Source organism: Ceratosolen solmsi, unplaced genomic scaffold (assembly GCF_000503995.2).
Source record: "Ceratosolen solmsi marchali unplaced genomic scaffold, CerSol_1.0 scaffold35, whole genome shotgun sequence".
NCBI lineage: Eukaryota > Metazoa > Arthropoda > Insecta > Hymenoptera > Agaonidae > Ceratosolen > Ceratosolen solmsi.
This window is the reverse complement of record NW_011948423.1, coordinates 8,879,983-9,021,569: the sequence shown is the minus strand read 5'-3', so window position 1 is coordinate 9,021,569 and position 141,587 is coordinate 8,879,983. Positions and strand designations below refer to the sequence as shown.

General features: G+C 23.1%; 16 protein-coding genes across 24 annotated transcripts; 10 read left to right on the top strand and 6 right to left on the bottom strand.

The window, feature by feature from the left end:
- Positions 1–20,614: 20,614 nt before the first annotated feature.
- On the top strand, positions 20,615–27,213 carry LOC105362449 (chaoptin-like). Its single transcript, XM_011499890.1, has 5 exons — positions 20,615–20,828; positions 21,765–24,863; positions 25,174–25,547; positions 26,046–26,471; positions 27,070–27,213. Exons 1-5 carry the CDS (start codon positions 20,648–20,650, stop codon positions 27,211–27,213), a joined length of 4,224 nt encoding a protein of 1,407 aa, XP_011498192.1. The 5' UTR covers positions 20,615–20,647.
- A 12,065-nt stretch (positions 27,214–39,278) lies between these two features.
- Positions 39,279–42,359, top strand: LOC105362367 (uncharacterized). Its single transcript, XM_011499805.1, has 6 exons — positions 39,279–39,512; positions 39,751–39,936; positions 40,009–40,147; positions 41,716–41,877; positions 41,956–42,081; positions 42,155–42,359. Exons 1-6 carry the CDS (start codon positions 39,287–39,289, stop codon positions 42,306–42,308), a joined length of 993 nt encoding a protein of 330 aa, XP_011498107.1. The 5' UTR covers positions 39,279–39,286; the 3' UTR covers positions 42,309–42,359.
- A 573-nt stretch (positions 42,360–42,932) lies between these two features.
- Positions 42,933–43,977, bottom strand: LOC105362366 (ELMO domain-containing protein 2). Its single transcript, XM_011499804.1, has one exon. The coding sequence runs from the start codon at positions 43,924–43,926 to the stop codon at positions 42,988–42,990; it is 939 nt and encodes a 312-aa protein (XP_011498106.1). The 5' UTR covers positions 43,927–43,977; the 3' UTR covers positions 42,933–42,987.
- Positions 43,978–51,208: 7,231 nt separating this feature from the next.
- On the top strand, positions 51,209–62,265 carry LOC105362448 (nucleolin). The gene is made up of 7 exons (XM_011499888.1): positions 51,209–51,347; positions 52,319–52,606; positions 54,522–55,169; positions 59,675–60,018; positions 60,480–60,695; positions 61,253–61,582; positions 61,960–62,265. Exons 2-7 carry the CDS (start codon positions 52,321–52,323, stop codon positions 62,110–62,112), a joined length of 1,977 nt encoding a protein of 658 aa, XP_011498190.1. The 5' UTR covers positions 51,209–51,347; positions 52,319–52,320; the 3' UTR covers positions 62,113–62,265.
- Positions 62,266–70,349: 8,084 nt separating this feature from the next.
- On the top strand, positions 70,350–72,878 carry LOC105362365 (methylglutaconyl-CoA hydratase, mitochondrial). 2 transcript variants are annotated; one of them, XM_011499802.1, is made up of 2 exons: positions 70,350–71,119; positions 72,590–72,878. In XM_011499802.1, the coding sequence occupies exons 1-2, from the start codon at positions 70,371–70,373 to the stop codon at positions 72,747–72,749; spliced, it is 909 nt and encodes a 302-aa protein (XP_011498104.1). In that variant the 5' UTR covers positions 70,350–70,370; the 3' UTR covers positions 72,750–72,878. The 2 variants fall into 2 exon arrangements, with proteins under 2 accessions (XP_011498104.1, XP_011498105.1); XM_011499803.1 differs by having other exon boundaries at positions 70,350–71,123; positions 72,590–72,661.
- Positions 72,879–73,319: 441 nt separating this feature from the next.
- Pmm2 (phosphomannomutase) lies at positions 73,320–75,372 on the bottom strand. Of its 2 annotated transcripts, none has more exons than XM_011499800.1 (5): positions 75,141–75,372; positions 74,507–74,585; positions 74,240–74,434; positions 73,913–74,180; positions 73,320–73,655 (listed from the first exon to the last, which is right to left on the bottom strand). In XM_011499800.1, exons 2-5 carry the CDS (start codon positions 74,561–74,563, stop codon positions 73,417–73,419), a joined length of 759 nt encoding a protein of 252 aa, XP_011498102.1. In that variant the 5' UTR covers positions 74,564–74,585; positions 75,141–75,372; the 3' UTR covers positions 73,320–73,416. The 2 variants fall into 2 exon arrangements, with proteins under 2 accessions (XP_011498102.1, XP_011498103.1); XM_011499801.1 differs by having other exon boundaries at positions 74,507–74,567.
- A 68-nt stretch (positions 75,373–75,440) lies between these two features.
- Positions 75,441–80,218, top strand: Sgsh (N-sulfoglucosamine sulfohydrolase). The gene is made up of 10 exons (XM_011499798.1): positions 75,441–75,587; positions 75,718–75,847; positions 77,799–77,935; positions 78,385–78,535; positions 78,820–79,058; positions 79,141–79,260; positions 79,315–79,506; positions 79,568–79,740; positions 79,815–79,964; positions 80,033–80,218. The coding sequence occupies exons 1-10, from the start codon at positions 75,473–75,475 to the stop codon at positions 80,177–80,179; spliced, it is 1,554 nt and encodes a 517-aa protein (XP_011498100.1). The 5' UTR covers positions 75,441–75,472; the 3' UTR covers positions 80,180–80,218.
- Positions 80,219–87,143: 6,925 nt separating this feature from the next.
- Positions 87,144–93,572, bottom strand: wun (wunen). The gene is made up of 6 exons (XM_011499797.1): positions 93,413–93,572; positions 91,686–91,790; positions 90,711–90,913; positions 88,658–88,715; positions 88,209–88,385; positions 87,144–87,689 (listed from the first exon to the last, which is right to left on the bottom strand). The coding sequence occupies exons 1-6, from the start codon at positions 93,557–93,559 to the stop codon at positions 87,534–87,536; spliced, it is 846 nt and encodes a 281-aa protein (XP_011498099.1). The 5' UTR covers positions 93,560–93,572; the 3' UTR covers positions 87,144–87,533.
- A 7,751-nt stretch (positions 93,573–101,323) lies between these two features.
- On the bottom strand, positions 101,324–108,738 carry raptor (regulatory associated protein of MTOR complex 1). 3 transcript variants are annotated; one of them, XM_011499794.1, is made up of 23 exons: positions 108,240–108,738; positions 107,977–108,079; positions 107,560–107,801; positions 107,090–107,236; positions 106,835–107,019; positions 106,704–106,763; positions 106,530–106,630; positions 106,338–106,471; positions 105,851–106,234; positions 105,252–105,326; positions 104,924–105,181; positions 104,705–104,848; positions 104,379–104,634; positions 104,254–104,295; positions 103,923–104,068; positions 103,739–103,836; positions 103,563–103,668; positions 103,322–103,485; positions 103,058–103,228; positions 102,683–102,924; positions 102,449–102,613; positions 101,949–102,249; positions 101,324–101,600 (listed from the first exon to the last, which is right to left on the bottom strand). In XM_011499794.1, the coding sequence occupies exons 1-23, from the start codon at positions 108,438–108,440 to the stop codon at positions 101,408–101,410; spliced, it is 3,918 nt and encodes a 1,305-aa protein (XP_011498096.1). In that variant the 5' UTR covers positions 108,441–108,738; the 3' UTR covers positions 101,324–101,407. The 3 variants fall into 3 exon arrangements, with proteins under 3 accessions (XP_011498096.1, XP_011498098.1, XP_011498097.1); XM_011499796.1 differs by having other exon boundaries at positions 101,949–102,231; XM_011499795.1 differs by having other exon boundaries at positions 102,449–102,604.
- Positions 108,739–111,467: 2,729 nt separating this feature from the next.
- Positions 111,468–113,048, top strand: mtDNA-helicase (mitochondrial DNA helicase). The gene is made up of 5 exons (XM_011499887.1): positions 111,468–112,154; positions 112,231–112,475; positions 112,548–112,648; positions 112,719–112,938; positions 113,013–113,048. The coding sequence occupies exons 1-5, from the start codon at positions 111,488–111,490 to the stop codon at positions 113,046–113,048; spliced, it is 1,269 nt and encodes a 422-aa protein (XP_011498189.1). The 5' UTR covers positions 111,468–111,487.
- LOC105362359 (glycosyltransferase 25 family member) lies at positions 112,858–116,414 on the top strand. 2 transcript variants are annotated; one of them, XM_011499792.1, is made up of 11 exons: positions 112,858–112,938; positions 113,009–113,164; positions 114,006–114,234; positions 114,415–114,757; positions 114,832–114,957; positions 115,042–115,231; positions 115,398–115,472; positions 115,519–115,591; positions 115,686–115,813; positions 115,906–116,109; positions 116,315–116,414. In XM_011499792.1, the coding sequence occupies exons 2-11, from the start codon at positions 113,079–113,081 to the stop codon at positions 116,331–116,333; spliced, it is 1,473 nt and encodes a 490-aa protein (XP_011498094.1). In that variant the 5' UTR covers positions 112,858–112,938; positions 113,009–113,078; the 3' UTR covers positions 116,334–116,414. The 2 variants fall into 2 exon arrangements, with proteins under 2 accessions (XP_011498094.1, XP_011498095.1); XM_011499793.1 differs by lacking the exon at positions 116,315–116,414 and having other exon boundaries at positions 115,534–115,591; positions 115,906–116,113.
- A 1,625-nt stretch (positions 116,415–118,039) lies between these two features.
- On the top strand, positions 118,040–118,814 carry blp (mitochondrial import inner membrane translocase subunit Tim16). Its single transcript, XM_011499791.1, has 2 exons — positions 118,040–118,220; positions 118,293–118,814. Exon 2 carries the CDS (start codon positions 118,318–118,320, stop codon positions 118,720–118,722), a length of 405 nt encoding a protein of 134 aa, XP_011498093.1. The 5' UTR covers positions 118,040–118,220; positions 118,293–118,317; the 3' UTR covers positions 118,723–118,814.
- Positions 118,815–118,947: 133 nt separating this feature from the next.
- Exd2 (Exonuclease 3'-5' domain-containing 2) lies at positions 118,948–121,918 on the bottom strand. Of its 2 annotated transcripts, none has more exons than XM_011499789.1 (8): positions 121,810–121,918; positions 121,195–121,431; positions 120,896–121,037; positions 120,517–120,816; positions 120,325–120,446; positions 119,861–120,252; positions 119,304–119,683; positions 118,948–119,240 (listed from the first exon to the last, which is right to left on the bottom strand). In XM_011499789.1, exons 2-8 carry the CDS (start codon positions 121,422–121,424, stop codon positions 119,034–119,036), a joined length of 1,773 nt encoding a protein of 590 aa, XP_011498091.1. In that variant the 5' UTR covers positions 121,425–121,431; positions 121,810–121,918; the 3' UTR covers positions 118,948–119,033. The 2 variants fall into 2 exon arrangements, with proteins under 2 accessions (XP_011498091.1, XP_011498092.1); XM_011499790.1 differs by lacking the exon at positions 121,810–121,918 and adding an exon at positions 121,643–121,657.
- A 1,148-nt stretch (positions 121,919–123,066) lies between these two features.
- pix (ATP-binding cassette sub-family E member 1 pix) lies at positions 123,067–126,127 on the top strand. The gene is made up of 9 exons (XM_011499788.1): positions 123,067–123,218; positions 123,604–123,819; positions 123,900–124,115; positions 124,186–124,393; positions 124,466–124,652; positions 124,725–125,131; positions 125,194–125,506; positions 125,574–125,808; positions 125,878–126,127. Exons 2-9 carry the CDS (start codon positions 123,607–123,609, stop codon positions 125,923–125,925), a joined length of 1,827 nt encoding a protein of 608 aa, XP_011498090.1. The 5' UTR covers positions 123,067–123,218; positions 123,604–123,606; the 3' UTR covers positions 125,926–126,127.
- A 347-nt stretch (positions 126,128–126,474) lies between these two features.
- Rilpl (Rab interacting lysosomal protein like) lies at positions 126,475–129,863 on the bottom strand. 2 transcript variants are annotated; one of them, XM_011499785.1, is made up of 6 exons: positions 129,372–129,860; positions 128,111–128,252; positions 127,865–127,992; positions 127,036–127,406; positions 126,847–126,945; positions 126,475–126,766 (listed from the first exon to the last, which is right to left on the bottom strand). In XM_011499785.1, exons 1-6 carry the CDS (start codon positions 129,690–129,692, stop codon positions 126,643–126,645), a joined length of 1,185 nt encoding a protein of 394 aa, XP_011498087.1. In that variant the 5' UTR covers positions 129,693–129,860; the 3' UTR covers positions 126,475–126,642. The 2 variants fall into 2 exon arrangements, with proteins under 2 accessions (XP_011498087.1, XP_011498088.1); XM_011499786.1 differs by having other exon boundaries at positions 126,646–126,766; positions 126,860–126,945; positions 129,372–129,863.
- A 1,393-nt stretch (positions 129,864–131,256) lies between these two features.
- On the top strand, positions 131,257–134,025 carry Fntb (Farnesyl transferase beta subunit). Of its 2 annotated transcripts, none has more exons than XM_011499784.1 (7): positions 131,257–131,274; positions 131,449–131,588; positions 131,898–132,017; positions 132,085–132,323; positions 133,103–133,403; positions 133,483–133,721; positions 133,805–134,025. In XM_011499784.1, exons 2-7 carry the CDS (start codon positions 131,475–131,477, stop codon positions 133,992–133,994), a joined length of 1,203 nt encoding a protein of 400 aa, XP_011498086.1. In that variant the 5' UTR covers positions 131,257–131,274; positions 131,449–131,474; the 3' UTR covers positions 133,995–134,025. The 2 variants fall into 2 exon arrangements, with proteins under 2 accessions (XP_011498086.1, XP_011498085.1); XM_011499783.1 differs by having other exon boundaries at positions 131,273–131,354.
- Positions 134,026–141,587: the final 7,562 nt, after the last annotated feature.

Genomic DNA, 141,587 nt, shown 5'->3' with positions numbered 1-141,587 from the left:
CCTTATTGCTGTTATGATTATTATTATTATTATTATTGTTATTTTTGTTACTATTATATTTTATCAACATTATCCTATTTGTAATAAATTAGGTTCTTTGCAATACTGTTAAATGTTTTGTGAATATAATTTGAAAGAAGGATTTAAGGAAGTAGTAAATCCTAGAATGATTTTATTTAATATTTGCCTTGTATATATGAAGTCTATGTTGATACAGCTTAGCATATCGGAACGGTCAGAAGTATGATGTATAAAGAATTATAATTTATACTTTTTATAGTGAATAATATTGATATTATTTTATTTTAATTTAAATCTTTGTACAATATATATATTATGAATATATATACATTATTTGAGTTATATTGCAACTATCACATTATTTACGTAAGCAATAGTAATAATATAAGGATGTTCTTATACCATTATGTATAATAATTAAATCTTGCTGATTAAAATATAACATAACTTACGTAATAATTATAATTATTTTAGTGTATTTTTCTTGGTATGAATTTGAAGTATTTTAAATATAAAAATGTTAGCTATGGATTTGTATGTTTAATCTTCAAAATGGAGGGCATTGTCAAATTATTCTTTTAGAATAAAATTTCAATACCCACTCCGTAAAAAATATAAGTATACAGAGTTTTCGCTCATTGTAATTACTGTTTGATGATTACATTGGTACGGGTCTGGAATTTATTTTGCCTAGTTTGCTGGATGTGATTTCCGAGTCCGTGAAAATTATTTTAGGTTAGGTTGAAAATGTTGCTCCTATAACTGTTCGGAATGCTCTATTTCTACAGTCAGTTATCTTCAAGAGAATGTGTAACTCTTTATATCATAATGCGCATGAGCAGATCCATATGCTGGGCATAAGAATCTTGTTAGAATTGCAGTGCACATATTGTATACCAATGGTTTTGTACATGAATATACAGATTTTCTATTAAATTAGAAATGTAAAATAATTAGTCTATAATTTTATTGCGATTGATTTCTTTATATATAGACTTTAGTTTTTACCAATTATTAATTTATTAATGTGTTTTTAAACTAATATTGTATTGTTAATATTTAAAGCGGCTACGTGAAATATGAAGTAATATTAAATTAAATGCATATTTAGTTTTTAAGAGAAACAAATCAAACTTTTTTATTAATCGTGGTTTATATATATATCAATTAATATTTAAAAAAGTATTTAATAAGATAACGTAATCACACTTGGTTATGCTATATTAATATAATTAAGAAATAGGTGAAATTTATATGTAAATATAAATTTAATAATAAAAGTTTGTAACAAAATATTTTTGCTTCATCAATATAATTTTACGTAACCAGAAAATATAATTTCATTTTTATGTTAAATATCTATTTCTATAAGAGATACAATATTATTTCTATGCATAATTGTTTTTTCCAGTTTCGAATAATATTGTTATTTGAGATAGTGTTATTATTGTAGAATTATTGTATATTTGTTAGTATTATATTTTTTATTTATTTATACAGTAACTGAACTTTGTTCATTAGTTATTCTGAAATTTCATTTTTTTTACCTCATTTATCATTAAAATTATGCTGATGATGTTACTTTTTTTGTTTTCAATTATTAATTAACTAGAGTCTATTGTGTAATATGAAATAAAAGTAATAATAATGATAATTTTAGATAGATATTTAGTGTGTAATTGGGATTGTAGTTAAATTGATGATAGTAATAATTATATTTTTCTCTATTAAAAATCAATGGATGAATATTTTAATTAATCGATATAATAATTTCATTATTTTTACGGATATATTTTATTAGATTCTCAAATAATTCTTCACTCTTTAGAAGTTCATTGCTAATTAAGTTTAATTAATAGTCTGATACTTGTGGCTGTTTCATTTGTTCCTTTGTGTTGATACCTCGAGTTTTATGAAAAAATGGAAAAAGAAGAAATAGATAATTTCAGAGTTACTTAATTACTTGATTTATTAATAACAAAAAATTCAATAGAATTTGTAACCTATATTTCAATATTGAAATCACTAATATTATAATAACTAGAAGCAATTCTATTATTAGGAAATAATAAAATAACTTACCAGATACTGAGATATGAAGAAAATTGTAATAAAATAACACTCTATTATTTGAAATTTTTTGAACTTGAAGGAATCGATTTATTAATTATAGATATTAAGAAGTGATTATTAAGCTTTTTAATATTTAAAATTTGTTTGACGAATAAAATATTTATAAGTTTGAAAACTACATGATCCTTATTAAATTACTTTATTTTATATTATGTACGGAAAAAGCTATTATATATGCATAATTTATAAAATAGTGGTGTATTAAATTAAAATATATAATATTTGATGGATGAATCAATAATTATTTAATTAGACTGTTCATTAGATATCACGAGTATTATTATATCGTACATAAGTACTTGAGGATTTGGTTCTTGTTTTTGTTAATTTATTCTTACATATTATTAAAAAGATTTTTTTTAAGTGTCGTATTTTATTTTTATTATTTTATAATGCTTTATAAAATGATAGTGAGTGTTTGTAGTGGTTATCTAAATATAGTTAATTCAAATAATAATATTCGTTGTATTTATATTAAAAATAAATCAATGTTTCGATTTTTATTTGGAAAGTGTAGAAAATTATCAGAATTTGAAAGAATAATTTAAATAGAAATGATTTTTATTTTAACTTATACTATTATTATATTTATTTATCAAATGAAGAAAAAATAAATTATTTTTGTAATCTATTATTTTGGAAATTTTTTAACTCTGCAATTATATTAATCTTAAATTTCGAAATATTCTATATTTATATGAACTTTATGATCATTAACTTTTATATCATTTAAAAATAAAGATTAATTAAATTATTTCTGAGGACTAAGATAGACTATTTAGTCGTTGATTAGATTTTACTATCGTAGCATGCGAATATTCAGATTGAATTTTTAATTAAATGTTCTATTACAAATGAATAAAGAGGACTTTACTTATATTTAAAAAAAATTTTTTAAATAAATTTTTTTACTTTAGAAGTTGATAAATTGACTAATATTTATATATTTTGAGAATGATAATCGTAAGGAATGGAGAATCTGCATGCCATATATTTGCTTTATAATCTTTAAATGTCGGAAGGGCTGTTAATTGTAAACAATAATTTCTGATTGATTAAAGTTCCATTTGTAATACATGTAATGCATACAGTATATGTTCATTTAAATTAGGTTTAAATAATTTTTTATAAATTTTTTGTATTTTTGCACTACAACATTTATATGATTTACAATATTTTTATATCCATTAAAAAAAAAATTATTTTAATGATTGGACTTTGGTAGTTAAAAATCATTGTAGATAATTGTACATACGTACGTCTTAATGATTTACTTGAATGAATAATGAAATTATTTTAAATAGATAAATTTTGTTAACCTATCATTTAAATTTTATATTATAATATGAATTTTTTAATCATCTTTAATTATTTATTAAAAATTATTTTAAATGTCAATATAAGAATTACTGTTAATATGTAAATAATATGGACAATTATAAATGTGTTAGCGTGGTTGAATCTATTTGAAACTATTAAAACGCCTAGACATGTAGCGGATTAGAGTAATGAGCATGAGCAATCCAAGTTGTGTACATGAAGCGCCGGCGCCGAAGTAGGAATAGTCAGGATTGAGTCAGCCGTCCAAAGGTGCGTCAGTCTATCGTGAGAGCATCAACTGCTTACATAAGCATTTGGGTACGCTGCTCTGTAATATATTGTACAGCCCTGGTTAATCGTAACTTTGCATACGTTTGTTGAGCGACCCTTTATCCTTTTGGCCTACTTGTTGATAATTACTGACTCACGTAGTTTATTGAGTTTCTCGGTAGTAGATATGCCATATTGATATACAGTGATTAAGTTGTTATTTATTATGTGAAACTAGTGTTTGCTTTTTTTCACCAAATCATAGTAATTTCTTCGCATTCTAATAAGTGAAATGGTTTTTGGAGTTTATAATAAGAATGGATTTTATGAAAGACATATTTTATTCTCAACATTGAGACAAAATAAATTTGTTATTAATAAGATATGTATTGTAGATTTTGCTACGCAAAGAAAGTGTTTGAAGAAAATTTATTAATTATATACTTATTGAAGTGAAAAGTTAAACACATGAAAATCAAATATATCAATTTTTATAAAATTGAACAGTACGAAACGTTAAAATGGCATATGTTTATAAACAAGGACAAAAGTGTACGAAATTTTATTCATACATTTGGAAGATTCAGTGTACTAAATTGGATTTATCTTTTGTATACGCAATTTTTCAAAAGGTAAAAATATAACTAGATTTTATATCATTTAAAAAGATTATTAATTTAAGAAGGAAATTATTAAACTGTTTCAAATGATAAATTATAAATATAAGCACATTTCCGATAAGTAAAATGAATTAAATTTATTATAAGTTAAATATTTATGTATGTAAATATTATTATTAGTTATAGATATTTAAAATTAATGCATAAAACGTAAAAAATTTGATTCCATATTTATAATTATTAATATAAAGACTTTACAAATCATATAATATTTATGAAATGTACATTCTATTGTGTACAAATTTTTTTTTTTATTGACTCCGACTCTATAATATGACCGTTGAAAACATTGTATTTTTGGTTTCTCCTTTTAATAATTTTATTGCATTTAATATATAGCTTAGTATTGAGAAAATTTGTCAAAGCTTTTAAGAACTTACAAATTTTATTAGATTAACAGTTTTACTAAATATCATTCAGATATCCATATGCAATGTTCTTATATTGATTTTATATTTTATATTATTACATATATTATATTATATGATTAATAATACGTTGGATTAAATTTGACTAACCTCACTTGTTTACTAATACATGTAGATAAGTGCTATTAGTTAATGTTCATTGATATTTATATATGAAAAGAAATCATATAAATTATATACGGATTTTTTCATTTAAAATTATTTTTAATTGCTTTTTTACTTGCTGTTTTTATTTTACTACTGTATTTTATAAGTAATAGTTATACATATGTATTTACGAGTTATAAAGAATAATAATTGAGTTATAAATTAGTTGAAAATTATAATTTATAGTACAAGAAATCCACTGGAAGTATAAACAGAAAATATAAGAATTGCTTTTCAGTTTTAATATTTTTAAATTATGACTGTAGCCCTTAAATTATTAAATAAAATTTTAAACAATGATTTCTAGTAGTATGTTTCATGATATGTATAAAAAACATTTTATAATAAATAAAATAATAAATAAAATTTTTATAGCTCCGAAGCATATAAGTTGGAAAGAAATACATTTTAAATATTACAATGACCGATGGTAAAATAGCTCATTAAAAAGCCACATTTTTAAATCACGAAACATTTTCTATTTGTTTAATTATTATTGATTAAAAAAATTAACGAATTTGTATGTATTGAAAATTTAATAATTGTATAAAGTCTAAATGACTATAAGTTCTTTTAATATAACGTTGAATATGAAATTTTAGATTATTTCATAATATTTAATATTTTTGTTTCATAAAATCGTTTCTTTATTAAAGACAAATGTTAAAATAGGTTATACATAGTATTAAAATTACCGATATATACAAGTGCCTATACATAAATGAAAAATCCATCAATATAATATTATATAAGTTATATTCTCTATAATACAGATATAGATTTAATATATTCAATCACTTTTCATCAAATGACAGTTTTTTTCTGCGAAGTGTCACTTTTTGCCATGGTAATGTTGATCTTTTACTGAAAAACACCACTCTTGGTTAACATCAAATTTTTATGACGAATCTACAGCCATATTATCTGTTCTAGTTAGAAATATACTCTTTTTATTATATTTATGAGATGTGTTGGTGCATTGAGGATAGTTTTTATAAGCCCCCTGTAAGACTGTCATTTTATTAATATTTCATGTACTGTCAGGGATTATAAAATCTTCTGAATAAGATTAATTTTAAATATTATAACATTGACCACACAATTTTGTCATAAGAAAAATATATTAATTCGGATGAAATTTAATTTAATTTAAATGAAAATAATTATATAAAATTACCATAATATGTATTTAAATATTATTTACTTCTTTTAATTTTCAAGTGTTAAATTAAATGCTGTATTTATTGTTAAAAGCAATATTATTTTTCGATGATTGTATTATTATAAATTTGTCTGATAAGGCAAATTTAATGTCATAATGTGTATTTATAATTAGTAAATTATACGTTCTATTATATTATTTTATATATATAAAAAAATTATAATTAAATTTTTTACTTCATTCGCTGTTTATAAAATAAAAAAGTTTTATATTTTTATTGTCTATTTTTATACATTAACTTCAATGAGCAAATTGGTTGCTTAATTTTTAATGTCTTATTTCGAGATTAATTCTATGTATAATATATTCAAAAATATTTAAATATAGTTCTATTTTATTGAGAAAATGATATGAAACTTTATTTTACAAAAAAGATAAGCAATCTTGAGCATTTTTAAATGCATACGCATTTCCTTTCTCTCCCGCCACTATTTTTTATAATTTAGGGAGCAAAATACACTATTGAAAAGATATAAATAAAATAAAAAATTTAATTTTCTCAAAAAATACCTATAATAGCAGATTAACATTTGATTTTTCAATATAATAAATAAAAATATATATTTTTAAATATACATGATATAAATAAAACATAAATGTTTAATAATTTCAAAAATTTCTATTTTTAAATATAATTCATTTTTTAATAATGCAAATAAACTTGTATACTCTTTCAATATTTTTATGAATAAATAGTTTCAATTCAATCGGCAGACAAAAATATTGAATTCTATATTCTTTTATTTGACTTTTCTCCAATATAAATGAAATGATTAAAAGAAATGTTTTGATAATCTGTGATAATCCAATTTAACTAAATATATTATAAGCTTATTGAATAATCAATATTTGTATTGTTTAGCTTTTGAGCTGCAATCTAAATCGAGTTTGCAAACTTTTCCATTTTTCCACTTATAGATTAATATCTATATACATGTAAAATAAATTGCCTAAGATATAAGCTTAATTTACATAGTATTATTTTTTCTCGATAATTCAGTTTTTTTAGGTTCATTGTGATTCTTTATAAACATTTTTAATTTGTGAAATATGCTTTATAATATGCAATGGGAATATATTTCTTCAATTTATAATAAGTAGTATTGTTAGTTATAATACAGTAAGAAATATTTTTTAAATAACAAGATATATATCATGTTTAAATAATAATATTTTTCTTAATTTTATAAATTTATTTAATTTGTTTACATATTGTATATAAAAATTTAATGTATTTTGTGTAAATTATCATTTTATATGTGTATAGAACTTATTAATTAAAGTAATTACTAACGGAATTATTAGGCTATTACATAATTAAAGGCAATAATAAGTAAAAATTGTAAACTAATAATATTTATAATTTTCAATCTGTGAACATGTTTTAGCGAATACGAAATCTGGGCCAAATGCCAATAACACGACTACAGTACTAGATATATAGATGTAAATACTTATATAGGTAGATAAAGTGTATGATATTATAGTATAGTGTTCATATATAAATAAGAAATATACTTATGCCAAACATTTTTCTCTTTTTATTTCTTAGTTGCTTTTTCATTCCTTTTCCTATTTTATATACCGACACGTTTGAGTGACCTCACACGCATATCTGAATGTATTATCGATTTGAGAATATTCTTGGCTGCTATAAAGTGAGTTTTTGTAGACACTTCCAGTCATGAATTTTTTTTCTGAAATATTAAAATAACTGAGCGGTATACTGTTGCAGCAACTATAGATGGTAAAAAGTGATTTACTTTTAATAGTCTGTCCTCATGCGACAGGTGTTGCGTCTCACGCGATATACTAGTTTGTAAATAGAATTAAAATGAATAACAAAAATGATTAACTTTAGTATATATTAATGTAAGAGATTTCAATAAACCTGTATAAATTATTAAAACAGTTTATTTATATATTCAATATCAATATCGCTTATCTAATATTGTAATATAAATTCAATGTAAAATCAAATATATATAAATGAATAGGAAAATAAGGAATATATTTCAATACTACAACAATTTCTTATTTATAAATTATATTATATATTTTCTACTGTACATATGTATTAGTTATAAATATAGTATACCGTAAATAATAAAGTATACTGTTTAAACAATTATTTCGTCTATTTCGATAAGTTATTTATATATTACATTTGATTATATATATATGGCAATTGGCCATGAATAAATTGTATACTTCACATTTATATTGAAAAAACTAAATGTAATAAATAAGTAATACAATATGTTCGAAAAAATTATTTTTTTTATGATATAAAAAAATCTACAATTTATGGAAATAAAAATTTTTGTTATTATATTTAGACAATCATATCGGTTTTTTTAATATTTGAACATATCACATTATTATTAATGAAACACTATAGTTAATTTTGTTTAGAAAGTGTAAGAATAAGAAGAGGGAATTAAAATAATATCGAGTCCTGTTAGTGCATTTTAACTTATTTCAATAGACCACTGGTACAATTGACTAATGGCCAGGAGAGTTGATAGACAAGTCTAAATGATATTCGAATTATAATGCTATCCATTTCATAGAAACTAGTGAAAATTTTAATTTGTTATTACGAATGTGAATAATATAGGTAATTTAGCATATAATATACGTAAATTATCTATTTATAAATATAAAGATATTTAAAAAATTGATATATCATTATTTAGCAAAATGTAGACTAACATATTAATGTTTTTCAAGATAATATTTCAATTTATTTATTCCAATAGATTTATATAGGAAAAGCAATGTTGTAATGTATATATATATATGGGTACGTGTAATAGAGAGCAAGATAAGGGAGAAGGAGGGATAGATACAGAATATTTACCCGTATGCTTATTTATAAAGTAAGATATGTATATGGGAAAATATAAAATCCATTACATGCGATGAGAGGTTGAGTATAATTTCGATATGTATTGAGAAAAATAGGCATGCCTTCTTAGGTAATAATGTATTGGTGAATACCAAATACATAAAAATTTCCATCTGGGACTATATCGTTCGTTGTATCAAAATCAATAATTTAATATTTTTATAATAATATTCTTGATTTTGTAATATGTAATAGAAGAAATTTATTAAATATTTTATATATGATATGTTTTATATCATATGTACTATTATATTATTCATTGAAAGTATACCAGTATTATATACAATAAATGTATTATCAGACTATTTATAGCAATAAATCATTTAGATAGTTTATATTTATATTAATAGTATTTACATTTAAGTTAACAATGAAACAAAATACAATCTTGATAAACTTCGAATAAATATAATAATATAATAAGGAAATATTCAAAAAGACCAACAAATTTTTTTTAATAAAAAATAATAATATGATATTTTAGCCAAAATTGAAAATACAAATATTGCAGTAGTATGAAAGCAATAAGATCTGATTGAAATTCTCAATATATTTATTCAGTATTGTATTTGAAACTCTATTAATTATTCTTATTAAAAAAATATATTAATTATAGTAATATCGTTTCTATAAGTTAATCAAAACTAAATTTCATATAAAATCTCATGTTTATTGTTATTGATTTTCTAAATGAATAATATATTGATTTGTTTTATTTTAAAAGCTTGCCTGTAAATATAGTTAATTACATATCGATTTTACCTATTTTCCGTGATCTATAACTTTTTCGTTTCAATAAATCTTATTCAATATATTCAATAAATCTTTTGAATTTATAAAATTTAAATTTGTAAAAGACATGAATACGTTTTATTATTTATTTACTAATTATTTGGAAAATATTGTTTTCCTGTTATAATAATTTGTATTATTTATTAATATCCTATTTTATAAAACAGTTTTAAAATTTAAAACAGTTCTAAAACGATATAAAAAGAATTTCTTTATTACAATTTTGTATGTCTTTCTTATTGCATTATTCGCTTAAAACTTAGTTTAACAGTTTGTTATTATCGTTATAATTTAGAATTTGAATAAATAACACTAAATATTTAATTATATATCAATGTATTATATATTTTTACATTTATATTAATTTTAAACATTAATTAAATTTTACGTTGTGCCTATTATTCTGAACTATTATTTTAAAAATTTTATATTACAATTTTATATTAAAATTTTATAGTTAAATTCATAAATCTGTTATAATCGAGCAAGTTTATTTATATGACAAAAAATCTTTTTTGTTTTACGAGTTTTGCTATATCTTTTCTTTCTGATGATTACTTAATTTTAATCATATTTTATGTAATTATTTTGCAAACATTAATAAAAATCATCGCACATTATATAAATAAAAATATTCCTGTAAATAAGTATATATTTCTATAAAAATATCGATATTAATTTTAATGAATATAGCATAATTTATTAATGTAATTTATGAATTATTAATATTATTTTTTATATACACGATAAATAATAATTTGCATGATAAGAGTTTAATTATTTCCAACCTCAACATAATAACTAATAATAACATATAACAGATTTCTATTATCCATTACAGTTTATAGTAAGCAATATTCATGAGAATTTATTTCATTATAATCTCTATCTAATATCATCATATATTAATGTAAAATTAAGTACATTTGTAAAATAAATTATAAAGTCTTTATATTGTATCTCAATTATCAGTTTATACTTATTATATTTATATTTAAAGGTTTACATATACAGATTAAGGTTGTTAAATCGAATATGGCAATCTATAAATGTACTTTAACTTTTCATAAACAAAGTTTTTGCCATGAATCGATTCAGTTGGTTCTAAATTTGTTAAGTATTTATGTGATGATAAGTTGAAGTTTTTTGATAACAGAGAATATATAGAGTAAATTTTTTATTGCTATATTACATTATCATTTATTATTAAAAAAAAATTCTTTTAGTAAAACAAAAACTTATACATTACATATTAATCAAAAGTGTATATAGTAAAAAAATGCAACTGTTAAAGTTTATAAACTCGTTCATAAAGTAAATAAATAATATTGAAATTAATTTTTGTATTAAATTTATTTTTTACAGTATGATATATTTTAATAAAAATGCATGTGCACATTATAAATTTAATTTTTTTTAGTAAAATTAAATAAATAAAATTAAATAATAGTATTTATTTTATTTTATCGACGAGTATAAAGCATTTTACTATTTTATCCCTTTACTACCTATACTTCTGATTAAGATGCAAAGTATCGAATTTTTATTCACTAAAAGTGTAAAGAATTTCTTGTTTCCTATAATAAATGTTAAAGTAAAATTGAAATAAAAATCTATTGATAATTCAATTAATTCTTTGTCTTCATTGTAAAGTTTAAGAATAACAGTTCTCCAACAGATATAATTTATATTTCGAAAAGTAAGGAAAGTAGAAACACCATAATCTCACGTTACTGATTTAAAGAGAGAAATTTACTTGTAATTGCATAATTTGTTTGTTTTTATTTATTTTTGTAATTATTTTAAAGTATGAATAAATTATTTTAAATAATTAATTGTTTGATTTATTAATATTAATTGTTTTAAAAAGAAGAAAATGAGGTATATCTTTCGTGAAGTATATATTCTTCATACACACATATTTGCATAGATATACGTGTACGTATATACATTTCGTAATAACAATTTTTCTGCACATTTACTTGCAATGATTTTGAGTCATTTCATACATAAATATATAATCAATTCATTATTATATTTCGATTCATTTAATTTTGTAATTGTTTTTTACTCGTGCAAAAACTCACGTACTAGTTTAAAATTTTTCTGTGGAAATGGTATTGGTTAATACTAGAAAGTTGATGAGTATTGAATATAAGTATTGGATTATAATGTACCATGAAGTAAGATCACAAGTGTCGAACATCATTAAATTCAACTAGTAATAAAAAGTGGTAAATGATAAATACTAAAGCATGCTGTTAAATTGTGAAACATTGAAGAGATCGTGTAATAATTAAGATCATTTGAGATTTGGAAAATATTAGTCATTGTAGTGTGTTTTGTTACAGTGGTAGGTTGATGAAATCCATTTTCAAATACAGCAATAGATATGCCAATGAAAATTGAGAAAATGCATATAAAGGATATTTCGTAATAATTAATAAAAATAAAAAATTAAAGTATATGTGAACTTGCAAGTATGTGATTATAATTATGGATAAAACAAGAAGCCTAGATGAATGTTCATGTAATTTTCTTGATCGCAATACTTGAATTTAACTACGAAGTACTGATTTGGAACAAATCGGATATGCTCTATAGGGAAGTTGAACTTAACAATAAGTGGTGTAAACACTCGATCGACAAATGGTACTAGGTAAGCGCAAAGTATTCGTTTAAACCTGAAATAATTACCTAGTGGGTTATTATTTCTTTGTTACATATTATGCTAAAAATCAATAAGTAGATTTCTATATTGTTGTAAATACTTCAAGAAATATAGCATTTAATAATACATTTAATGTATGTTAATTTTAAATTTAGATAAATATAGGTATGATAAGGCTGCTGACAAAAAGTATATAATTCTATTGTAAATTTTTATATACTTAAGTAATTTATTGATTTGGTATATTTAATTTTGAATTATTAATTTGTTTAAACACTCTGAGTTATGGTTATCGAATAAAATATTTTATTTTAATTATACATTTTTTAATAATAACCAAATTAATTATTAGAAAAAGTATAATAAAATACAAAATGTATTAAATCAAATATAATTCAATACAATTATTCAGATAATGCTCTATCTGCTACAGGTAAATTAAATCTAGTATATATTTTCAATGAATAAATTTCATATTAATAAGTTTTTATTTAAAATGTAATCGACTTATTTCATTTGACTTATTTATCAAAGTTTTTAGTATTAAAATAATTAAGAAGGCTCAGTGTATTTATGTAATTCTCCATATCTTATTTTATTTTATTTTCTTGTGAAGTTTGTAATATTACAAACAGTAATATGAAACCAGATTGTATTGATTAATTATTGCTATAATTAGTGAAACGCAATTTATTATAAAAATACTAAATACTAAATTTTATATATTCGTAAAATAAATATTGATATAAAAGTGGAATAATAGTTCATATTATACTTTTCGTACATTATATAGAAGTGTAAATTTGTTGATGTATATGAAAACATACTATATTTATAATGATTTTCTTATAAAACGACTAAATTTTGTATAAAAAATATTAAATGCATTTTCATTTAGCTATTTTACGTTAATTTTTTTATAGAAAATTATTTCATTTTCTAATTAAAATTCTTTCTAATAATATTTTTTTTTTATTGAAATTACATTGTGTATTTAATTATTATTATATTAAATTAATGAGAACTTTCTTATATTATTGTAATTGTGAATTGGTTAATATTTTATATCTTTGTTCCTATTTTTTCGTTAATTTTCAAAAGAATCTTATTTATAAATAATTTAAATTTCATAATATATTATAAAAATGTCTAAATTAAATGAAAACAGTCATAATCATTATCATTTTACATCTATCGATGAATCTGAATTTAAAATTGATATCAATAAAAAGGTAATTTTAATTAATTAAGTTAAAAATATTATTTTAATTTGTGTTTTTTGTTTCATCTATTATTTATTGTTCTGCATTAATTGGTTTTGTTTCGTTTAATTTCGTTTAATAATATACCAAAGCTAATAGCAAATTATACCAATATACTTTTTAAAGATGCATAAAGATAAGAGGTGAAACATATATATACGTTAATAGTACGGTAATAGTAGCATTTTTAGAATTTTTTAAAATAAATTGCTTAATATAATAAAGTTATTTTAATTTTACAATAAGCATATTAATACTTTATTAATATAGAGTTCATATGTTAATTTTTTTTAATTTTCTAAAAATACAAAGTATAGAATACAAGATTGTGCTGAAGTGGATCAATAAATATTCATTTTTAAATTTAAAATGAATTATTTCAGAATCACTTCAATATTTTATTGTATAATAATTTTTTCCTATAATTTAATTTGGAATTACATAATCTTTATTTGAAAAAAAATTAAAATATTTATCAATTCAAAAAATTTTATGCTTTTGACTAATGTATAAAACTATATGTACAATTTAATTATAAAAAAATCGGTATATATTTTGAAACTGATGAAATGGAAATTATTTTAATTATACGGTGTTACATTATTATCAAAGCTATTCATTATAAATTATTAAATTGGTTACTTAGTAGTATCAATTTTGATATTTCATTTTTCATTTATATATTAAAGTATATGGAAAAGTCATGAAATAGGTAAAATTAAATGCTAATTATTTTTTATAAACAAATTTTATCAATTATTTTCTTCGATATGATATAGACTTTTGATTAAGTGATACTCGGCATCATTTAGATCATATTATTATTTATATGGTATTTTAGCCTAGATCGTGTAAGTGGCACAAGTGACAGCGGCAAAAGCCAAGTACCCCCTATGCATGTGGGTAAATTGAAAATTTTATATTGTACATTCGGCAGTGTATGAGAAAAAGATTTATTCAAAAATCACATTCTTTTTTCAATGCATAATAAACAATTTTTTCTTTAAAATTTTTAATTATTTTAAATAAAATTTAAAAATTATGTTTAAAATATCTAATAACTCTTTTATATAAATATGTAAAAAAATTTAGATTGTTTTTATTTCAATATAACTTCACGAAATATTTTCAAAAAATTAAAATACCTAATACTTTATTAGTTATTACTTGATAGATATAATAGAGATAATGAGAGGTGATTTTATTAAGTTTTATTTTATTTGTAAATAAATTAATAAGTATTAATAAATTAATAAGTTACTAACAAATTTATAATAGTATCTGTCACTTTGTAATTTCAAAATCTATAGTAATTATTTTTTAATTTATTGTAGTATATCACATACCAAATAAATCGAATGATACGTAATATATCATAATTGTAATATATAATAAATCATATATGTTTAGATTTTAGCATATTATATAAATTATTCTTGTATTATATCTGATTTTTGAATTTACATATAAATACAATAAATTGAAATATGCTTTTGATACAGATATTTTTATAATTTTATTATAAGATTCATTTACATCTTTGTCAGAACCAAAGTTTTCATTTAATTTAAAATAAATCTAAAATTTATACATACATTTAAATAATACCTATAACTTATAGTCATATATAGTACATCAGATAGAAACATGATTTTTTGTTTTTATAGATTAACATTGTATTACGTTACATCCAATAGATTTGCAAATTTCAACATTAATTTTATAAGTTTAAATAATTTAATTTTTTATAATTAGTTATTTGAAGTAATATATTTTATCATTCTTCACTTATCACTTTATTTTTAGTAACATAATTTCTTTTTATCACTGAAAATAAAGTAGAAACTACATTTATTTTTTTGTCTTTTCGTTCAATACCTAAGAAAAATTAATTTGATTTTTTAAATCGATACACAGATTTTTAAATTTTAGTTTATAAGTGAACAAATATTTTCTACTTTTAAAAGATCCGATCGATGCTTTATAAACAGCTGTGAAAATAGACATAATTTTCATATAACAATAATATTTTTTATTTCCTTATGTTATCAAAGGAGCGAAACCAATTTATTGTATTTTTTTTGCCCGAAAAATAAATTAAATTATATAATATATGAAAGAAAATATTAAAAATAAAAAAGTTTTTATATTTTATGTCAAAGAATAAATTGATGACTAACAATTTTGATGAAATTAATGGCTATTTAACTTATTATTGGTACATTAAAATCAAGTTTAAATCAAGTTCAATGTTACCATTTTTACTCAATACTGGCTTTAAAGTGATTGAGAACAATATATATTAGAGGCTCTGCAAAACAATCTAATAAAATATTATTACTGTAGACTAACAAAATTTTACGACTCATTGTTTCAAATACTAATTTTAATAAAATTTTGAAATTTCAAGAACTTCTACTGTATATCTACTTGGTTTATATACGACTTCTTTTATAAATTCAGAAAAACCTATACTCATAATAATAGTAAATGTAATTTATTTTATGGTAATGTTTTACAATTAATATTTTTCATTGTAATAATTCTTTCATTTAATTATTTATTGCACTCAATAATATTTGAATAATTCTAACACATAGTTTCAAAACAAATATATAATAATTAATAATAAGCTAAAATAAAATTAAAAAAATAAAAAAGCTAGTAAAATGGTCACTTTCAAGTTCTGTTTTTCTTTAAATCTGAATAATGAATTGTTTAATAATACCAAATATCTATATAATATCAATGTTTTGTTGTTAATTTTGACAATAGTATAGAAAATTTTTATAAATCGTATATGATTTAATGAACATTTTTTTTTAAATGCTTTATTTCAAAAGTATTATACAATATTTAATACAATTTAATAAGAATCTTTGTTTATTATTATTAAGCATCGTGATAACACAGTTGTTTAATGATATTCTTAAGAAATAAATTATTTTAAAAAAATGTTTATATTCCTTTATAAAATAAATAAACTTAATTAATAATTGAATATTCACCCTGATTAAATCATTCAATTCTTATACTCTATTTCTTTCATTTTACAGATACAATTATACTTATTCGAAATATCCAAATACTTAAACAACTGTTTTATTTTGAATTAATGCAGGATTGACATTTTAAATAATTTTGAATATATGAATTTAGGAGTATACTAATGAATTATTTGTATTACCATCAGTATTCCTATCTAATCATCAATTTAATTAAATTGATTAATATTCAACCAATTATATTAATGTTGATTTTTTATGGCAATTATATTTTATTAACAGATAATTATTTCAATAAAATAATGAAGATTTGAAGTAAATAAAAAATTAAAATCTAAAGAAGCAGATATAACTTTTTCTATCGGATATTTGAATTTTGCTTATGTTGTAAAAGATATTGTAGCAGAATAATGTACGTCATAAAAAATAAAAAAGTATATATATAAAAAAAAGAAAAAAATGGGCCAATGAAAATTATTTTAAAAGCAAAAAGTGAAACCACGTTTTTAGTTTACTCCTTTTTTATTATAAATAAAACTCAGTTAGTACTTACATTTATACTATTAGGTTTATTAGTTCGGTTAATCCATAGTAAATTTTTCATTCGGTTGCTTTCGTTATTACTAAACTTTTTTAATTTCAAGCATGATTTATGTGATATTTGAATTTTATTTATAATTCAGCTCATTTTTTTATATTTTTGCATTTTCTATAATATTATGTTTTATATAATTTTAAACAATTTCCACAAATTTTACTTATATTCAATATATAAAGAAAAGCAAACATAAGATTGAATAGTTATTGTAACTGCATTATTTTTTTGCGTTATTTTTAATAATTGTTATTATTATATTTGCTAAAATATATTAACGCCAGAAAGTTAGCAAATAATAAAATAAGCAATAAACGAATTGTTTATATAAATAACTATTAAAATAAAGTAAATATTAAAAAAATTTTATAAAGTCGTTATTTAAAACCACGATTTCAGTATTCAATTTTCAATTGAAATTTTGAAAACCATGAAATCAATTATTTCAGTATATGGATATAACTTTTTAAATTAATAATCCAAATATTTTTTCTAATTCATATACAATAACGAATTATCTTAATAACATATAATTATTATGATGCGAACACGTTTGGTCATGCAATAATCATGAAAAAAATATGGAATGATAGTTAATATGATTTGAATATAAATCGGTTGTACGGATAGAATTCTGAAAAATGTTCATATTACATAAATATTATAAAATGATTTGAGTTATCAAACTACACGCTTTCATTTTCTATTTTTTAGGTGTAACTATAAAACTTAAAAGCAAAATAATATTACATAATGAAATATTACATTTTTATTCATTTTGTTATTTTATTTTTATATTGTTTACATTTATCATCTATTTTACATTTAATGTAATTAAAAATTTTCCACAATCTATATAAATTCGATTATCTCTGAATTTTCCATATTGAAAATCATTTATATATTTACAATCATTATTAACTTTCGAACATATATAACTATATTGTTTTTTATAATGGTATTAAAAAAAATCCTATTTAAAATTTAATAAACTTATAATAAGATCTCATTAATAATTCTTGTTGTGAAAGTGAAATTTTCAGTCTCAATCGAATAAGAATATACTGATAAGTAAAATACCATTTTTTATCATAATTAATTTATTCCTATTTTTATATACATCTACCAAGTTTGATTTATTAAATAAATGTATCTTATGCCAAAAAAGTAATTTAAATTTAATAAAACAATGTTGTATGTATATAAGAAATATTTTTAAAATATTTAAAAATGTTAATATACAATTTTAATTACTGTAGTGATAACTTCAATTTTTATTTTCAATTTTCAAATAAATTATAAATTATAAATTTCAGAAAATCAAATTTTATTATTTATTCATTATTAAGTATATCCTATATTTTTTTTTAATAAATATAATACATCAATTATTTATAATTTTATAAGATGAGGCATATAGGAGGCAAAATTGTCGCGCATAGCAGAGAAGAGAAACATTTAAGGGGACTTCAAAATGTTCTATCATCCATATATATAAAGTGTAACAAGCTTATAAGCAAATCTCTGATGAAAAAGAAATTAGAACATATATAACAATAAGAGACAGTGAATAAGTCTTCGACCTTCTTAATCTTAAAAATACACAATAAAACAACTTTGCATTTCACTGAAATAAGACAATGCTGAATGTTGTACTTTGTCATTCGCATACTGTATCTTAGTGGGATATTCTTATAGACAGAGTCAACTAAGAAACTCGTTTCATAGAAGGAACAAGCCTTTGAAAAATATATTTATGACTATTTAATTAGCTAATGTATGTTAAGTGTAAGTATATATAATATCTTTTTAAATAAGTAAAAAATTCAATTTTTTTGGTAAAATAAATTATGCATTTGAAATCGTAAATTAAGTAAAAAATTATTTAAATTGTAATAACCACATATTTAATTTCTAGATTTAAATTAATTTATTAAGAAAAAAATGATATTCGGGTTAATCATAAATTTTACACGGCATTGACTTAATAATTATCAACTAAGAATTAAAAAAAAATATATTGTTTTTTCTTACCTCATTGTTTATCAGATACAGATGGATTATATATATACATATATATATAATAATAATATATTATGAAATTTAAAAAGCTAAATAATTTTCGATATAATTAAAATGGAAAAAATAAAGTCGTTACCTTTGATACAACAGAAGTAAATAATGTAATTTAGTTTAGAGATTAATTATTTTATTTATCCTTATTTAAAATTTTGTTTTTCTATGATGAAATAAATATATAATTTAAGAACTTTTATGGATTAAAAGTCATATATATAAATTTTGTGACATGGTATTTCTTAAAATAAAATATATTACAAAATTGGCCTTTGTTTTTTCACAACGAGTAAATGAAGTCAAAATTTTTATAAAAATGTATAATGTGCATTATTATTAACTACATATATAAAAAAAATTGCTTATTTGTTTCAAGAATCTACGCTATTTTTTATTACTATGGTTTCCGTTATATATATATATATATATATATGCTACTTTTACCCATTACTCATTACCCAATTCATGTGGCACGTGTAGCAATTTTTTCAAAAAAGGAAAAAATCAAAACCATATTACAGCTAAAATAAATTGCGTGGAAAAGATAGTAAAAACGATAAGAAATTGTTTCAGAATTTATTAAGATTGTTTATGAAAATTTTCTTGTTTAAACAGTATATAAACTGATTATTAATAATAAATTATAAAAAGAAAATATTTTGAAAATATATCATAGAAAAAAAATTTTTATTATCATTATATTCAGTTGTTTTATTTTATTTTTGAAATTTTGAACAACTTTTTTTAAAGGAAATTATATAAATATAAAGATAACAATTGAATTAGAAATATAGCGAACGTTCCATTAACAATATTATATCATTATTACGGTAGATGAAAAATATATTCTTCCATAACTAGTACATACGAACGTATATAAAATGTTTTAACCATCTTTGCTTGTACTTACAGAGCGAGGAGATGACTATCGAAAAATAGAGATTGCTTGAAGTAAAATGATGCTTAATTTGCAGCAGACAGGAGTCCCATGATGTGGATAATTTGGCAATATGGAGGAGATAAGTGCAATTGGGAATTGATAATTGGAAAAAGTATCGTAAATAAATTAGAATTTGATCAACTAAGAATAATCTATTTTTTTTTGTTGATATGCATGTGTGTGTATATCGACAGTGCAGTTCTACCGTCAACGGCTCACTGTCCACCAGTTAATACTCTTCAAGGTTGTCCTTGTTATAACTTTGCCAATGGTCTTTTTCTCGAATGTACAGGCTCCACAGAGGAGACACTTAAAAACGCGCTAGCTCGGATTTTTAATCAGGCTAAACCCTATGGTAAAGACAGATCTATGCATTAATCATTTGGATGTAATTTTTTATATTTTATTAGAATACAATTTATCATTAGTTATAATCTTTTATATACGATTCATTCAATTATATTATATTACAATAGTATTATATTAGTACTGAAAAACATCATTTATTTGCGTGTCATAAATTATGTAGTTAGATATATTAACGAATTATTAGTAATAGAGTATTTGTTAATTATTAGTAATATATTAGTGTAGGATAAATAATACTAAATTATCAATCAATAATAATGTGTTTATAAAATATCATACATTACTGCTAAGTAAAAATGAAACAAAAATGATATTATGTATAATTAACAATCCTTATAATAAATAAATAAATTTAAATATTTTAATTAAATAATGTAAGATAGATACGAAAACAAAGTATATTTGGTAAAGATGATTGATAAATTAGTTCGATTTCTTTTTTGCAGTATAAATTGCTTTTCTCAATTAAATTTATTTATTACTTAAATAAATTTTAAACCATAAAGATAAAATAAAAAATTATTTCATTAATTACTGGTAATTGAATAACTAATAAATTTTGTAATAGATTATAGTTTAGATTAAAATGTATTTATTTGAAAAAAATTAAACTATTTAAATATATCTATCCAGATTGACATTTATTCTTTTAATTGAAAATATGAATTTTTGTTATATATATCATTGCTTAGTAATCTATAGATTTATGGCTTACACAGTTATAACTAACATAAATTCAGTTAGCTATACTTTATATATATATATATATATACGATGTTCTTTATGTTTGTAAAATAATTAAAATAAGCAATTAAATTCATTTTATTGTTATTAATATTTTTATAATGTTTTATTAAATGAAATTTATTATACTTTGTTTAAATAATATAATTGCAATTAATATAAAAAAATATATAATAAGATTTATATATTATAGATGCAGTGATACAATCATTAAACATATACGAACTTGATCGTAAAGTTGAAGAGTTTCGTAATAATATTTTCTCAGATGATTTTCTCATTCGTCACATACAAATTTCACATTCTGGTCTACGTGGAGTAACGGAAGATGCTTTTAAAAAAATTAGTCATAGTCTGGAATCTCTAGCAATTGTTTTTGGAGAATTATCGAATGTACCACAAAAAGCTATTGTACCATTGAAACAACTTGAAATCCTTGATCTTGAAGCTAATCTCATTCATGATCTTCCAAGTTTTAGCTTTTATGGCCTTTCTTTAAGAAAATTAAATATTAAAGGTAATCGAATTATTAAAATCTCAGAATATGCTTTTGCTGGACTCGAAGATACTTTAACAGATTTGAACCTTGCTGAAAATAAAATTCGAGTTTTTCCAATGACAGCTCTTCGCCGGCTTGAATCTCTTGCCGTATTGACGCTTGCGTGGAATGAAATCTCTCAGTTGCCCGAAGATGGCTACTCACGTCTTGATAATCTTAGCTTTTTAGATTTAAGTAGCAATAATTTTTTTATTATTCCATTAAATTGTTTTCGATGCTGTCCATCCGTACAAACGCTCTCTATGTATTATAATTCTATTGAAAGTGTTGATAAAGATGCTTTTATATCATTAATTTCCTTAGAATCAATTGATCTCAGCCACAATAAAATTATATTTCTCGACATATCAACGTTTCGTGCGAATCAAAAACTCAGATCTATCGATCTTAGTTATAATCATATACACTACATCAGAAGTGTTTTTGCACGACTTCCTGAGCTTAAGGAACTCTTTTTAGTTGAAAACAATATTCTTGAAATTCCAGCCTATGCATTCTCTGGTAGTGTTAGTCTATCAGTTATTTATCTTCAGCAGAATGCAATTAGACGAATAAATCCACTAGGTTTAAGCAGTCTCCAGCAGTTGACGCAACTACATCTTAGTAGCAATTATATTCAATATATTCCTCGTGATTTTTTACAGACCTGTGAAAATCTTTCAACTCTTAGTCTTGATGAAAACCAAATTCGTGAACTAGAAATCGGTACATTTGCAAAAACCAAACAGTTGCGTGAGCTTCGATTGCAAGATAACCTAATCCGTGAAATAAAAAGGGGGGTATTTACACCATTGTCTTCACTTATTGAATTGCACCTACAGAATAACGCTATAACTGATATTGAAACTGGTGCTTTTAGGTCACTGCATAATCTGGAACATGTTAATCTTCAAGGTAATTTACTTGCCGTTCTTGGTGATGTTTTTCAAGTATCTGAGTCAATAGGAAGTGGCACCAGATCACTTATTTCGTTTCAATTAGATAATAATGGTCTCGGTGTTTTACATAATGATTCACTTAAAGATCAGACTAGTATACGAATTATGTGGCTCGGCCATAATCGACTTACAAGGCTACAAGCTCAACTTTTTCGAGATCTATTTCTTGTTGAACGATTATATCTTACCAGTAATTCAATCACAAAAATTGAAGATACCGCTTTCCAACCGATGAAGGCTCTTAAATTTTTAGATCTTAGTTTAAACAAATTAACTCACATAACAGTCAAAACATTCTCTGATCTTCAAGAGCTTGAAGAACTGTATCTTACAGATAATGGATTACGTAATCTTGATGCATATGCCCTTATTTCGCTCAAAAGACTACGAGTTCTTGATCTTTCTAATAATTGGCTCAGCGGTTTACACGATACTATATTCCAAGAGGGTTTACCTATTCGAAGTTTAAATTTACATAATTGTTCAATAGCCATCATTGATACTAGTGCATTTCGTGGCTTAAATAATCTTTATGAATTAAATTTAGACCACAATCATCTTGCAGCAGATATTCTTCATAATCTAATTATACCAGGACTACGTATATTACGCATATCATACAACAATTTTAGTCGCCTTAAAAGTGAGTCTTTTGACGGACTTCCTTCATTGCAACATTTATCAATTGAATCTTCCAAAATTTATAAAATACCACTAAACTCTTTTTCACGCAACAAAAATCTTGTTAAAATATTACTGAGGAAGAATGAACTAAAATCATTACCACCATTCATATTTTTTGGTTTAGATTCTCTCAAAGAAATTAACCTCGATGATAATTATTTTCAGGAAATACCTTATAACGTTTTTATAAATGCTTCATCGATTGAGTCATTGTCGTTGGCTCGCAATATTATCTTTCTTGTCGACATATCGAGACTTCATGGTCTTATAAATCTTCAAGAATTGGATCTAAGAGAAAATAAGATAAAGTTATTAACAGGTTTTTCCGAAGCTAAACTTATAAAATTAACTTTTATTGATCTCAGTTACAATTATTTGACTTCCTTACCTGAAAATTTCTTTATAAATTCAAATGTACTACGCAAAGTTGACCTTGCCGGTAATAAGTTGCATCAAATCCCTACAATTGCATTATCTGCCCAAAACATTCCCAGTTTAGACTGGCTGAATGTAACTGCCAATCCACTTATGAGAATACATGAAATTAGTTCCAAATCTAAGTACCCAGCACTACAAGAAATTCATATTAGTCGTACAAATTTAACAATAGTTGCAACTCATGATTTTGAGGCATTTTCCGAATTACTACATTTATTTATAAATAGTAATATGATTTATAGAATATCCCCTGATGCCTTTTCTTATCTACCAAAACTTCTAACGCTCGATTTAAGCATTAACAAACTGGAGGTTTTACCACAAGAATGTTTAAAAGGTCTTGAACACTTAAGACTTTTAAATTTGACGTATAATCGATTGCAGGAATTAGAGGACTTTCCATCAGATCTTAAAACACTGCAGGTACTCGATGTATCCTTTAATCAGATCAATCAAATTAGAGAAACCACTTTTCAGTATTTAGAAAATCTCTCTGAACTTTACATACTCGGTAATCAGATCTCAAATATTGCGGTGGACGCTTTTAAATGTCTCGTAAAATTACGTATACTTGATTTGAGTAAAAATTATTTAAAAAGTTTACCAGTAAATGCATTCAGGCCTTTAGAAACTCAAATTCAAAGCTTACTAACAGAAGGTACATATAAAATTGGTTTATTTATATTGTGAATAATATATTTTACTTTACAAAATCTTAATTTACTAAATTTCTTATTAAGTTTGTACATTTTCATTTTACATTATTATTCATTTTCAAGTTTAATTATTTAATTAAAAATTTATTTTACTAGATACTTTTAATTATTTTTTAATAAAAATTTATAAAATACTATATAGTATAAATTTCTATTTATTAGATAGATTAATTATTATTTGACATTATTGTTTACTTTATATTATTTGTATACAAATAAGAAGTAACTATTTATTATATTTATTTTACATAGAAAATCCTTTGCACTGTAATTGTGAATCTCAAGAACTTTGGGAGTGGTTAAGAGATCATCAAAAGCTTATTAGGTCGAGTAGTAGTGATGGAGGCGATAGAGAAAGTGATAATAATCATATACGGAATCAACATTCAAACGGAATAAATACGAATTATATAACGGGTTTTTTGCGTTGTGATCAACCGCCTGAATTACGGGGCCTTGTGTTTCTTGATCTTGAACCTCGTAAATTTTGTTCGGCACCTGTAATACCAAAAGTTTCTATTCAGGATATACAACCATACTCCATTCTCGTATCCTGGCAGAGCCGGAATTATTCTGGTGTTCATGGCTACGAAGTCATTTTTTACGCTCTTGATAATTCTGACGAGGTAATAGAGTTATTATTATTATTATTATTATTATTATTAATGATATCAATTAACAAACATTTTTTCTATTAATTAATATTTATTCAACTTTACTTCAATACGTATGTATGTGTACGTGTACGTGTACGTGCATGTGTATGTATATATATATATATGTTTGTGTATATATATGTGTGTGTGTGTGTATATATATATATATATATATATTTTTTTTTTAACATACTCACCTTCTCGTGCTCATGAACGTACAAATACCTGCACGCGCACACAGACACGCTTTCACATGTTCACGCCCGCATACACGAACACACATGCACGAACGTAAAAACACATTCAAACACACACTTTTAATCTTTATTTTAAATGACTAATGTATAAATAATGGAAATAATTAATATTACAACCTTTAAGAATTTTCTTTTTTTTAATAATTGCTACAGATGATTATTGAATTACTTTAATAACAATAGTTATTTCTAATTTAATACATACACATAGATACACAGTACAATATTAGAGGCAACTTCACGCTCTGTACGACTTACCAAATTATTAGCGAATACGCGTTATCGTGTATGTGTTATGGGCCTTAGCAATTGGATGAACTCACAGATTTTAGTAAAAGACGATGAAATCATTAAAGATCTACATCAGCCGTTTTTTAATGACTCGCATAACAACTTTTCTATTAAGAAATCAATATTGTCAAACTCATTGGATACGTCAATATCGCATTGTACAGAAACGCTTACTTTGGACATACAAGATGCGATATCTAGAATTGACGATTCTTCTTTAAGTAGTAACAACGCTTCCGAGAACATAAATAACAGTATTCTCACCAGGCGTTTGGGATTAATCATTGGATGCTGCATGGGATTCATTGTCTTTATTGTTCTGATTACTATCCTTGGTTATCTAAAAGTAAGTTTTCTAATGAAATAAAAAATAAGTAGCTGTATCTAAACATTTATACATTTCTGTGAAATTTACATGTTTAATTAAAATAAAGTCTTGTATTTACTTAGATTACAATTCATATACAACATAATTTGAATTAAATATTTTTTATTGATTATTAATATAGACAAATATACTATAAAGCATATAATAATTTTTTTATATTATAATTAGAAGATATTTTACTTTATTTTAAACTTTAATCAATATATTTACTTTTGAATATATTCTATTTTTACTTCTTAAATAGAAGATTTATTTAAAAATAATATTGTAATTTATACAATAAATAAATTATTACAGCTATTCTTTATTGATATTATTTAAAAAATAATTGAAAATGTGAAAGGTACAATTTCTCAGGGTTTTAGAAAATAATTTACCAAAATATAATCGAAAAACTCTATTCCTAAGTAACGATTTAATAAAAAGATTTATCTTTCATTTACCGAAACCTGTTTTTGGGTAAATAAAAAAACATAAATATACAGATTTAATTATATGACACATAATAATGAACAGAAACATATGTTTATTTGACATTTAAAAATGATCTTTCTAGGTGAAAAAGCAACGGGAAGCAGCAAAGAGAGATCAACAAGTAATGCCACCAGAATATATATCTTATAGACATTTCAGCGTAGAAATGGCTTGTCAGGCTGCAAGGCATATTCAGCCAACTGTCAACTTAGATGGTCAAGTATAACAGCGGCAGGAACCACGTTTCATCACGACTAATTATTCTGACATTATTCCAAATGTATAACCATCTACCCTTTCATTTATTATCTACACTTTCAATTATTTCTTGCATCTAATTTTAGCAGCATTCATAAATTAATAATTTTAAGCTATTAGAAGGGTACTGTTATTGTAAAACTCAATAGAAAATCTAAAATTTAAACTTCGCTTTTTATATTTACGATGATTAAAAATAAAATTAAGTTATTGAAAATTCATATAGAATAATATTTTAAGAATTTACTAACTATTGAAATATTGCAGCGGGATTAATGAATTAATTAACCGTCATAGTTCGGTAAATTATAACTTAAAAGCACATTTATAATTTTCTGTATAGATCAGTGCAGGGGACTATTTTATATTATAGAAATTGTAAGAAATATCAAATGCATTTATAAATATACATTATTAGTGCCCTATGATATAGATCGACCGAATAAAATGTACTGTATTTGTATGTATGTAAATGAAAAAATTTCATAATTCAGGATTTACTATATTTACTTTATATAAATATAACACTTTATAAATCATATTTTTTACCACTTACTAATGGACCATATTGTTGATTCTCAATAAATACGTATATTCATCTATATGTTTTTTTTATTGATAAATTGAATGAAGAATATTAAGAAATCAAGAAACTTCTTAAATTCAGTAAGTGTCAAAATAAATTGTATATTGAAGATAAACACATACATACACAATAATTTTCACATAGGATCTATGTATTTAAACATATATAATTTACAATTAATAATAAATATAGTAATATAAGCTCTCTTTCTCTTTCTTCTCTTTTCCTCGTTTCTGTTCTATCTCATTAATTTTTTTCCAGCATTTAATATAAACGAGTCCATTTTTAGCTCAAATGTCAAAGTATTTTCATAATGATTATAAAAATAAAAATTCAAAATGCAAATTCGACATCGTATTTCTTGATTTATATAAAAATAATCACTATTGTATAATGCAAACAACGAAAGCGGCAAGATATATTTCCACTCTAATTTCTGTATGAAAAATGTTTTTTGTATGAAAAATTTGAGAAATATTAAAATACAAATAAAATTAAATTTAAATTGAAAAAGTAAAACAGAGAGAGAGAGAGAGAGAGAGAGAGAGAGAGGGAAAGTAGCTTTACAGATAAATATAATGAGCGGCCATTTTAATAAACCATTATTAGAATAATAAAAAAAGTTCAAGCCTAAGATGTACAATAATAAAAAGACTAGGAGGATATTTAAATTTCCCTTCATAAATGGAAAATATCATTGTATTGTATTTTCATTATTGGAATAATCAAATATTAAAAGATTGAATTTTAAACATATTTATTAATTCCATACAGAAATTCAATATTATATATTTATTTTTGTTTTATATTTCAATGTGAAATAGCTTTATGAAAATATTGTCAAATTTTTGCCAAAATTGTATTAATATATTTCTAATTAACAGTTTTTATTGTAAGCATCTGGTAAGTAAAACATTCATCACGGGATTATAATGAATTTTGTGTAAAACATTTATTTTGAAATTATATATATTTAAATCTATACAGAATTCTTATATTATAATGCTTATTGCAATTTCAAATAATAAAAAATTAATAAATAAATGTTTGAAAATGTTTTATACGAATTTGAAATATAACATGAAAGGATAAAAAGTGAAGACACATTTGTTGATATTCTTAGTTTGAATTTAGTTAAAACGATCGCAAAAAACCAGCAAATATGAAAAAAATAGATAACTGTAATTAAAAGACACTACATATTTGAATACAAAACTAATTTAAAAAGATATTTTTAAACATATAAAGGAAATATACTAATTAGATACGCAGATAACCGATAAAAACTATTCACTTAGATATATTTTTAATCATTTCAAACTAAGTGCACTTATATAGATTTTAGGTATTATTTTAGAGATTATTATGTACATTATTATAGATTTTAATATCGATTAAAATTTCTCGATTTAAGTTATTTTATAAAATATAGATTTTTCTTAAGTAATAGTTAATAAACAAATATATTTAATAATGTAATTTCGACTTCATTTTATTTTATTCTATTTTTTCAGTTTTGTGTGATACATTTTTTTATGGTAATTTAACATGTTTAGAAATTAATTTTGATATTAATAATGTTTTTTAATAATATATAACAGAGAGTACATAAGAAGTATATTATGAGAATTTTTATTATATATCAAAAGAACACTCAATGTGTTTATCGGCGATATATATATATGTGTGTGTGTGTGTGTGTGTGTGTGTGTGTGTGTGTGTGTGTGTGTGTGTGTGCATCAATAAACATGTCAATAATGGTTTAATATATTTTACTAAAGTGATTTATTCTACTCTGTATATAAAATATTTGAATTCTGCATTAATTTTTTAAAATAAGCAATATTTTTTTATATATTAATGCTTTTGAAAATATACAATATATGAGTTCGTAATGAATGAAATTTATTCAAAGTTGAAACTATATTTCCTAAAGAGTATTTAGGCTCGACTTATTTTATAAAATTTATAATAATTACATCTTTAAAAATGAAATAAACATAAGTTTGAAATATAATTTATGAGTTGTTCATTATATAACAACCTATTACAAGTTAAAAGGCCAATGTATGCAAGTTGTATGTTTGAATATATATATTTTAAACAATGACAAAAGCTAATAATATTAATTATTATTATATATACAAAATCAATTAGTATACATACAAAAAAATTATGATTCATATGTACATACAATGAATATTTTTAATTGTTAATAGGTACTTTATTCGAAAATGTATTTTAATCTGTGATAATATTACGAATCCATTAGAGTTATAAATGGAAACTACTTAAGTAAATATTTTACAATTCGTAATTTTTACTATTATCAATTCATTATGTCTATAATATGAAATATATATATTTGATTTTATTAAAATCCAATATTTAATATAATAATGAACATCTTTATAATAAATATATAATAAATATAATAAATATAATAAATATAATAAATATATAAATAATAATTATATTGAATTTTCTTATTTTAACCAAAATCGAATAAATTAAGGGATTTATTCTATTAATATACGTATAATTATCACGTATAGTAAATAATTATATTAAATATTAGATCTGAATTATTTGAGAATAAAACATACAAACAATTTTAAATTAACTGTTTTTTAAAAAATTCTAATTTAATATCTCATATTTTACAATTTACAACAATACAATTTAAATATAGATGTATGATAAATATCTAAAAGTAATTAAAATATAAATGAGAAAATAATATAATCGGAACATGTATAAATATGCATGTAAGATACTGATAGAATTAGTTTTTAAAACTCTTACATTTTTCAACTGCATTTATATTTGAAATAATTCACGTTCCTTGTCTCTAATATAACATTTTGTGTTGCTACTTTTTATTTTTCTATGCATTGATATTTTAATCTTCAATTAATTGTTAAGATTATTAAAATATTTTAATTTGATTAGTTTAATTTAATATATTTTATTCGAAATCATAATTTTTAATACGTCAATAAAAGTACCAGAAAACCAAAGTTTTAATTAATTTGTTTAATTGAAGTAATGACGTACAGGTTGTAAATATCAGCAATGAAATTTATCAAAAGTTATAAAAGTAGAAATAACTATATATATAAAAAATTTGTATATGATTAATGTAAGGAAATAGTTTAAAAGATTATGTAAAATTATTCTTTTTCAATTTTTAAATAAGAAACACATTTATCAAATATTCAATTTTTTTGTTTATTGACAGTAATCGTAATTGTAGTAAAAAAAATGTTTGTAATAAAGACGACATTGTCATAAAATACTTCCAGTATTAATTACTTATTTTATTTTCTAATTTAATTAATTATAATAAATTTTTATCCTCAAATTATTTATTTCATATTATTTTTCATAGTTAATAACTAATTTACAATTAATCAACATTATATTACTGATCAGCTACGACAATTTTCACTCTTCTAAAGATGAGACAAAACGAGGAAAAGGCAAGGCTAAGAAAAGGAAAGACTAAAACATTATATATTTCATTTATATGTAAAATATACATGGTATACAAATCCTGTATAGATATTGATATGGAAGCATTTTGACGAAGGAATAATTTTTTTTTGCTGAGATTGTGGGCGGTAATTCCTCATCACAGGATAAAAGTAAGTAAAAATATACTGAAGGTCAAAGGTGAAATGCAAAATACAGATGTATGCAAGTTTTGCAAAGAAGGAGGAAATTTCCACTATATGATTCGCTCCTCTTAATGATATCCGCACAATTTACTCTATACAAAAGAAAAACTGTCAAGCAAACTGGGCGCCGCAATTAAAGCGACCTAATTAAGCGTCGACAGTTCCCCCACATCCACTCTGTTAACGTTACCCATATAAATATATTACCTTCCTGTACGACAAACGTGAACGGCTTTTGGTTTTACTCATATACAGGTTCATTTAGTCTATCTACGAGATATGTAATGAATAAATGAATTTACATATTTTATGAAAAAGAAACTCAAGTTATAATTTTAGAAATCTTGAAAGGTTTCATACATAATCTTTTATCGAATCCTTTAGAATATATCTATAGTTTTGTATAAATGAAATCGCGAGTGATTAAATATTGTATGAATTTATTTTCTATAAGAAGTAATTTTTGAAATTATGGTAAAATCAATGGTTTTAATATAAACATAGTTTACTTTATTATAAATGCATATAAAGTTAACTTTAACTATTTACTGTTACAATATTTATTATACAAAAATATTTTTACTTGTATTATTTCTTATATATTAGTTATGCGTATATAATTCTTGAACATTTGGTTATATATTTCATTTAATAAATATGTTGAAACGTTGATAATTTTAGAAATAATTGTTGTTTTTAAATCGTTTAAAGAGGAAGTTACTATTGAAAAAAATGTCTAAGAAATACTTACATTTGATGAAGTGATACAAGACTATTATTAAGTTATATAATCTGGGAAAGAAGGAAGCTGTACGGTTGGCATGAAATTGTACGACAAATATAAATCTAAAAATATGTTTCCTTTATAAAACGATAAAATGATTATATTTTATCTTCCAAAATATGTTAGAATTTTTCACTGAAAAGTTTCAAGTATAATTAATAATTAAATAATATCATGTATTACGTATAGAAATTTTTCAAAAACTAAGAATTTTTGGATTAAAATAAGACTAATTCGTATGATTCAGCGGTAGATCTTTATTGGTCGCTTAGATTATATAGGGAACTGTTTAACAGAAATTCTTGTAAAGGCGGTGACAATAAGCTAAATAACCTAACTAAAGAATGGATTATTTATTATAAGAGAAAATTACTTTATTTGCATTTGATTAGTACAAGATTATAATTCGCTAGCAATATATATTGTATTATAATATATTGATATATATATATATATATATATATATATATATATAATATATAACAATAGCATAATGTACATGCCAGAAAATTATAAAATGAAAAAAGAAATATAAGTTAACTTATTTTTACCAAATTATATACTCTTTTTCTCTTCTTTAAATGTGCATTTTTTTAGCTCACAAATAGATGTCACTTCGCTCTCATGAAAATACTAAATGGCTTTTGTTTTCATTTTCTTTCATGTTATTTTCTATTTAAGTTTTCTTATTGATCTGTCTCGTGTCGAGGCATAAAGTTATGTCTTTACGCGCCCTCTTTCGCTCTTCGTACAACATCGGTTTGATGGTCTTTAGTAGACATCGTATCAGCGAAGAAAAAAATATTATTTGTAAAAGTGATCCGAAATGTTACATACACTATAATATTTTATTTTGAGAATTCATTATAAACTTAATAATAATGTATAATATTAACATATGAATGAAAAATTAGTAAATTACAAAATTAATTAAAATATTATATTTATTAATTCTCTCTCATAATTAGTTTAGTTATAGAATGCGTTATTGCTTATTCCAAAAAATATTAAAAGCCATCTGAAATTTTTATAAACGATATTTTCAGCCAAGAAAGGTATATAATCTTTTAAAATATCCCGATGAAGTTTTGTAATAAAATGAATAAATTTATATAAATGAATAAAGCAGTAGAAAAATAACATTAGTAAATCTTATATCCGAGTGTCTAGGATATATTTATGAGGAATATATTTATTTTTAAAATATATTTTTCATGGATCTATAATTTTGAGGTATTAATAAATGAAAAATTATATTTTTTTTTATAAAAATAAATATTTAACCTTATTTATATTTCTAGCTTACGAGAGAATATAAAATATAATATGTAATCTGAAATTTCAATTAATTTATAGTATTAGAGAAACTTATAATCAAGTTAATATGCATTTAATATTAATTTTTTATTTGTATTATATAATCATATTTTAATTTATTCAGTCTGTATCTGTTAATATATACAAATAATGAGGTATAACGCATGATTGGCTTTTTAACACACGTGCGTTCTTTTATTATTAGAGTAAGAGAGTTAGATATAGATAGATGAATAAATAGATAGACAGATTGACAAGAAGGGAGAGAGATAGAGAGCGAGAGATACAGGTTATACGTGGGTGCTTAATACCGCACCACTATCTTATATTATATGAAGTATGAGTATGAGAAAGAAAATGACGTAGAACTTTATTAATAGTAAATGTACCTTAAAATGTAATAAAAATATAATTGTAAATTAAAAATTGTGCTTATATTTTATATATTATAAAAAAGTATAACATCATAAATCATTTATGATACATATCTATATGCATTTAAAACATATATATGCGACTTTTAACTAATTAATTTATAAAAATTAAATGAAATAATAATATAAAGCTTATAAATATTAACATAAAAGAGGAAAATAAATTTGTATAGAATATCTAACTAAGTTGGAGTATCTTTGCTTTTGATAAATTTACTTCTTAAATACATAACAAGAGATATAATACAATTTTGAAAACTATCATAAACTAAGCCCAGCTTAGAAATATGCCAAATATTTGTTATCGTCGATTAAACTATCTACTTACATATATCAATATTTATCGACAACATTTATCAAATAATTCAGAATGAAATTAAATATAAAATTATATTACTTAAATATATCATGTCATACTTGTGCAAATATGTTTTTTTTTAGTAGAAATCTTTCACAAGTATGTGTATTTTTTATTATACGGTTTTTTCATTTCGATGTTCTTTCGTGCCTATCTTATCTAACTTACGCTAGTCCTCATATCATACCAAAAATTCGAAAAAGTTTCCGTTCGTTTTTTCTGACTACTTTATCGCATATGAGACTCGACTCTCGACTGAGAGGAGAGAGAAAGAACATTATAAGACAACTGAAGGAAGCCAGATTGATATTACAATCAAATACATACTTTGCATTTCTTGCGTTACTTTTGACGTAGCAACTTCAGTTACCACATCTCCTACAGTTCTGCACCTTAGCGTATAAGATGTAGTTCCACTTTCCTCTGGATAGACTTTAAAGCCACCGGAAAATATAAATCGTTCCTTTGCGGCTTTCTATTCTTCACCCTCTGAGCGCATTCTCAGTCTGCCATTGCGGACGATTTTTTACAATCTTTATATCTAATAAATTGTCACTTATTATCTGAATATAAATTAATGTACAAGTAAATAAATAAACTATAGTAGATTATAATTTTTGTTTTTATTCATTTTTAAAATATTTTTAAAATTTTTTTATTGTCTAGTACAAATATACTTCAAATTAAGAACACTGATATATTTTCGATTATATTCCACAAATCCATTGTGAAAATATATCACTTTTTAATAATTGTACTTGGTATAATTTTATCAACATTTACAAAACTTGTTATAATATTTCATTTTATTTCTAGAGAAAACGGCTTTACTTCTAATTAAATTAAATTACTTAGATATTTATATTAATTTTTAAATTTGTTGAAATTATTTTAATTACTTTAATTATTTTAATAAAATTAAATAATTTATCATTAAGAAAACAATAATATACAATAAACAATAATAAAAAATAGATAAATTAAAAATAGTTAACCAATTAAAAAATTTTATAAAAAATTTAAACAAAAATAATACAAAATCATCCAAACCACCAATAATACGAATCATTAATATATGTAGAACACAGATAAATTTTTATTATATCACTGCATTCGGCATACAAATACAAATATAATATACTGCTCTTTGTATCCCACACTTATGCTTTATATTTACACATTTAATCCTTTATTTCTATAACATTATCTAGTTCGATTAGCACTTATAAAAAACAGTTAAGTTATATCTTAGTCGATATACATAATTTATATTTTAATAACATTATTATGGATGGAATAGTTATACGTAATATATTTATAAGACTTAATGGAAAAATTAAATTACTAAAGAAATGATTGTTATGCATAATTAAATGTTTAAATTATTATATACTATATATTATATTATATAATGATTAAACTTTATATATTATATTACATATTTTATTATTTTATGATTATATATTATATATTATATATTTATATATATTTATTTAATATGTATATTTAATATACATTTGATGTGATTTGATATGATTTAGTTTGAATATTAAAATTTTAATTATATGTTAGTTATAAATAATACATATATTCATTTCATTTCGTGTAGAATATTGATATATTGATATAGATCAAATTGATTGAAAATGTCTTTAGGATAAATAAATTGAAGAAATTAAAAAATTGTCTTTTATTAGTTGCTTTAAATTTTATAATATTGTATAGTATAATTGAACAAATTGTTAGAAATTTAAAACATAACATTTATAGCGTCTTATTACGTGTTTCTACTTGGCATATTAGTTTTCACTTAAAACTCAAGTACAATCATGTAAGAAATTTATATTTGTATATATACAATGAGTTTGTATTAATTGTAATTATATTCATTGATGCTCTCAATACGATATTATTCGTTCTCTTATTCATATCTGAGCTTACAATGAGCTTTTATTATAATCCATTTAAATATATATAATATAATATTTTAAATTTATATATTATATTATAAAATAAAATAGGTATTAATATAAAAATATATTATATACATAGATGTATATTATGATTAAGTGCTATTAAATGGAAATTTAAAAATTGTTACGATTAGGTACTTAACTGTAATTTAGTTAAAAAGTTGTACAAATTTATCATAGATATTAGGAATGAATTATTCATACAAGTTTGAAAGGCTTCAGTAACTGAGGAACGATAAAATTTACTTTCCTTCTTCCTCCAACTTAGTCTTCATTACCTGTACCCATAATTGTTTTCAAACTATTTATTAAATTTAAATTTGTACAAGATTAATTGTCTTAATAGAAATATTCAACTTCATTGTCAACCAAATTATTAAACTTAAAACTAAGACTAAAACCTCCCAGTGATGTTCAGTGGGAGACTTGTAGGCAAGTGGAAGAGGAAGGCGTATTTATTCAATATTAATACATAGCACATATACATAATACAATGTTAATACATAATATTAATACATGGCGTTTTTTCTCTTTATTTATTGTCAGATTAGATATAAATATGATTCTAAGATGGTTCTGAGAATCTGTGAGATCTTTACGGTATTTGTTACGTGGTGTTGGTATGCACTACATGTAGCAGTAGGATCGCTGGTACTTCTTCGAGTAGTGCCACATGATAGTTGCAATCCAAGATCTGCCCTTTTAGCCGGTGTTTTATTGTACACCTTCAGTCGTTCGCGGGAGCTTCGCTATCCGATATTTGATAATGTCAATGTTATATGTCAATGTGAAATGCGTATTAATACTTTATTTTTATTAGAAACTGACAACAAAAATAATATTTTTAAATTAATTTTTTTTTATGATAATTTTTTTTATTTACTTATAAAATTTTTTCTTATTAAGGTTCAATATAAAAATTAAAGTAAAAGAATTAAAGAAAATATATCCGTTTATAAATAAAAGAAAGGACTTTTATATAAATAAGATATATAATAGTCGGATTAAGTATTAGTTGCATAGTATTAAAGAACAGTATTAAGTTGAAAAGTAATAATCATATTAACAGTGATGATTGTATAGTCAACATTACATAGTGTTAGATATATATGTCACAAAAATATATCAATTATTATAAAAATATTAACACAATAGTAAGGAAAATAAATAATGCTGGTAAACGGGAAAATAAAAATGTAAACATTATGAAGAGTGTATACCCATGTGAAAATATTAAATCCTATTATGTAAGAATCATGAACGAGCAGTAGAATTTAATAAAATATATTATAATTAAAATTTAAAATAGAAATGTAATGGTAAGCACTTTTCAAATATTTAAAAATGTTCTATTTTCTTAAAAATACGAAATATCTCTTAACAAAATTTTAATGTTATTTTATATAATATTATTTTGTTTGACATACAAATTCTTTTCTTTAAACAATGAAAATGAAATTAATGAAATTTTTAAAAATAAATATATATAAATATTTAAAAAATTAAGAATAAATATTATTTTATGTATTGTTTTGTTCTACATAATATCATAAAATTATCTTTACTTCGAGTTTTATAATGGTTGTAATGAATTTAAATTTGTTCATTTTTGATGTATAATTTATAGATATATACATCACACAGAGAAATCACATTTTTAACATAATATGACTTACATTTTTTAACAGACAAATAGTGATGACTACATATGTCGATGGAAAAATATACTATTTTTTATTTAGATGTCAATAAGATGACACTTATTTACAACTTTCTTTATTAGAATAAAAATTTTTAATTTATTATTTGTTCCTGATCATATGATAGCAATCTACTTGAAGAACGAAAAAAACACCTTATCTTTAATTGAAAATAGTTCATAAAAAAGGAAAATATTTGCGGCATTGACTAATCATACTAATAGAATTCGATTTTAGATGATTTGATTATTGTTACATATTTATACAGATACATATTATTATTATATGATAGACATCTAATGTATTTCAAGTTAAAGTCGCAATAGACACGATCAACAAACTGCTACAAGATTTTAAAGATTACTGTACAATTTGACAACACTTATTTGAATTCTATGGATGTTGCAGCTTCAGTTGTATACGATATTATTGTATACGATAATTATAATCGCTATTACTCTATAATAATTAAATTAACTAAAAAAAATTTCCTATACCGATATATGTAATGTATTTGAAAGTTTTGTATTATAACATCTTTATTAATATTGTAGTTAAGTATATTTTTTATATAATTCCGTTCTATTTATATTTACTTCCCCAATATCACGGAATCCCAATATTATGTGACGAGTAAAAGAAAGTTTACAAAACTTGGAAACACACTTGCACATATGTTTGTACCCAATGAAATTTTATTAATTCAGGTTTACATTTTTATTTTGACAAAAATAACAATATTCTAAAAATTTGACAATAAATAGTTTGAAAGGATAATCATGCTTTAATAAATAAATAGTAATTATCATAATATATTCATTAAATTTATGTAAGTAATGAGTTTCAAAAACTAAAATGTAATCCCAAATCTTAAACACTTTATTATAATATTTTAGAGTATCAATTTAATATGGTTAATAAAAATTCCATAATGCAATTAAAATAATTAAAATAATTAAAAAACGAAATGAATATTGAAGTTTCATAATTATAATTTATAAATTGAATAAGATTTAATTGCTATTATGTTTTATTGTACGACTATATACATTTCAGTAAAGACTATAATCTTCTTTCATTCTAATTTTACAGTTTGTGATTACTGTAATTTGAATTTGTTTTATAATTATACTATAAATTAATTTACAAAGTAAATATTGCTTTGGAAGTTGCGCATGCGCTTAATATTATCATAACGTTGACGATTTCATGACGTATCTACAGCTGTTAAAAATATTTGCCGGTGTAAAAGATAATCAAATTATCCTTGAAAAATTATTTTTGTTTACAGAAAAAATAAAAGAAATGTGTCGAATTTCATTCCTGACAATTTTTTATCTATTCTCTAGTGTTACAGCTGCGACTCTTGAAACAGTTAGTGATGAGGATCTTTTAAATCTTATAAAAACAGAAAAATATGTCGTAACATTATTTAGTAAGTTTATCATAGAGTTATTTATATTTATACGTTTCACGTTAGATCAAAATTTTTTCTTAGCTTATAGTTTTAATTTTATATTATTTATTTCATATTATGTATATATATATATATATATATATATATATTTCTATTCTTTATTGAAAATAAAAATAACTTTTAAGTTATTACTATTATTTGATCTCATTCAAATCCTTTTGAAAAATCTATCTAAATCTGTTGTATAATTTTACAGCAAAAAAGGACTGTGAACTATGTGATGATGTTGAAAAACAACTGTTACATATAAGAGAAGACTTAGTTGATTCATTATCAGCATGGGTAGTGAGGGTAATAAACAGCCAAATGCTTAGGTTATATAGCCCTAATAAAGAACCTGCAATAGTCTTTTTTAGACAAGGAATACCTTTATTATATGATGGTACAATATAAATATTTCAATTTTAACACTTAATTTATTAATTACTTAAATTTTATAAATATATTTTCACAGGTCAAATAGAAGATGAAGAAATTTTAACAACTCTTATAGAAAATAAAGAACCTATAGTTAAAGAACTTACAGATGATACTTTTGAACACTTAACACAAGCAAGCACCGGTGCTACTACTGGAGATTGGTTTATCATGTTGTAAGCTTACTTAAATACTACTATGTTTTATAATGTAAAAGAATATTCTTATTGACCCCATATATGCATTTAAACACACACCTGCACACAAGTAATATTTGAAAATGTGTTTCGTTAATTTTTGTATTAATTCATATTAAGTATAGTTTAAAAAATTCTTTTAATTATTTGTTTATATTGGTAGATATTCATTTGAAAATATAACTTATTTTTCTAATTCAAATATTAAATCAAAATTAAAATGTTTTAATAAATAAAAAAACGTTTAATAATATGGCACATTTATTTCTTTTTTGTTTATAATGTAATATGCAATTCAGTTCATTTTGAGTTATGATAATTCTGTAGTGATTTAAAAACAAGGTGTAATCAATCTTTTTTATTTAATGTATTACATAAGTTTAAAACACTTGCTTTTAATATTTTATATAAAAATAGTAAGTCCTCGACAAAGCATTTTAAACATTGCAAAACAATGCAATTACATTAAACTGTCTAATGATTATCTAGAGAAAATTAAACCTATTAATTGTTCCTTTAGAATTGGGTAAAAAAATGTATAGAAAATGTTCTACACTTGTTTATGATGATTATTACTTTATATAGTAGAGTTTAAAATAATTAAAAAGAAAATCTGTTAAATGTAATAAATTAAAAATGTAATTTTGAAAAAATTAAAATTAAAATCATTTATTGCATAAATATTATATTTATTTTATGGTGATGCCAATTATGGTTACTAAATTCATATATTTTTACTAAACTGATTTGACATTCAACTTTGCAATTGTACTAGACATTTCTTCATACAAAATTAATTATGTTATCATATCGTCTTATACTTATGTTTATGTTTTAAAATAAAGCATTAATAAAATAAAGTCAATTAAATTTTTAAAAAATTTTCAACAAGTTCTTAAATAAATAACAAATTATCCAAATTAAGATATATTAATGAATTTGTATTTGTAAATTAATTTTTTAAGTGCACTATTATTTTGTTAATATTTAAATAATGTATTAAAATTCCCAGTTAAAACTGCTATTTATGATAATTAAAATAAAAATGTAAAGATATTTAAAGATTCAAAGACTTTCTCAGACTTTCAAAAGTACATTTAATAGTAAATACTTTTTATTATAAAAATTGTAATATTTTCATAGTATTGAAATTTTATTTGTATTCTCTAAAAATAATTTTATAAAATATTAATATTACCATTACTAATTTCCATAGTAATATCAGTGACTGTATTAATAGCTTGTATTATATTCTTAATTTATATGTAGAATATAGTTATTAAAAATTCTTATTTCTTCATATACAAAATAAATAGCTTTTTGTCCAATTATGAATATGATTAGAGATATTAAAATTGTATTAAATAAGTAAATGAATTAAATTTTAATATTTTATTAATTTGAAATATTCTGAAAGTGAAATTCACTTTACATATACTTTTTAATATTATTTTACTAATTTTTATAATTAACGTGATCTATATTGTATTTACTAATATTTAGTTTTTATTATATAAAATGAAATAATATACTATATTCGTAATCAGTTATAGTACAGATTGTGTCGATTGCCAAAGACTAGGAGCACGTTGGGAAGCTGTTGGTGCTAAACTAAAACAAAGAATTAATGTTGCTCGGGTTAATAAATATTCGACTGGAGCTTCAACAGCTCGACGATTTGGAGTTTACGAAGTTCCTCAATTTATTTTGTATATATCTTAAAAATTTATATTTATATAGTTTTATTATAATATAATCTTAATGCAATATGTATTTTACTACTACAGATTTAAACATAGTAAAATGTATCGTTATTTAATTCCCAAACATGATGTGAAATCATTTGTATCATTTGCCAAAGAGTGGTTCAAAAATGCTCATGGAGAAAAAGTGCCTGTGCCTCAAAGTCCATTGTAAATATTGCTTTTAAAACTTTTATTAATGTATATATTGTACATTATATATAATTTTATTTTTAAATTTCAGTGACGATTTAACTCAAATGATAGCTCATTTCTTAATAGAAAATCCTTGGATATTAAAACTTGGTAGTATCACTGTTGGTGTGCTAATAATTGTAACGGTAGCGAGTAAACTTAGAAGAAAGGCTGAAGTACCACAACAGAAAAAAGATACATAAAATATATATTATCTTTTTTAATTGAATGTACATATGGGTAAACAAATATAATGTAACATTTACATTTTTTAATAAACAATTTCAATTTTATATTTGATAAAATAAAATAAATTCATATTATTATTATTATTATTATTATTATTATTATTATTATTATTATTATTACTCTATGCCAATAACAAATACACTTTATATTCTTATATAATTAAATATTCTATTTACATTTTAAGTACTTTATTTCATTTAATAAAAGATTAACTTTTACAATAATTGTTAAAAAAAGTATATTCCAAACAGAAAAATTGTTGGAATGCTGTGAGTTATTTATAAAATATATAATCTTGAAATTAATTCTGCGAAAACAATAACAAAATTATATCACAATATGAAGTTAAAACTAAGTTTATTAAAGTTAAAATCCAAATACAAAAAATGTTTCATATTTCATCTTATGTATTCATATATTTATATATATATACAAATATTTTTGTGTTAATATTTAGTTAAACTATGGTCATATTATATTAATTGAAATTATAAAACAAGAAGGTATTTAAGAGTATCTTTCATAAGATTTTCAAAAAAATTTTTTTAATTAAATTATAAAATGTCAATTGTTAATAAAATTATATAAATTTTATTCTTACAAACAACGTTAAACACAATCTTCACATTTGTGCTAGATATTATCTACTGATAAATTTATTCTAAAAACAGTTGAAGGATTGGCAAGAGCCATTCTAATATTTATCTCAAATTTTTTTTGAATAGAAGAAAACTCCATTATATTATTAGGTTTAGATTCTAACCAGAATCCATCAAACTCGTAAAACAAGTAACAATAAAATTGATGAAAGGCACGAAGCGATGGTAAAGTCTTAGATGAATTATAAATATGTGTTTTAGCTGATCCATCTTTTAATAATCTCAATGCCATACTTGTCAGATTAATGCCAACTATGGCAAAAGCATATCCATATCGTGGATGCATTGAATGTGTTAAGACATGGGTTGCTGCACTGGGATATTCTTGAGCAAAATAAACCAGATTTTCTAATCCTAATAGACCCATTCCTCTGAAATCGGTTTTTGGATCATCGCCTTGAAAACCAATACCCTGCCATTGCTTGGTTATTCTTGCATCAAGTGGATCATAAGGCATTAACAGGTCCCACAATCTCAAAAGTAAATCTTCATGTACAGGATTCCCAGAATCATATTGTATTTGCCTCAATTCTTCACATTCCACACAAAGTTGTCTGTAACCCCAAATTAATTCCACACACTTACCAAATATTTTAGAGAAATCAGGATGAGCTGCAGGATTTATTTTCTTCGTTATCAGTACAGTTCTAATTGCTTCTTCTAAAATTCCACGCTCGCTTCTTATAGTTATTGCACATTGATTAGCTATGTCATCCAAATATGAAATTAAAGATATAATATCAGCATTTCGTGAGAGTCTAAGAGAATACTCTACTGCATATGTACGAGGAGCACCAGATGGCTTGCCATAACATATTCTTTGAAGTTCACACATATGTGTAGTTTGTCGTAGTACCCATTTGATAAAGGGTCGAAGATACCAATTGATCAAAGACCAAATGTAGTGAAACATTCTTTTAATTAGGTACCATGAATTATGTAAAATCTTGAAAAATATTTACAAATTTTTATTCACAAAATTATTTACAAATATTACAATTCCTACTAATGAGTTGTAAAATTTCTTTGTTATCAATTAGATTTTACAGATTAATATATACAGTAATTATAGTAAATGAAAAGTGATTTCATTATTTGATAATTCAATGATTAATGATGCAATTTAATTTTTTTTAAATTTATTTCAATTTGAATTTATCTTTATGTATTTAAATTGAGCATTAAAAGCATTTCATATTCATACTACTTGGCACTAGTCTACATTATATAATTTGTTCACCATCCTTATGTTTCTTCAATTACATAATGGTCTTCATTAGTTTTAACTATACGATCAACTTAATATTTTTATGGTTTACAAGATCTTCGAAATATCCAATAAATTGTTAATTAGAACCAATTCATTGATTAATTATATAAATGTTCTTGAAAGTATCTGTAGCATAAATGTATAATAAAATTAATTAACCAAAATACTTTTATTGATAAGTGAATAACTAAATATATTCATAAATTCAGTGATTGTGAACAATATAAAATTGTTAATAATATTTGTCATAGATTAAAAAAGAAGAATTAAAATAGAATAAAAAATTAATTTAACTTTAATAGAAAACAGTATATTTTATAATATTTAAAGAAATTGTAGAATTTTAACACTCTAGCATTTCATCAATTTAGTATAAATGGTGATGAATTTTTTATTTTATAACATTTAATTTCATAAAAAACTATAATAAACTTAAATAGAAGTTACCTAATAATAAAAATATAAACATCTACATATAATAAAAGTAAAAAGATAGTTAAATGTTTATATATATTTATATAAATATCAATTTATAAACAGAATATTGTAGAACTAACTTATGAATATGGTATTTAAAGGCTTGTTAAATATAAATAGTTATAATTTAAGAAAGATTTTATAGTAGATATATTTATCTATTATATAGTAGATATAAAATCAACAGTAAAATAATTTTTTTCAATTTTAAATTACTAATATTATTTTATAAATTATATTTAAAAAATACTTAAATATGACTTCAGTAGAATAAAAATTTGACATCATTGAATTATTATATGATTGAAATATTATAAAAAAGATTTATTTTAATTTAGTTTTAAGATTATTTTATACTATACTAAGAACGAAATGCGAAATATTAAAACTATTAAACCATCATTTAGTTCTAAATCAATTTCTATAATATTCATTCTCTAAGATAAATGAAAAATCTTACAGTAAATCATTTTCAAACATTATAAAATCGATATAACTAAATATATATATATATATATACTTTTTTTTCTTGAAAGTAAGGTATTTTTTACATCATATATTGCAATATATTTCTTATATAAATAACTATTTATACTTAAATATATTAAAACATTGAATTCTATCAATTTGAAAATAGTGATTTGTGAAAAATTTAACAAAAATCGAAGTTCACTTACGAATATATAAAAAGCAAAAGTCACAAATATTTATAATGTTTATATAATAGCCATCAAAGTTAAAGTATTTAAATCAACTCAAATTTAACATTTTTCTTTTAACGAATTTTTGTCTACCTGCTTGAATCCAATTATGGCGTCTGTCAGCGTATAGAAAACAATCCAGTTTGGTAGTACAGATTATTCATTAATAAAAAAATTATATTATTATATCGGAAGAAAAACTTCCAAAACAATACGTCATAATGTTGATTTAAAGCAGATCTTAATAATAAACAAACGAGTTACTATTGATAAAACAGTAATAAGTCCACTAACTCATGCACGCCATCTTGAAGCGAAATACACAAACGATTCCCATTTTCAATTATACATCAATGCAAGCCAAGGATGATTTGATGGCTATGAACTTGACTGATTAATGGCATTTTACCATGTGCTCAACCATACTAAATATTAATAAGCAAATATTGAAACGCTGGAAAGCGTTTAAAAGACAAATACCGATAGCAATTTAAAAACTCATAAAACAAAATGAAAATTTATTGACGTGAAATTTGAAGCTAGATTTTGTATATTTCCTTCATGCAAGTTTAGTAATGCGAAGTGAGAACGAATATAAACTACTGCATTCTTAATAATTCTGTTCTACGCAAAGCGTGATTCTTTTTACATTTAGTTTTAAAATTATAATTTATTACGATATTTTAATTTAACCAATGTAAAGAAATTTTTAACTTTTGCACCTTTAAATAACAATACACAAGTGTTAAAATATAGTTATTTAACTAAATATTAATGACTTACGTAATTAATTATATAATATTGAACAAGAATATATGCAAAAGTGGGTACTTCTTTTTCATATTTTGTAACCTTATAAAAGTCAATAATAAGAGAAAAAAATGATTTTTTATAAATATATTTTTAAAATAAACTTATTTAACATAAAGACAATAAAGCTTGTGTAAAATCATATGCTCAATAAAATTAGTACTTCTATAAATAATCACTTTTTAGTTTGCATAAAAATAATAAATTAATAAGTTAACAATCTAAACAATTTTAAAAATAATATTTTTTGGTTGAATATTACATTTAATTATTTTAATACGTTAAAAATAAGTTAATTATTGATACTTTAGAATTTAGTCCAACAAATAACAACATGAAATAAGATGTATATTATTCAGATCAATACTTTTAAGCTTTATACAAGTGCATCAATTGCATCAAAATAGATAAATACGAAGAATGTATTTTTTATTTTTAATTTATTTTAAATATCTTATATTTTAATTTTCGTTAAGTAAAAGTACGTATATATAATAATATAAAATAGAAAATATAATTTATAAAATAAAATATAATTATAAAAGAAAATTTATGTTAATAAAGTCTTTTTTAATGTGCTTAAAAATATTTATAATCATGCTTTATCTTTAAAGAAATACTTACAATTATTGAACTTTTAATATTATTATTACTATTTATTCATTTATAATACAATTTTTATTAAAATATTATACTTTAAAAAGTTATTTAAGAAATATCGATAAAAATACATTTTATTATACTTTACATTAGTTGTTTATTAAGAATTTTATTTTCGATTAATTTCGATAGTATATCCATTATATGACAATCTAACATATCTTTAATGACTTTATAATAAATTTATAAAAGTTAATATTAAAATTATAAAATATATACTTTTATTTGTAAATTTTATGTATATCAATAATAATTCTTTATAATTTGAATGTGCCTACTATCATTAATACTGTATTATTTTTTGGATGAGCCAATAAACCCAGTTTTATTTGTGCACAAATACATATGTATAATATAAATTGGATATGAATTGCCTGTAATATAATTTCTTTTTGTATTAAAAAATCAAATATCATTATATTATATATTATTATATATTATATATTATTTATAGTGAAGAAATAATGAAGAAATATCACACTGTAATAAATTTGTTGCGATATAAAAAATGTACTACTTTAATCTACATATAAGAAATGAAAGTAACAAAAACATTACGCCTTCTTATTTATTGTACATTATTTTTTTACATGTTTGACGAATTGCATGTAAAATAAATTTAATTTACTTATTCTTTTTAATTGTTAAACGGTACTACATTTGTTAAATATATTATTTATTTATTGAGTAAATATATTTCGTCAATAGTTATAGATATTGCATGTATAAATACTATACTTGTAAATAATAAAAAGTGAAATTGAAAAGATTTCATTATTCCATTGAAACATATACATTTCTTTTATAAATTATTTTATATTAAAAATTATATTTTATATTATGTAAATTAATTCTATAATTTAAACGTAATTTATGTAATAAAAATATCTTATGCTTTTACATTTAACAGTTGCATAATATAAAATTGAATTTTTTAATGTGAAAAACATAGAAAGTTTTGCCAAAGTAATGCCAAAAAGGATTATCAAAGACTATATTTCTAAAAAATTAATATTATGTATATATAAAAATTGAATATCATAGATAATAGAAAAATTGATATACCAGGATAAACCAATAATTACTCAATAATAAAATAATCAATTATTATTATTATATTGAAAAAGACTATAAGACTATAAGGAGAAATTAAGTCTTCTCTCTACTTTATCTTTCACAAAAAACGAAGAGATGAAAATCGACGAAATTCCTGTTTTGATAACTCTCCATTTCCTCCTTTCCTCGTTCTGACTCCCAATTTTTTTTATCTTTAGACCCATCATCTTTAACCAGTCGACAGCCTCGAAACCTGTTAAACGATAATAGAATCCGAATCTAATGAAATTCTCTGACATGAAAAACCATGCGAGCATAATGATGAATACATTTTTAAGATTCTGGCAGCAGTAATGTGGCGCTTTTTTCCTTTATGAAATTTCGAACCCTGATGAATAATGAATGATGGCGAAGAATGCGCGAGCAAACGCCTTTGCTCTTCGGTTACTCGCGTATCCTGATTACTAATTCATCAGAGGGGCCCATATGACCGAGGCCGGAGGCGCGCACGCGGACTACTTCCTCAGCGCATACTGACACCAAATCCCATATTCTCGATGCCCGAATGCTGTCGTCTTCGCGCAGATGCTTCACTTTCTGAGTATCTTCTCGGTTCTCTTTTTCTCTGCCCTTTTTCGGCCCCCGCGCCCCCACGCAAACCAGTTTCACAAAATGAGAGGACAACAATAACTCGTTTTCCTTTTCTCTTGACGCAAGTCTTTACGGTCACCCGGGCGTAAACGTATTAGCTGTTCTCGTGCCGATAATGCAAATGCGAATACCAATAACGGTAGAATAGCCGTACAATCACTGTGCTTTTCTTCTCATAGAACAAAAATATAAAGAAGAAATTAATACTGACTTTTTACATGTACACATTTTACTAGTTTACGTAAATAATATCTACATTACGTTTGGTCATTTTTTCTTAAAAAATATACCCTAATTACGTTTGTATTTAAATTTCCGGGCATAATTTTCTACCTAATATTCAGCTGATTAAGATAAATCCTCAGATAAATCAAAATATTTTTTGTATGTGTAACAATTATAAATAATAATAACTTTTCTAATAATAATAAGGAATATAAGTTTTTCAAATATATGATATTCATTATACTTCGAATATTATCAAATGAACTATGATTATTATGTCATAATAATAATTAGGGGTAGAACTTCTTCAAGCATATGATATTAATTATGCTTTTAATATTATCAAGTGTACTTTTATTCATTTAATTATGTTAAATATATATATATATAGATTCATAATAGACATATCATTAATTTAAATATATTTTAAGAATATTTTCTCAGTCGAAATAGATTTAAGAATATATAAGATAACGTAGTTCTAATTTACAATTAAAACAAATACGATAAATTAATTATAATATAAATAGATTATCTATAAATTTGGAATATTCCATGACTATGAAAATATGAAAAAATAGTTGAATAAAATTACATATACTTCATTATAATTAACATATAAAATAACATATATTCATTATAATGCTACTATTTAAAATTAAAGTGCATAAATTTTGGACGAATTTATATTCCATTACAAATAAAATGAATATTAAAACATTATGTAAATTAAAAAATCCACACATTTCTTCAGAAAATATCATAAATGTATTTTTATAATAATTTAAAAATAAGACTTTCTATATTTTCAAATAATATTATTTTTGTTTTATTTTCAATTATTGATTATAAATTTAACTTAATTAATCATAAATCATCTATATGACGATTTTTTTTATTCAATAGCTAACAATTTGAAAATTTAAAATATTTTATAAAAAAAATCTTCAAACTAGATCTGTATAGTTTTAAATAACGGAAATTATAGATTAATAAATTGTAAAGATATTCACGTTGATACTTATTTTTTAAAAAAGAAAGCTGTTGGTCAATAATAAATATGTTAAAGTATTTCTTGTCGAAATCGAAAGATAATCCATTAAAAATTTCAGCATACGTTTACATTTAATTCAATTAATTTATATTATGAATAATTAATTATATCCCAAGATAAATCTTTGAAAATTTTTAGTACACGTATAAATTTATATTCATTAATTTCAAATTGCTTAGTAAATGCTTAGTGAAATATAATAACACCATTTAGAATAAATGTATAATAGATCATAACTTTTAATTTTTCTTATTATTTTTCAGATAAAACTAGCTAAAATTTGTAATAGACATACTAATTATCTAAATTCGATATAATATTCTATATATATATATATATATATATAATTCCAATTGTGTAATAAGGAAATATAATACTAATATTTCTTAATAAGAAACCTTAATATTATTTATGTAAAATTCTATAATTTTTAAACATGCATTTTTAAGAGGATTGGATTAAAATTTATTAAAAATTTATATATGTTTCTAATTTTTAATATGCTGTCAATTAAAGTTTTTCATTACAATAGCTAAATGTATTATATTTGGTTATTTAATAATTTACTGTTAATTGAAAAATTAATCAAAAACCAGTTATAAATTAATTTATAACAAAGTTACATATATTATTAAAAGAATAATCAACAATAATCTTTTATAAACATAATAATAAATTTTTTTAAAAAGAATAAATATAAATATTCATTTTACAAATATTTAATATGGAATTAATTTTCTTTCTTCAATTTTCATTGCGAAAAAATTTGTACTTTTTTAAAGAAATTTATCTTATAACATCAGTATTTCATTTATTATAAGTAAATTGTTCTTAGAATGTATTTATTACAATTTAATTTTACTGTTAATAATGATTTAATAATATTAATAATTAATAATTATTATTGATTTAATATCAATAACTATTTTATATATTCTAATGTATTTATGATAATACTCGTACTTGATAGTTGTTGATAAAGATTCTGACAGATACAGAGAAAGAATATAAACGGTTCTATATCTCCACTTCGGACGGTGAAAGAAGATTACTCGCTAAGGAAAGTTGCCGGACGAGCAAGAACTTTAACAGCGATAGAATTGTCGATACTAAAAGCAGCAACAGCGGTAGCAGCAGGAGCATCAGGAGCAGCAGGACCAACAGCAGCAGCAGTAGCAGTAGTAGCAACAACAACAGCAATAGTAGCAGCAGCACCTGCACCGTAAACGAAGGAGAGCGGAAGAGAAGGTAAATTGAATAGGTGGTGGTACTCGGTATAAAAGACTGATTGTCCGGCTCTTCATCTTCGTTTCACACTCTCACCTCATCAAAGGAAGGTCTTGTGACTACTTCGTTTGTTCATCCACCTATCCACCTGGCTATTTATATTAACAAGGATTTCATATCTCACGCATCCTTTCCAAAAAAGGGTGAGTGTCTGTTACGATTTGTGATCGGAATTCGTCGAGTTGTCATGCGACTCCTACTATCACTCATTGGAAATCAGTGTGCATTAGTGTCGCGTTACAATTTACTCACATACGCGTACGCGCGCACGTACATATTTGAATGTAATATATTTTCATGGAGTTGTAGAGATTGTACGTATGTATGTAATAAACGTTCATACATATATAAATCCAGGGATATATAGTTCACACCTATACATTGTTTACGTACCCCCAACATAATTATATTCATGCATATATAAATTATATGTATCGTTAGTATGTTATATGGTGAGATTGCACAAGTGTAGATGTGAATCACAATTTCTAAAACTTTCTAAATTATGGTGTTTGATCATATTGTAACATCAGCTATGAATAAATTTTTTATATTAAAATAATACTAGTATTAATAGTTAAAAAAAAAATTATATTAAAATAATACTAGTATTAATAGTTAAAAAAAAAAATATATGTATGTATGTATGTATGTATATATATATATATATATATATATATATATATATACAAATAGTAATTTAAAAAATATGTGATTATTTGTTAATATATTAAGGTGAAAGAAAAGGCCTAGTTGTTTTTAGCTTGGTCGGTGAGTATGGAATTAGATAGTTCGAAAGAATTAATTTTTTAAGTATATTTTATAAAATCAGGATAACTAAAAGAAGTAATATGAATATTATATATTTATTTATACGATATTTTTGCAGACATTTTTATTAAAAATCATAACGATCACTTTAATAAATTTTTCTTTCATGCCTTTCATTAATTTTGAATTTTTATTTTATTATTTTTTAAATTGTATTTAAATTACCTATAACGAACGATAAAATTTCACTAATTCTAAAATAGAATCTTAATAATATTATTCTGATATTAATTTCGTGACATATTTATAAGTCATTTTTTATTATCTAATTACTTTTTTAAAGTCATGAAGTTGGTGGTGGTACTAGCACTGTTGTGCTGTATAACGATGGACGTTATGACAACGCCTCTGCCACAATCAAATTTAAAAAACTGGACAGCCCAACTCGTTGAATCAAGGCAGGCTTCAGTAGCTCCGGTTCCAGCGGTCAGTGTCGACGATGATGACGATGAAGATGATGACGTTGATCTCGATATTACTGGCGAAGATGATGATGACGATGACGATGAAGAAGAGGAAGACGACGACGACGACGATTATCTCGAAAGGTTCATCGATGAAGTACTCGGAGGTAAGGCTATCAATAATTTCTTGTTATGCTAATGAATAAATGTTTCATCAGAATATTATTATATGTACTTAAAATAATAGTCATAGGATTATTTGTAATTCTAATGAATTAAGAAAAACACTTTATATCGTTAGTGTAATATTTTATAATTAGTTAATTATTATCTACATTGTCAACTGGTATTTATTATTTATATCCTGATATGTTTAATGATACAAGGAAGTAATATAAAATTCAATAATAAGAATAAATACAATATATAATTGAATTAAGAACTGTTTCGTTTAATATGAAAATATAGATAAATAAATAATGTCATTTTAAGATTTTATATTAACGTAACGTATATAAAATATTCCGAAAATTAGGCTGAGTATAATTTATGAAATTTTATTGTTCTTTGAAAAGTTTTTATTGTTTTTCAAAATTCTTTGATTATGATTAAGATTTAGACTTAACATGTTATGCAATTGAAAACAGATTTTTGTTTAATTTCAAAATATTTATTAGAATAATCTAAAAATAGTTTTATAAACATTCGATTTCTTGAAGTATTGATTAAATATTAATGTAATTATTTATCGTAATGTAAGTAAGCGTACTGTGTAATCATAAAAATAAAAACAAATTTTTCATTAATAAAAAGTTTAATGAAATAACGTCATTTACTAACAATTAAGTACAATTAACGTAGCATTACTGAATTAATAAATTTTTTAATTGAATAAAATATTTGGTATACACTTAAACGTTTATTGAAATTATTTTGTATTTTTGAATTTATAAAAATTAGCAATACACAATAATAACTGTATAAAATAGAATTAGAGTAACTGTGAATGTAAGTAAAAGATCGTATACGTGTACAAATGCATGGCAGAAGAATAATAATATAGTCGTACAATCTAACGGTTTTTGCTCACATCGTTCATCATGTCAAATAAAATACTACAGATGCTTGAGTCAGGTCATTCATTTTTCTTTTATTTCAATGTTTCGATTTTTGATTCTTTTTATATGCACGTTTATCGTATTTTCATTATCCATCCAATGTGTCGTATGTCTCCTCCTCTTGCTAAATGCGCGAATTCCGTTATACCCGTTTCGACGTATTTCTAACGGGACACAAAGTTTTAAATAAGCAAGCCTTGCTCTCCTATCTCTTTAAATTCGAAATTAGCATAATACACTCATCCAGGAATTTCTTACATATGAGAAGGCGTGTTACATGTTTTAATAAATAATATAATAAATCTTCTCTAATTAATAAGAATTCCAAATACAACTATGTACTTATATATTATTTATTTTATACTTTTTTATGTTACAATCTTTTAAATTATTTTTATTATTTTTAATTATTCATATTGCTACAGAGCGTTCGTTTATGTGTCCGATTTAACTGGAATTTTTCTACTTAATCATATTTGACCATGACGATGCGATTTTCAAGTGCTTAAAAATAAATTGTCTACTAATTCATTTAGATTTTGTGCAAATTATAGTTCTAATGTATAATATGCAATAGTAATCGTATAAAAAATATATTTATGAATTTCATTATAAAATGTTCGATGCCGGATATTTATACTTAATATGTTAGTAGTAATAATAGACGATGAAAATTATCATATATTTCGTATATTTCATTCATTCGCTAATGGGTAACTGTTCGACTGAAAATAAAACAACTAAATATTCTAATAAAAAATACGAAAACATAAAAAAAATTAAATATCTTTTATTTTATTTAAAAGACAATTTCACATCAAAATCTGATATATTTATGTAATGTTATGTTATAGAAATCAATTATTGATATGCATTTATTTCATTGACTTGAATGGAAAATATGATAAATAGTTTGTAAATAATAAATCCAATCTGCGTGAACGAAGAATTTTAACATTTCTAGGTGAGGACGACGATGACGACGACGATGAAACAAATGCTGTAGAACCTGCAACGAGTGCTGCGGCTTCAGCAGTGCAGCCAGTAGCTGCTTCCGCCAATTCTCCCGTCATTCCTCCCAATGTCCAGGCTGATTTAAATGAGGAATTAAACTCTGCAGCTGCTACTGTTAGCGATGTTGACTCGTCCGTTGCCGACGAAACTGGATCTTATGAAGATGACGAGGCGCCAGAAGGTCAAGCTGCGACCGCTGTTCAAGACGGAGCAATTGAGGGTGCTGAGTCAGTATCAAATTCGGTGGTACTTCAGCAGGCAACCAGTGGTGCTTCATTAGCTGCCAGCGCTGCCTCATCTGCTACAGCTGACGATGATGACGACGACGACGACGACGAAGACGTAGACCTCGACATAACCGGCGATGATGATGATGATGATGATGATGACGACGAGGAGGAGGAGGAGGATGACGATGAAAGTATCGATGATGAAGACGATGACGACGATGATGATATCGATGGACTCGCAGACATTGCATCCGCAAGACGGGCTCCACGTGAGTTGAAGGGCAAGGGCAAGAAGCACCGTAGCGGCGCCTCAGCTAAGTCTGCCAAGTCCCCGCAGAAGCCTACAGCACCCGTCGCTTCCAAGCTTAACCTCCAATAAAGTGCCTTGCGTGCCCCGACACGATGAGAACGCAAGCAAACGAGTGTTCAAAGCTTTTGGACGTGATCACGCGTAATCATACCCAAGCACGATATTTAAGTCGATTGGTCGAATCGAGGCCCAAGAGCTTCTCACTGACAGCATCCGCGATATAAACTGGCGCGTTCGTCCTTCACTGTTCTTCTTCGAGTCTCTTTTCTCTGCACTTATTTATTTATTTATTTATTTATTTATTAACTTATTTATTTATTTATAATTTTTATTTATTTTTTCCCGCCCACTCGTTTTCAAGGCTATTATTTTGTCATTATTCATTTGAAGCTTGATACGAGGAAAGCTCAAGAAGAAAGAGGCAAAGGTCAACGTGCTTTCTTGGTATATTTATCCGATACATGTATCTTTCCGAGAACTACTTTCGACTCGACTCAACTTAACTCGACTGAACAGAAAAATTCCGACTCGATAATAAGAGAAAGAAATCAATTTTATATTCATGAACCCTACATATCAAAAATGCATCGTTTATTCATTAATAGTTTGCTAATTTTTTATTACTTTCATTATTATGATTATTACAATTATTATTAATATTATTATTATTATTGAGATTTCTAAAATTCTTTTATTCGATTAATACATTTACGTCAAAATTATTAAAAACGTGAATAACCGTTTCGCTTTCTTTTACAACAATTATTGAAAAAGCATTAAAATGCCTAAAGATCGGTGACGTCACGGGCCACGTTTTTTCGCGAATAAAGCATAAACGAAATCATTATTTGAAAAAATAAATGCAAAAATTCACTAATATTTTTCTGCATTTATGAATATTTTTATATCGTTTGTATATTAATTTGCGTACATGTCAAATCTGGAGTGATACGTACATGAGTAAAAGGGTAAGAGGGAGAGACAGAGAGAATGAGAAAGAGAGAGAGAGAGACCACAATATTCCAGAGAAGGAAAGAGAGAGTTTGTGGATGTACGCAGAGGAGAAAACAAGATGAATTCTCTTCTTAAGTGTTAATTAAATATTTGGTTATAAAACGTCGGATTATATAAACATATATACGCAGCTTGCATTTTAATTTTTTTCATAAATTCTCACACTTTACACACCTTATTCGACGAAAAATTAACAGAATATACAGTACGTTAATAAAACGGAATAAAAATAAAGTATAATTGTACAGAGACATTGTTCAATATTGTTCATTGATTTTTTTACAGTGACAAATATAGATATTTATTATTTTCACGTAAAAACAACAAATTTTGTGCTTGGCCTTATTTTTTCTTCACATCTCGTACATCCACTTCACAAATAATTCGGGGTGCTAGACGCAACGGTAAGGCTGTCCAAGACAATGTTTGAAAATTATTATTATAATAATTAATTTTTGGCTATTATTAATGAATAAATTCTATTTTGCGTGGCGTGCCGATCTGCCTACTATTTTAATGCTCAGCTACGTGATATTTTCTTACAATTTTTTAAAATATTTATAATAATTTTAAATATTTATATATTCGGATAATTTTTCTTTAATAATTAAAATGAAAAAAATTATTAATAATAATTTATTATATTTTCATTAATATTTGAATTGAAGCTGTAAAATACTTGAGCCATCGATTGTATGATGTCTGTACAAAGAAAAAAATAGATAATTTCGACAAATTACACATTGACGGTGGACGATTGACTGCTCACTTAATTACCTTTTATTTACATTGCATATACTGCAGAGTAAAAAATATTATAAAAAGAATAATGAAGTTATATATATAGTTATTATATATAGTTCTACTATACATATATACATACAACAATTTCTCTGGCACGTTACATTAGAGCATCGCTTCACAAGAGTTATAATTTACAATTTGTTTAGTTATCATTCATTTTATATTTGATTATTAAGTTTCATTTGTCAATTATTTACCATCATATATTAAAAGTTCATCGTTCATCTGTAAAAATAATAGTAGTTAGTAGTTTTGCACAAATGAAAAATAAAAATAATTGTTTATAGAGTATTAGTCACTGGGATAATCAGCACACGCGTCTGGCACCATATAAATTCCTTCTTTAATCCTTTTACCTATAATAATATTAATATGAACAGTTAAAATTTAGCATATAAATTAAAATAAAGGAAAGCGAACGTACAATAGCAGAATGGAAGATGACTGTATAACGAAATTGATATACATATAGTTTACTAAAATTAATTTTATTTTTGATTCAAGACTATTCTTATGTTTTATAATGCACTTTATAATGTTCTATCAGTTGTTGAATTTTTGATTAAAATTATTCATAAAAACGTAAAAAATTACTTTTAATAAATAACATTTATCGAATAAGTTTATACATCTTTATAAAATTCAATGTTTACTTTAAATAAAATATGATGTCTTCAAACTATATTTATACTAATTTTTTCCTATAGTTATATACATTAATTTTAAATGCTATGCATTTCTGTAATTAAAACATAAATTAACTGGAGCCGTACGAGATTTAAATAAAAAATTGAATGATAATATCCTGTGGTCAAAAAGCTAGTATTTAAGAAACATGATACGAATTATCGATTTCGGTATTTGTGTCATCTGTTTAACAAAAACCACTCTGCTACAATGCGCTATGTAATGTAATATTCGTAATACTGTATGAGAGAGAACAAACCTATTACCTCGAGTGTCCCTGTCCTTGAACTATACGGTAACGCGAGCTTAAAACCGATATTTTTCCCAACACTTGATAGACATTCAGAAGGAAGAAAGAGGTCAGGAGGTCAGCATCATTTAGCTCAGCTTTCACCTCGATCAACAAGCACTTCAGCTTTGTTTGAAAAAGTGGCTATGGACATCGGAATGAGGTCGATGACCGGCTGCAATTAATTCTTAGCCAATCGACCCTGACCTACTTCCACTGATTTGTACCTTTTCACTACCCAGCACTATCTTTATTTTATTATACTTATTTTTTTTACAAATCTTTAATATATTATTTTCAATTTTTTTGACATTTTTAAAGCTGTCTACACGATTTTTAACATTATTAATATGAATTTTAAAGTTGAAATTTTTTTATTTATTCAATGTATCATGCTATTTTCTTATTCCTTTGTATTTCATTTCATAGTATAATGACATATGTATGATTTCGATAATATAACAATAATATAATTTCCTTTCTGTTTGTTAAATATTTTATTTTTTAAATTAAATAACCGAAAGTATTTTTTTTGACAACTAAAAATACGGACTTTTTATTTAATATAGAGGAAAAATAGAGATATTCTTACACAAATAAGAGCAAGTCCTCTCTTTCATACAGTTGACAAGGAGTGTAGTATGATGTATAATAAGTATATGTACATGCCGTAATCACTACGTCGAGTAGGTAGGTCTGTAGGTCAAAAGGAAGTACATAGGCGTCACACATAAAATGACCCAGTTTTCCATATATCGTGGCTGTAGAGAAGGGAGGGAGTGTTAAAAACCAGTTTTACTCGTAGATACCGTTAAGCAATAAATCGCTTCTTTCTTTCAACGTAATAGTGCCGCAATGTAAATGTAGGCTTTTCTTGTGAAATGAATTGGTTGAAAAATATGTAAATACAGTTGGTAAAAGAAGAAGAAACATTAAGATATATTCAATAATAGCTGGCCCCACCAGTTCAAGACAGTTTCGAGATTAACATTTGCACATATAATTAGTCCACATAATATTGAATTATATCTGATGCTAGAAAGATTCAATTACTATAGTAACATTATTTTATCAACTTAAAGTTTTTAAATATGTCATTTACAAAAATGAAAGATGTATGTTTAATTAATTGATTATTCAATTAATTAACTTTTGTAGCATATTTAACAATGAAAATTGAATACTGGTTCAATAAAATTTTTGTTCTTACTTTCTATTTACATAAATTCCAAAATAAAAACATAAATCTGGATTTTCTATTAAACATACAGAAATTAATGTTATTTTATATTTTTATTTTATTTATAGAACAAACAAATTAGCAACAACTAAAATCCAATTTTTTTTAATTTAATTTTTGACTTATAATTAATTTTATTTAATTTTCATTATACTTTTATTACCTTAGATTTTTCATAATAAGCTTTTTACAACGTTAGTATTTTTATTTTTACAACATAATTTGAAAAAGGTCTAACATTTTTCATAGAAGAGTATTTTGATAAACATAAATTATACAACAATCTGAGCAAATGAAATAGTACTCAAAAATTATAAATAGTTTCCTCTAAAATACGAAAATATATAAGAAAATAAAACGAATATTTTCTTATAAATGCATATATTTAGAAATATTATTTAGTTTAATGAAACGATAATCGATTGGACCTTAATTTAATGTGACCTTTTTCAAACATAATAAAAAAATATTTCAAACATAATACAAAGAAAATGCATGTTGCATCCAAAAATCAAGAAAAATATTTTAGGCGCCATGATTACTGCACCAAATGCCGATGTCTCAACAATCTACGTGGCAAAATACAACCGTTTTGTTGATACTATTCTCAGTCGAATCAATAAAATTCTGAAGGACAAGTACGATCCGGTCACTGTCAAACTTACAAATCTGAATTCAAACAATAAGAATAAGAGTAAGAACAAAGATAAAACCAAAAACAAGAATAAAAACAAGAAACTGATTAGAAGAATTAATAAAAGTTTTGTGAAGAAGAATGAAGTCGTCATCCCCGAAAACAAGGACAATACCTATGATCCCATTCTAAATTTCACTGACAACTCTGAAATAATGAAGCTTCAAGAACTTACGAAGGTTTATCTTTTAATATTTATATAATATCTGATTTATTAAAATTTGTTCTTAATTATTCGTTAAAAATGGCTATAATAACACTTAGTAATAATTTTAAAATTCAGACACAAAAAAGATTCGCTTATAACACTATTTTCCAAAGAAATTAAAAATCTGCCTTAAAATTAAAAAATAGTAATTTTTTATTTATTTACACACATATTAATATATAATACTAAATAAATAAAAAATTGCTATATTTTCTTTCATTTTACATAATTTTACAGAAAATAATTGATAATTTGATTTGATATAGAATGTTATAATTCATATTATTAAAAACATATTCTCCTATTATATCAGAAAATAATTCTCAAATATAAAACAAACAAAAATTTAATTGAAATATATTTTTAAATTAAATTGTAATTAAAAATATTGCATTGGAAATTTGAATATTTTATATATTATATTTGTTTCAGGCGTCAAAGATTAATTCAACGATCAATAATTCCTTGCAAAATACAACTGCAACATCAGAACTAGTAACAAGATTAATAACCAACGAAGTTTCCGCTTCATCAAGTACCCGCGGTTCTAATAGCAATTATGGAAAGAAAAAGAATAATAAACCAAACTCTAGAATAAAGAGTGGAAATAAAAGTAAAAATCCAAATAGGAACATTTCAAGTAACAGGGTAAATTCAAACTTTATTACGAAAATAATTATTAATTTATATAGAATTTATATATAAAATAAATATTAATTCTTTTAATGTTTAAGAAACTAACAGTATATGGCAATATTTTATGATAAAAAGAAACATTATTTTGATTTAAAGCGTATAATTAATGTTAAAGAGATAAAGTGAAAAAACTCAGATTTATAATAGTGAATTAAAAATTTATAAATTGTTAAATATATAATTTTTAATATTTTTTTAAAGCATTAAATAAGTTTACCAAAGAAATAAAACATTGAAATATAATTTATTCAAATAAATAATATAAGATATAATTAACAATTTCTTAAGTAACATTAATTGAGTCCTTAGTATTATTATATTGTTTAACATGGATTTATTAATGAACATTAACAAAAACATTTGCATCCTGTTAAATAGATATATTTGTTATTTTTTCATATATTTTAATGTATAGCAAAATCGATTAAAGGTGACATTATTTAAATTACTAACTTAAGCCTTTATATAGTTGGATAAATGTATTATTTAATAAATATATCAAATCACAGATAAAAGCTTCAATTACAACGACAATGGCGTCAATGATATCGACTAAGAAACCACGATCTAAAGCCAGAGCTACGCTTTACGGACTATCATCGTTGAAACGCGCCGGTGACGTTTCTGTTAATTTGATGAGTGATCACACAACCATTAGAACCAAATTCAATCTAGGACCACTTGTACTTAAAGTAGAAAAAGAATTCGGTAGATCAACGAGAAAAGAGGTGCGCAGCGCTACTGCCACTACAGCTGAAATGTCTGGACGCTTAAGTCTTCGGGTCTATCATGGTGGTGCTGCCACACTTCATTCCATTCGTGTTCTACAACCTAAACAAGTAAAGCGCGTATTATTATTATAATTACTTATGTTTTAAATTTAACATATATATAATATAGTGATAGAGTAGAAGCAAAGAAATGCAATGTAGGCTTAGAATCTTAACATTCAAGGAATACAATGAATGTGTATGTTTTATTAATTCTGTAAATTTCGTAAAATTTAATGATTTTACTTTTCTGATACTCTAATCCTTCATGAGTGATTATTTCGAAAATATTTCCTTGAACTTATATATTATAATTTAAATAAATAATAATTATTTTATATAACAAAAGTATTTATCTGTACTAACTATTTATTTATAAGTTGAGTTTTCATAATTTAATTATAAATTATAAGAAGAATTCTTAACTATAGTATAATACTGTTTAGATGCGTATTGAAAGTGCAGACGACCACGATAGAACACGAGAATTTGTTTGGAAACGTTCGTCGCATATCGCTCATCTAGTCTCTCAAAAACTATCTTCAGCAACGCGTTCGATGTTGCAACCACCTCCTGCTCCACTGACAGACATTCTCTGAGGATAAATATTAACTGCCATTTATGCTTTCTATTGGGTAAAACAATTACAAACACAAATTATTCCAATCTGAAATTTTAGTCTCATATTCTTCATTTTGGTCTTTCAGAAAATTAAAAATAAAACTTGTCTCGTTTTATCTTATTTATAAAAACCCGCCTTTATTTGTTTCAATATTTACTTACAAATATTTTACTATTTACTTATTTATATTTAAATTATTTAATTTTTATTTTTATTTCATAATCGTATTGTATTGTTAGCTTAATCAATAATTTTGTATGCATAAACGTAGGTTCTTTCCATAGATTTGTCAAAAATTTTTCATTTTTTTTTTCTTATCTCGGCACATTACAATAACGAAATTAATATATATTATTTTGATGAATATTTATTTATACATATGCCCATGATGTGAAGTATTTAAAAAATTTCTTGTAGATTCATAAAAATCATCAAATGCAGTGTAGCCGCCTACTTTTTAATTATTTTTGTTTACACCCATTTAAATTTTCTTCTTTTAATTATATATAATATTAATCTACGAAATTGTATATGAAACAACTGTAGCGAACATTTCGCAGTAAAAAATATTTTTACTTTGTAAATAAATATAACACACACATACATATATATGTATATATATTTATTTATTTATAAATAAACTATATAATATTATTCAAATTTAAAAATTATTTGTATATACATTGTATTTTTTTTACCATACATAAAGCATCAACCTTTATTAATTACATGCAATTTTTATGGCAAAATATTCACAAAATTATTTTAAAAATATAAATTTTAAATAAAAAGAATGAAAATGTATTGCATATTAAATTTTATGTATATAAAAAATTATTATATAATCTTTATGTAAACATTTATATAAATGTTTTCATTGAATACCTTACTACTTCTAAACATATATATCTCTTCTATGAACCAATACATATTCCTTTTATACTTGTCACTTTTGGTAAATCTAATGTGAAAAAAATGTTTTTCCATAATTAAATAGTTAAATCAAGTAATTTAATAATGAAATATCAATCAACTTGATTAAATATAAGTAAATATAATACTTAAGCTGCGTTTCGATTAATAGAATCATTTTAGTTAAATTTACGATATTCACATTAGACACAATAGTTTTAATGAAAATTTTTAATCACATACAAAGCAATAAAGAGTTAATGCTTTATTCATTATAATGATACTATTATACTTAAAATGTTATGTTCGAGTCTAAAAAAATAAAAATAGTTCCGTAAGTTGTTATATTAAAAATATTTCTGATAAAAAATTTAAAAATTTTCATGATACCGATAAAATTCAAAATCAATATATCAATATATGTATAAATATATTGATAATAGAATTGATGGTAGTTGTTGAAAATACTGTTCATATGTTTAAAGCTTTTTCTACCATGCAAATAGTATTTTTTTAATTTTATCGGTATTATGAAAATGTATAATAATATAATTCAATATAATATAATATTTTTCATTTTAATATTATAATTTACTTTTGTTATTTATGAAATAAGAAACTTATTGCAATGTAAATAAATGTATATATTTTTATTACTTTGGACACCTTTCCGTGCGCTATTAAAGTTTTATTTTATCTTAAATAAAGATTTTAAATTAATAGCTTTCTTCTTGATATTTATAACCGTTTTTAGTATCATCAATGAACATACTGATTTGAGAAAAAACATGGATAAATAATAAACAAAATATATGTCCTTCATTGTGTTGTTTGCAATTACCTGTAGTGTTATCAGCTTCATTTACTATTACTAATATATAATTAACAAATAACATCAGTGAATCATATTATCTTTTAATTGAAAAATATACAAGTTAATTAAATATTAATATATTTATATTTATATTGAGAATGTATCGCCAGAAAATAAAGTGTAAGTATTTGGTAAATTAATTTAATTTATTATAATATTATTGCTACTACAATGTCATATTTTATGATAAACTTCTTTAAAACAATTTAACAGACGGAAGTTTATGTGCATCAACAAAGAAAATAAGAATCTAGAAGAATTAAATACGATCAGATAGTTTGCAATTAATTAAATGACTTTAATATAATTCCGTTTTATAGAAAGCGCCAATCATAATGTATTTTTAATAGTTAGTAACGTTTATGACAATATATAATGATACCCAAGAGTATACGCAGTTTAATTACCACTTTTCTGGGTATCAACACAGATGTAACGACTAACCATCTTGACGTCAGCCAATAAATGTTCAAATTCAAAATTATATGCTTGGAAAATATAAAATATTTTTTAAAGTTCAAATTTTACAATTTTCTAAATCATATAATATGCATATTACATATCCTCTTCTGATTTGTTTATAAAATAAAATAAATATATTTTTTATATAACTATTTTTTAAAAGTTTTTAAACATTATAAACAGATTGGTAACAAACTTTTTAACTAAATAATAGCTTCTTTAATAAATCATTAGAAAAATTCAAAGTTAATTACTTACCTTCAACAAGTTTCTAGAAATTTTTATCATGTGATACGCATGCGTGAACATTCTTATATTCCTTATATGTAAATAGATGTATAAAATGAGTATGTGCTGACTGGTATAAAACGCGCGTGCGTAACTTTCCTTGAAATCTGGATACAGTCAGTGGTTGGTTTACTGATCCTTAGATCAATCTTATGCCTTTGCATTTAATTTATATATGGTATTTCTCTTTATTACGAATCTGTCATCTAGTTCTATGTTTTTTTCAAACACAATAAATAATTATTATTTAAAGTTTCCTTCTTTATCAACTTAATATTCATGTTAATTCCACGCTTCACGCGCTGCTAGTTCATACACAGAGTTCCGATTAGAACTGAGGAGTGCCAGTAGCAGCTCATGCACATCTGTTGATTTGCGGCCGGTAATCTCTTTACTTAGTCATAGCTAAGTAACCGACAAGTAAACTTTACATTGAGAGATACTAAAGAATTCTCTGCAAGACTACCAATAAACAAAATTTTATCATATCCCCTTTTGAGTGACGCAAGCGACATTTCATATTTGTTCGGAAACGATGACGGAGTCAAAATAGCAAGAGGCGCCAAAAGGATTTGCTCCAGCTATTTTCATTGAATTAGAGCGTGAGTATGATTGATTTATCACCATATTAACAATAATGTATCTAATATTCACTACTATTTTAATGATGAAATAATTTTATATTATTAAGTAAGACTTCACCTAAGTAAATAGATTTTTGTAAACTTTACAGAGCTATTGCAGATTCTAAAACTAAGTTATGTCTTATTGCAAACATATAATTCTTTTAAATATTCATTTTAGTTGCGATCACGCATTAATGTAAAATTTATTTTTCTTTATTCTTATAGCAAAAAATACTTTATCAATTTTTTACGTTTACGTAAATTCAATGAATATTCATATTTTATTTTTTTAGTTTAATTATATTTCTTTTAAATATTATATACTTATTCGTTTATACAAAATTTTTTATAAAAATTCAATGTTAATTTTTAAATTAATAAATTTCAATCCCTATAATATATAGGATTAATAATTTTTTGTAAAAATAACAAATAAAAAACATTTTTTTTTACTTTATTATATCAAGCGATAATTGTCATATTGTTCATGTTTGGACGTAACTTTTAATGTACCATAATAAATTTTTCTAACTTAATTATAATCCATGAAATTTCATGTGGATATGTATTGCGATTTTTAAAATATGAATTATTTGAAGAAAGGAAAAGAAAAATTAGCATACTTTTAAAATATGATGTTTTTTAGTATATCAATTAAGTAATAGCGATTAATATAGAAATAAAATAATTTTTTCTTCTTATTAAAAAATTAATTTTTAAGAAATAATACTTCTTTTGTGTAATTGACTACTTTTTCAGAAAGGCGCAATTTCTATTTACTTCTATAAGCTGTTTATTAGTGAAACATTTAATTTAATAAATATGACTAATTAGAAATTATCTTTTTTATTTCGAGTTATTGTCTTTATTAATTAAAGTATTTTTGTGCAGTGGTAAAAATGGCATACTGATTAAAGGCTATTATTTCTAGAGAAAAATATGTGAAAAAATTATGTTAAATTACTATTTTCAATATTGTTAAGAGTATAACAATATATTAACTTATAAATAAAAAAAAATGAATATTCAATTTCGATCAGCAAAGCAGCAAAGCAGTCTAAATTCTTAAGTTAAATATGTCATAAAAAATGTTTACATATTAGTGTGCTTTAATATTTAAGTCAACATTTAAAAAAAAGCAAAATACCAGTATAAAATAGGTATACATAACAACGGATAATTTTATAACGTAGAAATATATTATATTATTTAATTTATTAATTTATTTATATATTTTATTATTATAACTTTATTTACAAGTTTTCAATTATTTGACAATATTCGCTAGAAAAAATATGATGCATAAATATAATACAAATTTACATTTAAAAAATTTGGTATACTATCTATAGTTATAATTTTTACTGAAAAGAATATTCAATTAATTTATTTAACTGATAATAATTTATACGGCTATGTATAATCATAAGAAATAACGTGTTCTTGCACGACGTGAATTTTACATTATTATTAAATATTGTAAATTATATCAAGAAATTGAAATAATTAATATAGTTGTAACCTATATTGTCTTGATATTAACTTGAATTTATATGTGAATAATGCATTATGATAATAAGGTTCGTATACAAATTTCAGACAGGTGCATATTGAAAGATGTTTACATATCCAAATATGAAGATTTTATATACTATACCAAATAAAGTATAAACATATGATCATAATATACCATCCATATTTATCTCAGTAATTATAACTTTAAAATCATTTTAAAAAATATTTTCCTTATCCGCATTCAAACATTATCAATTAAAAAAATTATTAAGGTTTTTATAATTTTTATTTTATATCATTGTAATATTTGCATTAAATTTATCAAATTCTCTTACTTCTAAAGTTTTTATCATTTTTATTAAAATTTTTTTCTGATTTCTATATTAATTACAATAATTTTACATTAATAATAACGTATATTTCATACATACTGCTCCAATAACGTATAAATAAAAAATCTATATTTACTATGAACAATTCCAATATAAATTAATATAATATTTCACATAACACACATTATACTTTATTCATTTATAGATTGTATTTAATTTATTATATTAAATTCTTGATTAAATATAATATTATTTCTGTATAATATTTATTTATTAAAAGCAATTTTTATCTATAAATATTTTATAGCTTTTTAATAATAAATTGGAACACTATAATGATTTTGAATATTATATCTGAATTATTTTAGAATGTTCTTATACTCACTTAAATAAGTATAAATAATATGGACAATCATCAATTTCTTCAATGTTTCACACTTTATATAATTTAAATAATATTTATTTATAAAAATATTTATCTATGTTTTATCTTCTAATGAATTGTAAAAAATAAACATGTTAAGTGGATATTTTAATTAAATTCCCATTAGTTATTGTTTTGCTATTTTTAATAATTTTTGCTTATACCATAAGTTTTCTTTAAAATTGTAAAGAAAAAATAATTGTTACTTACGTGTTATTATATAACACTCATTTGATTCTATTAATACAAATTCATTATACGATAACATAAATGAACATTATTAATAACATTATCAATTTTTTAAATTATTTAAAATAAATAATTTAAAATTGTAAAAAAAGAATATGTGATACTTATGTGTTATTATATAGCACTAATATATTTTTATTAATACAAATTTTTTATACGATATCATAAATTATATTTAATAGTAACATTATCAATTTTAAATAAATGAATTTATGTAATATAAAAATTAATTTAATTGAATTGCTTTCTAATAAACGGAACTTCAGAATATATTTAAAGTACATATATTAATTGTAAAAGAATCATTATTTCATAAAAACATTATTTTAGAAATTAAATAAATAACTTATGATTTTAATAGGGTTGTTTAATCTAATATTTACAACAGAAAAAATGTAACGCCTGAATATTTATGAATATAATTAAAAAGATGTCGGTAGTTACGCAATTTTAATTGATAGGTGGTGATAGCTTTTTTTGTGTGTAGTTTTTATTACTTTTAAGATTCTTATATACATATATGTATACACTTTAATAACTACTACTACTATTGCAACACTAACATTCATATAAAATTTCTAAGCATATTTTTATTCTTTGGCATATAAAAATATTCTTTTAATGACTTTAAAGTGAATTATCAATACAAGTTTTATCAATCCTGTGTAACATTTTAAACAGATTCGCTAAAACACTAAAAAATTGGATACAAATTTCAACTAATTTTATCTTCTTATTTTAATAAAAAATATACTTTAGTATTAAAGTATTAGCTATATTCATAATAGTAATTGATTATAATGAAAAACAAAAGAAAAATTACTATTAAAGAAATGTTTGTGTTAAGAAGAAGTGTATTTTGTAAATTTTATCAAAAACATACGAGACGTAATTTACTTTAAAAACAAATCTAGTTTTTAAAGATATTATTAATGATACAAAAATTATTGTACTTAATAATAATAACACCAAAAAGAGAATATATATTAATATCTAAATTTTTCATATTCTGTATTATTGAATCTACAGAATAAAATTATTATCTGCAAAAATATTTGAAATTCAAAATCATGCGAATGAAAAAAGTACATTGTCATAGCTTATATGTAATTTATTATTATATAATACTTAATAAAATCATTATTAAAAACTTCGATATAAAAATTAAAAATTTAAAGAAATCAATAGCAATAAAAAGGACCATTTATTAGTAAATTTGTTGAATAATTTGATACTACGGTATCTAAAACACATTGAACAAAAAGAATAAAAATTGTTTGTCCTTTATTAAGGATAAAATATCAGATGCCGAAAGTCAACCTTTTATTTTATAATGCAAAGTTGAACCTTTTTTTTTAATGTCAAATTTGATTTATTAATTAAGAAATCATATTAGTTATTCAGATTAAATAAATAATAGATTTCGGATTATTTTAATCACTTTTACGAAAGCGAATGTATATGTATGTGAATATAAAATATAAGATAATTATAACGATTACTATATATGATATCATATTATATATATGTTAGATATATATTATGGTTAAATAATAGATTATAAGTAAAAAGAAGTAATCAATTGGAGAATAATAATTATTCTTAATTTTTAATCATAAGTTAAAAAAGTCCTTCGTATCGGTTGCTTTTAATCGGAGAGACCGACCTTTGTTTTTGTCATGTATATAATGTAAGTAGAAGTATCAGATTCCACGCTACATTTATGGTATGAAAATGATTTGAATAAAGAAATCTGTTGTGATTGATAACTCATTTAATAATGCATTCTTCACGAAAATGCATATCCTTAATATATTAAAATGAATTAACAAAATTAATTGAATATATTAATTTCAATTAAAACCACTAGTATTCCTTCTCCTGCCATTTGAAAAAGTTAACAGAAAATCGTTGATTACATAACATTATCTTACTACTACAATAATTTTATTATTCCATTCAGTCATATTAAAAATTAATATTAATATTTCAAATTTATAAAATTCAATTTGCTTAAAATGCTTTATATACTTAATAAATTAAGATAAACTTATTTAGTCCAATACATTATTTAATCAAAATTTATTGCAATAATAAAATACTTTTATCGGAAATGAAATGTTAATTTAATATTCATAATTTTGTGTGAGTGTATACATGATATGAATACTAATTAAAATAACCAATCGTTATAATATTCTACAGATACTTTCCTTTATTATTATATACAATTAATTACTTAATAAACATTTATAATTTAGTAACAACATTACAATAATTTGTTAAATGCAAAATTTGTTATTTAAAATTCAATGTAAGGAGGAAATAATGAAAATATTTTTTAATTATAAGAAATGTAATTCAATACAGAAAATGTATTATTATAAACTAATGTTATTTGACAATATAAATTCACGCGTTATAATAATTATGATTATTATAAAAATATAAATATTTAAAAAGCTATAAACTATTTATTGGGAATTTCAGGTTGAGCAAAAGCAGATATATACATAAAATTAAGTTACGAATCGAATACCATAAAAATACAAAATGGTATTTTTAACAAAACTTATGAGCTTAAATCTATTAAAAACGGCCTCATTAGCAGTGCGAGCATTTTCTACCAAAGCAAAGTTGTTTCCTCGAGAGGATAGCACTACAAAGCAGATTGTTCTTAAATACTTAGATGGTAAAGACAATGGAATCGCTGTTCTCGGACTCAATCGACCGGAAGCACGGAATGCCCTCGGCAGAAGTCTCGTGAGACAATTAACGGAAGCTATATCTACCATTCAACAGGACAAAAAAATCCGCGTACTTATACTTCGGAGTTTTGTACCTGACGTTTTTTGCGCGGGTGCAGATTTACACGAGCGCAGTAAAATGGATTCCCAGGAAGTAGCGAACTTCGTGAACTCACTACGAAATTTAATGAATGACCTTTCTGCCCTTTCCGCTCCCGTTATCTCGGCTTTAGATGGAATCGCGTTTGGCGGAGGATTGGAAATGGCACTTGCCAGTGATATTAGAACAACTACAGATGAGACAAAAATGGGTCTCGTTGAAACAAAATTGGCTATTATACCGGGAGCTGGCGGTACGCAACGATTACCCAGGATTATAGGTCCAGCAATGGCTAAGGAACTCATTTATACAGCAAGAATTTTAAATGGTATAGAAGCTCAAAAAATAGGACTAGTTAATCGCGTTGTTTCTCAAAATAAACAAGCTGATGCTGCCTATCAGTCAGCACTTACGATTGCCAGAGAGATTTTGCCGAATGGACCCATTGGTGTCAAGTGAGTATGTACCTAATAACGATGTCAGTCAAAAAAATCATTTTTAGTATTTTTTTATATTGATTATTTATTATCATTTATATTCGTATATACTTATTAATTTTATGTAAATGATTTTTTTTATTTAAATTGATTGTCCGTAAATTTTTTAGTTAATCTGCATTTATCATAGCTAACATACTAAAACAAAACTTTTATTAATAATGGTTAACATGATATAAAAGTTCCATTTCAAAATTAATACTGCATAGCATAATTAATAAATTTTTCCTAAATTATACTATAACAAACGTGAAACTGCATATTTAAACACTATTTTTTAAATGATGATTTATGTATTATGTAATATTTAAAATATTTAATAAAATAAATAAGATAAAATATTTGAATATTAGAAAATTATTAGTTAATGAAGTGAGCCTGTACTATTGATATGAATTTTGCACGTAGCAATTAGCAATTGAAGTTAAATTATCTTTAACTGATAGAAAAGAATATTACGGTATTATATAACTTTTTTCGTAAATAAAATTTTTTTAAGAAAATATCAATTGAAAATAAAAGAATGTATATTACAAGTAAAATTTTTCATTTTCATAACAAAACGTCTCACTTTAGGAAAATATAACTAAAACATTTCGAAATTTCGAAGAGAAGCAAATTTATACGTAAATAAACGTAATCTTTCGATCTTGACTAAAATTTTATATTAAAAAAAAATTAACAAATTTTCGCATATTCAGTTAAATATTTATTGATAAATTTTTAATATCGCTTTTAAAAATGAATTTATTTTTAAAATTATATAAAATTTTCTGTCATTGTCTCTACAATCCTACAGTAATATGTTCTGTTAAATATTCAATTACTAAATTTGTCATTTATTTAAAAAGATTTTTGTTCATATCATACAGAGATTTTTTTACTTAATTTTCAATGGAATTAATGTTAAAGAATTTTTCAATTATATTATATAATTGCTTTATTATATTTTCAATTAATTTTCTTATTGGTCAAAAGTAGACTTTAAACAGTTTTATTTAAAAATTTCATTTTCTACAAAAATGTTTAAACTAAGTTCAATTTTATTTTATTTGCAATAATTTATTTCAAGTATAATACTTTATTAATTTTATTACAATTTTATATTAAATATAGAATATTTGAATTAAAAAAAATACTCTTATTATCACATTATCAATGATGGATTAAAATTATATTAAAGATGATAATTTGAAGATTTTTATTGTTCACAATAATATAATCAATTTAATTTAATACGAAATGCAATGAATATATTTTCAATATTTTTAAATATATTCTGATTCATTTTGTACAATATTTAATTATTTAATTTAAGTTAAATAAATATCGTCAAATTTTTTATTATCATATATAATATTCTATTATTTATAATTCATTTGATGAAAGATATTTTACTTCAATCTTTTAATAATAATTTATTTATAGATTAGCAAAGGTAGCAATTTCAAAAGGAATTGAAGTATCAATAGAGAAAGGTATGGAAATTGAGAAACAGTGTTATTCTCAATTGATAGATACGGAAGATAGAATTGAGGGATTGGCTGCGTTTGCTTCGAAACGCGTACCTGTTTACAGAGGGCTGTGAATCAAAATATTCAATATGTGACATTACATGTGTATATTTTCTAAATGGTTAAGTTTTTCTGTAATGTTAGTAAAATAAGTTTTATTGAAATAGAATATATAAATTTATACAATATCAACTATACAAATTTCAGAGATATTAATATTTAGAAGTAAATAGAGATATTTAAATGTTTGTTATATAAAATTTTATAAATAAATGTTATTTCTTTTTTTTTATATTTTAAAAAAATATTTTTATACATATTTTTATATCCGTATCTCAAATATTAGTTGTTTTGATGCGTTATGTTTAAATGAAGTTTATGTTATAATGTAAATGATATCATTGTTTATTTTGTTTTGTTATTATATTAAACAATAATTTACATAATACATTAATTTTCTTTTTTACTTATTACATTTATTTAGATTAATTTTATTGCCTTTTTACACATACAATATAATATATATTAACATATTTTATATTAAATATTAATTTCTTATTTATAAAATAACTCAATTTACATTGCAAAATACTATTAAAATATTATTTTTTATAAAAAATAAAAATATCTAATATTTTCTTTCTAATATTATGTATACTACAGTGCAAACCATGTCATCAAAATATGTGATTAATAATTAATAAAATATTTTATTATACACATTGCATTTGAAAATTTGCTTTATCTTTGCATTTTTTTTTCATTAATCAAATTAATTAATATTTTAAGTTGTCTCAAAGTATCTGCTGGGCCTGTTACTCGATGACCTATTGTTAAGTCACTCTCATAAATTTCATAGTCATTACCACCTATTTTTGTTTTATCTCCAAAAAAATGAATTTCATCATATCCTTCAATGTGACGCAGGCAGTATGTTTTATCCCACCCATTTGGAAAAACATCGAATGAAATTTCTCCACCTATAATGAAATAATTGATTATAGATTAATTTACAGTATGTAGATAAATATTTAATATCCAGTTGGTATTTAATTTTACATTATATATGAAATAAGTATTGAAATAAATTGCCTCAGATTTTTCTACTATAAAATTGATGAGCTTTTCAACAAAAAATTTATTAAAATGTTTAAGTAAGTAAAATTTATTTATACAAAAACAACAAATGATATTTATGGAAATAAATACTTAAGGTAAAAGTGTGATTTTTTATTACCTATGCTATATGTTAGTAGTAAATGGGGAAACTCTTTTTTTATTGCTTGAATGAATTTTTCACGAATTTGATTTTCTGTGTCATATTTATTAAATCTTTTGCGTTCTTCTTTTGTACAATTACGCCCTACAGGAGAAATATTTAACATCCCTGTTCTGAATTCAATGAAGGTACCTCGTTTAAATGGTAGTTTCAATTCAGATATATAACAAAGAATAAAGTTTATAAAATCTTGTAATTTCTCCTCACCAATTACGCTTTGAATAGTCTATAGAAATATTATATATAAAATTAAAATTTTACTGTTTTGTCATTATAAATATTTACCTCTGATTGCAATTTTTGATTATTTTTATAAGCTACTAATCCATTTTCAGCAAAAATATAGTTATATTTTTTAAATAAATTTTCTTGGTTCAATTGACATTTAATTTTATTAATATCTGAACCACCAACTATAGCAATATCAACTTGCTTTTTCAATATATCTTGAATATATTTATCTAGATTAACATTGATTTCCTAGAAAATTGAGAGATTGCATATGAAACATGTAAATATACAGTTTAGAAAATTTTATATTTTTATTATCACCTGTTGAGGTTCTGTTAGTGTACCATCAACATCAAACAAACATATTATTTTTGACATGTCCCTGTTAAAATTTTATAACCTATATAAGAATTATATCTTATTGTTTATCGAATTTAATAAATTTGTTATACGAAGCATGTAATTATGTTGAATGCGAAAGTTAAATAAAATGCTATTTCTAATATTACAAAAAAGTTAATTTTATCTAGATATACGATTAATTTAATATTTGTATTAACATTTATAATACATTGGTATATAAATATTTTAATAGCAAATTAAAATATTATTATTGCACCACCATGCAATGATATTATGTTAAAACTAATATTAATGTATAATTATGAACAATGACCGATATAGCCAGTTACATTTCAAGATACATTCGTAAGGTCATTTAGTGTTTACAGTTTTAATATGTAAACGTAGTGGAATAAACTCTTTGCAGAATCGATTGAAAGTTGGCCAACATGAATTTTAATCAAAGAAAAGAGGGTGATCTATACGAGAAATAAATGAACGTAATAACTACAGATAACATTCCAATATTAAATGTATTTTATTCATATATTGCAAAAAATGGTAAAGCTGAATATAAAACGGCGCATGAAAGGGATAGCAGAGTGACACTTACTAATGTAATTCGAAAAAAGAAAGTAACGGAGAAACTGCTTGCACTGTCAAATAAAGAAAGTTCGGAAAACGCTACGTCAGCATTCAACAGAGTTTACGTCTAATAGTGCAAGCGTAGACTCAAAGTAATTATTAAAATTAAGTACCGTATTGGACTGAGGAGTGAAGAGTGAAGAGTGCCGTCGTTACCAAGAAGTTTGAAGTCTACATATCTTTGCGAAAAAACTTAAGAAAATATTACATTGCGCCGGCGCACAGTCAAACATATTACTGTCGTCATATATATATATATATATATATATATATCGTGTATTTTTTTAAATCACTAAAATAATGCACCGAAAAATACATTATTATGAATTGCTACGTATTTTTCTGCTCTTGTCAATTGTTGTAAATGTAAGAAGCAGTGATTTCAAACCATCAAAAAATGCAATTTTATTTTTAGGTTTGTTTTATTATGTTATATTATGTTTTCTAATATGCATGTATGGTCACATAATCCCGTTTGATATGGTCGTTATAAATGACAATCCGAACCTTCTCCAAAGAAGATTTACAAAAATTTAATCTTTTAGCGGACGATGCGGGTTTTGAAATGAGATCGTATCTAAACAAAATCTGCCAAACTCCAAATCTAGATGCATTGGCTAAGAATAGTTTGATATTTAATAATGCATATACATCTGTTAGTAGCTGTTCCCCAAGGTAAGCAACTATCTCTTATTTAAAATGTAATTTGTAGATATTCGACATTCACTTTTCCATATTGTAAAGATATTTAAACAGATGTAAAGAATTTCATGAAGTATTACTTGCTTACATTTTAATTCATAATAAATGTGAAGAAATTATATTACATATATTTGCTAGAAAATGTTATAACTTTATATTTAAAAATAAAATGGAAACGTTTTATTCCATAAAACCAGTTATATTGATTCTTTAATATACGGTACTTGTTCGAATGAACTGTGCAATCTCATTTAGCATGAAATTATTACATATATGCACACAAATATGAAGTCATCAATAAATAATGTAAATACCAAGTAGTTCTAAGAATTCAGCAAATCTAAAATTATAGTTTTTGTCAAAATAATATTTCGAATAATATTACCTATTATGATTTTAATCAATACTGTTCACATTTTAAATATTTCAAGAATGTACGGAAAACTATAACTATACAATCAAGTAGGATTACGTAACTGATTTCTAAGTGAATAATAATTATTTATTTCAATTCCATTAAAAAATATAATCAGTAATAAATTTAATTTATTATTATATTTTATTTGCGAAACTGTGAAATATGAAAAAAAACAACTAATGTAGCTTTTAATATTTCGTCATTTTACAAATATAAAAATTAAAATATATATTTAGCTATATAAATGTATGAATTGATAAATTCTATTTGATCTAAATGGTGTTTTAATTATTACGAAATTTTGCTAATTCTTTAGTGATATATGTGAGAACTCTAAATGAATAACAATAATAAAATATCCTGCTTTAATTGAATTATTTATTTAAAATACATAAAATTAAAGATGAAATTTGATGATGAATTGTCCAGTATTTAGTACCATTCCAATTAAATGATCGTTTGAATTTCAAATTTATATTAGACATGCAACTCATGAAATTACTTTGTAATTGTACGATAAACATTGTACAATTACAACTTTTAAAAATCGTTCTATTTAAGAATGATTTTATTTCATAAATTTAATTAACAATAAATAATTCTTTTATTTTATATTAATTGCGTAAAGCTACTTGGTTATATCAATTGATTTTTATTTATTATTAATGTTCACTAATTTCAATAATATCACTACGACTATTTTTCATAAATTTATTACTATTTATGTACTTAATAATATTTCTTAATATATATATTTGTTCTAAATTTAATAGTAAATTGATTAGTTTTTAAAAGTAAATAAGGTGTCTCTTAAAAATGTGAAAAATTACAAGATTTATTGAAAAATACAGTTAAATATAAAAAAATATCTCACAATTGTTTAATAAAAGAAAATTATACCTACTTTATTTTAATATAATTTTCTGTATTTAGTTAAATTAGTCAATGCACATACAATAAATTATATGTATATATATAATTAAGTATAATAATAGACTATATATACCACATGTCAATAAATATGATAATTTACCATATAGATATATACACATTACAGTTATGATATGGAATATAAGCTGACAACTTTATTACTGAAATTGTTTATAAGAATGAAAATTATATTAGTATATAAATTAAAATAATTTTATGTTTAAATATGTATACAATTTAAGTATATGAATATAAAATATTCCAAACCTAATTGTTCATTGCAAGTGATGATTATATAAAGAATTATATGATCACGTCTTAAATTAATTTTATTATTTGAATATATTTCATTTATTGCATCAATAATTATTTATATCTTAATTTATACAATAAATTATAACAGTGAGTTTTATAATTTTTTAATTAATATTATAAAAATTTAGAAATTTATATTATACTTGTATTAAAATTTACGTTGCATATTTATGCTTTTTAAAAAGTTTAATAATATTATTATTTATAAATATTCTATACAATTATATATATTATAAAAACTTTACGATACAATTACGATAGTCGTGCATCTTTATTAACTGGACAACCAAGTCACCAGAATGGCATGTATGGTCTTCATCATGGAATTCATCATTTTAACTCTTTCGATAATGTTCAAAGCTTGCCAAAATTATTGAAAGAAAAAAATATTCGTACAGGTAAAAATGAGCGTTAATATTTGTTCCCACTAATTTTTTTTATGTTCAATAAATACATACACATATATATAATACATACACATATATATATATATAATATATATATATATATATATATATATATATATATATATATTTATTTATTTATATATAGTAATTTTCTATAATATAGTTTTTTCAAAATAACACGGATATTTATAGAAAGATTTGTTTGAAGCAATAAACAATACATTTCTAATTTTTTTTACTTAATATGCCTTAGTAATATTTAAAATAACTATAATTACTGTATATTTTACAAAATAATTATCATATTCTTTAAATCCCTAATGTAATTGATAATTAGATTGTTGTAGTGTCACAGTTAAATATATCAGCTATGACGGAATTGTATATAATATATTTGAAGACCATTTCAATTAAAATTAATAAACAAGTTTATGCAACAGGTATTATTGGTAAAAAACATATTGGTCCAAGTGAAGTTTATCCATTTGATTTTTCTTATACTGAAGAAAATGAATCTTCCCTTCAAATTGGTCGTAATATTACTAGGATTAAATTATTGGCTCGTGAATTCCTTTCTCAGAATAAAAATCAGTAAGTACTTAAATTATTTAGTATATTATTTGTTTTATTTATTAAGTCAAAATAAAATTATATTGCTAATCAGCATGTTTAAACAATGAATTTATAATTTTAAAACATTTCATATTTAAATTGTAACATAGAATTAACAGTGTAGATTTTATATTTTTAATTTATTTAACAGTTCACAAAATGTATTTACAAGTTTTTTGAAAGCAAAACATAGTTATAAAATGTGTTTATATTTTTTTAAATCAATCATATTCATAATTGAAAGTAATTTAATGTTTTTGGAGGCCCTTTTTTCTGTACATTGCTTTCCACGACCCTCATCGATGCGGACACAGTAATCCAGAATATGGTAGCTTTTGCGAGAATTTCGGCAACGGAAATCCTGGAATGGGAACCATCCCTGATTGGAATCCTATTTATTATCAGTGGGAGCAAATAAAATTACCTTATCATGTACAGGATACCGAACCTGCAAGAAGAGACATTGCAGCACAATATACAACAATGTCGCGATTAGATCAAGGTAATTAATTTATGTTATAATTAACAAAAATAAACTCATAAGAGGATTAGTTATTATGATAATAATTTATAATCATTTATAGGCATTGGTTTGATATTGAAAGAATTAGATAATGCTGGATTAACAAATGACACCTTAATTATTTACACATCTGATAATGGAATACCTTATACAAGTGGAAGAACAAATCTTTATGATCCTGGTAAATTAATTTGAATAATTAAAATAATATGAGTAATAAGAAAATTATTGACAGGTATGGCTGAACCTATGATTATATCATCGCCATATCACAAGAGAAGGCATAATGAGGTTACTTACAGCATGACTTCTCTCTTGGACATTGTACCAACATTATTAGATTGGTTTGATCTCATTCATGACAGCAAAGTTAACAACTATATTTCCACTCTTACTGGGAAGTCATTGTTACCGTTATTAGAAACTGGTAATTTGTATAAATAAACTAACTACATTAACCAAATTGTAAATAAAGCATTTATTTTTAGAGCCGATTGAAAATAATTTAACAGCAATTTTTGCGAGTCAAATCAGTCATGAAATAACTATGTACTATCCCATGAGAGCTATAAGAACTAAAAAATTCAAGCTTATTCATAACTTGAATTATAAAATGCCTTTCCCAATTGACCAAGATTTTTATATTTCTCAAACATTCCAAGTACAATATTTAAGCGATTACAAATAAAAATTTTAATTTATTTAATAATGTAACAAGTTATACTATTTTGATAGGATTTATTAAATAGAACCCGTGCAAACCAATCACTTAGATGGTATAAAAATAGTTTGAAAGCATATTACTATAGACCGGAATGGGAATTATACAATTTAAAACAAGACCCAGAAGAATTAAATAATATTATTACAAAAAAATCTATGAAGGTAAATATAAATCATTATTTTAATATTGGTACAATTAATTATGAAATTCATCAAATTTTATTTGATAGTCAATATTTGACGAATTGCGTAACAAACTCTTAGATTGGCAAAAGAGAACAAAAGATCCATGGTTATGTTCACCTAATGGTGTATTAGAACCAATTGAAGAAGATAAAAATAATTTTAAATGTATGAATCTTGAAAATTTAATTTAATTTCTTACTTATTTAACAAATCAAGTATGATGTCAATAACTATCATAAAATATATCTTTATAATTTAATAAATAATAATTTTTATATAAATAAATAATTTTATAAATCAATTTTTATAAGAAATAATTTGTATATAAGTATTTTTTAAATATATCGAATAGCATATATTACTTATTCATTTTTGTACCAACCTGAATTTAAGAAAGAACTATACTGGACTGTGTAATATTTTTATTATTATTTTTGTATTGACTAAATAAAGCTTTATTTAATTGATGAATATATATAGAAGACTTATTTACAGACCTTTCAACTTTTATCATTTCTGTTGATATTTTATTCAGCTGCAATGCATGAAACATAAAAAGGTTTAATACAATATTGAGTTTCTCAATCAAAAATATATTGAACTTTCATACTTACAAACTGTTTGTAACCAAGGTATCTATTATATCTTAATTTATTATCATAAATCTGTTTGATCTGAACCATAAAAATCAAACAAAATGCTAATAAACTTAATAAATAAAGCGTATTTACATTCTGTATATTGCGTATAAACATAATATAATATACTTTTTGTAAATTGTAAAAAGCAAAAAAGTATTTGTGAATATTACGGTATCATTTGTTGTAATTTTAAGAAAATTATCGAATAAATCATAATACACATATGACTATTTTTTAATCCGAAGTTATTTTAAAATTGTAAATTTAGGTGTGTGCATGTGGGTGACGGCAGTATACTCAGTAATGGAATTCATTAAACTTGTGAAATTAAATTCAACATTAGGTAATAATTATTGGATAACTAAAGAAAGACGAGATTGTTTTATGTATACTATATGTAAAGAACGTTTGAAACATTAGTTGCAAAACATTTTTGCTCAATTCGATAGCACTAACAATTCCTGCGACATTAAATATATGTTCACAAAGTATTTATCGGTAGAAAACTTAAATTTGTATAAAGTAAAAACTACTAATATAATTTCTGCTCAATAACAAAACTTACATTTTGTCCTTTCAGTAAACTTAACCAGACATTACTTACAATTATAATACAAATTTTACCAGATTTATATACAAAATGCTGTAAAAAGTTGTATCACACGTAATACATGAAATTTAGCACATCGAATACTGTTATTTATTCGTAATTTATGGATACAGAGAATTAATCCATTTTCCACATGCGCAATGGACACCAAGGTCATTGATTCATAATGGCGCTTTTAATTTAAAATCAATATGTTTGAAATAGAATCGTTAACATGATATTTAAAGAAGAAATTACGATACCGCAGTGTTCAAGATCTTTTATTTTTAATAAGATAATTGCAGTAATAAATATTCGAACTAAAATCTATCAAACTTAATCATGACTTAAATTTTTTACTGATATGATGATAATATAATGATATTAATATGTTAAGAATTTAAAATTTTGAAAAGCAATAAAATATAAGCGAGTTTTTTTTTTTAAATGGTTTTAATTCAATCAAAATAAATGCACTTTAAAACTGGGTAAAAAAAAATTAATTCTAAATTTGTTATTTACAATTATCTATATAATTTAGATGTTTAAAATATCGTTCAACTTTGTTCTATATTAAATAGAAAATATTGGTATTATCGCAATGATTAGAAAGTTTTTATTATCATTTTAATAAATATCTTCAACTTTAGTATACTATTATTATTTGTTATGAACATATTTCAAACGTAATTAATTAGAATTTCATTATTTAAATAACAAGTATTGCCGCTGTAAAAATCATGTTTCTTTTTAAGTACTCGCACTATAAGTATCCGATGATAATAGTGTTTTCGAATATTACCACTACGGAATAATATAGTTCAATTAATTTAATATAATTCATCATCCTCTAATTAAGGGCATCAATAAATGAAACGAAATTTGCATTAATCGGACGTAATAGAATCGAGTAAATAAGATGTGTTCGGGATTGAAGCAATTTCCAAGACAGTTGACTATCTAGCTCTCAAGCTTCTATAAACACTTGGGCACAAGAATTTTTCGTATACTTGTGATGTTTTGGTTTCAAATAGCATACAATGTTTATATGGTCTTTCAGTTCTAACGTCGCTTGGAATTCTCCAAATTTCTTAAGCGTTGTATTTTCTTATAATTCTCGAAATTCTAGAATTTTTTGTCTGCGCCTCGTGTAAGATTCCAGTATAACAGTAACAAAGCATCGTTGTTGCAAGTTAAGTAATCTGCCGCGTTGATACATAAGGCAATCACGCGCCGAGTCTCACTCTCTCAGTGAATACGCCATGGAACGGATCACGGTCTGTCGTAGCAGGACCGCCATGGAACAGTCGGTATCTCCCAGCAGAGCCGTCAGGGAACGAACGAGCTTTCAGTTTTCGCGTGTGTACTCAACAGGCGCCATAGCCACCAACTTTAATCCAAGGTTTTTTCAGAAGCCAGATCACCGAGCATACTTCAAGGATCAAGGCCGCCTCGAAAGGTACACGCAACATCATACTAATTAATACAACTGTTAGTGCTCCAAGCGCACAAAGCACACACCGGCAAGGAGAAGCCGCTCATGCCCCAAACACGAAGCAGTGGCAGACTTACCACGTGGCATTATTCGAAGAAGTGGTAAGAGCTTTACAATCTCTCACCTCTTAGGGTAATCTACCACCAAGCACACTACATAACGAGTGTCAGGAAACTGACAACTTCCTACTTCCGTGTGCAGTGCATGCTAACACCAAGTGTCAACCGCCACTGAACTCCAAACGTTCACGAATTTAATTAACAACAAGAATTATTCCTGTATTTGGAAATTAAACGGAATAAACAGTTCAATAAACAGATGCGTTAAACATTGAATTAATCCACTTGCCCGCACATTTTTCCTACATAACACTCGTGATCCTTTAGTTAATTCTAAACAGAATGAATAAAAGAAAATAAAATAATACTTCAGTGTATGCATAAATGCAACACTTATAAATAAAATCTGGCAATTTGAATCTGCATTCGTGATTTAAACTTAAAAATAATAAATTAATAACAAAATAAACAAAAAACAGTATTCTGGTTCAATAGATTTGAATAATTATAAGGAAGTAAAAGTCTTAATGCGCTCCGAACGTGAGGGAAATAATCAACTTTCAAAAATGTTTACAGAGAATCAAAATATTAATCAAATTACATTTTTAACATCCCCCCCCCCAAACGTGGATGGCAACGTAACGAAAAATAATTAACACAAATCGTGCACTTTAAATTATTAACAAGATGATTACAAATAAAATATTTTGCTAATAATTAAAATAAATACATATTCTAATAAATTTATACGTTTTATTTTATTATATAAATTAATATAACAATTAAAGGCAAAGATTTTTAAATAAAGAATTTTAATTTTAATACATTAATTTGTAAACATTATTTGATATAATTTTTATCGAAATTTTTCTTTATTTATATTTTATTTTATTGACTTATTTTTTATTTATTGTTGAACTAAACATGACATATATTATTTTATACATTGATTCTTGGTTTTTATTGATTATACAAAATTGTTTTATTTTATCTTATAAGTATACAAACCATAAGATTTTTACATTAAATGAATTATTGCTTTTCCAAATTATTCCATATTATATTCCATATATTTCTATATTCTAAATAATAAAAAATATTCCAAACAATTTTACCATATAATATTCAAAATTTTTAATACGTATGCATTATGCATCTCTCGACGTCAAATTTCAATTTGTAATTATTTTTCAAATATTTTAAATATTATATTCTTGAAAATACAATAAAAATTAATTAATATGTATAATGTCAACAACATTATTATTAATTATAATTTAAGAGTTTAAATATTATGTATTGATGTAGTTTATAAAAATTTATAAGATAAAATTGTTTAACTATCTAAAAAAAAAAAAGTATATCTTAATATGTAGTGCTTAGTACCAAAAGAATAAATAAGAGGTTCAAATAAATAAGAGGTTCAAATAAATAAGTAAAGAGCACGCAAGAATACGCAGATAAGTATATGCATGGGCAATGTAACTTTTCATTTGGTATAAAAATGATCTTATATCTAAGAAAATATTGATATTAAAATTTTAAGAAAATATTTTTAAAAAATTATGTTTTTATGTAGTGATATATTCAAAAATATAGAATTGAATAGACATTTGAATTCGAAAACATCGATGATCATAAATAGATTGAACTGTTAAAGTTACTTGAACAATGAAAAGTTTTTACACAACATAAAAAATTTCCTTTTCTATTTTATTTCGGTTACTGCATTGCAAGGAAATAAAAAGTAAAAAAAATATGTAAATATAATTTGTGTAAAAATTTTTCATAATTTGTATAATTCTCAATTTGTAGATTAAGTGCACTAACTGTAAAATTTGTTGAAATGTAAAAAATTTCTAAGTAAATTATGATAAAGTATTTGATATTTCCATTTAAAGTAAAATGTTTCTCTATTAACAATCAATTTATTTCAATATTCCAAAATATGAACTGTCATATCTTAAATTTTGATTATATAATTAACACTAACTATAAATGTAAATCATGCTAAAAATGATAGTAAGTCTAACATTATTTTATTTGTTAACTCAATAAAAATCATAATGATATAAAATATTTTATTTATAATTACTTATTTTAATAATTTTTATCTGTTTCCATGTTCTACAGTGATTATGGTACCATAATTCGATGATCGATGGTTTAATGTTGTAGATTCGAACTGTAATATTAAAATTAATTTTTTAATCATAATATTATAGCAATAAGTAAACAAGATATTTTATAGTATAATTTATTAAAATAATTAAAAGAATATAACATGTTTAAATTAAATAAATTGGTTTATACTAAACAAATTATTTATGTTTACTATACATTGAATACTTACTAAATAAATAATTTAATAGTAAATAGCTATTATTATATGTATGTCATTCTATATTATAGATACAAGAATTTTCATATTGCTTTAAAGAAAAATTAAAGTTCTTTATATTTTTGCTATTAAAAATATGCATTATTATATACAAATAATACAAATACTTGGTATATTCAGTATAATGAATATAGTTAGTTTTGAATTGATTTATTGTAAATTATAATAAAATTGATAAGTAAAATAAATTACAAATAATGAAATTGAATTTTGTATAAACATTAAAAAATAAAACTACATACAAATTCTCTAGACATTTTATACAAAAAAATAAATTGCAAAAACTGATGTTTTTTTTTATTTTTACAATGTAATATATAGTAGAATACTAATTACTAAAGAAAATATTGTACAACATCCAATCTATGTACTCATTAAACATTTTATAAACTATAAACACGTGCATATAGTTTTATGCATATATATAAGCATATTATTTTACTTTCTAAGAAATTAACGTTTTGTAAGATGATTTATTTATGTATCTGTAAAATGACGACAGGGCAAATCTTATCTTTCTATCAGAAAGCAAAAAACTAAATAAACTAAAGGTAAAAGATTTCTAAAACAAAGTGGCTCATCTAAAACATAGAACCCAGAATACACATATTATCAATTAGTACTTTAAAAGTTCATTATATACAAATTTCTGTTAATACAAATATGATTGAAAAAAACTTGCGCTAATATATTAAATTCACTCATAAAAGAAATCGCTTTTTAAGTATTATTCTACTGTACAAAATTATAAGATGATGTATATTCAACATTTTGTAATAGAAAATTAATATAATCAAATATGTTTGCTCACATTAACTTTTCGTTATTACATACACATATATGACACACATTCATTATATAAATATTGATAAGGAAATAACAGCCTTGCAAAAAAATTGTTGCTTACTATATCTTATTCATCGTTTAAATACTTAATTGGCTGCATATATGAACATGGTACACAATACTTTCACTGATTATTGACACTTAGCTCAGCTTCACTAATTTTTATATAATACTAAAACTATAATATTGTTATAAAATAAGATTCTAAAATATCTATAAAATTATAGGCTTTAAAATTTCTTTGAATAGTACTAAAATGAAATGTTAAAACTTTGTGTAAATTTGAAATATATCTTTTCTTTATAAAAACAAAAATTACATTGAGTTAAATTTTATATAAATTTGAATCTTAGTGAATACAAAAAAATATTAAATTATCAAAAGGTCTAAAATTAAATTCAATATATAATTAAATAAGTATAATAAAATACGAAAAAATTTACACAATCGTTTTGATGTCATAGTTATAGTATTTGCATTATAATTAATATCGCACTTTCGAATTTCTTAATTTTTACAATTATAAAATAATTAGATAATACCGAGTATTCGAAATAATACCATCATATATTTAAATGAATTAAAGTATTATACAATTCTAACTAAAATGTATAAAAAGTTAATCTTAATTAAATATATGCACAATTATAGTAATTCTTTTAATCAGTGTAAATAAAATTCTATATAATAAACATAATCGTTATAAATTTTTCAATAATAAAAAGTATAAGGTGCCATTGCTATAAATTGATAAAAACTATGTGAATCACAGATTATACAATATTTATAGTAGTACAATTGGTCTTAGCATTATTCAAATTTTTATAAAAATTACAAAAATAGAAAAAATTGCTTGTACATACGTATTTTATCGTACAATATTATTTTTAAAGTAAATTCTCAATAATGAATTGTTATATAATTGTATTTTAATTTATTAAAATGAAAATTATTTGTAAAATATGTTATGCCTCTATTCATATAAATAATAAAATTTTATAAAAACAGCTTTATTGAAAAATGGATTATTCATATTAATTTGTAATAAAAATATATTTCCAATTCATTTCTTCAAGTGTTATTCAGTATCTAGTAAAATATGCTTAAAAACAGTATATTTCATAAAATGAATAGTTTAAAACTTTTTGAAAAGCTTCAAGCAGGCTCTAAATATTTCTTAATATAATGTATACATCACTTTTTAAGCTTAATTCAAGAATTGGAATATATTAATTGTTGAATAAATGAAGCAAGTGTACAAACACAAGAGCATACATTATTGCTTGAACGAATGATTCCATAGGAATTAGCTAACGTCTAAATGCAAATCGGTTACTTTATACAATAAGCTTTTCCCATGGTTAAATGTTCACAAATAAATAAATTATTGTATCCTGACATTATCAACGGAAATAAAAAGATGGAATTCAGTCGGGTACACACTAATGATCGGGTCGATGCGCACAAATTTAAGAGCCCTCGAGTGGTAGCAAGCAAAGAGCGAACTTATTAAGTCAGCAAATGCGATTGTCCGTGCCATTATTCACCTGCATGTGGTGCGAAGGAGCGGCGCCCTCATATTCTGTCGTTTTTTCCTCGCTTTGCTGTTGTTTATATGTACAGCCACCAGCCAATCGTTGTTCTTTAAATAGATCGGCTACAACAAAAACCTAAAAGAAATTGTTGAATTATTTTATTTGGTACTTTCTTAATTCTTCAATTTAAAGGTTACAATGCTATTAGTTGATGTTAATAATTGTGGTATTAAGTTTTTATGATTATTGTACGTACAGCATATTACTATATTGATATTTTTTATATTCCAATAATTAAGCTTTTTACATGAAAAATAATTCTTAATAACTATTAAATAAAGTAATTCATATGGATTCATTATTCGTTATTCTATATTCATAAAAAATTATTATTATAGGAAGAGGGAATATATAGATACATTATAATTTAAAAATCTTTTTGTATTGTAAATAATATTTTTAAGAATAAATAATAATTTTCTTGTTATGTATATATTTAAAAAAAAAATTGATTTTCAAGTTTAAAAAAACACGATTTTAACTCTTAATTTTAACTTAATTTTAATATTTAAAATTATAAATTGCATAAATTTCTTTTAAGTTGGCACTAATAGTTGGTATGTTAAAAATTGAATAATAAAATTAATTTGTTACCATGATAAAAGCGATGACTGTGCCAATAGTAGAACCAGCAAGCACATCACTCCAATGATGTTTATAGTTCGAAATTCGAGTCATCGCTGTAAACCACGCCATCATTATGCAAATAAATTGCAAGAAATGTCGAAGTAATTTACTACCTTTCCATGTTAATCTCAATTGCAAATACAGCTACAAAAATAAAATTCTATATATATGGTTTCTTTTATTCTGTTTTTAATAATAATACTTCTGTCATAAAAGTAGTTTTATTACTTTTCATAAATGAAGGAATTTACTAAAAAAAAAAATTTTTGTATAAAATTCAATAGATATTTTTATTAAGTAATCAATACTTAAATTAAATTAAGTATTTGATTTTATTTCTTTCAATTTTGTAAAACTGACTTGCTTTTAAGAATTTATTTTTCAATTTGAACAATTTTTGTAATTATAAAACTTACTGCTAGATAGATCATTGTATACGCTGAAAAAGATGAATGTCCTGACGGAAAGGATAGTCTGTAGGATACAATAAAAAAGTTTTTAAATATATTTTCCAAATTAAAACAGGAACGAATAAAAATACAATCAGAAATATTATATATATATATATATATATATTAAATGTAATACATTTTACACACAAGCAATAATTGTTGTTGATTTAAAATGAATTGAAAATCGAAATAAGTTTTCTTATTTTTATTCCTTCGTTTTGTTTTTATTATTTAAATAAAATTTATATCCAAATGAATTAATTTTGATATTTATTATTTTACAAAATATTGTTGATTCACATTCCGAATTAAAAGTTTGAGAATTGTATATTGTGATTTTAATTTTTATTATAAAAATTAATATATCATCTTTTGAAATACACAATTCAACTTATTTGTCAATTACAAAATAGAATTTGTCTTTTTTAATACCATCACATAGAAAAATGTATATAAAAATATTCAATAATTTATTTAACTATTAATTTCTATGACCACTTTAGGCTTCTGTTTATTATCTACTTATTCACCTTTGATAATATTTTTTTTACACATAATAACAACATTTTTACTATGTTTGTTTACTATACCGATAATTAAATGTATTAAAATAAGTCTATGAAAATTCTCAATCTAAAAAATATTATTAAATATTTTCAAAAGAAATTTTGTATAAGAAAATATTTTATTATAGCCAATATTAATGTACAAGTCAAATAATTTGAATTGAGTAAACAAAAATTGCTAAATTATAGAGTTTTATCGATATAATACGATTTAGTTTATTTTATTTATTGATGCTTACAAAGTATTCATTTACATTCATTTGATACAAAATAATGATATTCACGGTAGTGTAATGTAAAATATCTTTCCTAAACCTATCATGAATGCTCGTATTTCAAGTAATTTAATTACATTTTATATACTAGTCTTACATATGAAAATATGGATAAGTAACCGTGAAAATCACTCCGGAAAATCGAAGGATAGGCAAAGTTATTTATGAATATAAAGATCGATTTAGCAATGGGATGAGTAATGTCTTTAAGAGGTAGCCTGTGTAGCCTTTCAGAAATTATCTACACATAGAATTATTACAGCCTGTACTAAAACAAGAGATACACGCTATATGACAATTACATTCGTATACAAACGTATTTTTTTTGGAATGGTAATTATATTGTTTGTGTACGTGTGAACGATTACGTTTGAAGAATAGAGACGCTAATAAATTTAAGTGTACAAATAAAAGCATCTACTGTCCCTTTGAAACCGAGTTCAGATAGAGGGGGAGAGGAGAAAAGACTTCTATATATATGAAAATCGAACTGAACTCCTAAAACAGCTTCATCCCTTAATCTTTGTAGCTTTCAAGTTAGTACTCTAAACTTAGTCATAAAAACAAAACAAATAATAACATTAATTTGCTTCAGCGATATAAGCATTATAAATATTATAAACTAATAATTAATTTAATACACTATAAAATCACAATTTTTATGTACTAATGCAAGTTACAAGTTAAAATAGTATTATATACTTAAATCACAATGTTTTATTATTCTGTTTGATTAATTTTTACTATAATTTTGCATTTAAAATATAAACAATGATTCTCTTAATTATGTAAATTAAAATTAAATTTATAGAGCGTTATTAAGATTATTGTTATTGATCATAACGAATCTTATCAAATAAAAATATTTAGAATAGATGCTTTCAAAAATTCCTAACGTATATGCGCATGTATATATACACATATGTGTAAATGTGTGTGTTTATGTGAAACTAAACTTAATTATTAATAAACGTCCTTAATAAATGTATAAAACTATCTGTAAAAATAAAAGCATTGATGGAACATTAATTGAGTATTTAAAGTATCATTATAAATCACATTTAACATTGCAATTAATAGTAGAAAAAATAAATTGTTAAAAGAATTTTTAACATGGCACACGAAGAATATTAATTATTTCATATTTCTCGAATATAGAAAAGATTTCTGTCTGACCTAAGTTCCTTCAAAAGTTTGTCTGATACGCCTATTGCTGTACAAGTGAAATTCTCAAAATATCGATGCTGGTTTTCTGCCTGCGTACAATCGATATTCGGCTTGCAAAGAGTCATAAAATGTGGCCGCAAACGGCCTACTGTGTATTTGGCTATATCTGTTGTAAGAGCGGTAATGCCAGCTCCAAAACCAAATACGCCGATCTGCACATTGAAAAAAAAGAAGGAAAAAATTTTGTACAAAATATTTGTCGTAGTAAAATTTAATTTTTCGAAGTCAAATGAAATGAAATTATTTAACTTTAAAAAAACTCGTATTTTTGTTTAAGGTACTCAAAGATACGAATGCGACGTAACTAATCACCAATAAAAAAATTTATCAATCTTAGGTTTTCTTTAAAAAATTGTTAACATTGCATGTGTAATTATTATAAATATAAAAAGTGTTATAATAAATGCAATAGCCAATATTTTAATATACTTATAATAATGGTATGGAAGTATAAGTAATTATATTCTAATATTATATTATTATCTTGTTTTATTTTCAGAATCGTAAATATTCACGCTAATAAACATTAAATGCAATTAATTATAATAATAAATTTGAAATGTAATCAATCATCTGTTACAGTAATATTATTTCGAGAAATTAAAAATTTCTAGTAAAGACTTTACGATTAAAAATCAATTAATTTTTGTAAAATATACACAATATATAGAATAATTTTTAAATATATTAGTGCAATCATTCTATTAGTAGCGACTTTTTCAAATTTGATATCAGAATAAATAAATTGATTATTATATAAGCAATTATAAATATTTGAATATATTCATAATAATAATTTTAATTAATAAAAAATGAATTAATTTAAGCTAGTATATCTGTATGATTTTAATATTTTAAAGAAAAACTTTCTTTTACAGAGATGATATAAAAATATCTAAATTAATAATAAATATTTTATTTTACCTTTGAATAAGCCATGTACACCCAAAGCGGTATAGTGTAACCAAAGATTACAAGCGACGAAGTATCGGGTATATTCTTTGAATAATTATATTCAAATAATAGTATCTAAAAAAGCAAATAAAAAATCATTATTGTATGTATTATAAAAAAGCATTAATTTTTTTTTTAATTATAACTAATTGTTTGCTTATTTTATATTAAAGAATAAAATGTTTTTAAAATCTTTAAGCAAATAAATAAAAACTATATTACTGTTTTGCCAATTTATACTTTATGAATAAATCTAAATAAATGATTTGACTAACAAAAGAAATAATTATAAAGAAATAATAATAAATTTAGGATTTTTAAAATACGATTGTTTTATTGAAAAAAATCTATATTATCTGAGATACTTGTTTGCAACTTTGAAGGCGAATGAAAATTTCTATGCAAAAATCTATGTACATATTATTTTGAATTAATTAAAACATATATTAATACGTTTTTATCAAATAATTCTATTATAATATTTTTAAGAATAACTTGGTTTACAAAGCTATTATACACAATCACAAATATATGTATTTTAAGAAAATGCTCATTTTTTAACTAAATTAATACTTTAACATTTATGATTTAATAAAATCATTTATGTTTAATTAATAGATGTGCTATACCTAAATAAAAGCATATCATTAATTAAGTCATATAATACATTAGTAATATATTAGTATTATTTATTAATATTATATATTGCAATTAGTATTATATGATATTTAAATATATTATAAAGAATAATAAATTATATATATGTATGAAGTATTATTAAATAAATGAAATATTTGTTATATATAGGTTATTTCTATAAAATCTGTACATCAAAATGCTAATTATACATACATATGTATACAGGCACATACACAAAGTTATTAGGTTTAATTATATAAATATTTATGTATCACAATATGGTTTAATCATTAAGTATGGAGAGGTAAAAACCATATTTATATATAGTGTAAATATTATTTTGTTTTAATATGTAAATCGGATTCATAATTTAAATACATTTTTCATAATTAAAAAAAATGTTTTAAATAAAGTATTTTTAGTTAGACAACATTTTTTAATAAATACATTATGAAAGTTGAATTATGAAATATTATGAATTATTTTTATGAAATAATTACATTTCTCTAGAAAAAAATATTGAAATAGTCATTATTATAGAATTTACTATTTGAATAGTAATGCTCACATTATCAAGAAAGCCTTATAAGTAAATATCAGACGGACTCTGCAAATCCAGACTGTTAAATAGGAAAAGTAATATCAAAACTAACTGGTACATACTAAAAAGTAAAGCAAATTATTAATGAATAAAATAACATAGTATAATAATAATAGTATAAAAATAATAGTATTTGTATATTAATTAATGGCTATATAGTAGTCAAGTTGGCTCTAATAATAATTTATTAAATAGTCTTATATTTGCTCAATATTCGAATATATATTTACTAAGCTATTTAATAATTTAATTATATGGTTATTTTCAACAAGTCTTCTAATTTGATAAAATCTTTGATAGAATTCTACAAAAATAGATATCAAAATATAGTACTGACAGACCTTTTCTTTGGGTACAATTTAATATGATAAAAAAACTGGTATGTAATCTATTTGATGAATAAAATTGTAAACAAAGTGGATATATGTACTATTTTAATATTTCAATAATGACTCACCGTACATATTGGAAGGAAAACACCGGTGACGTAGAGCATTGGACTCGTGACCGTAGATATGTGGAAAGGATGATTGAGGCTCTCGTCGTTGCAGAAAAAACCACGCTCATATGGTTTGGCGTAATGATATAAAATCAGAACTGTCATTCCCACTGTAATAATACCATCAACTCACTTTTGAAATTTGTCTATAATACTAAATTTTAACCTTGAAAATACAAACTGCAGTACAAAATATTTTGAACTATTTAATTTACAATTTTAAAATATTCACAAAAATAGAAATATTCAATTTAATTAAAAAAATTCAATGTGACATTATATACGTAAATCTACAATGCACCAAAAATTAACCATTACACATATATAAGTTTGTAAACCATTTTTATTTGACTCTGATAATATAGTTATATAATATAATTATACACACATACATATATATAACCTTATAAAACATTTTAACAGTTGAAATTCAAGTTTTTATATAATGAAATATTTCTTTCAATTTTAATTTTTTACTTTTAATTTAAATAATAAGACTTACATTAATTATTGATAATATTAATATAAAAAGTAATATAATATTTAAATAGAAAATGGTTAGATATATATACTCAAATCATCATTGTTTAAGTAATTCTTATAAAAATAAATATTCAGTTCTTCCATATACTTAGTTGGTTAAAATACAATTATCTAAAGTCATTAAAATAGTAAATTAGAATGATAATACGATGAGAAATATAAAAAAACATATATTAATAATAAAATTTTACAAAAGTTAAATAAATAAAATAAGAAATTTTTATTTTTTTATATTTCTAATTTCTTCTGTTATCTATATTAATTTTTTCATTAATTTTTTTAACATAAATTCAATCAAGATAAATTAATTTTTACATTCAAAATAGTAATTAAAGCTATAATCTGTTATCAATACAATGTAGAATTTTAGGTTTAATAACCAATGTTATAAATGCTAATTTTAAAAAATTAATAAAATAAAAAGCTTAGATTTAAAATTTTCAATCATTTCAATATAACGATTTATGAAAGGAGTTTAGATTAATCTCATTTTGTAATGAAATATAAAATCGAATTTACAGCAATAATCAAAATATATTATGTTTATAAAAAAGAAATGAATCTCAATTTGCACAAAATGAAATATTTGCCTGTACAAAATATTATTATAGAAATAATTTGTCAACTATTTAATATATAATTATAAATATCGATAAAAATTCGACAAATTTTGTCATCATTGAATAAAGATTAGTTTTCAAAAGTATTCAATCTTCTCAAGAATATCACAAGCATTTAAATTTTTTAAAAAGAAATAAAATAAATAAAATTAATAAAAATAATATATAAAATAAAGTAAAAAAATATAAATTAAATTATAAAATAATGTTTGTCATGTAATTACAAAAAAAAGATTAAACATTAATAATCAATAAACAATAAACAATAAATAAAGAGATACTTTATGAAATGAATATTAATCAAGCAATTCATTTAAATGTAACTTATGAACAAATCCAATTTAGATGTTTTACATTTGTGTGACTGAATTATTGACAATTTGAAAACAGAAAAGAAAAATGCGATTACAACATTTATTTTTTATATGATGCAGTATAAAAATGGCAGAATATCAATGTACCCAGAGTGTAGAAAAATATAGTATTAATATTGAGATGGATGGCAGTAAATGGAATTGTATATTGGAATTTTACCTATCAGCTAAAAGGTACTTAGTTTAAAAATCGTACACTCAGCTTTGTACATGCATATGCATAACTTGTACATCTCTCTCATCACTGAGGCCATTTATGCTTGCATAACTAAAATATGCCCACATATAGATGTATGTACTGACTTTTCAAGCATTATTGAAAATGTTTATGCCTCGACACGGTTCGTAGAATTTGAAACTATTATTGGATATATATATATGCATCATGCATATTCAGTTTAAAAAGCTGAAGCAATTCCAATACACGACAAGTTTGTTTATTTTTTAAAATCTTGTTTAATATTAAATACTAACATTTATTTAAGATATGAGATTTATTTGAGATGTATCAATATGTATAAGAAATCTTTAATGACATTATATATAAATTAAAATATTTTAGAATTATTTTTGTTAAAGAACAATAGTTTTAGAACAACTCGAAATGTGAAATTGATAATTTCCTTTTTTCGAAGTATCAATTCATCAACGAGATGTGATAGTATAAAATTTTCTTACAACTACATTTGAATTTGAATTATTGATTATTCAGATATTGTTTATAATAATTTTAATTAGACAATGTCTAACAGAAATTTATAAAATATTTTAATATATTTCAAAATTATCGAAAAATTATTAAAAAAAACTTTTATTTAGAAAGGAATTAATAAAACATTAAAAGCTTATCTATTATATAATTATACGATAAATAATAATAAATAATATTAAGCTAGATTATTTTTAATCAACAAATAATTCCTACCCCAGAAAATTTCATATTTATTTAAGCTTAAATGTATATTATATAAACTTTATAAATACTTTTATCTATCTTGAAAACCTAATACGATCACTGTATTTTAATCTTTTAACATCGTTTAAATTCAATATATTTATTACCATAATTTAAATTTTATGATATAAATTAAATTTCGTATAATTTTTAAAAAAGATAAAAAATTTTGTTCGTCTATCACAATTTTCTATGGAATTAAATATACATATGTGTATGTAATCTACAGGCATAGAAGCTTCAAATTTTTACGTAAATTAAAATTGTTCTTTCTCAACGTAACAATGAATAATTTTCTATATGAATTAAGAAAAAACTTAATGTATTTCGATCGAAATTGGTAGCTGATGTAATTTATTTAACATTGAACATCTTCAATAAATATAGCAAATCAGTCATAGCGATAAATTAATTTACAAAGCAATAATAATGTATTATATTAATAACTAAAAAAATGTACACGATAGTGTTTAAAAATATATAAACATAGTAAAACATGTTTTTAAAGACATAATGTTATCTAATATTAAGAGTTAAAAGAGCCGTATTTGCAAATTATAGTTAGAAATTTTTACAGAACGTATTTGTACACCCTCTAATTGAGTGCAGTGAGCAACAAAAGACACTCTCACTTCGAGTGATTATTAAAACGCTTCCTTACTTCTAACGCAATAGTCCATGCATAGAAGCCTCTTATAGGTACAAGTGCATGTATGAGTACATATGCATGTATGTATTCGTATACACGCATCAATTATGAATCGACAGGGTCCCCCATTCGCTATATTATTCCTACATTCCATACGCGTCCACTAACAATTTCCTTTTTTGCCCAACGTAGCCCCGTTCTCAATCTTGCATCGTCCCTCTTAAGATATCAATCTATGTATAGGAGAATTAAATCGAGCAAGCGAAGCGAACGTTGAACGCAAAATACTCCGTTTTACTAAGATTAAAACTCTTTGGAATAATTAAAAAATGAAATCACTATCAGACTACAGCCTACTCATAGCTGAGTATGCAAAAAACCGCACCTTCTACTATTTTGTACTTACCGCTAAACAGGCATACGAAATCAATGATCATCTTTCTTAAAACAAACTTGGATGTTCTGTCCATGTCGGAATCGTTTATCGGTCAAATTGTACTTGAGCCGCACCACCGGTTCTCGATTTAACTCTTGCTCAAACGTCTTAGGCTAGATGACGCGTTCAACACTAAACACATTGAATATTGAAAATGAGCAAAAATAATGCCGCCAAAGCACTTCAGTGACTGCTTCTCAACTAAACTAAAGCGAATCAGTGTTTCTGACTAGAGTAGCCGAATGTCACCGAGTACCGCCGAGTCCCGCTCGGTCCTTGGAGTTTGACAGGCTAACGAAGAATTCTTTCGCTTCCCGCTGTGTTCGTTTCTCTTTTTCATGCGAACTACACCTACCAAGAGTATTCGCTTTCCCTCTCGTATTGAAAATCTTGTCCTGGCGTTCCATTGCTCTTGCCATTGTTATTCTTCACTGTTAGTAATGCACAGCTGAAATAGAAAAGTGTCTAATTCCTTTTTTATTTTTCATATTCATACGCTAAGTTATCAATTCGAGGTTATAATTTTTATTCTTTGCTCATTAGCACCCTCTATATTTTTCTAATTAATGATCTATATGATAAATTGTTTATTAATATATATTTTCTTATGAATCAATATGTTAATAAATCCGTAACATATATGACAGCATATGAGTTAACTTTATTGTAAACTTTCGATTCAATCACCTTATTCTTACCTTATTCTTCTTGTGTCTTGTATTAGAATTAATTATAATTTAAATATCTTATTTACTATTAATATTTCGTACTGTTACATTTCTTTTTCACTGAAATCGTTCTGTAAATCATTTTGCGTTAAATGATTTGTTTGCAAATCACAATAATTTAATTTCATTTAAAAAAATCATTGTGTTTAATAAAAAGAAATATATATATATATATATATATATATATATGCTTTTATTGCCTTATTTTGATTTATTATTTTATTTCATATGATAATATTAGAAAAATTATAATATAAAATTATAATAATGAAATTAACTACATGCATTACCATTTAATGTTGAATAGTAACAAATTATTAATAAAGTTGCAGTTTATTATCAAATAAGAAATTCTCATTAGCAATTAAAATGCAAAATCTTGTGTACAATAATAAAGTAATATTTAAAATTTTGTATTGTAAAATGTAACTATTATTTATATATTTGATATTTAAAATTTATATAATTTAATCGCTAATTGCTTTAGTGGCGAATTGTATAATATTACGAAAAGCATTAAATATTTTTGAAAAACATAATTTAAAAATAAAAATGATAATAAAATGCATTAGAATTATGTTAACTTAATCAATGTAATGTAATGCATAAAAATATTGATTTTATACAATCTAGATTACTTTCTTAAACCAAATAACAAATAACTAAAGATTTAAAATTAAAAAGTAAAATAATTAATACGAATTTTACTTTCATTAATAATTATGAATAAATTATTTTTTACAAAATATTTTAATTTTTAATAATACAGTAAGATTTAAAATCCTCTTTATAAATAAAAAACATTACTAATCAGTAATCGTTTCATAATTCTCGTAAAGGTTTTTCTAAATATATAAAAAATTGTCGAAATTAACCATTTTCAATAACAAATTGGCTAAAATTAAGCAAAATAATAAAGCAAAATTACATATTTCATTACTAGAATCTTAATAGTACTGTGATTTTTTCCATTCCATCTATTAAAATATAAATTATATTTGCTAACATATTTCAAACCGATATTTTTTAAGTAAACTGAAATTGTCGACTCTTGCTCACTCTTTAGATAAATTTTCAATAAAAATAAAGTAAAAAAAAGATAATTATCTTTTTTATTTTATGGTAAAGAAACCTTCAGATAAAGATCATCGAGCATCTCTCAGGTATACAAATTCTTACGTTTCTCTAACAAACAGAAAATTCATAAAGAATCAGAATTTTTGTTATAGCGTTTTGAAAATTCCAATCTTCCATGTTTCTTATCTTGCATAGTTACAATCATCAGACATTCCTATTTTTCTTCTTTTTTTTTAATCTTTGCACAATAGAACTTTGTCTCTTCTATGAGCAATGCTTATTCATTTCAAAATTATACTTCCTGTAGTTTCTTAATAAAGACGTAATTATTTTTCCAGGATATACAATATAAATAAATTTTAAAGTTACACAAAGTCAGTTTAATCCAATTTACATAATATTAAATTAATTTCTAATTAAATTTTTAATATATAATCATGAGTAATAATTTATTTAATTATTGGATTAAAAATTTTTTATTATCCGAATGATATTTTTAATTTTGTATATATATAATAAATTCATACAAAAATGTTAATAAATCAACGTTATACTTGAAATTTAAACATTTTTTCACACATTTTAAAAAATAACTGAACACCTTAATTTTATTAAGAATTTTTTTTTTAAAGTAATAAAGAATAATCATTATTAGTACATATTTATACAATGTTACTTTTAGTAAGATACTTTACAAATTATTTTTCTATAAGTAATTTATCATAGCATGTATATATATATTTTTTTTAAATTATTTACATATTTATATAAGGAAGTAAATCGGAACAAGTTTTTAAGCAGATATAATACTGGATAGTTTGTTATATTGTAACCTTTATTTTAGATACAATTTATTTTATATTTGAATTGTATGAACATTCTATTAATTATATAATTAATCATAAATTTAATATCATTATCAACAGTATTAAATTATATTATAATTATTTATAAAAAATATAATTAAATTTATCTATTCGACCCAATAAAATAAATTATCTCAATTCTTTTAAATACAGATAAAATAATGAGCATAGTGAAATAGATGAAGTTCTGAATATTCTTTTATTTATAATCTATTTTTGTATTTTCTATTCAAATATAGGCATTATACAACATTTTCTTACAACAATAACTGAAAGGTTTATTAATACGTTTTAATACGTTTTTTTTGACATGTTAATTTATTTATATTACTAGTTATAAATACAATTTATAAATTATTATGAATTAATTTTTTATATAATTTATATTTTTTTACATATTGACCATACAGAAACCTAGTTAATTTTATTATAATTGTATTGAATTTTCTTTTTAATTTTAAATTGATTATCTATAGAAATTTTCTTATTAATTTTAAGTTCATTATGTACAAAAATTTTTACTTACAGTATTTATAAATCTATTTTGTAATCTAATACTTATATTTATTATTCAGAACGACTTGATTTTTTAAAATTTTTTTTATTACTCGATTATTTTTAAAATTTATATACTTATTGTTGAAATGGTGCATAGTATTATATTAGATTTATTTGTATAAACAGCATATATTTTTTAAAAAGATATCTGGATTTTATTTAACTATTTAAAAATAGTACAAAACGCATCATTTTCTTATAATTCCAACTTACGTATGAAATTCAAAAACATTCACTTTTATAGTAAATATACAAGCAAAACAGGCTTTGTTAATATTAATCTCACTTTCATTATTTATTTCACATATATTGCTCAGACATACTAATTTACAATCAACGCTGATTTTATTTTATTTTACATATTTTTTATACCCATTAATGTATAACATTAACATATGTAGCATTTAATTAAATAACAGATACAAGTTTCTTTTTACATTATTTAATATTCATTGATGACAATTACTAAAATATTAAAATATCACATCGATTCATACAAGTTATAAGTAACCTGTATCTATAAGTCATACGCTATGTAACAAAATTAGTGATCTTACTTTCACATAACTCTCAGTATAGTAAGATTGATTAAAATCATCAAAAATATAGCATTTTATACGTTATATAAATTCATATTTTGTAATGAATGCATTGTACATCATAGATATGAGATACCTTATATTTTGATTAATGTTCAAATTTTAAGAAATTTAAGAGGTTCCAAATGCTATAATAATAGGAATATATTAGATCAAAGCTCGCTAGTCATTATTTCATCAAAATTTGAAGAAAAAACTAAAAAAAGTAAAACATTTTGAAACATTACTAATTCACCCAATATACTTGATACGTGATAATCTCATATCGACTATCAAAACTATATAATGCAAAGGTAAATTTAAATGTTAATGTCGTAGTTTTATTAGATATATTTAAGACGCAAGCTACTATAAAGATGACGTTTATCATATTCGAATGCATGTACTTATTAAATAAGATCAAATTAAATTACAACTTTTATGTCGAATAGTAAAATTTACACGTATGTATTAATATTTGCGGGTTGTTCTTTATAATTATATTTCAATTATTCATTTCAATATATGAAATGAAAAATATAGCTCTATAAGAGTTCGATTTCAGATAGTCATCTGCGATGTTCAGATGAATAAGCAGTGACTGTACTATCAATACATCCAGCAGCCAAAACAACTCGATGAGGATGAAAATTAAGACAGCTTACCGGTCCAATTCTCGTACTCATAAATCCTTCATGAAACTTAATTGTATTTAAATGGTTTCCTGAGATATTATACATGCTTATACATTGATTGGTGGAACTATTAAAGATAAATACTTGCATTAAATACTATTACCAATTAAATTCAATTTTATATTTCTTATGACAATTTCCAACATTCATAATGCCAATTATATAAAAATGTTTTTATAGAAAAAGAATAATTTAAATTGTGAGATATAATAAATTAATATTCAATATAAATATAATAGAAGTCTTTACTATTAATTTTAAATTTCAACAAAAATTGATATTTTTTTTTGTATATAAAAGAAATTTTACAATATTTAGAAATTTGTACAAATAAAATTTAATTTATATATTTTAAATTTTATAATTTCAAATGTTGAAGGAAGATTAAAACTATATTTAAAATTCTAATTTATACCTGGCAAATATATCAGCTGTTTCATGCATTACAAAATCCGTTATTCCCTGTGTCGTTTGTATTGTATTAACAGATGAATTTTTTCTAATATCAAAGAACTTAATATCTCCAGATGAAGAACCAGTAATAAGCCTAATGGAAGAATTCGTATATTTTCTTAAATATGCACCAAGTACCCATGCATTATGTTCTCTATATGTCATAATTTTTGCCTCTGTAGATGGAAGTCTTCGATCAAATAGTCGAACCGAACCATCTCCACATCCAAGCACCATCATATTACCTTTATAACAATTAAAATCTATAAAATTGTTTAATTTATAATGTCATTATTAATTATAAATACTTTTACCTGTTTTTAAAAATGCTTTTATTAAATTGTAAAAATAATGTTTCATTAGATTTATTATGAAAATTTTATTCTAAGATTATTAATAATTTTTATTATTAAATTAATAAAAGAGAAACATAAAAATATTATAATACTGAATAGGACATACCATGATTATCAGTATCCAAACTAGTAACACAGCAATCAGCTCCTGTTGGTATATCCTGCACTTTCAATTCCGTTTCAGCATCCCAAAGCCTTACACTTTTTACATCACCAGTTACTGCTAAAGTCAAAGAACGTTGCTCCCAGCTTGTTACTAAACCTGCAGTACCTTAAAAAATTTAAGCGTAATTAATCATCTATTATAAAATACTTTTGCGATTTTTACGACGAAATTTACCTGCAGAACCTTTTATAACAGGTTGAAGATCAGCTAGAGCTTGCCAAGCTGTTAAAAGTGTAGGTTCACGACCAAACATATTGTAATAATTTTTCCAAACTCTAATAGAGCCATCATCTGATCCTACCATTAATAAAGTAACGTCGTGCGAATTTATAAATTCCAAAGTAGTAATACGGGATGGTCTGCTACCTCTACTGGTATGATACATAAGTTTTGTCCCACTATGCCAATCCCAAATGCTATCAATTCATAAGATTCAAATATTTCAAAATTAATAAAATCTTAATCTATGTATCTACTATCAAATGTATTTAAAACTCGATAAATTAGTAACTTAAATAATAAATTTTATTATCAAAAAAATAAATTTACCCAAAATAATCTTTACATGCCACAGCTAAGTGAGAATCAAATGGATGAAAAAGTAAAACGTCTGGTGATTGCGGGCATCGCGTATGGAATACTTGAGATTCTATACGTCCATTTACTGCTTTAATTTGTTCTTCCTGAACTTCTTTTCTTTGTCGTTTATTTCGTAGATATCTTTGGATATAGGTTAGAAATCAAACAATGTACATTAAAATGGTAAATTCAAATATAAAAATAAAAATGTTATTAAAGAAAATAATATTTTACCGCCAATCACGTTCGTGATATGCACGACTCTCAACATCATTGATAGATTCGGCTTCTGCATCAAAACTCACAGGCTGAGCAAACTGAGCGCAACTCCACTCAACAAATTGGGAAGTTATTAAAGGTGTTCTAACTCCTATTATTTCATCTGATTCTTCTGATATCTATAAATAAAGTTTAATATTTTCAATGTCTTAAAACGTAATTATGTTAAAAAGAAAAATTAATTGTTTTCACACACAGTATTTGGTACAGGCTTTCTTGCTCTACTTGAATGTACCGGTAATCTAGTAGATCGCAACAGATCAGATGTTGAATTAGCAGTAGGTGGAGATTCCTCTTTATTGCTAAAATATAATATAAAATAATAAAAAATAATTGTCAATATGCCATAAAATAAAGTTATACTTTATTTACCTTAAAAAATTATTTCTATTAGATGGAGATGGAGGTAATGATAATGAGGATGACATTTTAGTATCATTTACTTCTTTTGGAGCTGAAGATTCTTTTATCTGCAGAAATTTTTTACATTATTTATTGAAAAATAATATTATAATTAATTTAGAAGATAATTAATTAAAATAAGTTTATATTTTACTTGACTTCGAATATGATTTGTAACATTTTGTGACATTATTGCAACACCAGGATGTGGATCATTATCAAGACCACATAATCCATGCCATAACTTCATATATACACTCCCATATGAAAGACTAGGCAAGTTTCCTAGAGAACTATGTCCTGTACAAATTAACAAATGTTGATAGTTATGTAAAACAGGATAAAAAAAAATATATTGAAATTTTATTATAAGCTAGATCAATTTGAAAGCCACGATTATTTAAAATATATTTGAAGTGATTAAAAATATACTTAATCTAATCTACATAAAAACATGCGTACAATTTAGGACTTAACAAAATTACCCAGCATTTCGCAAGGTTTCCTTACAAACTCCCAATTATTTCCTGGTATTCAAGATGAAATAAGAGAAAAGTTATTCAGAAGTTTCTATTTTTCAGAAAATTATAGATTTGTTTAATTGTTATACCTAAACTACTGATTGATGAAACCGAAGACACTCTTTTAATTTTATCAGAACCAAAGCCATCCGTTGTATCGATAGAATAAGTACTATTTGAATATAACATTTTTAATCTATCTTTAGAACTTATTCTCCTCATTCCACTGAAAGATGAAAGAGTTTCAACTACTAGATCTCTTCTGCTATTTTCTTCAGCAATAGCTAAAGTAACAAATGAATTTTCAAAATGCAATACCATCCATTGAAGGGCTACAACTAATTCCTAAAATTATTTTGAATTATTTTAAATTCATAAAAACTTTATATAAATAATAGATAAATATTGAATTTACTTTTCTGACTAGAGGACACATATCATTTGTTACTGTATTAATTAACATCATAGCAATGGTTTGATCAATATTATTGGCATGTTCACTTCGTTTTGTTACACTGTTTATAAAAGTTCCTAATGCATATACACTTGCAGCACGAACCTAATACAAAAATAAAATTCTGTATATAAAAAATTGAAAAAAAATCATTTAATATATAAAAATGTAGTAATAAACCTCAGGTACAGGATCTTGCAAAAGTGTATAAAGTTTTTCGTGTGCAATGTCTCGTACACCACACCATCTAGCTTTATCATAATTATGCCATAATCTTGCAAGACACAAACATAACCATTGTCTAAGTAATGGATTTGGATCTCCAAGCTGTTCCAAACAAATTGAGACCAAACTACCTTGCAAAGCTGCTTCTTGACCAGGTGGATAATTATTTACTATACAAGCAAGTACAAAAGCTGCTAATGTTCTATATTCACTCTACAATAATAAATTAAAATGAAAATATATTTTATTAATACAATGAACAAAATTCTAAAATATTATCTACCAGCATAGTAGTATCTTGAAGAACAGATAAGAAATATTTATGTCCATTATCACGTACTAAATCAGCTTGGCAAGTCTAAAAGTGTAATTAAAAATAGTAAATATACAATATTATTAATTTGAATATCATCAATTAAATCATACATGCATCACAGAACACGTTTAATTCAATTGGATTTATATACATCTCCAAATTAAAGCATATTATTTCATAAAATAACAGTATTTTCTGTATCAATGTTTTATAAAATTTGTGTACAATTTTATTAATGAATAAAATTATATAAATTGACAAATTATAAATTTATCGCTTATCATTTATAAGTCTACTATTGTTAGCTTTATTATTATTTTTTTTTAATGATGCAACATGCCATAAGCCTTGATACATTTGTATTTTCAAAAATCACATTTATAATTATAATTCTGAAGAATATTTTGTTAGATATTAAAACTATAATAAAGCAATTAAAAATGGAAATTTATAAAAAGTTATTTATAATGTATAAAATATCATTGAACAAATATGTATTTTGTTAAAGATAATTATTTTATAAAAATTATAGAAGAACCCAAAATAAAAATTAGAAATTAACTTACATTATCAACAGCAAGTATCTTAGCCCATATAAAAACAAGGAGTGGCCTAAGTTCCCCAGCATTACTTTGCAATAATTTCAGTACATAAGGAAAGATTCCAACACTTAAAGCTAAATTAACTGCCCATGGTCCAAGATCGAGAAAACGTCCCAATAATTCTAATGCTCTCAGTCTATGAACCTGACTCAATAATACTTGGAGCACTATTGGAAGCTGCTCAGGAGGATTACGAGTCCTAGAACCCAAAGTTAACCATACTTGAAAAGCAGTAAGCTGTTCTTCAAAAAATGGCGAGTGAACAAATCGATCTTCAGATTCTAAAATAGTTGGTAATTGTGCTAAACATAAATCGAGAGCTAAATCCCAAGCCTGCCACATTGGATGCTATGAATATAATACACATAATATGTTAAACTTTTTATCTTTTTATATATATATAAACTGATAATAAATAAATTTATTAAGTTTAAAACTAAATAAAACTTACTTGGTATGTAGGTGGCAATTTTGGACAAGAAACTGGTGTACAATCATAGGAACGTAAAACTCGTTCTGCTAATAAAAAGTTTCTAAAAAGACTAGCAACTAACAAATCTTGCCTAAATAACCTTTGAAATAAATCTAAAAAATAAATTTACACGCTTTCAAATCTAAATATTAGATAAATTTAAAAAATTACCTCTTGGTAATGTATTCCATGCTATTGTATCTGTAATTGCAGTAAATATCCAATTAAGTTCACCTAACATTGTTCTTCTGTCTGTAAGCTGACCAGGTATTCTAAAAATAAATCTATTTAAATTCATTTCTATATTCATAAATTTTATTTTTGTATTACATAAAATATGCATACTTATCAATGAGCTCTAAGGAAACTTTTGGCACTAACTTTGATGTATTTTGCATCACAAACCTAAAAATTAATTATTATGAATATCTGTTACGCACAAGTTATTGTTTTAAATGATATCATTATATCATCACCAGCGCAATGCAATTTTAATAGGAGTTGTAAGGCATGAAGTGAATATATCAGCTGGAAGATCTGGATTCATTGGTAATATTTGATTAGCGGTACAAGCAGCTAATTGAATACAATTTTTATAAGAAGGTGCAGCTACAGAAATAGTGCCTGCAGTCCTATTTTGTTGTATTGCTTGCTTTTCCATCTAATAAAAATAATTTAATTTAATATAAATTAAAATTGAAAAACTGTATTTTTAGTATTGAATAATTTACCTCATACTCTTTCTCATGCTGCTCTGCAAATTGTTGAAAAGAGTCGACAATAATACCTGCATTTGAACAGTCATACACATAAATACTAGGAGCTCCCATCCATGTTTGCAAATCATATACTGATAAAGGAATATACTGTGTGTATGTCTAATATATAACATAAAAGTTTCATAAATTATAAATTAAAAATATTCTATTTATTTTACAAAAAGTCTGTATACAAAATCATTCAATAATAAATTTCTATTAAAAGTAATCATGAAATAAAATAAAATCCAATAATTAATACAATTTTTATTTTATTCACTTTTATCCAATAATTATTGAAAGATATTGATATATTGAATTGTAAAATTTATTACTAATTCAATTTATAATCGATGATAATTAGAAACTTAAAATATGTAAAAAATTGTTTTGCTTAAAAAACTCATATAAACAATTTTTTATTAAATTATTTATAAACGCACTTTATTGAATACCCAAATCTCTCCATTACTAGTTGGTTTTGGTACTCCATGTCCATTATAATGAAAGAGAACTCGCTCTTCTTTAGCATTTCGCCTTAAAGATGTACAGAGTTTTTTTACATCCTCCACAGTAGGATCAAGACTTTGTTTATATCTAGCACGAGGCTGCCATCTTTCATACTGTTTCTGCAAATTGGAACCTATTGTTTCTAAAGCTTTTTGAGGACTCATTGACAAAGGATCTAAAATATTATACAATATATAATATAAATAAAAGAATATTGTAATCTAAATGTTCTTGCAATATTTTACTTTGCAACATGTACTAATAATTCTAACAAACATATTATAAAATTAACAAAAAGGAAGCATAGAAACAAGAAAATAAGTTTAGTGTTTAGTATTAATGATGATTACCAATCCAACATTCAAGTCGAGCACAAGGTTGTGTTTTAATGATATCTGGGGGGTCAACACCTACATTCAAACAAAGTACCAAAGCAACACTCACTGTTTTCATCTATAAATATAAATAATATAAAAATCATATATCAATAAATAAGATCATAATCATATATTATTTTTAATATTTATATACAACTATTACAAATTGATATATGTTCATATAAATGCATAACTAAATTTAATCAAATAGTTTTTTAATGAATATGTAGACTAACCCGCTCCTTCATACGCCAGGTCTGGGTGATGCAGTTAACACCTTCAATAGTAACCATGTGCCTAGACTTATTAAATGCCAAAGGCAGTTGCCAATCCTCGTCATCTTTCAAATGCTTAGTAGACTTCATTGCTGCTGTTGAAAACTCATCCTTAGTTTCTCTTACGCTGGAACAGGCGCAAGATGATACGAGCAGCGACATTCCCTACAAAATCAGTTTTTTTGTGTCTCGTTGTTACATTCACTTTATAGTTGTGCACTGAATTCTGAATAATTTATGATATATAATTAAAATACTTTCTTATAAGGATATACGAATTATTTATTATCATAGATCACGATAATCGCTGACTATCTATGTGAGTTATAAAATTATTATCCAAAAGCTTCTTCTCATTTCGTTTTGTTGATTTACCGTACTCCTTTGCGTAACAACGCATTTATACGAACTATAGTCATAGTTCACGGGTTCGTCTAATTTATGAAAAATATACAGTACTACTGAATGCGCAGTAGTATAAAAAAAATCTAAAGCATCTAGTAATGAATTGTAAACTCAACCTTAATTCACCGGCTAACGATAATGTAACAATAATGCACTTTCAAGGAGTCATTCTTGTTTTCATTTCGTCCCTTCTCACTTTCTCCCACCGTACTGCCATACTTTTCAATTGGCTTTCTCTGTTTTTAATGTAAACGTTAAGGGAGGATAAAAGAAATGACTATTCCTAAAATTTTATATTAAAAAATATAAATATAAAAATAATTTTTCTTTATAAAAATTTAAGAAATTCATTTATTCAAAGAATTAAAATATTAAAGAACCACATAAAAGCGATTGACTATAAGAATTTTAAGTAGTTAGTTTAAAAAATATATTTTAAAGTAAATATCATAAGATAATTGCAAAGTTAAAGGGTAATTCAGGAATGAACAAAAATATAAAATACGATTTCGATTTAGTTAATTGATTAGTAAATCTATAGATCGATTCTATTGTAAAAATATGATCAGTTGAAGGATGCACCCTTAAATACTTATCAATTTGCGAATGACATAATACGTTTCACAAATTTTTGTTGTAACCAAGTAGTGAATTAATTTGTATATTACTTTCTGTGGCGAATAATCATTTTTCTGTATGTATATTCAATCCTGGACTATATTTAAAATGTATTTATTTGTCTTTACATAAAGTTAAGGAGTAAAACAGATATTTTGTTCGTAATTAATAAAAATATATATACTTTTTAAATCTATTTTTAATTATATTATTAAAACTATTTTTTATTTTAATGTATTGTTATAATAAATTCATACGTTCAATAAAATAATTATTGGTGTGACGTTGAAATTATATATCTTGATATGAATATAATATATTTTCATGTAAAGACAAAAATTTTCTATTTTCTATTTATAGAAATAACATCTTCCATTAATAGAATATATCAATAATTTCAAATACTTTCATAGTTATTCTCATCACAATCAACAACAATTGTAATACTATTTAAAAAGATAAAAATTCATTTAGCGATGAAAACGACGCTATAATAATGACATAAGTAGAGGGCCGATATTAAATATATTAATCTACTCACTCAACGATGATGTTACATTCAATGTAAATATATGAAAAATGATAATAATAAAAAATGAGAACTATACATAGATTTGAATTTAAACTGTATTTACGATTTTAATATTTTAAAAGTCTTTCATTATTTAGATATTTTACGGTATCACTACCGAATAGATGGCCATCGCCTCATATATTCCATCACTAACGGGCATAGCATAAAGTTCTCTGTATTTTTTCTTGAGCATTTAAGATTGGTAAAGTCTTGATTAATTTACAGAAAACTTAAAAAAATGTGGATAATAAATTCTTCGAAGCATGCGCAATGAAAGCTACGTTTAATATGTATATTAAATATTTATTATTTGTATTTCAGTACAATAAGATCGTTTCTTTTATTTTATCATGATTTTAATACATTTCATTGCAAAAGCAAAATATAAAAACAACTCTAAATAGATTCATATTATGATTTCAATTTGATTTTCATTAAAAGAATGTAAGCAATTTATTTATGAAATAAAAAATATGAAATAAAAAAATATTTTGTTTTTTCTAAGTAATGTGTCAGTATTAAAAGTACTTGTTTAAAAAAGCTATTGAATTCTATATTAAAAATGCCCGCCCTCATTTATGAAAACCAACCACCGACCCTTTAATCGGTATATTAAATCACTTCGTTTTTTTTTGAAAAGTGCATTCTACCCTTTCTTACCTATTACTGTTATATACTATTAACTGAAAAGTAAAGTAATTCCGGCAAAAAATACAAAAATATGTAAAACAATTTAATAAACTAGAAGATGAGGTTTAAAATAATTGCGATTTAAAATTGACTTATAGTATATAGAATACTTAACAAAAGAGCTATTTAATGTAAAGGTTATGTATAATCACATGTTAGTTAATTTAACTTATAATACATATTTACTATAAAATCAAGATATCTCGAAATAAAATAAATATATTAAATTCAGAAATATTTTATTAAGTTATTTCATATTTTAAACCACGATAATGTTACCAAAGATGTATTTACGAAACTTTATTCTTATAAAACAACCAATAATAAAACAAATTTCTAAGTATATTAGAAGATTATATCATAATGTTAATAATAATGTAGATGTAATCAGATTATTAGAAATAAAGCGTACATTAAAATTTATAAATACACCTATTCTGGATGGTCATGCTTGTATTATTGCTAATATTTCATTATGTGAAGATGTTAAAAGAAAAAATTGTAAATTATATATAAACAAAATAACAGGTAGATAAATATATTTTTCTGTAAGTATATATAATTAAGAATTTATGATATTATTATAAAATATTTATAGGTTTTTTTATATGTGAAAACTGCAATCGTAGTGGACCTTGGCAAATATTGGAAAAATTTATTCAATTTCAAAAAACAAAAAAATCTGTGGAATTAAGTTCTCTTCGTAAATCAATAGAATTTTTGCCAAACATTAATATAGAATGGAATAAATTAAAAGAATCTGCTGAATTAATACAGAATTTGCAGATTGATGTATATAAAAATATTAGTGAAAAATTAAATTTTCAGGTAAAAAAGTTAATTTAATCATTCTTATTTATTGTTTTAGTTTACATTAAAAATTTTGTTTAAATACATTTTACAGAATGTACCCCAGGAAATTATGGCTCAAATGAACCTACTTTATGATCATTTATCACAGACTTTATATTTTCCATTAATGTCATTTTGCAATTTAATTGTAGGGTATAAGTGTTTATCTACAGTGTCTTGTGTGGAAAAAACTGTTCCTGCCATCGGTGCTAGTGGTATTATCCTTTATAAATCAAAAACTTATAATTCAAATGAAACTGCTATTATAGTACCTAATTTAGAAGATCTCTTGGTAATAGCTGCAAATAAAGCTGCTAATTTAATTATATGTTTTCCTTATGGAATAAAAAATCTACCTCAGGAAGTATTGCCATGTTTAGAGTCATATAACAAATTTATTTTATGGTTTGGAAATGATGAACCAGATTGGGATAGTGCAAGACATGTTGCAAAAAAACTTGATAATAAAAGATGTCTTTTTATAAGACCAACTGACCTACAACCTCGACCTAAAATTGCATCTGATTTAGGATATAATTTAAAAGAAATTATTCGAAATGCTCAACCAATTTGGCATAAAAGTATAACGACTTTTAGAAGTTTGAGACAAGATATTTTGAGTGATTTACAAAATATAGATAAAGTACAAGGAGTCAAATGGATAAGGTATCCAGCATTAAATAAAATTTTAAAGGGTCATAGAAGAGGAGAATTTACAGTACTTACAGGCCCCACAGGTAAAATATCTTCAACTTTTATTTAAATAATATTTTTCATTTAAGTTAAAATTAATTTAAAATTTACTTTAATAAGGATCTGGAAAAACAACATTTATGAGTGAATATTCTTTGGACTTGGCAATACAAGGTGTTAATACTCTTTGGGGAAGTTTTGAAATAAAAAATTCTAGATTAGCAAGAACTATGCTTCAACAAATGATTGGTGTACCATTAGATGAAAATTTAGAAAAATTTAACGTATATGCTGATGAATTTGAGAAACTTCCTATTTTTTTTATGACTTTTCATGGCCAACAAAGTATTAAACTTGTAATGGAGGTGAACTATATTATATAATATGTTAATTATAAATCAAAAGGTTCAAAAATATATACATACATATATTTCTAGGCAGTTGAACATGCTACTTACATGCACGATATCGCTCACGTAATTATTGATAATGTTCAGTTTATGATGGGAACATTGGATGAATCAAAATTTACAGACAGGTCTAATAAATAGATTTACATTATTAGTATACAATTAATTTAAAAATAAATATTTTTTTAAATATTATAGATTTTGGAAACAAGATCAGATTATTTCAGCATTCAGAACATTTGCGACAAAATTTAATTGCCATGTTTCATTAGTAATTCATCCTAGAAAAGAAAAAGAAGATGGAGAATTAACAACTTCTTCTATTTTTGGAGGAGTGAAAGCAAGTCAGGAAGCTGATAACATTCTAATTGTTCAAGATAAAAGACTAACAAATATTCATGGAAAAAAATATTTACAAGTACGTTTAGAAATATATTTTAATTTCAGTAACATAAATTAAATTAATATTAATTGCTTCATATTTGTAGGTAGCCAAGAATCGTTATAGTGGTGATCTTGGAATTATGATTCTTGATTTTGATAAAAATAGTCTTAGTTATGCTCCAAAAAAGAAGTCGAAATCTAATTGTAGTGAAGCAGTTGTTTGTGAATATTTATCTTGAACTTTTAACAGAATATTATGGGTATATATATATTATTTTTTTCTTCTGAGTAATATAAAAAATTTGTAATATATTATATTACCAGTTAGATTTTCAACAATTAAATATTTATATATATATAGTATACTTGTAAAAATATAATGTTATATTTTATATATTTTTAATGTTATAACTTTATTGTTTAATACATAAAACTAAAATTTGATTCAGTGGGTGAATGAAATGATTTGTATTATAATTGCATAATACACACCAAAATTTTGTGTTTATATTATGTATAAATATTTTATAAAATTAATTTATATATACATTTTATATATTTAATATTTAATAAATATAGGTACAAGATAAAAATAGCTATAATTAATTTGTAACATCTATATTTTGTAGATCTATTATAATTTAAAATATTAAATATATATTTTACATTATCATGTAATTTACACGTATTTTACGTACACGTGATTTAGCTACTTATATTTAACCCTACTTTTTCATTTGTCAGTTTAAACATTCAATTTTATCATAATTCTTTTAATAAATAAAAGTTGTACATAAGGGTTATAAATTATGTAAAAGCATTAATATTATTGAAAATGAAGTGCCATATTATTTTTGTGTTTTATATAGTCTCATTATTTATTATTGGATACGTCTATTGTGATACAATTTTTAAAAAACCAAACGTTTTAATAGGAATTTTAGCTAGAAATAAAGCTCATACATTACCTTATACATTAAGTTTTTTAGAAAAATTAGATTATCCTACCGATAGAATTGCATTATGGTAATGGAAATAATTTTATTTTCAAATACTGTTTTGATAAATTAATTGTAATTAATATTTGATTTTAATTGTTAGGATACGTAGTGATAATAATATAGATAACACTATTAAAATATTAAATACATGGTTGAAAGAGCAAGGAAGTAATTACTTCTCAGTTAATGTAACAATGGATCCAAAAACACAAGGTCATGAGGATGAGAAGGGTATTGCTGATTGGACTCCATCTCGGTTTGAACATATAATTAAATTGAGGGAAGAAGTACTTAACTATGCAAGAAAAATATGGGCTGATTTTATATTTGTATGTAAATATAAATTTTATAATTCTATTTATAAAAAATATATAATTTTATATCAACAGCAAAATTTTTATTGGAAAATGATTATCTTATTAAATACTTAAAATATGTAAATTTATTAAGTAAATTTTGTCCCAAAATTTTCTATAAAAACTATGTAATATTTTATTTTAATTATCAAGATGCTAGATGCTGACATTTTTTTGACAAATCCCAATACACTTAATTTACTAATTTCTAAAAATGTCACAGTTGTTGCACCTATACTAAAATCTGATGGAATGTATAGTAATTTTTGGGCAGGAATGTCAGAAAATTATTATTATAAAAGGACAGAAGAATATGAATCTATTTTGACTAAAACAAAAATTGGTTGTTTTAATGTACCGATGATACATAGTGCAATATTGATTGATTTGCGAAGAAAAGATACAGACTTTTTAACCTATGATTCTCAATATTTTAATTTGTATAATGGACCAAGAGATGATATAATAACATTTGCACTTAGTGCTAATTATTCAGGTTATATTTTATAAATATTAATTCAAATTTATATATAAGTTTTGTATAGTAAATTTGAATAAATTTTATTAAAGGTATTCCATTACATATATGTAATGATGAAAATTATGGTTTTATTATGGTGCCTTTGGAAAATCAAGATATAATTGAGCAAGACTATCAACAAATTACTAATTTAAAACTTGAAATGTTGGCTGCTGGTAAAAATTAAATATTCAAAATAGATGTAAACTTTATGTTAGAAAATATTTTTAATTTAATTGTATTAATTGTTCATAAAATAGCTGATCAAGAATTTATACAAATATCTGAAACCATGAAGAGTTTTGTTGTTTATCCTAAAAAGAATACTTTGGGTCTTAGTAATATATATATGATTAATTTATTTAGAAGACCTGAACGTAGACGGAGAATGTTAGCTTGTTTTGATGAACTAGGTATTAAAGCAGAAGTTATTAATGCTATTGATGGCAGGTGATATGCAAAGCATATAATTATATTTATTAATATTTCTTAATAACATTATTTATTATTTATATTAGCTTTAATTAGTTTAAAAAATTAAGTTAACACAAGTTTAATATATTTAAGAATTGTTTTAAAAGTACAGATATAAATGTAATATTTATTCTTTTTTTAGAACATTAAATGAAAGTATATTAAATTCATGGAATATAAAAATAATGCCTGGCTATAAAGATCCATATCATAAAAGGTAATTTTAAACATTAATCACTGCTTATACATCTTAATAATTTAAGATATTGTAAATATAGACCAATGACAATGGGAGAAGTAGGATGTTTTTTAAGTCATTATATTGTTTGGAACAAGGTGAATATTTGGATCATTTGCTAAGAAAATCTATTCCATGACAAATTTCAATGTTTTATTTTTAATTTAAATATTTTAACAATTAAAATTATAGATTCTTGAAGATAATCATATGTATACTTTAGTTATGGAAGATGATGTTAAATTTGAACCATATTTTAGACAAAAATTAACATTCATTTTACAAGAGTTACAACATTTTAAATCTGATTGGGATCTTGTGTATGTATTAATATATATAAAATTTCAGATCAAAAGTTTTAGTTCAAAATTATAATTTTAAATTTATATTATCTTCGTCGATCTTTATTTAGATATCTTGGAAGAAAGCAAATGCAAAAGGATCCAGAAAATGTGGTCAACGGATCTCAATATTTAGTTTATGCTGGTTACAGTTATTGGACTATTGGTTATATGTTGTCAGCTAATGGTGCAAGGAAGTTAATTGATGCTAAGCCACTAGAAAATTTAATTCCTGTTGATGAATTTATACCCATAATGTATAATAATCATCCACGGTAAATCTATTAATTTAAAAATATTAAATTTAAAGAAATTTAATTATTTTACTAAGTATAAATATTATCTTAAAATTATGAAATTGCAAAATTATAATTTAATTTCTACTGCGTTTGTGTAATTTTGAAATAATTAATTAACAATTTTATATATTTTTAAGTACTTCAATAATTTAAATTTATGTCATATATTTTTTAAGGGAAGACTGGAAAGAATATTTTGAAAATAGAAAGTTAATTGCTTTGTCAGCAGAACCACTGATTTTATTTCCCACCCATTATACTGGTGAAAATGGATATATAAGTGATACAGAAAATTCAATTGTATTTTCCAATGATAATATTAAAGAAATATTTGAAAGAGAAGAGCTATGAAAATAAATTTTTTATTAAATATAATCCTTGAAATAAAAATACAAATAAGTAAAAAACTATTCTGAAACTTTAATTGTCATATTCATTTTTGTATATACATTTTTTATTGTCAATTTATTATTTCAAGAATATTACCAAAAAAATTATTATAGTTTATGAAACCAAAGAAAGGAATAACATCTAGTCACTGGAATACAACAAGTATTAGTGACAATGCCATAAATAATAAAATATCAAATTATTTTATGTTATTATGTTTAGTGTAGGTAATACATATAATTATTTATAATTTAATGCTTATACAAATTTTTATACAAATAAAATAATAATTGAAGAAACAAAATTATAATCTTTTTATTAATCTAATTCTAATAAAGAAATTAAAAAATATATATGTGACATGTATTTAATTTTACTAATATAGTATTAAATAATAATATAATTTCACGATTTCATATAATTTAATGCCAGTAAGATATCTATCGCATATTTATTCTTGAAATTATTACTATTTCCATTAGACTATTTTTAAAATATTTATTCTTTATTAATATCTTTAACTATTATTAAAAAAATTGAATTACATGAAAACTTTATATCTGCTGTTATTGCTTATAATTTTTCTCTATATTTGTTACGACTTTTAAATAGTACAAAATATACTTTATGTCAAATTTAACAAATGAATTTTTTAAAAAAATATTAAAAAAAATGTTGTTAAGAGTAAATTGATAAATGGATTTTTATATTCTTTCAATTAATTATATTTTACTAAATTCTTTAATCAATACTATAATTTCTATATCTAATTAATGATTTTAAATGATTTAGAAACGAGTGTGGATAAATTTTTATTTAAAAAGAAAAATAATATGAAATATGAATAATTAAACTTGTATAATTCTCAATATAATACATAATAGAAGTTGTGTTTTGACAGCTAGACAATCGAGTTAAATATATATGAATTACGTAATCACGAAGGATTCTTAACTCTGGACCTGAACTTAATACAGAACAATATTTTCTTTTTGAATCACTACGCATATATGATGAACTCTATTTGGTTAAGCTAATTTCTTTTAGAACACTTTCAATATTTTCTTATTTTTACGCAAATCGTTCATTTATAATTATTCAAATTTATTCAAACTGTAAAAAACTTCATAAAGTATATAATTTTGACGAGTTCCAAAAACAAAAGCACTATAATTTTAAATTTTAATTCAACATATACTTTAGTTAATAAATAGATGCTGTAAAAGATTCGTTTTATTTGTGAAATATTATATAACTATATTTTATAGCATGATTTATCTATGACATTATTTATATAAAAATGGATTTGATAAAACTGTTAAAATAAAACTCAAATTTGTAAATTATATTAAATTTGCTTAATGATCTATAGGAATTTTTGTAAAAATATAGTCATACTATTAACTTTAAACTTTAAACTTATATATTCACATAAAAAAACGAATTATAAAATTATGTGTTTAACTTTAAATGTTTTAAATTTTTATTTAAATAGTACTATTTTGAGTTTACTTGGCGCGTTTATTCATGGTATGGTCACGTAGTGTAACATTGTGTCGTGAATTATATGATATGAAATCTAATTTAAAAATTTAATAACTCGATGTATTAATTATAGTAAATGTAATTTTACCCTTATTCTATTTTACCAGAACACCATCCCATTTTTGGGGTGGTATTTTTTGAAATTTCATAAAGTGAGGTTAAAATTTAACTTAAATTATTGCAACTTAAAACTTAATTTGTATATAATATATTTTTTTGTTTAGGATACATGAGAGTAATGATAAAATTATGTCAAAGTATTTAGTACAAATAATTCTACTAGGCTCTAAGATAGTAGGTAGAGCATTTGCTCGGGCTCTTCAACAAGAATTTGCAGCTAGTCAAGAAGCAGCACGTAGAGCAGGCAACAATGAACAAGCAGGTCGGCGGAGGGTGGCTACTAATATTCGAACTGGTATAACATTAGAAGAAGCATTACAAATTTTAAATGTTCAACAAATAGATGAATCTGATGTAATTCAACGTAACTATAAATATCTTATCGAAGCAAATGATAGATCTAAAGGTGGTTCATTTTATTTACAATCAAAAGTTGTTAGAGCTAAAGAACGTATTGATGAAGAATTAAAAAATATAAAGACTAAACCCCCAAAATCAAGTAATTCAAGACAAACACCAAATTCACAACTTTAACATTTAACATTTTCTATTTGAACTATGTGGAGTTTTTTAACAATTTAATACTTATTAGTAAGATCAAAGTTTAATGTAAACAAAGATCAAGGGAACTGTTATTTATACAAATGTTATTAATAAATGTATAAAATTATTTGTTTGGAAAAAACCATAAAAATAAATATACTTTATTAAAAGTAAGAAAAAAAGTACAAGTATATAAATTTATTGATCAATAAATATGAGTATTCTAATACAATTCTGCAAAAATAAGTTTCTCTTAAACAAGTGCTCTTTTACTTAGTTACATATAAATTTAAATTTAATAATCAACTATCATATTTTATCCCAGCTACCCTTGCATCTGATGGTTCTATCCTATTTTGAATCTGTCTAATATTTAAGCGTTCTTGATTATGGCAAATAGACCATAATTCAGGTAAAAATTTTGGTTTCAATGTACTTAGAAAATGTTCTCTCCATAATCTTTCTAGTTCCACGAGACCACCTTCATTATGTTGAAAATAATGAACAACCTATATTTTAAAAATGCATATTCCATTATTACTGATAATTTATTAACATAAAAATATTTGTACCTTGAGACCATGTGGCTGATATTTTGATTCGGTAGATGAAGTAGGCTTGGATATACGATTCCGTAAAAAATTATTTCTTAGAAATAATTCCATTAAGAATTGTTCGTTTAAAAAATTTATCATTTCTTGGTAATTAGTGAGTTTTGTAACACACATTTCTAATTTTTTTCTTCTTTTGTGAGATATTGTAGGCTCTTCTTTAAGTACTTTTATTACTGATTGCAACATTTCATCATTAATATGTAATAATGGATCTAATAAGGGTTTATCACATAATATTGCTAATTTTTTCCTAAGCTGCAGATCATGACAGTTGCTCACTTCATGACATGTTGGACACAATAAAAGTATATCGTGTGATTGATGTGATTTCATGACCACTAAAAAAAATTAAGGACGTTATAATATATATAATATATATAATCAATTAAACAAAAACTAAATATTTAACAACAATAAATAAACAAGATATTAAGATTATATCACAGATTTGAAAGTATAAAATAAATAATATTAAATTATTTATATTTATATTAAACTATTTGTGAAATACTAACAGGGAAAATATTTGCGATATTCTCTAGGAACAACATTCTTTTTAATAAATTTATCAGATGCTCCGCATACAACACATTGATTTATTTTCACTTGAGTGTAGTACTTTCCAACGTCGCCTAAGGCACGTCCAGATGGTTCAAACTTTAATTTGACAGTAAATGGATTTTGGTGAACCACTTCTCCTAATTGCTTTGAAATATACCATTCAGCTTTTTTTTTATCGCATGTACATAAAACCTCACCATCGGGTGCTTGCAAATAACAATTATCATATAATGGCTTATTTCTAGCTGACACAGTATTTTTGTATACTGAAATTTTTTTTTTATTTATTTTTCTTAATTCATTATTAGAAATATTGTTTATATCCCTATCTTTTATACAATTAAATCTGTAAAATACTAATCAATATAATGAATACTGTTATAGTTATAATAATTTAATAAGGTAAGATATTTTTAACCTTGTATCAATAATTCCATTAGGTAAATCAAAAATTTCTACTTTATTATAATTATGCAAACTTTTAATATAAAATGTTAAATTTTCCCATAAAGAACGCTTTTGTCTTGCTTTTTTACATATCTAAAAATATTTCCTTATTAATTTTTTCATGATTTATAGCAGATTGATTGCTAACAAATTTTTATTTTACCTGATGATAGATAAGAATAGAAGCATAAGCATCATAAGATGCATAGGCTATTTGTTCATCAGTAAGAGTTTCAGCATTCCAATTACTATATTTTACTTTCAAAACTTTATTCATTTCAAACCCTAAATACAGAACACAAAGTGCCGCTAAACTCTTAGGACTTGGCAAAGAAAAACAATTTGCTAAAATTCTCAAATCCAATGTTCCAAGAACTTGACAATTATAATTTTTATCAATCCTTTTCCCACCTTCAAACAAAGCAACACCAACTTTTAACAAATGACGATTAGTTAACAACTCCTGAAATAATAACATAAGTATTTTGAATATAATATAACTAATAAATAAAATGTATTTTAAAAAAAAATGTTATATGTACTTTAAGTTTTGTAGGTATATAGCCAATTTTATTTAGACGAAACAATGCACAAACACCATTGCAAGTAGCAAGTTGTAGCAAGAAGACAGGTCCTTGATTTATCTGTCCACAATCAAAACCTAATAGTCCATTTGACAAATTGCTACATTTAAATAAAAAATATCAACATTTTAATTCTTCAACAATTTATAATATAAATCACACATATATAGCCTGTAAAATTACGTGATTTTTATATTCAAATTACTTTTAATTCGTAAGTCTTAGGAAGGTCGAAAAATGTTTTCAATAAGAATTACCATTGAATATGTTGAACAGCATAATCACATTTTTCTGGTGAATCAGCCACAATAATTTTGTCTAAACAGACCGTTAGTTCTTTTCTATGAGTTTTTTTATTTTCTTTATTATTACTATTAATACTTCTTTTACTAATGCTATGATAAAGTTGTTTAGCATTCCAAGATACTTTATTATGATATTTGCAAGCTAGCAACATAAGCCCTACACTGACGAAAATGAGAAACATCTTGTTTCTGTGTATTATAAACATTAAGTATATTAATTGATTGAATTAATTACAAAAATAAATATATACTGATATTATGTACAATTAAAGTATGAATTAATGTGTATATATAAGAATAATTTAATATTGCAATCAATAGACAAATAAATAAGCTAATAAATATGTTTAATTTTTAGAATATCAACGAATAATTACAAAATTATTGACTAATAACTTACTGAAAAGTTTTTAAAATTAATACCCTCATTTTATAAATTCAACAAGATATTGTTCCTGTTATGTGTATTAATTGCATTTATTTTAGAATAGTCTAATAAAATCTAATAAAAAGCAAGATTTAAAGGTATTAAAATCAAAACATTCAAAAAAATTTTAAACCACTCACTACTGTTATAGAATTTCTTACATGACTAAACAGACAAATCAAAAATTGAGTCCCTATTTATTCCGAGTATTTACATTATTTTCAAATAAACTTAAAAGGAGTTGGAATATTGAAAAATTAAACACGAGAGGGGGAAATAATGCTATATATTTATATATCTTATATACTACACTATATCACCAATCGAATTTATCCTAACGTAATCTTTTATTTTTTGAATAAATAACCAGATTTACATTATAACTTCAAACAACAAACTTTTTGACGAACAAATTTTAGTTATTATTAAAATTATGAATAAAATTTTTAAACTATTCTAAATTATTACGTGGTTTTAATATTTGTCAGAAAATAAAGATTAAATATAATGTTCAATTATATAGATATTTTTTCATCTACATTTATGAAAATAATTTGTTTCGTAAATAATAAAATGATTATTTATTATAGTTTATAAATTTGAGGTACAGATATACATGGCAGAATATTGGATCTCTATTGCCTATCATCATTTAAAATTTGTTTTTATTTGGCTTCTTATTAGAATTTATTGCAAAACATGCTCCGAAATAACGTTAAATAAACATCATTTTCACCACCTGTTTAACTATTATAATAATAAAATGAGCATCTATCACATAAAAGATTGTAAATTATTGGCTTATGTATAACAGCGTTAATGTTAAACATTAGTAACTAAAAGTTACTATCGTTTGAACTAATTCTATATTATTTATTAAAACTGTTTATATTCAAAATGTAATATATTATATTAAATATAATTAATGATATATATATATATATATATATATATATATATATAATAATTTAAAAAAAAGAATGATTTATTATAGTTAGAAATAAGGAACCAATATATATTATATAATTAATATTATTTTGTTTATCTAGAATAAGCAAGTAAATTAATACTTATAGAAACATTGATAAAAAACAATAACATTAATTTATAATATTCCAAATTTATTCGAAAGCGAAAATTTATGGATGTAAAATTAAAAAATTAAGTACTTTAATATTCTTATATACGCTATATAATTTCATTTTAATAAAATATTAACATTGTTAATCTTGTATAAGTTTATTGTAACATAAAAATTCTATTATGAGTTAATAATTAAAAATAGCATTTTAAATGTTCGAATCACTAACAAGAACAATTTTATAAATAAATACAGTCATATACACGTAACTAATGTATTAAATTAATTTTTTATTCTATGGCATGTAATATAAGTTAATTTTTAGGCGTAAAAAATATATGTAACTGTAAGTAATATAACAATTACTTTACTAAGCTATTGAAAAATCTACTGTGGACTGGGACAGATTTACTGCAACGAGGTCATATAGTTCGGATTAATTTGAAATCCACGTTTCATTTTTTATACGTAAGTTTTAATATCTTTTAGTAAATATCATAAACGTATGGTTTTATTTTTGTAATATTTATTGTAGAAAGAATTAAGAATTTTTAAGAATAATTTTTAATTTTTCTCGGATAATCTTATGGCTTAAGAGTTAGGTTAGAATGAACAATTTATCGTTTTAAGTAACCAGATGTAAAAACTAAGATATTTGTTTAAGTATTTTAAATGCATTAAAATCGCCGCAAAATATTTATAATTATATATTAAAATTTCTATCTATAGTCTGTATGAGCAATTTTAATTATTAAATTTTTTTTTAATAATCTATTATTTCTACTTTAATATAATTTGGGAATAGCCTGAATTGATTCTGGTTCTTATTTCAAACTTAGTACAATTTTTTAAGAAAATGCCACCAAAACGTTCAACAGAAGAAACGGATCGATTAACTAGAATAGCTATCGTTAATACTGATAAATGTAAGCCTAAACGATGTAGACAAGAATGTAAGAGATCATGTCCAGTTGTTCGAATGGGAAAACTTTGTATAGAGGTTACACCTAATAGTAAAATAGCTTCTATTTCTGAAGAACTTTGTATTGGATGTGGTATTTGTGTAAAGGTATTTAACAATAAATGATAATTATAATGTTTAATTATTATTCAAAAATTATTCATAAAAATTTATTTGATTATGTTTAGAAATGTCCTTTTGAAGCTATATCTATTATTAATCTACCAAGTAATTTGGAAAAGGAAACAACACATCGTTATTCAAAAAATTCTTTCAAGTTACATAGACTCCCAATACCTCGCCCTGGAGAAGTACTTGGACTTGTAGGAACTAATGGTATTGGAAAATCGACTGCCTTAAAAATATTGGCTGGTAAACAGAAACCAAATTTGGGACGATTTTCAGTAAGTAATTTTATATAAATGATTTTAATTTATTGAAATTTGAAAAATAAATATTTTTTAAAATTTTGAGGATCCTCCTGATTGGACTGAAATTTTAAGTCACTTCCGAGGTAGTGAATTACAAAACTATTTTACAAAGATCCTTGAAGATGATTTAAAAGCACTTATAAAACCACAATATGTCGATCAGATTCCAAAAGCTGTTAAAGGAACTGTTCAGCAGTTGCTAGATAAAAAAGATGAATGCAAAAATCAAGCTAAAATTTGTGAAATGCTTGGTAAACGCATAAATTTAATCTATTGAAATTTCTGTAATTATGTTTAATAACTAATATATACTTTTATTATAGATTTAACTCATATACGTGATAGAAGTATCGAAGCATTGTCTGGTGGAGAACTCCAGCGATTTGCTTGCGCTATGGTATGTATTCAAGATGGAGATATTTTTATGTTTGATGAACCATCGTCATATCTAGATGTTAAGCAGCGTTTAAATGCTGCTGTTACAATTAGATCGCTTATTCACCCAGACAAGTAAATAATTTTGTTTTACTTATTACTTCTTTTTATAAATTGAAAAATATTCTTATATAACAATTATTTTAGATTCATCATAGTTGTAGAACACGATCTTTCAGTACTCGACTATCTTTCAGATTTTATATGTTGTTTATATGGTGTACCTGGAGCTTATGGAGTTGTCACAATGCCATTTTCCGTAAGAGAAGGAATCAATATATTCCTTGATGGTTTCGTTCCTACGGAAAATTTGCGTTTTAGGGAAGAATCTTTAGTCTTTAAAGTAGCAGAAAGTGCTACAGAAGAAGAAGTTAAAAGAATGAGTCATTATGAATATCCAGCAATGATTAAGACAATGGGTTCCTTTACTTTAGAAGTCGAAAAGGGGCAGTTTACTGATTCCGAAATTCTCGTACTATTAGGAGAAAACGGTACTGGAAAAACAACCTTTATTAGAATGTTAGCTGGTAATTTACCACCAGATGATGGATCAGGTAATATTTTTATTATTGTTTGTATTTAAATTATTCTTTCTATTACTCAATTTTTTATTTAGGTAATATACCACAATTGCATATTAGTTATAAACCACAAAAGATTAGTCCAAAATCTCAGGGTATTGTCAGACAGTTATTACATGAAAAAATTCGAGATGCTTACGTTCATCCACAATTTATTACCGATGTAATGAAACCGTTAAAAATTGATGATATTATTGATCAAGAAGTACAGAATTTATCTGGAGGCGAATTACAACGTGTTGCATTAGCTCTTTGTCTAGGGAAACCTGCAGATGTGTATCTAATTGATGAACCATCAGCTTATTTAGATTCAGAACAACGTTTAGTTGCAGCTAAAGTTATAAAAAGGTAGTATTAAAAAGATGTTAGTGTAAATAATATTTTGATTATTACATTATTTATATTTTGCATTTAGATTTATATTACATGCAAAGAAAACTGGTTTTATAGTTGAACATGATTTTATTATGGCAACTTATTTAGCTGATCGTGTAATTGTTTTCTCAGGCATACCTTCATTACAAACAGTTGCACATAGTCCACAATCATTATTAAATGGAATGAATAGATTTTTAGAACTTTTGGGTATTACTTTTAGGCGAGATCCAAATAATTTCAGACCACGAATAAACAAGAATCAGTCTGTTAAGGTAATTGAATACAAATTCATAATCATTTATTTTTTAAAATCACAATTATTTTTTTATTTGAATGAATAGGATTTAGAACAGAAAAAAGCAGGACAGTATTTCTTTTTGGAAGAATGATTAAAAATTACAAAATACTAGTCTGGAAGAATTCGAATAATAAAATTATGGAAATACATAATCGTTGTAAACATCGTTCCTTCATACAATTTATTAGTTAGTTAACAAAGCAGTGTTACATTTTTTTATACAGATTTTAATGGACATCATTACGAACATTTTGAAATTTATAAAATATTTGTGAATACAATTTACAGAAATAAGTTTAAATAACAGTTTTACAATTTTATTAAATAATCAATTTGTCAACTTTAATTTTTACAAATTATAATAAATTATTTTTATAAAATTATAATAAAATTGATATAATATGTATTTACTGTTATAATTGTACAGTAATTCTAAATTATGTCTAACAAAATTACAATAAAATTATGAATTCTTTATTTAAAGACTAAGTTTTTTTTATTAGTTTGATTAAAATCATTTACAAATAGAGACTTTGTTAACATGATATTTAAGGTAACAACTTTCTGAAATAAATGTATTATATAAAATACATGTTTAAAAATATGAAATAGATTTACTAATAATGTTGCATAAATATTAACAATTGTTATTTGCAACTGGTGTACATATTTTCAAATTACATTTTAGTTACAAATACAACTAAACGTAGAAATTAGACGTTCATTTCTTAGTAAAGTATTACATGGAATATTATTCAATCTTTTCTTTCGTTTGGCATTTAAAAAGATTTCTTGATTTAACAAAAGATTAAATAGAAGTTTCACCACTACTATTTCCTGAAAGAGCCATTTTTGATAAATTAGAAAGACTTCGACGGGGACTGCTACCACCTAAAAAACTGCCACCTGTTTCTGAGAAAATTTTTCTAAAACTAAAAACATTTATATTTTTTACTATAAATTTTATTTTGCTTTACTTCACGTATATAATAAATTTAAACAAAAAACTTACAATTTTCGTATACCTGATTCAGAAGCTTTTTTCCATGGAGCATCATCTGGTTCATAAGGTAATGGACCTTGAACGGGAGCATCTTTGTCATCCTGAATCCTATTAAAATTTCATAAATCATTAGACATTTTTCTATTTAAACTAACAACTATATTTATATAATTTTATTTAGAAATTAATGAAACTTACCATTCTGGTTTTGGTCGATATAACTCTAACTCATCTTCTAAATCGGAAACCCTTGCTTTTAGCTCATTTCTTTCATGTAAAATTTCTTTAAGTTCCAACGTTGTAAATCTCGGCCTGTCTGGATCATCCAAGTCATAAATTACTTTATTAGTTAAGTCTAGATAACCTTGAGATTTTGATAGATCCTCATTTTCTTTTCGTGCAAGCCCGAGCCTCGCTCGAAGATTAATAAGTTCTCGATTTTGATCTTGTAATTGTGCTAAAAAATCTGCTCGTTCTTCTACTAGGCCCCTTGCTTGCATTTGAGCTTGTCTTTGTTTTCGCTTTAATTCTCTCCCAACAACACTTAATTTGTCTACTTGATTGGATAACTATTAAAAATGAAAAACTTACATTTCATTATTATTATTTTTATGAAATAAAGAAATAAATAATTTTCTAAATTAAATATATTTCTAAGAACAAATTTAAAAATCTGCCAAAATAAAAAAAATAATTCTAATCATAAGAGATTTTTAACTAAATATGGATAGTTTAACTCTTTTATCATAGAGATTGCATAGTAACTTAATTTTCTTAAATGTTGCTGCTAATGTTACTTCAAGTAATTAATAAAGCTTAAGAAATTTTGCAGTTAATTTGTATGATAGTTCAGAAAGTATAGTTATTAATGAAGAATCAATTATTTTATATTTTAATAAATGATCATTAAATATAATGTATCGGTACATATTTTCTTCGATAAATATAAGTGAAATATAAGTTAAACCGTATAAAAAATATATTTTTCAGATTATATACATATATCTTTGAATTATTTTCAGCTTACATTTTCCATTTCTGCATCTTTTTGAGAAAGTTCTCTGTCACGATTTCTAATTTGTTCTCTTTGTTTATCAATCATCGTTCTCAGACGTTGTAAAACCGCAATATCAACTTCTTGACTTGCTGTAAAAGCTAAGTCATAAAAAGTAGGATTAAAATCATTATAATAAAAATATATACCCTTTATTATTAAGTAATTAATTTATTAAATTTATTCATTTTAAATATATAGAAGAAATTTTGATAGTACTTTGTTTATCGCCATCGCCGCTGTCAGTTCGAGTTTCTTGTACAGTAGCTGCTAATCGTCTATTTTCTTCCTGCAATCTGGTAACCATCTCCAATAAATCACGAGATTCTTGTCTCCAATGTTCTTCAATCTGTTCTAATTCCTGTATCAAATATTTTGATTTTTAATTCGTAATAAAAATTATCGTAAAAAACTTAATTTAAAAATAAAGTAATTTTTATTAATTTTAAAAAAGGCAATTTAATAAAATGATATATTGTAACAGATTAACACACATTAATAATACAATTTAAATGTAAAATTTTTATTTTATGAATATTTGTATATACATTTATATTTAGAAATATATGAAAATGTTTTATAAAAAATAAAGTATTAAATGTATAATTAGTTTGAGCAAAAATTAAAATTTTATACATAATATTAACAAATAATAGTAAATAAATTTCATTGATTTATTATATTAAAATATAATTATACTTCATATTAATTTTATATTAATATGAACAATAATTAATTAATGTATAACAAGATTTTTCATTCAATCTGAAAAATCGATTCTAAATAAATAAAAATATTTATTTTAATATGTATACAATATAGTATTAGAATTATAAATTTTTTTAAAGTAAATTTATGAATATTTTAATAAATATATTTCATTATTGCACTTAAATAATTATTAGAATAATTATGATATCTTAAATATTAATTAAAGTGAAATAACGTTTATATACAAATAGGCAAGTATCTCTGACATTTTATTATTTATTATTTAAATTTTCGTCAATATTATTCAATATTAAATAATAGTAAAATACATACGGAGAAGTAATTTTAAATACAATTATAAATTCATCAGTTTTATTAAAATTTAATTTTAGATATATTATAGAAAATTTATACTATTATTCAAAAGTATGAAATTAAATTTTTATACAAGACAATTAATTAAATTAAAATTATTATTTCATAAAATGTATTCTTGTAAAAAGTATATTGTAGAAAATTATATCAATAAAATGCTTAAAATAGTGTGACTGAATATTTAATAACTTTAGATATAACAATTCATAACTATACAAAGAGAAAATATCGGTACTAAGTCAATAAAGTATTAAAAACTAATCACTTGTTAAGATCTTAATTTCAATAAACTATATACTTTACGTAAGTAAATAGAAGAAACAAATTTTAATATAAAAAAATCAAACATTTTAAAATTTTCGTTTGAACTGAACAATAGGAAAAATATAAATACTTTTTCGAAACGTTGTCGATCTTCTGCTTTGCCAATTTTGTCCAATTCGAGTTGAGAAATTTTAGCCCTAAGTTCTTGGACCGTTGTGTTCTCACGCTCATTCTTAGTCGCTAAATTCTCAAGTAGCTCAAGAGCATTGATCACTTTAGGCATAAGATTCGTAATAGAATCACTGCCATATGAATCGATGAGTTTCTCGCATTCTTTGCCGATTTCCGAAGCGATATCATAGACATCAACAACGGATACATCGGACGACTCGGAGAATTCATCCATCATTGCTGATCTAGGATTTGATCTCAAATACAAGGGCAGAGGCATTTAAATTTTTGTTATTTTTTAATTTTTATCACTACTAATAACATTGCTACGATTTTCAGCTTAAAAAAGATTTCACAATAACAATATAAAACTAAAAGATATACTTGTTAAAATCAATCGCTCAGTTTATGAAAACAAGTGATTTATCATCAACAAACATTAATAAGATTATAATCCATTACAATCATAAATGGTTTGAAGATCTCAAATGTCAAATGTCAAATGACATAAAATTACATATTGATGAAATATTATTTCTAATTTTTTAAGTATGTTTCTTTCTCGTGTATTTTTTATGTTAATTTGTTTTTATTTATTTATTTTTATTATTATTAAAGGAACAACTAAATCTAACGTTGTGATAATTGTATTACATATAAATCCTTGTGCTATGATAACATGAGTTGGTTACCGGGCAAATAACTGCAACATTTATTGCGATGAATCATCAAGATATATAATTCTTTTCTTCTCTCTGGATCTGTCCCTGCTTGCTATATACAGATACTATTTACAGATAAAAAGCTTACTTAGTAAAGTATGGTACAAATCCCTTTATTTGTGATGCTAAATGGTTGAAAATGTAATAACGAAATCGTTAATAACAAAAATAGTAAACGAACTCCAAAGGTTCAAGCACTGACAACCCGACACTGAATAACTACACAGACGCATCTACTTACAAAGTTGCAAAGTCGCAACTGTCTTTTATTTAAAATAATTTCTTCGTGTGATGCAAGTTGTTCACTTAAAATTGCCTTGCTCCTGTACATGTCTTGCAGATATAGATAATCAAGAAACGAGCATGATTTAAATAATATGATAATCTATATAATAGAAAGTAATTACGACACTGACTGCCGTGTTCATGGCTTTAGCGAAGGCGGCGCTCAATAAAATTTATAACTTTGAAATTGATCGAGAGCGACAGCTACAGCTGGTGCAAGTAGTCAGCCTAGTCGATAAAAAGGGTGGGGAAACGTTTGCCGTGGTAATGGCAATGAACGAGTGAGGGCGTGGATAGGACTATCAAAAGAATTTAGGAAGGCAGGTGTAGATTCCAGCTACTTTTATTGTAAAATTAACGAGACCATGTATGATATGAAATGCAAGTGAAATGTCATATTATAAATAATACATAGAGCATGTATCTCATAGATATAAGTATACTGATGTCTATTCATTTGTTACCTCCATTTCGAATATCAATTAAATAAAATTAAGTTATGCCCACATTTTGATAATCGCATATAATCGAATATCAAGAAAATTGTTCAAATACGATTTCTTCTTCCTATAAATAATTAAATCTTTTTATTAGCATTAATTCAACCATTGAATTATATTAAATTTGTCAATTTTCTAGTTAAGTTTCAAGATAACTTGCTAATCTCATTAACTAGTTGAATAGCTTTTTAATTTTTATTTACCAAAATTTTCAATAATTTGATACTATCATTTTATCTATGCGCTGGAAATTGAATTTAAAAATATCGGAATTCCCCGCGTATGTTTGATTTGCATATGGCTATGCAAAAATATACTAGTCTAATCTTTAATATTATACATTACTAGGAATGAGGTTAAGAAAGAATAACTTTTTATGCATCTAATAGAAAATAATTAAATGCTATTAATAGAATATACTATTTTCAATTCTAAGTATAATAGCATAATATCTATTATATATTTTTTAACATTGATTTGTAATTTCATTTAATAGAAACAAAATTCATGTAAATATTTGATGTTACAGTTGGTATACAAAATTTCTCATTTATTATGTCAAATATTGAGTTACATGATACGGAAATAGAAGAATTCGTCAGAACTTATGATGATCTTTTAAAGGAAAGACAAAATGTTGAATATGAAACTGCTACTTCAGAAGAACAAGTAATTAATATTCAACTTATTTATAAAGATAGTAATTAAACATATGCATAGAGCATTGAATTACCATTTGCATTCTATGTAAATTAAAAAAGGTTTTGTATAAAATAAATTTTAATGCAAGATTAAAGCCTAAATTTCTTAAAAGTAAAAGTCCCTTAATATATCTTAAATAAAACTTAAAACAAAAAGCATAAGATTAAAAAATAATTCTTTTTTATATTGCTTATATTTGATATATATATATATGTATATATGCATGTGTATATATATAGGTGTTTAAATATTCAATTAAAATATTTAATCTTTCAGGATCAAGTTGAGAAAAATATACTTAACTTCTATAAATTACATAAGCAGCCCATATTACTTAAATATGAACATATTAGTTTCTTAAAAAACTCTTTATCTCATTTATCTAGACATTATGAGGTATATTAAATATTTTATGAAATAAGTTGAATATTATACAATTATTTAAATTATTAATAATTTTCAGTCATTAGATTCTAGCAGACCATGGCTGTGCTTTTGGATTTTACATTCTCTTCATATTTTAGGCGTAAGATTAGAAGATGAAGATTATTCAAAAATTGTTAGTTTTTTATCAAAGTGTCAAGATCCAGAAGGAGGATTTGGAGGTGGTCCAGGGCAATTTCCTCATTTAGCTTCTACCTATGCAGCAATTAATGCACTTTGTACAATTGGTACAAAAGAAGCATATAATGTAATTAATAGGTAACTACTTGTAATTAGATTAAAAATGTATTTACTAAGATTTGTATTATATTACTTGAATATTTTTAAACATCTATAATTATTAATTACCTAAAAAAATTGGTCTTATTATTAGTAATTTATCATATTTATATTTTCTTAAAACAGTTATTAAGTTCTTTGAAAATTTGTTGCTTTTCATTTTAAATTTTTATTTAATTTATTTTTAATAAATTAAAAACTTTATAATTACATAATTTTAATTAACTAAAATTTAAAAATATTAATATTTATATTTTTATTCTATATTTATAAATAGATTGATTTAAATTACTTTATTCACAAAACAACCTTTAACAACAAATTAAAAACTATAATTAATAATTAATTTTTTATTTCAATTAAAAAATAATAAAGAAAATCAGGGTTTATAATTTTAATAATGTAATAAAGGTAAATATAAAAGATATTTTAAAAAATATTAAAAAATAAATTATAAAAACTTGAAAATTATAATATATAAAAATACCTGCTGCTAAAATATGTTTGAATAGAAAATATAAACAGAGAATATTGATATTTCAATTTTAGAATATAAATTCTAAAATTATTTCTTGATTGATTACTACTTAAAAATGGTTTGCATAAGTGAAACTGTGAAATTTAAAGCAGCATATAAAATAAAAAATTGTATAAAAACTAAAATTCAGTTAATTGACTAATAACTGATATAATATACTTTATTTAAATAAAGTATGGAAATTGAGTACAATATTACATAATATTTATAATTTCTTTAGACAAGGACTTTATCAGTTTCTAAAGTCATTACGCAATGCTGATGGAAGTTTTTGTATGCATATCAATGGTGAAATTGATTTAAGAGGAATATACTGTGCTCTGGTTGTAGCAAAACTTACAAATGTTTATAATCCTGACATATTCAAGAATACAGAGAAGTGGATAGTGAATTGCCAAACTTGGGAAGGAGGATTTAGTGGTTATCCAGGCATGGAAGCACATGGTGGTTATGCTTATTGTGGATTAGCTTCTCTTATTTTATTAGATAAGACTGATATTTTTGACTTACCAGCTTTTATGGTAGTTTTGAGCATATCTGTAATGAGTAATAATATGAGTTATATATTCAATTTATTTTCAAATATTAATAACTTTATAGCGATGGATTGTTAACAGACAAATGCGTTTAGAAGGAGGTTTTCAAGGGCGTACAAATAAATTAGTTGATGCATGCTATTCATTTTGGCAAGGTGCAACACTTGTTTCAATACAGACAATTTTAGCAAAGGAGACCAATATAATTTTAGATCATTGGCTATTTGATCAAGCTGCTTTACAAGAATACTTATTAATTTGCTGTCAACATTCTAATGGAGGATTCCTAGATAAACCTGAAAAGTATATAATTAAATTATATATATTAATTATATTCAACTCAAGGGAGTAAAATATCAACTAAAATTAAATTATACATTTTTTAGAAATTATGATGTGTATCATACATGCTATGGTCTTAGTGGTCTTTCAGTGGCACAAAATTCTCCAGAACCATCAGTAATTGGACCTCAACAAATGAATTCAATTCATATGATACACCCTATTTATAATTTAGTGTTTTCATCAGCAATTGACTCTGTAAATTATTTTGCTACTCTTTCAGTTCCTGAATGAAAGATATACATTTAGAATTTATATTTAATTTATTAAGGTATCAATAAATATTAATATACACTACATATTTTTATCATATTTTTCATGACAAATAATATTCTATAATAATAAAAAAATATTAATGGATTTAAAAATTTTAAGTTATTAATTTACTTTTAAAATTATTCAAATTAAAACGATCCAACTTATGTAAATATTATAATTAAATAAATTATCTATTTCTAAAGTTTTGTATTGTATTATATTATAAAATATAAACCATATATCTTGTCTGTATTTAATAGAGGAAACCATTGTATTTTGTATATTCAAATAACATAATATTAGTCTTTCGTTATTTACTGATTTGATAATATTTATTATTGCATACTTTTATTAAATTGATTATTTTTAAGCTTTTTACTAAGCATTAAATAAAAATTTTTGAAAATTATAAGCATTTGTTATTTGTTATTTAAATCTTATAAAGTTATAATACACAACTTTTAATGCGTTTAAATAGAAATAAAAGAAAAAAATAAAATCAATATATAAATTTTAGTATTGATTGATCATATTATTTAAATAAATATTTAGCTATAGGTATTAATTAAGTAATAGTATTTATTAATATTATAAACTTTTTCTTTTAAATGCATATTGATCAAGTAACATCAAATGAATTACGAAACATTCTTGTTAATATGTTAAGAAATAATTACATAATTATGTTATAATTTTTTAGAATAATTGTTAACTTTTCGAGAAATAGTTTCAACTATTTTTATTTTATTCAAAATGATTATGCAGTTTTAAATTTAATTTAATGATAAACAAGTTTTAATGTTTATTTTTTAATTGGCAATGCTTTTTTATAAATGAACCTTTTAAAACAGTTTGATTAAAACTATTCACTATGAATTATTTAATATGATTCAAATTCATTATTTTACGCACGCATACACAAATGCAAATATATGTACATATTTAAATGACTATAACATATTGTTCAAATAAAATATATGTTGTATTTTATTATATTGCATATTGTAATAAAATAAAATATCGTTGTTTTCATTAAAACTACTTAAACATTTTAATAATGATGTATTTTACTGTAGTATCTTCAACTATTATAAAATTCTATTAATTTATATTTTTACATATTTAACTTCTGGACCCATCATATGATTATATTATAAAGTACTGTTTAGAAAATAAATAAAAAACTATTATTTTATCAGATATGCTTATACATCAAAACACATATATAATAAGGATCTATTAGATTATGTTTATTATTAAAATTTTTTTTTAAACAACAAGTTCATGTTTACGAATATTCGTAATGTATATTAATTTAATTATATTTCATATCATTTATTTTATAAATAAAATATAGGAAATATGCAAATAAGGATTATATACATTATACATCAAATTCTTATAGATAAACTATATAATAAGAGTTTATAAAAATACAAAACAGAAACAATAATAAAGAATATAAAGGGCTTTATAATTTATTAATTTTATTCAGAGATTTCTGATTTATGAACAAAATTAAGACATGGTTAATAACTAATTTTATATAAAAAAATTAAATATTATTTACATTGAATAATATAAGAATATTAAATTTATTTGCAACATTAAAATAAATGATAGAAATTAATAATAAATGAAAAAGTTGTATTTCACATACTACATAAAAATTACAAAATGAAGATTATACAGAAAAATTTATCAAATTTTTATTCAATAAATATGTATAAATGTTTTTCTAAATAATAAAATTATCTTTATTAAATATCATATTACAAAATTAAAATTAAAATTTCTATACAATAAATTTTATAGATATAAATACTATTGTATGTATGATAGATAAATAATATGAAAAATATGTTTTATTTTAAATAAATCGATAATTATTTAGTATATTGAATATAGTAAAGTATTTTAAAATTTAATTTCATCCTTTCATGAAAAACTAATTGATAATTGTATTGATAATTGAAAAACTAGAACATATTTAAATTATTTCATTGATATAAAATTCATTTCAACTTACATTTTTTTTAATACATATGTTTAATAATTATTGAAAAATATAAAAATTAGCATACGAAATAGAACATATTTTTGTTTAAAAATTAGAAATTTTCACTATTATATTATTTCTGATAGTAAATTATCATCATAATATAATATTCACTTCTAATTTATTATTTAACGATTTTATTTAAAATTTCTTTTATCTATTACGTTATATTACGTTATATATATATATATATATATATATAAACTAATTTTTAGGTTAAGTTAATCTATTTGAAATCTCTTTTCTGCTTCGAACTGTTATATATTTATAAAATTCACAATACATCTTTTTTAGTAATAATTTTTTGGTCAAGAATAGTAGTAGAAATTCAGAATAAATTGAATAAAAATTTATATTTGTATTGAAAAATTGTATATATTGTTTATTAAATTGCAGTTTATGTAATTATAAAGAAAAATGCGGTTACTTAAATTTATGCAGAATTTACTAAACAGGTTAATGCATCTGTGGAAAAATAGAATAAATTTTGCGTGTCAAAAATAATTCATGCAATGTTACTACATTAATTGTAAATTAATCAATATGCATATTAACACAAATTGTGAGAATTTTATTCCAAAAAATTTTGTAGTACTTAATTTTTATGGAAAAAATACTTGTATTGCGTGGAATCAAAATGAATTTATATGTTTTCCATACATCTTCAAGAAGAGTACAGCAAAATTACAGGTTTTAAAAGCACCTGCAATAATAAAAGATATACGTAGCTTTAGTGAGAAAGTTTTTATTCTTTGTTTGCCAGCTGGAATTTATAAATTAACAGATAATTTTGAATGTTTTACCATAAATGAAATGGGTTTTGAATTTGGCTCGAATTTTTATGAGGTATTGATACTGAAGGATGATACTCTTTGTTTAGAAAATAAAAAACGAAAAATTACTGAAAGCCTTTTCTCAATTTCAACCACATCTAATTTATATATTTTTACATTGAATTATGAAAACACAGATAATACTTTCTACAATTTATTTTTACCTGATAATTACAATATCAATATAAACTTATGTTTCATCTCTAAGGATAAACAATTATTTAAGCTGCTTGATCAAAGGATTCATATAATTTACAATTGTGATTACTTAATAAAAGAAATCAAACCGGTAGAAAAACATAAAAAAATATATGGTCTTCTTTTAGCAACAGATACAAATATTGTAGTTTTAATACATGTTGTAGATAATAAATTAAAATATGATAAGATTTTTCTTGAAACAGATGTACAAATAGTAACCGCAGTGATGGATGTAAATATTGAAAATGAATTAATGATTATATATTCAGATAATATTAGGACATATTACAGTAGAAAAATATTAATTGCTGATTCTGTTCAAGAAGTTAGAATTGAAGAAAAATATTATGAAAATTTTAAAATATACAAATCAAAGTATGTTATTTATTTAAATAATTCTAAAGAACTATTTCAAATTTCAATTGAACAATTAAAAAATGGATACTATCAAAATACAAATGATTATATAAAATTAGAATCATATATGTTAAAGGATTTAGACAAAATAATTGAAACAATTTGTGATAAAACAATAGAACTAAAAAAATTAAGAGATAAGACAATAAAAAAAGAAGATAGATATAAAAGAATTAATCTATTTGTCAATAAACAAAATACTAAATTTGATTCAGATGATTATGTAAAGAAAATATTAAATCAAATATTTTTAATATCAAATTTAAAAAATGCTTTACCTAAAAATTGTACTGTATTCAAAATGTTAAAAAGTAAAGGAAAAACTATTTTTTCTATGAAAAATGTTAAGGACTATGATACTATTATTGAAATGCCAATCTATATATCAAAATTATCATCTAAATTAAATATAAGAACTGATCTTATTACATATAAATATGATAAAGGAATATGGTGTTTGATTAAGAATTATATTCAAACTCCTATATTAAGTAAAAGTAAAAAATTTTATATAAAAACGGACAAACTTCATTTTATACAATATAAATTAACTGTTTTGCAAAATTTAATAAAATCAAAGAACTTCAGTTTGGCAACAATTTCTAAAATTAAGAAAGATGTTCGACGAGAAATTCAAAGTTAACATTTTGACAAACGTCATCAATTTATAAACATTTGATTTCTATATTACTGCACATTATTAAATAGCTATAAATATTTTTCTTGTATTATAAATAAAAATTATATAATTTAAAATTTCTATTTTTATTTTGAAACCAATACTAAGTAAATTGTATAAGAATTCAAATGACTAAATTTAATAGTGTTATTAAATAATTATTTGTGTATTTGTTAGTTTAATAGTTTTGATTAATCAATCATCAATTTTATATAGTGGTGTTACCAATATTGCTAGAATTATTAATCTTCGTTTTTTAACAGCAAGTGTAATGTGTAAATAACTATAATATGGTTTTCATTAATAAAAAAAGTAATATATGATAGTATCATAAAATGGAATTTTACGTATAAATATTATTAAAAATATATCGTTACTGTCGAATTATGCTTAAATAGAGGGATGTCCAAAAGTTTAAAAGGAAATATGTAGCCGTACGTCTAATTAAAAAAAAAAATCACCCATCAAGTTAATATAAATCCGTGAAACATAATTACTAAATTATTTACCAATAATTGATTTGCGATCGTGTATGTAAAAAATATATACATGTTAGGTATAATTTATTTTGATTTATTTAAGCAATGAAACGATCACTTATCCAACATTATAAATATATCTACAGATGTAAAATTTCATACGAATTAATGTGGATCATTATTAATAATGGAAGTAAATTGGAGATTCAAGTATATATGTAGAATTGTAGAATTGTACTAACTATATAATACGTAACAAAAACATTTCTTAAGTTAGTACATAATTTTATTAAAACTTAAGCATACTATATTAAATTATGTATTAATAATAAATTACACTAAAAGCCATGTTTTACTTATTAAAATGAAAGTAAGATATTATCTTCATTTTTTACATAAATATCTGATTAACATTCATAGCTAAATATTATTAACACAAATGAAAATATTTTACTATTTGAAATACTACTCTGAAAGATACTTTATTTAAAATTTCATTAAAAAAAAATCAAAGCATATCTATTTATACAAACAGAATTTATAATTTATTATGATATATTGTCAAAAACATTTCTTGTAATTATTGTAATTAATTTATGGAATAACAATTAAACAATTAAAAATTTTTATATATAAATAAACTTTATGTATAAATACAATTTTATTTTAGATATCAGTATTTAAATGACCCAGATTTTTCTGGTAATGTATTTTAGTTGAGATTTGAGAGCTTATACGCGTGTGTGAAAATAAAAAATATCGCCAGTTCCGATCAGTTTCTTTTTTTTTTTTGCTTATAATTGCTTATGATTTTACATTTGCTTCTCTTGACTACTAGAAATTAGCAATAAATTTTATAGAATGCTGTAAATTGGTAGCTGTAAATTTCTATGTAGGAATTGATGAACGTCTTTTTTTTTATATGCAATTAGTGCCGAATAGACTTAACAAACTCTAAACTGAAAATTTACTAACTGAATGTACAAAACCGTCAAAAGTGTAAAAGATAATATTATAAACAGTAACTGTACATTCTGTCCAATACTTGAGGCGTATTGGAAATTGAGTTGCACCAGCAGTTTTATGGTGATTCGTTACTACATTAGTAATAATTTTGGTCGGACTTCACTATCTTACCGAGTGATTTATATTCTCATATTTATTCTTAATGCGAATTTAACAAATAATGTTATATTTAATTTATTTTATAAAATTGAATGCTATAAAATTAATGTATATAAGACTATAAGACTTATTAATGATAATATAGAGGATCTAAAAAATTGAAACCATTTTAATTATAAAAATATTCCCTATTTTAATTGTTTAGTTATTGTAAATTATTTAACAATTTATATTATATTTTGATGTTTGTTAAAATGTTCATAAATCATTATTTATAAAACGATTATTTAATTCTCTTCTAAAATCATTCTAATATTGTCATTTAAATAGAAAAAAACTTAATTTGAAAGTTTGAAGTTATATTTTACATATATTTCTATAACTTATGTAGAGGTGAAGTTTGCTTAACTAATAAATTGATTCGTTATTATTAAAATGAAATTTATTTCACAATTATTTAGGCACATATCATTAATAATTAAATTTATAAAATATTAATAACGTACTATCAAAAAGAAATTCGAAGTCTACCTTTTTTTTATTAGAAATATTAAATAATTAATTGTTCAACCTAACCTATATATATATATATATATATATATATATATATATATACTTATATATATTGTAATTCCAAAATGAAAATATAAGTTGTTAAAGAATACAGAATTGGAATTTGTTGACTCGAAACTTTGTGATAACAGAAAATTAAATACGACCAAATACCATTACGCATTTTCGTTTTTCATCGATCTACGTATATATTTGAATTGTTTTTAAACTCTCTCTTCAGTGAATTTTATAAGCATCTGATAAAATTTAATATAATTCCAATACTTTTTTAACAAAAAAAATTATTATAAGATTGGTACTCTGTATCCGTTTTTAAATATAAAATGTATTTCATATGCTTAATATTTATTTCGATGTAAGTTCGAAAACACGCTAAAGTTAAATTTTTCAAAATTTAAGAAGGATACAAATGGAGATGATTGGGATTTTTTTTTCTTTTTAAAGAATGTTAGTTGATTAGAATAATTACTCTCCTAAATGTATACCTTTTCGAATTTTTTTTTTAAAGAATTGAAATATAATTTTTTGATAATTAAATTACTAATAAATAGTTCATTTGCACATTTCAATAATTATTTATGCTGAACAAATTTAGAAATATTTTATCATTATTTAACCATTAAAATAATTATTAATTAATTATATAATTTTTTAATAATATCTAAATGCTTTTGCACCATCAAAACTACATATTATAATGTTTATGTAATAAAACTCATGCAAAAATATGACTTTTTGCATACTAATATTTATGTACCAACCATTTCATGCACTTGTATAATTACTAATTAAATATTCAATTTTTTAAGTATAACTAATTTCACAGTTATCTAATAAATGAAAGATTTTTAATTTTCCCCTATTAATTAATATTTTTCTTTTAAATGCATATTAAAATAAATATTAACAAAGATACAAAAAGTCTATAATACTAAAATCTTTGTATTTTTTAAATCATAATTTGTTATAATAATAAACTTGCATTCTTTTTTGCTAATGTTATATGACATTACTATATTAAGTTGTATTTTGTTTAAATTGATTAGCATATTCATCTTAACCAAAGTAAAAAAAATGTTTGTTTTAAACATGATTATAGTAACACGTTTGTAATAAAATTATAAATACTATACATTTAATAATAAAAAACTAAGCATTTTGAAAATTAAAGCTATTGAAACATTAGAATGAAATTGATAATAT

What these genes read in the sequence shown, in the direction of transcription:
- LOC105362449 (XM_011499890.1), top strand. Translation starts at nt 20,648, where the DNA reads ATGTGTGTGTATATCGACAGTGCAGTTCTACCGTCAACGGCTCACTGT. An exon ending in TCAAAGCTTACTAACAGAAG is followed by an intron (nt 24,864 to 25,173) that starts GTACATATAAAA and finishes TATTTTACATAG; the next exon opens with AAAATCCTTTGCACTGTAAT. An exon ending in CTCTTGATAATTCTGACGAG is followed by an intron (nt 25,548 to 26,045) that starts GTAATAGAGTTA and finishes ACATACACATAG; the next exon opens with ATACACAGTACAATATTAGA.
- LOC105362367 (XM_011499805.1), top strand. Translation starts at nt 39,287, where the DNA reads ATGACGTATCTACAGCTGTTAAAAATATTTGCCGGTGTAAAAGATAAT. An exon ending in AATACCTTTATTATATGATG is followed by an intron (nt 39,937 to 40,008) that starts GTACAATATAAA and finishes ATATTTTCACAG; the next exon opens with GTCAAATAGAAGATGAAGAA. An exon ending in GAAGTTCCTCAATTTATTTT is followed by an intron (nt 41,878 to 41,955) that starts GTATATATCTTA and finishes TTACTACTACAG; the next exon opens with ATTTAAACATAGTAAAATGT.
- LOC105362366 (XM_011499804.1), bottom strand. Translation starts at nt 43,926, where the DNA reads ATGTTTCACTACATTTGGTCTTTGATCAATTGGTATCTTCGACCCTTT.
- LOC105362448 (XM_011499888.1), top strand. Translation starts at nt 52,321, where the DNA reads ATGAAGTTGGTGGTGGTACTAGCACTGTTGTGCTGTATAACGATGGAC. An exon ending in ACCCGTCGCTTCCAAGCTTA is followed by an intron (nt 55,170 to 59,674) that starts ACCTCCAATAAA and finishes AAAATATTTTAG; the next exon opens with GCGCCATGATTACTGCACCA. An exon ending in GTGTTCTACAACCTAAACAA is followed by an intron (nt 61,583 to 61,959) that starts GTAAAGCGCGTA and finishes AATACTGTTTAG; the next exon opens with ATGCGTATTGAAAGTGCAGA.
- LOC105362365 (XM_011499802.1), top strand. Translation starts at nt 70,371, where the DNA reads ATGGTATTTTTAACAAAACTTATGAGCTTAAATCTATTAAAAACGGCC. An exon ending in AATGGACCCATTGGTGTCAA is followed by an intron (nt 71,120 to 72,589) that starts GTGAGTATGTAC and finishes ATTTATTTATAG; the next exon opens with ATTAGCAAAGGTAGCAATTT.
- Pmm2 (XM_011499800.1), bottom strand. Translation starts at nt 74,563, where the DNA reads ATGTCAAAAATAATATGTTTGTTTGATGTTGATGGTACACTAACAGAA. An exon ending in CACTAACAGAACCTCAACAG is followed by an intron (nt 74,435 to 74,506) that starts GTGATAATAAAA and finishes TCAATTTTCTAG; the next exon opens with GAAATCAATGTTAATCTAGA. An exon ending in ATCAAAAATTGCAATCAGAG is followed by an intron (nt 74,181 to 74,239) that starts GTAAATATTTAT and finishes ATATTTCTATAG; the next exon opens with ACTATTCAAAGCGTAATTGG.
- Sgsh (XM_011499798.1), top strand. Translation starts at nt 75,473, where the DNA reads ATGCACCGAAAAATACATTATTATGAATTGCTACGTATTTTTCTGCTC. An exon ending in AATGTCGCGATTAGATCAAG is followed by an intron (nt 79,059 to 79,140) that starts GTAATTAATTTA and finishes AATCATTTATAG; the next exon opens with GCATTGGTTTGATATTGAAA. An exon ending in TTACAAAAAAATCTATGAAG is followed by an intron (nt 79,965 to 80,032) that starts GTAAATATAAAT and finishes TTTATTTGATAG; the next exon opens with TCAATATTTGACGAATTGCG.
- wun (XM_011499797.1), bottom strand. Translation starts at nt 93,559, where the DNA reads ATGACAGTTCTGATTTTATATCATTACGCCAAACCATATGAGCGTGGT. An exon ending in TGTACATGGCTTATTCAAAG is followed by an intron (nt 90,914 to 91,685) that starts GTAAAATAAAAT and finishes TTCAATGTGCAG; the next exon opens with ATCGGCGTATTTGGTTTTGG. An exon ending in ATACAATGATCTATCTAGCA is followed by an intron (nt 88,386 to 88,657) that starts GTAAGTTTTATA and finishes TTATTTTTGTAG; the next exon opens with CTGTATTTGCAATTGAGATT.
- raptor (XM_011499794.1), bottom strand. Translation starts at nt 108,440, where the DNA reads ATGTCGCTGCTCGTATCATCTTGCGCCTGTTCCAGCGTAAGAGAAACT. An exon ending in CCTGGCGTATGAAGGAGCGG is followed by an intron (nt 108,080 to 108,239) that starts GTTAGTCTACAT and finishes TTATATTTATAG; the next exon opens with ATGAAAACAGTGAGTGTTGC. An exon ending in CAAATCATATTCGAAGTCAA is followed by an intron (nt 103,837 to 103,922) that starts GTAAAATATAAA and finishes AAATTTCTGCAG; the next exon opens with ATAAAAGAATCTTCAGCTCC.
- mtDNA-helicase (XM_011499887.1), top strand. Translation starts at nt 111,488, where the DNA reads ATGGCTCAAATGAACCTACTTTATGATCATTTATCACAGACTTTATAT. An exon ending in AGTACTTACAGGCCCCACAG is followed by an intron (nt 112,155 to 112,230) that starts GTAAAATATCTT and finishes TACTTTAATAAG; the next exon opens with GATCTGGAAAAACAACATTT. An exon ending in GTATTAAACTTGTAATGGAG is followed by an intron (nt 112,476 to 112,547) that starts GTGAACTATATT and finishes ATATATTTCTAG; the next exon opens with GCAGTTGAACATGCTACTTA.
- LOC105362359 (XM_011499792.1), top strand. Translation starts at nt 113,079, where the DNA reads ATGCTCCAAAAAAGAAGTCGAAATCTAATTGTAGTGAAGCAGTTGTTT. An exon ending in ACTTAGTGCTAATTATTCAG is followed by an intron (nt 114,758 to 114,831) that starts GTTATATTTTAT and finishes ATTTTATTAAAG; the next exon opens with GTATTCCATTACATATATGT. An exon ending in AAATCTGATTGGGATCTTGT is followed by an intron (nt 115,814 to 115,905) that starts GTATGTATTAAT and finishes ATCTTTATTTAG; the next exon opens with ATATCTTGGAAGAAAGCAAA.
- blp (XM_011499791.1), top strand. Translation starts at nt 118,318, where the DNA reads ATGTCAAAGTATTTAGTACAAATAATTCTACTAGGCTCTAAGATAGTA.
- Exd2 (XM_011499789.1), bottom strand. Translation starts at nt 121,424, where the DNA reads ATGTTTCTCATTTTCGTCAGTGTAGGGCTTATGTTGCTAGCTTGCAAA. An exon ending in GCTGTTCAACATATTCAATG is followed by an intron (nt 121,038 to 121,194) that starts GTAATTCTTATT and finishes ATTTAAATGTAG; the next exon opens with CAATTTGTCAAATGGACTAT. An exon ending in ATATCGCAAATATTTTCCCT is followed by an intron (nt 119,684 to 119,860) that starts GTTAGTATTTCA and finishes AATTTTTTTTAG; the next exon opens with TGGTCATGAAATCACATCAA.
- pix (XM_011499788.1), top strand. Translation starts at nt 123,607, where the DNA reads ATGCCACCAAAACGTTCAACAGAAGAAACGGATCGATTAACTAGAATA. An exon ending in TCGCTTATTCACCCAGACAA is followed by an intron (nt 124,653 to 124,724) that starts GTAAATAATTTT and finishes CAATTATTTTAG; the next exon opens with ATTCATCATAGTTGTAGAAC. An exon ending in GCAGCTAAAGTTATAAAAAG is followed by an intron (nt 125,507 to 125,573) that starts GTAGTATTAAAA and finishes TTTTGCATTTAG; the next exon opens with ATTTATATTACATGCAAAGA.
- Rilpl (XM_011499785.1), bottom strand. Translation starts at nt 129,692, where the DNA reads ATGCCTCTGCCCTTGTATTTGAGATCAAATCCTAGATCAGCAATGATG. An exon ending in AAGATGCAGAAATGGAAAAT is followed by an intron (nt 127,407 to 127,864) that starts GTAAGCTGAAAA and finishes CATTTTTAATAG; the next exon opens with TTATCCAATCAAGTAGACAA. An exon ending in TATCGACCAAAACCAGAATG is followed by an intron (nt 126,946 to 127,035) that starts GTAAGTTTCATT and finishes AAATTTTAATAG; the next exon opens with GATTCAGGATGACAAAGATG.
- Fntb (XM_011499784.1), top strand. Translation starts at nt 131,475, where the DNA reads ATGTCAAATATTGAGTTACATGATACGGAAATAGAAGAATTCGTCAGA. An exon ending in CTGCTACTTCAGAAGAACAA is followed by an intron (nt 131,589 to 131,897) that starts GTAATTAATATT and finishes TTAATCTTTCAG; the next exon opens with GATCAAGTTGAGAAAAATAT. An exon ending in TTCCTAGATAAACCTGAAAA is followed by an intron (nt 133,722 to 133,804) that starts GTATATAATTAA and finishes TACATTTTTTAG; the next exon opens with AAATTATGATGTGTATCATA.